This window comes from Pseudochaenichthys georgianus, chromosome 21 (assembly GCF_902827115.2).
Source record: "Pseudochaenichthys georgianus chromosome 21, fPseGeo1.2, whole genome shotgun sequence".
In the NCBI taxonomy this organism is placed as follows: domain Eukaryota; kingdom Metazoa; phylum Chordata; class Actinopteri; order Perciformes; family Channichthyidae; genus Pseudochaenichthys; species Pseudochaenichthys georgianus.
Window position 1 is genome coordinate 39,450,457 of NC_047523.1, and position 140,873 is coordinate 39,591,329.

Sequence of the window (140,873 nt, forward strand, 5' to 3'; positions counted from 1 at the left end):
TCCACATGTCTATCCTACTTTTATCATTTTCGAATCATAAATCTAGTCGCCGGAAGAAAAATGCTAACGTTATGCTATAAAGGAACTACAGCAGGGTCGCTGCTTCAACGTCACGCCGACTTCAGATCCATATTCAAACACACAGACTCTAAATGGAACAAGTTGAAGCGTTTGTTTGAACAGTTTGCAGGAGGCAGGGACTTGCTTTCAAGCAGAACAGAAACAAATTTAGAGGAGTGTTTACCTGTTACTTGGTAACAACCATCGTTTTTCAGACACGTCGACTCTTCAGAAATCACCAGCGGGGTCACTGCTGATGGATTTAATGTCGTAGAACAAAACGTGATCCGTCTCTTAAATGTGTCTCAACCTCAGACCTTATTTCCAGCTATTTTCCAAAATCCTATGGAGAAATCCAATTGCTTTTTGGTTGAGGAACCGGAAGTGGTGAAATGCTAACTTGCTCAATCTAACGTAGCTAAAATGTATACATCTGTAAACCGTTCATAGTGTTGGCTGTGTGAGGGTGCAGTGTGCCCCTGTTGAAGCCTTACATTGGAAACAGCTGATGGCGGCTTCTTAAAGGCCTGATAACATTTGCAATGGTTGCCAGACAGTTAAGCAGATAGTATTTACTTCCAGAGGTGGGGGAAGTACTCAAATCTTGTACTTGAGTAAAAGTAGAAGTACCAGAGTGTTACAAGTCCTGCATTCAAAATGTTCTTCAAGAAAAAGGTGTTGGCATCAAAATATAGTTAAAGTACCAAAAGTAAAAGTAGTCATTCTGCAGATTGGTCCATTTCAGAATAATATATATGATATGTTTTGATTATAATTATTCATTAACCGAGCAAGACCACACCCCTAAAGATACTGCTGTCTATACTGCAAGTATCTTGCTCAAGGATTAATCGACATGTTGACTACATGGGCTGGGATCGAACTCACGACCTTCTGGTTGAAAGAAGACCGCACTCGTAGCTACAGTCGCCCATCTGCCTTACATTGGAAACAGCTGATGATGGCTTCTTAATGGCCTGATTCAAATCGCAATGGTTGTAAATATACTGTAATTGGAAAATAATCAAGTGGGGTGTCCTTGTTTTGTCCGTCTTTGAGCCAGGGCTCCCTATTTTTGTTTTATTCTTGGTTTTAGAATTAATTCAGTAATGGTGTGTGTCTAACACAAACATAATAAATCATAGTGTTTCTCAAATGAAGGGGGAAAATAATGAAATAAAGTAATGTATCAAGACGAGTTATTACTTTCTTCTTTTACTTGGCATTCTTCACAAATACACAGACATAGCAGCACATCGTTTCAGGTCTTTGTACAGCCTTTCTCAGCAGTATATGAAAACTTGGTGATGCAGTGGCGTTTTCTCCTGGAGACCAAGGGAAGACAGGCTTCTCCTGGTTTTTCAGCCTTTGTTATCATTTTGATCATTACAAATATATATTCTTGTCTGTGGTTGTTTCGGTGTTCAGGGCATACAAGAGGTGTAACATTATTTGAATACCAAAACTATATTGAAATAGAGTCTCGCTTGAACAGCAGCTACGTAGCTGTAACATTACTGGGTTGTTTGGTGATAACTACCAAAGTAAAGTAACTTCAGACGCAGACGTCACGTAGCTTCTCAGACGAGAGGGGTGGCGACGAGAGTGCCACGTTACTTCTCTCACGGCATTGTAGGCGACGATCGACACGATTGGCTGTTCAGTTAGTTCAGTCTTTGGCACAAATCACACCTCATAAACTACAAGCTACATCACTGTTGCATAGCTGCGTGTCACAACCGCTAAGCTAAAGGCGGCTAATGTCCGGCGGGATGGCGTTCAGTAGTCGCATTTAGCCTCTTGTTATCAACCACCATTTTTATGACACAAAAAAGCTTCGGATATTCACTGCCAGTGGGGTAATATCAGATGCATTTTTTGTCAAAGGACAAAACGTGAAAATCTAACCCATCAAGTGGAAAAATGCTAACTAATTCCATGTTTTAGGACTCATTCCCTCCATACTTGATGAGTATCTGTGAACGTGTGTAGTGAAAAATGTAAATCAGCATTTTTCACATTTTTGTCACCTTGCTGATAGTTCTTTATTTTCACTGTTAGCACATTTATCTATTTCTTATTGAACTACCACAATAAAAATACTCTGCTAAGAATTGTTGAAATGAATGTTCATGTTGCTCTGTGTCAGCTGACTGTGTAAATAGGCCACTTTTTTCTAACAAATCCACCATATTCAATGTATGAGGTGATAATATGCCAGTGCTGTTCTGCTGCCCTCAAGTAGTAAAAAAGACCAAGAACTATTAAAACATGTTTAATTTCAACAACAGATATATAATCCAAAACTGCATTTTGGTGAGAGACCAGGGAACTTTTGTTCAAAGAAAACCACCATATTTTGTGATTCATAAAAGTGAACATATTGTATGTATTTTTTTCTTCTTCTTCCACTGCAGGTAGGGAACACACTACTGAGAGGAAACCTGTCTCCGACGGTAGGCTTGGATTTGAATGAGAAATGTAATAGGACTGTTATATCCAACACAGTCTCACTCCCTAATAGTCCAATAGCGACGTTGGTCAGGGTCCTTTGGCGTGCAGTTGTGACGCTCCGAGGCTCCTTCAGCTTCATAAACGGACGCAAAGAGCTTTCAACTGATTGCAATGTATTCCCATCGGCGGTGGTATTTGACGCTCAGGGAAGCACCGCATCGGTCCATGTCGGCGGCAGTTAAAGGCAATGTGAGCGTCCATTCCCATTGGATAACGGAGGATTTTACACCCGGAAGTAAGTATTCCCCTTACTGTCGATTGATTTTACAGTGATATCTGCACTACTCATCCACTCAAACACACCAGATTATCCTTGTTGATTACACAACATTGATTGGTTTAAATTGTGTTCAATGCTTTTGTATTTTCCCCCTTCGATTCGGAGAAACAAATATTTGTTCAGAGTTTAGGATGGCCGAAGACACTACACTACCCAGAATCCTCAGCTATCGTTTGGGACTACACCATGTGCTTTGCTTGACAAACCCCGTGATTAGTTCTTAAACTCTGTGATTGGATGTTGGATTGGCAGTGCACAAAGTTTACACCGAGCGTCAAACAGCACTTTGAAATGGAATGAAACCCATCGACGGCACACTATCCAAAACAGAAATCGAACGTGTCCTGCAGTAACGCCTGCCAGACAGAACAGAACAGTTTGCGGCTGAGGTGATGGGGGTCTTTTATAATCCTGAGGGCTTTCTTTAAGGTTAACCTGGTATTTTTACTCCACTACATTTATTTTAGTTACTTTACAGATTTGGATTAATGATGTGAAATATAAACAACCCTTACATCAGACTTTAGTTACACCTGAGTAAAGTTCAGTGAAGGTGATTGTCAAGTGCCAACAATCAGGCGAGATATTTGGTAGTGGGTGCTTGAGAAGACTAAATATGTATCTGCAGATCCCTATAAACAGTGTTCAAAATGGGGGGGGAGCCAGGGGGAGCTTGGCTCCCCTAAAGAGGGGGGGAGCTCCCCTGAAGGCCGGAGCTCCCCTGAAGGCTCCCCCTATTTATTGAAATAAATAAAAATCAGCTCCTAAATTCCGATCTCTGTAGATAAATAAAGAACTAAGCCAGCTGTAGTGTGTATGCAGCCAAACCATTTATTACAATGCATTCATGTGATGACTTTCAAAGAGTAAAGCATGCACTGCTGAATAAATTATGATTTTGTCTTTTACCAAACGTTTTTTTTTCATATGGAATGCAGTTGGAGGTCAACCAATCACAGAGCTTGAGGACTAATCACGGGGTTTGTGAGCAAAGCGGAACGATAGCTGAGGACTCTGGGTAGTGTAGTGTCTTTGTCAATCCTAAACTGCGAAAAAATATTTGTTTCTCAGAATCGAAGGGGAAAAATACAAAAGCATTGCACACAATTTAAACCAATCAATGTTGTGTACTTAACAAGAATAATCTGGTGTGTTTGAGTGGATGAGTAGTGCAGATATCACTGTAAAATCAATCAACAGTAAGGGGAATACTTACTTCCGGGTGTAAAATCCTCCGTTATCCAATGGGAATGGACGCTCACATTGCCTTTAACTGCCGCCGACATGGACCGATGCGGTGCTTCCCTGAGCGTCAAATACCGCCGCCGATGGGAATACATTGCAATCAGTTGAAGCTCTTTGCGTCCCTTTATGAAGCTGAAGGAGCCTCGGAGCGTCACAACTGCACGCCATGGACACTGACCAAGCGTCGCTCCTGGACCCTCAGGGAGTGAGACTGTGTTGTTATATCTGTTAAATGTCGATTAGAATTATATATATATATATCTGCTTGTGAAGACAACAAATTACCTTAAAATTGAGAAAGCTAAAATGTTTAGGCTTTCTAAAATAAATGCTTAAAACCAACATCCCATTGCGAAATAGCCGCTTTATCTTTCAGGATCTTAGCAGCTCCAAAAAGGATGAAGAAATTGAAAGCAACATTTTATTCCTTTCTCCTTTTAGATATTATAATAACCCTCGTATACAATACGTTTTAAATTACAATTGTACTGGTTGACACAAATGAACAACAGTTAAAATGACAAAGAAGGTTTTACATTTGAGATGATTTACTCTGCTATGGCATCATGAAATAAGTATTTCTGAAATAACAAAAACATTCAATATATTTCAGTCCGCACCTGTGGAACTCCCCCCCTGGTTACTGACGGTGACGTTGTGGAAAACACTGGAAGAAGTTTGCGGTACCGATGTGCTGCTCAATACCAACTAGTGGGTCCGGAGATGGTGGGATGTTACAGCGATGGCACGTGGTCCGAAGCACCCACCTGCAAAGGTAAAAACAAGTCCACTCTAACATTCAGAGAACTTGGCTGTGTAAATAAACGTGTTGTTTCTTTTTCCAGCCACCTTCTGTTCTGTGTACACTGATGAACTTTCTCACATAAAATCTGTTGGAGTCAGATATATAAATGATGGTGAAGAAGAGAATTTGGAATGTTCCAGTTCTGTTTTCCATTTTTCTGAAGCCCGGTGCACTCGTGGGAAAGTTAAGCTTTCTGAATGTAAGTATAATTTAAAGCTTGTTACATATTCAATGCCATTAAAATGTTTGTGAACATTATTGTTTAAAAGACTTAGGCTGCAGTCCAATAGTCCATTTAGCTTAGGAACCTTCTTAACGGAGTGAAATGACCCGGAAGTCCCTCGGTGGCAGCCATGATAAGTGCCGTTCCAATTCTCTAGATGAAAGGAAAGGAGGTTTCAAACTTCCTTTATAACCTCCTTTAGCTTAGGAACCGCTGGACCTCCCTAACCGAAAGGAGAGGAGGAAATGCTGCCCCACAATGCATTGCAGCCGCAGCATTTGCCATCACTCAACAGTCGGCCGTTCACGGAAACAACCGATTATGACCGAGAAATGATATCATGAAAGTTACGGTGCTTATTAAGCATTTGAAAACGTAGGTGGTAAGTTGCCAAAGTGCTTTGTTTTCAACGTTCGTCAGTATTATAATCAAAAAGAGAAATATGAACGTTAGTTTTTACTGAAATGATCAAATAAAGTCAACATTTCACTGAGCTGTGTGGGGTTTGTTCAACTTTTAAAAGATGTTTGAATGGTGATATACGCAGAGATAGATGTTAAGGACTAACGTTTATAATAAATACATCTGTATTGATTTTAAGATCTTTAGTTCATACAATCATACGTATTGGGATCATTTGTATTAATGTGGACCGGAGGGAGAGGGTGACGAGCATAAGTTTCACTTTCCTTTTTTATTTCAATTCCAACTTTGGTCTTGAAGAATATGTTTCTCTGTTGTCCACGTTCATAAAGCAAAGCAGCAGCATCAGAGCACGGTGCAGAGTCTCTAGATGAGTCCCTCGTTCTTATTGAACATCCATGTTGTCGTCCGCTGTATAGAAAACTGTAGTTTCTAGTTTCCCCACAGCAGCAGACGCACATTTATGACCTCCACTGGCGCATCATAAACACGTCGGATAGTGAAAGTGCAGTAATTTAGTCGAATACCCAAGTAACTTCTCAGTTTTGTTGCTTTTTGGTCAAGTCCCGAGTATGACCCCCAAAGATACTGCAGTCAATAGAGAGCCACAGTGACGTGTCCTAAAACCCGGAAGTAAACTCCTTCTGGTTCCCTCGACAAAAACGCTAGGATTTGGGAAAATATCTGGAAATAAGGTCTGCGGTTGAGACACATTTAAGAGACGGGTCACGTTTTGTTCAGCCGGATAATCTCCACATGTCTATCCTACTTTTATCATTTTCGAATCATAAATCTAGTCGCCGGAAGAAAAATGCTAACGTTATGCTATAAAGGAACTACAGCAGGGTCGCTGCTTCAACGTCACGCCGACTTCAGATCCATATTCAAACACACAGACTCTAAATGGAACAAGTTGAAGCGTTTGTTTGAACAGTTTGCAGGAGGCAGGGACTTGCTTTCAAGCAGAACAGAAACAAATGTAGAGGAGTGTTTACCTGTTACTTGGTAACAACCATCGTTTTTCAGACACGTCGACTCTTCAGAAATCACCAGCGGGGTCACTGCTGATGGATTTAATGTCGTAGAACAAAACGTGATCCGTCTCTTAAATGTGTCTCAACCTCAGACCTTATTTCCAGCTATTTTCCAAAATCCTATGGAGAAATCCAATTGCTTTTTGGTTGAGGAACCGGAAGTGGTGAAATGCTAACTTGCTCAATCTAACGTAGCTAAAATGTATACATCTGTAAACCGTTCATAGTGTTGGCTGTGTGAGGGTGCAGTGTGCCCCTGTTGAAGCCTTACATTGGAAACAGCTGATGGCGGCTTCTTAAAGGCCTGATAACATTTGCAATGGTTGCCAGACAGTTAAGCAGATAGTATTTACTTCCAGAGGTGGGGGAAGTACTCAAATCTTGTACTTGAGTAAAAGTAGAAGTACCAGAGTGTTACAAGTCCTGCATTCAAAATGTTCTTCAAGAAAAAGGTGTTGGCATCAAAATATAGTTAAAGTACCAAAAGTAAAAGTAGTCATTCTGCAGATTGGTCCATTTCAGAATAATATATATGATATGTTTTGATTATAATTATTCATTAACCGAGCAAGACCACACCCCTAAAGATACTGCTGTCTATACTGCAAGTATCTTGCTCAAGGATTAATCGACATGTTGACTACATGGGCTGGGATCGAACTCACGACCTTCTGGTTGAAAGAAGACCGCACTCGTAGCTACAGTCGCCCATCTGCCTTACATTGGAAACAGCTGATGATGGCTTCTTAATGGCCTGATTCAAATCGCAATGGTTGTAAATATACTGTAATTGGAAAATAATCAAGTGGGGTGTCCTTGTTTTGTCCGTCTTTGAGCCAGGGCTCCCTATTTTTGTTTTATTCTTGGTTTTAGAATTAATTCAGTAATGGTGTGTGTCTAACACAAACATAATAAATCATAGTGTTTCTCAAATGAAGGGGGAAAATAATGAAATAAAGTAATGTATCAAGACGAGTTATTACTTTCTTCTTTTACTTGGCATTCTTCACAAATACACAGACATTGCAGCACATCGTTTCAGGTCTTTGTACAGCCTTTCTCAGCAGTATATGAAAACTTGGTGATGCAGTGGCGTTTTCTCCTGGAGACCAAGGGAAGACAGGCTTCTCCTGGTTTTTCAGCCTTTGTTATCATTTTGATCATTACAAATATATATTCTTGTCTGTGGTTGTTTCGGTGTTCAGGGCATACAAGAGGTGTAACATTATTTGAATACCAAAACTATATTGAAATAGAGTCTCGCTTGAACAGCAGCTACGTAGCTGTAACATTACTGGGTTGTTTGGTGATAACTACCAAAGTAAAGTAACTTCAGACGCAGACGTCACGTAGCTTCTCAGACGAGAGGGGTGGCGACGAGAGTGCCACGTTACTTCTCTCACGGCATTGTAGGCGACGATCGACACGATTGGCTGTTCAGTTAGTTCAGTCTTTGGCACAAATCACACCTCATAAACTACAAGCTACATCACTGTTGCATAGCTGCGTGTCACAACCGCTAAGCTAAAGGCGGCTAATGTCCGGCGGGATGGCGTTCAGTAGTCGCATTTAGCCTCTTGTTATCAACCACCATTTTTATGACACAAAAAAGCTTCGGATATTCACTGCCAGTGGGGTAATATCAGATGCATTTTTTGTCAAAGGACAAAACGTGAAAATCTAACCCATCAAGTGGAAAAATGCTAACTAATTCCATGTTTTAGGACTCATTCCCTCCATACTTGATGAGTATCTGTGAACGTGTGTAGTGAAAAATGTAAATCAGCATTTTTCACATTTTTGTCACCTTGCTGATAGTTCTTTATTTTCACTGTTAGCACATTTATCTATTTCTTATTGAACTACCACAATAAAAATACTCTGCTAAGAATTGTTGAAATGAATGTTCATGTTGCTCTGTGTCAGCTGACTGTGTAAATAGGCCACTTTTTTCTAACAAATCCACCATATTCAATGTATGAGGTGATAATATGCCAGTGCTGTTCTGCTGCCCTCAAGTAGTAAAAAAGACCAAGAACTATTAAAACATGTTTAATTTCAACAACAGATATATAATCCAAAACTGCATTTTGGTGAGAGACCAGGGAACTTTTGTTCAAAGAAAACCACCATATTTTGTGATTCATAAAAGTGAACATATTGTATGTATTTTTTTCTTCTTCTTCCACTGCAGGTAGGGAACACACTACTGAGAGGAAACCTGTCTCCGACGGTAGGCTTGGATTTGAATGAGAAATGTAATAGGACTGTTATATCCAACACAGTCTCACTCCCTAATAGTCCAATAGCGACGTTTGGTCAGGGTCCTTTGGCGTGCAGTTGTGACGCTCCGAGGCTCCTTCAGCTTCATAAACGGACGCAAAGAGCTTTCAACTGATTGCAATGTATTCCCATCGGCGGTGGTATTTGACGCTCAGGGAAGCACCGCATCGGTCCATGTCGGCGGCAGTTAAAGGCAATGTGAGCGTCCATTCCCATTGGATAACGGAGGATTTTACACCCGGAAGTAAGTATTCCCCTTACTGTCGATTGATTTTACAGTGATATCTGCACTACTCATCCACTCAAACACACCAGATTATCCTTGTTGATTACACAACATTGATTGGTTTAAATTGTGTTCAATGCTTTTGTATTTTCCCCCTTCGATTCGGAGAAACAAATATTTGTTCAGAGTTTAGGATGGCCGAAGACACTACACTACCCAGAATCCTCAGCTATCGTTTGGGACTACACCATGTGCTTTGCTTGACAAACCCCGTGATTAGTTCTTAAACTCTGTGATTGGATGTTGGATTGGCAGTGCACAAAGTTTACACCGAGCGTCAAACAGCACTTTGAAATGGAATGAAACCCATCGACGGCACACTATCCAAAACAGAAATCGAACGTGTCCTGCAGTAACGCCTGCCAGACAGAACAGAACAGTTTGCGGCTGAGGTGATGGGGGTCTTTTATAATCCTGAGGGCTTTCTTTAAGGTTAACCTGGTATTTTTACTCCACTACATTTATTTTAGTTACTTTACAGATTTGGATTAATGATGTGAAATATAAACAACCCTTACATCAGACTTTAGTTACACCTGAGTAAAGTTCAGTGAAGGTGATTGTCAAGTGCCAACAATCAGGCGAGATATTTGGTAGTGGGTGCTTGAGAAGACTAAATATGTATCTGCAGATCCCTATAAACAGTGTTCAAAATGGGGGGGGAGCCAGGGGGAGCTTGGCTCCCCTAAAGAGGGGGGGAGCTCCCCTGAAGGCCGGAGCTCCCCTGAAGGCTCCCCCTATTTATTGAAATAAATAAAAATCAGCTCCTAAATTCCGATCTCTGTAGATAAATAAAGAACTAAGCCAGCTGTAGTGTGTATGCAGCCAAACCATTTATTACAATGCATTCATGTGATGACTTTCAAAGAGTAAAGCATGCACTGCTGAATAAATTATGATTTTGTCTTTTACCAAACGTTTTTTTTCATATGGAATGCAGTTGGAGGTCAACCAATCACAGAGCTTGAGGACTAATCACGGGGTTGTGAGCAAAGCGGAACGATAGCTGAGGACTCTGGGTAGTGTAGTGTCTTTGTCAATCCTAAACTGCGAAAAAATATTTGTTTCTCAGAATCGAAGGGGAAAAATACAAAAGCATTGCACACAATTTAAACCAATCAATGTGTGTACTTAACAAGAATAATCTGGTGTGTTTGAGTGGATGAGTAGTGCAGATATCACTGTAAAATCAATCAACAGTAAGGGGAATACTTACTTCCGGGTGTAAATCCTCCGTTATCCAATGGGAATGGACGCTCACATTGCCTTTAACTGCCGCCGACATGGACCGATGCGGTGCTTCCCTGAGCGTCAAATACCGCCGCCGATGGGAATACATTGCAATCAGTTGAAGCTCTTGCGTCCCTTTATGAAGCTGAAGGAGCCTCGGAGCGTCACAACTGCACGCCATGGACACTGACCAAGCGTCGCTCCTGGACCCTCAGGGAGTGAGACTGTGTTGTTATATCTGTTAAATGTCGATTAGAATTATATATATATATATCTGCTTGTGAAGACAACAAATTACCTTAAAATTGAGAAAGCTAAAATGTTTAGGCTTTCTAAAATAAATGCTTAAAACCAACATCCCATTGCGAAATAGCCGCTTTATCTTTCAGATCTTAGCAGCTCCAAAAAGGATGAAGAAATTGAAAGCAACATTTTATTCCTTTCTCCTTTTAGATATTATAATAACCCTCGTATACAATACGTTTTAAATTACAATTGTACTGGTTGACACAAATGAACAACAGTTAAAATGACAAAGAAGGTTTTACATTTGAGATGATTTTACTCTGCTATGGCATCATGAAATAAGTATTTCTGAAATAACAAAAACATTCAATATATTTCAGTCCGCATCTGTGGAACTCCCCCCCTGGTTACTGACGGTGACGTTGTGGAAAACACTGGAAGAAGTTTGCTGGTACCTGATGTGCTGCTCAATACCAACTAGTGGGTCCGGAGATGGTGGGATGTTACAGCGATGGCACGTGGTCCGAAGCACCACCTGCAAAGGGTAAAACCAAGTCCACTCTAACATTCAGAGAACTTGGCTGTGTAAATAAACGTGTTGTTTCTTTTTCCAGCCACCTTCTGTTCTGTGTACACTGATGAACTTTCTCACATAAAATCTGTTGGAGTCAGATATATAAATGATGGTGAAGAAGAGAATTTGGAATGTTCCAGTTCTGTTTTCCATTTTTCTGAAGCCCGGTGCACTCGTGGGAAAGTTAAGCTTTCTGAATGTAAGTATAATTTAAAGCTTGTTACATATTCAATGCCATTAAAATGTTTGTGAACATTATTGTTTAAAAGACTTAGGCTGCAGTCCAATAGTCCATTTAGCTTAGGAACCTTCTTAACGGAGTGAAATGACCCGGAAGTCCCTCAGTGGCAGCCATGATAAGTGCCGTTCCAATTCTCTAGATGAAGGAAAGGAGGTTTCAAACTCCTTTATAACCTCCTTTAGCTTAGGAACCACTGGACCTCCCTAACCGAAAGGAGAGGAGGAAATGCTGCCCCACAATGCATTGCAGCCGCAGCATTTGCCATCACTCAACAGTCGGCCGTTCACGGAAACAACCGATTATGACCGAGAAATGATATCATGAAAGTTACGGTGCTTATTAAGCATTTGAAAAACGTAGGTGGTAAGTTGCCAAAGTGCTTTGTTTTCAACGTTCGTCAGTATTATAATCAAAAAGAGAAACTATGAACGTTAGTTTTTACTGAAATGATCAAATAAAGTCACCATTTCACTGAGCTGTGTGGGGTTTGTTCAACTTTTTAAAAGATGTTTGAATGGTTGATATACACAGAGATAGATGTTAAGGACTAACGTTTATAATAAATACATCTGTATTGATTTTAAGATCTTTAGTTCATACAATCATACGTATTGGGATCATTTGTATTAATGTGGACCGGAGGGAGAGGGTGACGAGCATAAGTTTCACTTTCCTTTTTTTATTTCAATTCCAACTTTGGTCATGAAGAATATGTTTCTCTGTTGTCCACGTTCATAAAGCAAAGCAGCCAGCATCAGAGCACGGTGCAGAGTCTCTAGATGAGTCCCTCGTTCTTATTGAACATCCATGTTGTCGTCCGCTGTATAGAAACTGTAGTTTCTAGTTTCCCCACAGCAGCAGACGCACATTTATGACCTCCACTGGCGCATCATAAACACGTCGGATAGTGAAAGTGCAGTAATTTAGTCGAATACCCAAGCAACTTCTCAGTTTTGTTGCTTTTTGGTTCAAGTCCCGAGTAAGACCACACCCCCAAAGATACTGCAGTCAATAGAGTGCCACAGGACGTGTCCTAAAACCCGGAAGTAAACTCCTTCTGGTTCCCTCGACCAAAAACGCTAGGATTTGGGAAAATATCTGGAAATAAGGTCTGCGGTTGAGGACACATTTAAGAGACGGGTCACGTTTTGTTCAGCCGGGCTAATCTCCACATGTCTATCCTACTTTTATCATTTTCGAATCATAAATCTAGTCGCCGGAAAGAAAAATGCTAACGTTATGCTATAAAGGAACTACAGCAGGGTCGCTGCTTCAACGTCACGCCGACTTCAGATCCATATTCAAACACACAGACTCTAAATGGAACAAGTTTAAGCGTTTGTTTTGAACAGTTTGCAGGAGGCAGGGACTTGCTTTCAAGCAGAACAGAAACAAATTTAGAGGAGTGTTTACCTGTTACTTGGTAACAACCATCGTTTTTCAGACACGTCGACTCTTCAGAAATCACCAGCTGGGTCACTGCTGATGGATTTAATGTCGTAGAACAAAACGTGATCCGTCTCTTAAATGTGTCTCAACCTCAGACCTTATTTCCAGCTATTTTCCAAATCCTATGGAGAAATCCAATTGCTTTTTGGTTGAGGAACCGGAAGTGGTGAAATGCTAACTTGCTCAATCTACGTAGCTAAAATGTATACATCTGTAAACCGTTCATAGTGTTGGCTGTGTGAGGGTGCAGTGTGCCCCTGTTGAAGCCTTACATTGGAAACAGCTGATGGCGGCTTCTTAAGGCCTGATAACATTTGCAATGGTTGCCAGACAGTTAAGCAGATAGTATTTACTTCCAGAGGTGTGGGGAAGTACTCAATCTTGTACTCTGAGTAAAAGTAGAAGTACCAGAGTGTTACAAGTCCTGCATTCAAAATGTTCTTCAAGAAAAAGGTGTTTGGCATCAAAATATAGTTAAAGTACCAAAAGTAAAAGTAAGGTCATTCTGCAGATTGGTCCATTTCAGAATAATATATATGATATGTTTTGATTATAATTATTCATTAACCGAGCAGACCACACCCCTAAAGATACTGCTGTCTATACTGCAAGTATCTGCTCAAGATTAATCGACATGTTGACTACATGGGCTTGGGATCGAACTCACGACCTTCTGGTTGAAAGAAGACCGCACTCGTAGCTACAGTCGCCCATCTGCCTTACATTGGAAACAGCTGATGACTGGCTTCTTAATGGCCTGATTCAAATCGCAATGGTTGTAAATATACTGTAATTGGAAATAATCAAGTGGGGTGTCCTTGTTTTGTCCGTCTTTGAGCCAGGGCTCACCTATTTTTTGTTTATTCTTGGTTTTAGAATTAATTCAGTAATGGTGTGTGTCTAACACAAACATAATAAATCATAGTGTTTCTCAAATGAAGGGGGAAAATAAGGAAATAAAGTAATGTATCAAGACGAGTTATTACTTTCTTCTTTTACTTGGCATTCTTCACAAATACACAGACATTGCAAGAGCACATCGTTTCAGGTCTTTGTACAGCCTTTCTCAGCAGTATATGAAACTTGGTGATGCAGTGGCGTTCTTTTCCTCCTGGAGACCAAGGGAAGACAGGCTTCTCCTGGTTTTTCAGCCTTTGTTATCATTTTGATCATTACAAATATATATTCTTGTCTGTGGTTGTTTCGGTGTTCAGGGCATACAAGAGGTGTAAACATTATTTGAATACCAAACTATATTGAAATAGAGTCTCGCTTGAACAGCAGCTACGTAGCTGTAACATTACTGGGTTGTTTGTGATAACTACCAAAGTAAAGTAACTTCAGACGCAGACGTCACGTAGCTTCTCAGACGAGAGGGGTGGCGACGAGAGTGCCACGTTACTTCTCTCACGGCATTGTAGGCGACGATCGACACGATTGGCTTGTTCAGTTAGTTCAGTCTTTGGCACAATCACACCTCATAAACTACAAGCTACATCACTGTTGCATAGCTGCGTGTCACAACCGCTAAGCTAAAGGCGGCTAATGTCCAGCTGGATGGCGTTCAGTAGTCGCATTTAGCCTCTTGTTATCAACCACCATTTTTATGACACAAAAAGCTTCGGATATTCACTGCCAGTGGGGGTAATATCAGATGCATTTTTGTCAAAGGACAAAACGTGAAAATCTAACCCATCAAGTGGAAAAATGCTAACTAATTCCATGTTTTAGGACTCATTCCCTCCATACTTGATGAGTATCTGTGAACGTGTGTAGTGAAAAATGTAAATCAGCATTTTTCACATTTTTGTCACCTTGCTGATAGTTCTTTATTTTCACTGTTAGCACATTTATCTATTTCTTATTGAACTACCACAATAAAAATACTCTGCTAAGAAATTGTTGAAATGAATGTTCATGTTGCTCTGTGTCAGCTGACTGTGTAAATAGGCCACTTTTTTCTAACAAATCCACCATATTCAATGTATGAGGTGATAATATGCCAGTGCTGTTCTGCTGCCCTCAAGTAGTAAAAAAGACCAAGAACTATTAAAACATGTTTAATTTCACAACAGATATATAATCCAAAACTGCATTTTGGTGAGAGACCAGGGAACTTTTGTTCAAAGAAAACCACCATATTTTGTGATTCATAAAAGTGAACATATTGTATGTATTTTTTTCTTCTTCTTCCACTGCAGGTAGGGAACACACTACTGAGAGGAAACCTGTCTCCGACGGTAGGCTTGGATTTGAATGAGAAATGTAATAGGACTGTTATATCCAACACAGTCTCACTCCCTAATAGTCCAATAGCGACGTTTGGTCAGGGTCCTTTGGCGTGCAGTTGTGACGCTCCGAGGCTCCTTCAGCTTCATAAACGGACGCAAAGAGCTTTCAACTGATTGCAATGTATTCCCATCGGCGGTGGTATTTGACGCTCAGGGAAGCACCGCATCGGTCCATGTCGGCGGCAGTTAAAGGCAATGTGAGCGTCCATTCCCATTGGATAACGGAGGATTTTACACCCGGAAGTAAGTATTCCCCTTACTGTCGATTGATTTTACAGTGATATCTGCACTACTCATCCACTCAAACACACCAGATTATCCTTGTTGATTACACAACATTGATTGGTTTAAATTGTGTTCAATGCTTTTGTATTTTCCCCCTTCGATTCGGAGAAACAAATATTTGTTCAGAGTTTAGGATGGCCGAAGACACTACACTACCCAGAATCCTCAGCTATCGTTTGGGACTACACCATGTGCTTTGCTTGACAAACCCCCGTGATTAGTTCTTAAACTCTGTGATTGGATGTTGGATTGGCAGTGCACAAAGTTTACACCGAGCGTCAAACAGCACTTTGAAATGGAATGAAACCCATCGACGGCACACTATCCAAAACAGAAATCGAACGTGTCCTGCAGTAACGCCTGCCAGACAGAACAGAACAGTTTGCGGCTGAGGTGATGGGGGTCTTTTATAATCCTGAGGGCTTCTTTAAGGTTAACCTGGTATTTTTACTCCACTACATTTATTTTAGTTACTTTACAGATTTGGATTAATGATGTGAAATATAAACAACCCTTACATCAGACTTTAGTTACACCTGAGTAAAGTTCAGTGAAGGTGATTGTCAAGTGCCAACAATCAGGCGAGATATTTGGTAGTGGGTGCTTGAGAAGACTAAATATGTATCTGCAGATCCCTATAAACAGTGTTCAAAATGGGGGGGGAGCCAGGGGGAGCTTGGCTCCCCTAAAGAGGGGGGGAGCTCCCCTGAAGGCCGGAGCTCCCCTGAAGGCTCCCCCTATTTATTGAAATAAATAAAAATCAGCTCCTAAATTCCGATCTCTGTAGATAAATAAAGAACTAAGCCAGCTGTAGTGTGTATGCAGCCAAACCATTTATTACAATGCATTCATGTGATGACTTTCAAAGAGTAAAGCATGCACTGCTGAATAAATTATGATTTTGTCTTTTACCAAACGTTTTTTTTCATATGGAATGCAGTTGGAGGTCAACCAATCACAGAGCTTGAGGACTAATCACGGGGTTTGTGAGCAAAGCGGAACGATAGCTGAGGACTCTGGGTAGTGTAGTGTCTTTGTCAATCCTAAACTGCGAAAAAATATTTGTTTCTCAGAATCGAAGGGGAAAAATACAAAAGCATTGCACACAATTTAAACCAATCAATGTTGTGTACTTAACAAGAATAATCTGGTGTGTTTGAGTGGATGAGTAGTGCAGATATCACTGTAAAATCAATCAACAGTAAGGGGAATACTTACTTCCGGGTGTAAAATCCTCCGTTATCCAATGGGAATGGACGCTCACATTGCCTTTAACTGCCGCCGACATGGACCGATGCGGTGCTTCCCTGAGCGTCAAATACCGCCGCCGATGGGAATACATTGCAATCAGTTGAAGCTCTTTGCGTCCCTTTATGAAGCTGAAGGAGCCTCGGAGCGTCACAACTGCACGCCATGGACACTGACCAAGCGTCGCTCCTGGACCCTCAGGGAGTGAGACTGTGTTGTTATATCTGTTAAATGTCGATTAGAATTATATATATATATATCTGCTTGTGAAGACAACAAATTACCTTAAAATTGAGAAAGCTAAAATGTTTAGGCTTTCTAAAATAAATGCTTAAAACCAACATCCCATTGCGAAATAGCCGCTTTATCTTTCAGGATCTTAGCAGCTCCAAAAAGGATGAAGAAATTGAAAGCAACATTTTATTCCTTTCTCCTTTTAGATATTATAATAACCCTCGTATACAATACGTTTTAAATTACAATTGTACTGGTTGACACAAATGAACAACAGTTAAAATGACAAAGAAGGTTTTACATTTGAGATGATTTACTCTGCTATGGCATCATGAAATAAGTATTTCTGAAATAACAAAAACATTCAATATATTTCAGTCCGCATCTGTGGAACTCCCCCCCTGGTTACTGACGGTGACGTTGTGGAAAACACTGGAAGAAGTTTGCGGTACCGATGTGCTGCTCAATACCAACTAGTGGGTCCGGAGATGGTGGGATGTTACAGCGATGGCACGTGGTCCGAAGCACCCACCTGCAAAGGTAAAAACAAGTCCACTCTAACATTCAGAGAACTTGGCTGTGTAAATAAACGTGTTGTTTCTTTTTCCAGCCACCTTCTGTTCTGTGTACACTGATGAACTTTCTCACATAAAATCTGTTGGAGTCAGATATATAAATGATGGTGAAGAAGAGAATTTGGAATGTTCCAGTTCTGTTTTCCATTTTTCTGAAGCCCGGTGCACTCGTGGGAAAGTTAAGCTTTCTGAATGTAAGTATAATTTAAAGCTTGTTACATATTCAATGCCATTAAAATGTTTGTGAACATTATTGTTTAAAAGACTTAGGCTGCAGTCCAATAGTCCATTTAGCTTAGGAACCTTCTTAACGGAGTGAAATGACCCGGAAGTCCCTCAGTGGCAGCCATGATAAGTGCCGTTCCAATTCTCTAGATGAAAGGAAAGGAGGTTTCAAACTTCCTTTATAACCTCCTTTAGCTTAGGAACCACTGGACCTCCCTAACCGAAAGGAGAGGAGGAAATGCTGCCCCACAATGCATTGCAGCCGCAGCATTTGCCATCACTCAACAGTCGGCCGTTCACGGAAACAACCGATTATGACCGAGAAATGATATCATGAAAGTTACGGTGCTTATTAAGCATTTGAAAACGTAGGTGGTAAGTTGCCAAAGTGCTTTGTTTTCAACGTTCGTCAGTATTATAATCAAAAAGAGAAATATGAACGTTAGTTTTTACTGAAATGATCAAATAAAGTCAACATTTCACTGAGCTGTGTGGGGTTTGTTCAACTTTTAAAAGATGTTTGAATGGTGATATACACAGAGATAGATGTTAAGGACTAACGTTTATAATAAATACATCTGTATTGATTTTAAGATCTTTAGTTCATACAATCATACGTATTGGGATCATTTGTATTAATGTGGACCGGAGGGAGAGGGTGACGAGCATAAGTTTCACTTTCCTTTTTTATTTCAATTCCAACTTTGGTCTTGAAGAATATGTTTCTCTGTTGTCCACGTTCATAAAGCAAAGCAGCAGCATCAGAGCACGGTGCAGAGTCTCTAGATGAGTCCCTCGTTCTTATTGAACATCCATGTTGTCGTCCGCTGTATAGAAAACTGTAGTTTCTAGTTTCCCCACAGCAGCAGACGCACATTTATGACCTCCACTGGCGCATCATAAACACGTCGGATAGTGAAAGTGCAGTAATTTAGTCGAATACCCAAGCAACTTCTCAGTTTTGTTGCTTTTTGGTCAAGTCCCGAGTAAGACCACACCCCCAAAGATACTGCAGTCAATAGAGTGCCACAGTGACGTGTCCTAAAACCCGGAAGTAAACTCCTTCTGGTTCCCTCGACAAAAACGCTAGGATTTGGGAAAATATCTGGAAATAAGGTCTGCGGTTGAGACACATTTAAGAGACGGGTCACGTTTTGTTCAGCCGGATAATCTCCACATGTCTATCCTACTTTTATCATTTTCGAATCATAAATCTAGTCGCCGGAAGAAAAATGCTAACGTTATGCTATAAAGGAACTACAGCAGGGTCGCTGCTTCAACGTCACGCCGACTTCAGATCCATATTCAAACACACAGACTCTAAATGGAACAAGTTGAAGCGTTTGTTTGAACAGTTTGCAGGAGGCAGGGACTTGCTTTCAAGCAGAACAGAAACAAATTTAGAGGAGTGTCTACGTGTTACTTGGTAACAACCATCGTTTTTCAGACACGTCGACTCTTCAGAAATCACCAGCGGGGTCACTGCTGATGGATTTAATGTCGTAGAACAAAACGTGATCCGTCTCTTAAATGTGTCTCAACCTCAGACCTTATTTCCAGCTATTTTCCAAAATCCTATGGAGAAATCCAATTGCTTTTTGGTTGAGGAACCGGAAGTGGTGAAATGCTAACTTGCTCAATCTAACGTAGCTAAAATGTATACATCTGTAAACCGTTCATAGTGTTGGCTGTGTGAGGGTGCAGTGTGCCCCTGTTGAAGCCTTACATTGGAAACAGCTGATGGCGGCTTCTTAAAGGCCTGATAACATTTGCAATGGTTGCCAGACAGTTAAGCAGATAGTATTTACTTCCAGAGGTGGGGGAAGTACTCAAATCTTGTACTTGAGTAAAAGTAGAAGTACCAGAGTGTTACAAGTCCTGCATTCAAAATGTTCTTCAAGAAAAAGGTGTTGGCATCAAAATATAGTTAAAGTACCAAAAGTAAAAGTAGTCATTCTGCAGATTGGTCCATTTCAGAATAATATATATGATATGTTTTGATTATAATTATTCATTAACCGAGCAAGACCACACCCCTAAAGATACTGCTGTCTATACTGCAAGTATCTTGCTCAAGGATTAATCGACATGTTGACTACATGGGCTGGGATCGAACTCACGACCTTCTGGTTGAAAGAAGACCGCACTCGTAGCTACAGTCGCCCATCTGCCTTACATTGGAAACAGCTGATGACGGCTTCTTAATGGCCTGATTCAAATCGCAATGGTTGTAAATATACTGTAATTGGAAAATAATCAAGTGGGGTGTCCTTGTTTTGTCCGTCTTTGAGCCAGGGCTCCCTATTTTTGTTTTATTCTTGGTTTTAGAATTAATTCAGTAATGGTGTGTGTCTAACACAAACATAATAAATCATAGTGTTTCTCAAATGAAGGGGGAAAATAAGGAAATAAAGTAATGTATCAAGACGAGTTATTACTTTCTTCTTTTACTTGGCATTCTTCACAAATACACAGACATTGCAGCACATCGTTTCAGGTCTTTGTACAGCCTTTCTCAGCAGTATATGAAAACTTGGTGATGCAGTGGCGTTTTCTCCTGGAGACCAAGGGAAGACAGGCTTCTCCTGGTTTTTCAGCCTTTGTTATCATTTTGATCATTACAAATATATATTCTTGTCTGTGGTTGTTTCGGTGTTCAGGGCATACAAGAGGTGTAACATTATTTGAATACCAAAACTATATTGAAATAGAGTCTCGCTTGAACAGCAGCTACGTAGCTGTAACATTACTGGGTTGTTTGGTGATAACTACCAAAGTAAAGTAACTTCAGACGCAGACGTCACGTAGCTTCTCAGACGAGAGGGGTGGCGACGAGAGTGCCACGTTACTTCTCTCACGGCATTGTAGGCGACGATCGACACGATTGGCTGTTCAGTTAGTTCAGTCTTTGGCACAAATCACACCTCATAAACTACAAGCTACATCACTGTTGCATAGCTGCGTGTCACAACCGCTAAGCTAAAGGCGGCTAATGTCCAGCTGGATGGCGTTCAGTAGTCGCATTTAGCCTCTTGTTATCAACCACCATTTTTATGACACATAAAAGCTTTGTATATTCACTGCCAGTGGGGTAATATCAGATGCATTTTTTGTCAAAGGACAAAACGTGAAAATCTAACCCATCAAGTGGAAAAATGCTAACTAATTCCATGTTTTAGGACTCATTCCCTCCATACTTGATGAGTATCTGTGAACGTGTGTAGTGAAAAATGTAAATCAGCATTTTTCACATTTTTGTCACCTTGCTGATAGTTCTTTATTTTCACTGTTAGCACATTTATCTATTTCTTATTGAACTACCACAATAAAAATACTCTGCTAAGAATTGTTGAAATTAATGTTCATGTTGCTCTGTGTCAGCTGACTGTGTAAATAGGCCACTTTTTTCTCACAAATCCACCATATTCAATGTATGAGGTGATAATATGCCAGTGCTGTTCTGCTGCCCTCAAGTAGTAAAAAAGACCAAGAACTATTAAAACATGTTTAATTTCAACAACAGATATATAATCCAAAACTGCATTTTGGTGAGAGACCAGGGAACTTTTGTTCAAAGAAAACCACCATATTTTGTGATTCATAAAAGTAAACATATTGTATGTATTTTTTTTGTTCTTCTTCTACTGGACATGGTGGTTCTGCAGGTGTGGGGGACATTACTACGACGAAACCTGTCTCCGGAGGTAGGCTTGGATTTGTATGAGAAATGTAATAGGACTGTTATAGTATAACATAACCCTCATATATACAATATGTTTGAAATTACAATTGTACTAGTTGACACAAATGAACAACAGTTAAAATGACAAAGAAGGTTTTACATTTGAGGTGATTTACTCTGCTATGGCATCTTGAAATAAGTATTTCTGAAATAACAAAAAAATTAAATATATTTCAGTCGACACCTGTGGAGCTCGCCCCCTGGTTACTGACGGTGACGTTGTGGAAAACACTGGAAGGAGTTTGCGGTACCAATGCGCTGCTCATTACGAACGAGTGGGTCCGAAGATGGTGGTATGTTACAGCGATGGCACGTGGTCCGAAGCACCCACCTGCAAAGGTAAAAACAAGTGCACTCTAACATTCAGAGAACTTGGCTGTGTAAATAAACATGTTGTTTCTTTTTCCAGCCACCTTCTGTTCTGTGGACACTGATGAACTTTCTCACGTAAAATCTGTTGGAGTCAGATTTATATATGATGGTGAAAAAGAGAATTTGGAATGTTCCACGCATGGCACGTTTTTGGATAAGTTTTCTAAAGCCCGGTGCACTCATGGGAAAGTTACGCTTTCTGAATGTAAGTATAATTTAAAGCTTGTTACATATTCAATGCCATTAAAATATTTTTGAACATTGTTGTTTAAAAGACATAACTTACGGAAAGCAAGAACTAAGTAATTTAGTCGAATACCCAAGTAACTTCTCAGTTTTGTTGCTTTTTGGTCAAGTCCCGAGTATGACCCCCAAAGATACTGCAGTCAATAGAGAGCCACAGTGACGTGTCCTAAAACCCGGAAGTAAACTCCTTCTGGTTCCCTCGACAAAAACGCTAGGGTTTGGGAAAATATCTGGAAATCAGGTCTGCGGTTGAGTCACATTTAAGAGACGGATCACGTTTTGTTCAGCCAGATAATCTCCACATGTCTATCCTACTTTTATCATTTTCGAATCATAAATCTAGTCGCCGGAAGCAAAATGCTGACGTTATGCTATAAAGGAACTACAGCAGGGTCGCTGCTTCAACGTCACGCCAACTTAAGATCCATATTCAAACACACAGACTCTAAATGGAACGAGTTGAAGCGTTTGTTTGAACAGTCTGCAGGAGGCAGGGACTTGCTTTCAAGCAGAGCAGAAACTAACTTAGAGGAGTGTCTACGTGTTCGGCGTAATGACGTTCAACGGCCTCGACAACTTCTGTAGTCCTATTCAGCCACTTGGTAACAACCATCGTTTCTCAGACACGTCCACTCTTCAGAAATCACCAGTGGGGTCGCTGCTGATGTGTTTAATGTCGTAGAACAAAACGTGATCCGTCTCTTAAATGTGTCTCAACCTCAGACCTTAGTTCCAGATATTTTCCAAAATCCTATGGAGAAATCCCATTGCTTGTCGAGGGAACCGGAAGTGGTAAAATGGTAACTTACTTCCAGGTTTTAGGACGCGTCACTGTGGCACACTATACTGCAGGTATACAGTCTCATAAACACAAAAAACATCAAATATTTTGAATTATCAAAAATGTAATTCATTCATTTAGACATGCCTCAATTCAGGTCACAAGTCTTTAACAAGTCCAACTCGAGTCCATGTCACAATGTTTTGTATGGACATTTCTAAACCAAATCAACCTCACAGACATCATTTACATAAAAAACGTAATAGTTATGTATATAAAACGAAGGCACACTTATTTGAACCCAAAACATGATATGTTTCCTAAACATAACCACATACTTTTGGTACCTCAATCTAACGTAGCTAAAATGTATACATCTGTAAACCGTTCATAGTGTTGGCTGTGTGAGGGTGCAGTGTGCCCCTGTTGAAGCCTTACATTGGAAACAGCTGATGGCGGCTTCTTAAAGGCCTGATAACATTTGCAATGGTTGCCAGACAGTTAAGCAGATAGTATTTACTTCCAGAGGTGGGGGAAGTACTCAAATCTTGTACTTGAGTAAAAGTAGAAGTACCAGAGTGTTACAAGTCCTGCATTCAAAATGTTCTTCAAGAAAAAGGTGTTGGCATCAAAATATAGTTAAAGTACCAAAAGTAAAAGTAGTCATTCTGCAGATTGGTCCATTTCAGAATAATATATATGATATGTTTTGATTATAATTATTCATTAACCGAGCAAGACCACACCCCTAAAGATACTGCAGTCTATACTGCAAGTATCTTGCTCAAGGATTAATCGACATGTTGACTACATGGGCTGGGATCGAACTCACGACCTTCTGGTTGAAAGAAGACCGCACTCGCTCGTAGCTACAGTCACCCATCTGCCTTACATTGGAAACAGCTGATGACGGCTTCTTAATGGCCTGATTAAAATCGCAATGGTTGCCAGACAGTTAAGCAGATAGTATTGACTTCCTGAGGTGGGAGAAGTACTTAAATCTTCTACTTGAGTAAAAGTACCAGAGTGTAGGAATACTCTGCATTCAAAATGTTCCTCAAGTAAAAGTAGAAAAGTATTGTCATCAAAATATAGTGAAAGTAGCGACAGTAAAAGTAGTCATTGTGCAGATTGGTCCATTTCAGAATAATATGTTTTATAATGATTGATCATGAAAGTGTTCTCAAAGCTGGTAAAGGTGCAGCTAGTCTGAATGACTTTGTAGACTGCAGGGTAGCTGGTGGATTTGCTCCAGGTGGAACTAAAGTCTGATTCAACACTTGGTTAGATTTCACATCATTCATCCACATCTGCAGAGTAACTACAACTATGTGTAGTGGAGTAGAAGTACAAAGTAGCATAAAATGGAAATACTCAAGTACAATAAAAGTATCTCAAAGTTGTACTGAAGTACAGTACTTGAGTAAATGTACTTAGTTACTTCGCACCTCGGTTGACTTCCTGCTAAGAGAAGCTAACCCCTGCTAGCTACATGTTTAGCATAAGCAAATGAAGTTGATCTCTTTAATCCCAAAAACTATTTATTTCAAAGATAATTTCACAGTTGTGGCTTTGTACTCAAGTGACACCATCAAATTCGCAGTCAACACTTGCCTACATTACCCACAAAGCCACTCAGTCGCAGTTAAATCAGTCACTTTAATGTGTATTTGTTGGTAGTGGCTAATGTAGCCTGGAGCCTTTAGCAGCTCCACATTTTCAGTGTTGTTCTTTTCTCTCCATGTTTTCAGGTTGCAATTGGTTTCAATCGGTGAGTGTTATTTCTGAATATACCTTTTGAAGAAACACATTGTATTAAAGCTTGTGTTCATGCATTTGTATTTTACCATATTTTGTTTTCATTTCTTATGATATTGTTTTTTGTTTTTCACCAGGTTTTATGCAAAGATCTAGTGCCAGTTGGAATGTAATGCTGCCGTTGGATTGGCTCTCTCCACACTGACACATCCTGGAAACTTTTGAGGGTTAAGATTGTGAGACACTTTGTGTTTTTCTAGAATACGCCTCACTACTCATCGTGTGTATTTCATTTAGAGGTCTCAATAAAGTATTCAACTCTTAGAAGCCTTTTACATTTCTTTGCAGAATTCTTGTATTTTGTTACTTTTTTCATGACATTTTCGATTTACTATACTAAATATGTTGTTCATGCTTTTGGAAATACCATACTATGAAATGTTTTCATGATATTTTCAACATGATGTTTTTTCTCTATTAGTTAACTACATATGATATGAAGATACTATACTACTTGCAGGCCCGCCTTAACCTGCCATCAGGCCCTGGGGCTGATAGGTGTTGTAGGCCCCCTATTTAAACAACAAATGAAAGTCATTTATAGCCTCGGCAGGCTCTGTGATCGCACTTCTCCACTCTGCTCTACGCGCGCCTGGTCCTCTCCTCCAGATGAGTGACGTATCGGGCCTCCCTCATGTATTTGTCCGGTTGCCGTTGGCTCCCCTCCACGTAGCAAGTCCTCGTCGTCCTCTCCATCTCCTCCAACAGATAATGTCCATACTGTCTGTTTTTCCTCTCCCGCTACTCCATCGCTATCAGAACCAGACGGCCTACTTGGCTCCGAGGCCCCGCGGCCGGCACCGCTACTGCTCGGTACAGAACTCATCCGTCCTTCCTCCTCATCCCGGCCTACAGGTTTAAAATAACCTGTAAGCTTCGGCATTTTTGTAATAGCTGCTTGTCTCGAAACTCCTTTTCCCTCAACAATTTCCTTTCCCGAGCGCCACTCTCAAACTTTTTCTTCTCAAACTTTTTCTCCTAAACAACCTTCATCTGTCACTCAATCACTCGCAATTTGAATAAGTCACATGTGAAACATATTCTCATTCTGATTGGCTGTGAAGTGGTGCCCACTGACTGTTACGGAGTCATCTCTGGAATCCATCGATCTGATTGATTAGCGGAGCAAATGATCAAAATAGTATGGAGGGAAGATATTTTCGTTTGGATTACTGGTCTGGGGGAAGCTCGCGAGTGTGTGTGTTTGTGTATTTTTGCGTTTGTGTGTATTGTGTTTGTTTCCCGGGGAAAACACTCACGAGAAACACCGGCTGTTGTTGTGCCTGCTGTGACGTCAAGTTACTCTGTTCTCCGCTTGTAATTATGCCGTTACAAGCTTCAATGTTGTATTTATCATCTGAATTTGCCGAAACAATTTTAATATTCTGAAAGCCAAGACTTTGTTTATTTGAAGCTATATGAAAACAAACTGTAACGGACCCTGCCGTGTTATCTATGATTACTATACGCCTTACATTCATAATGTCAGCCGGAGGGAGGGGGAGTGAGTGGCGAGTGAGAGCTGTCATCTTCCCTTTACAAGCTTCAAACATTTATTTATCGTGTGATTTTGGAAATAAAAGTTTCATATTCTGAAAGCCAAGACTTTGTTTATCTAAATGTTTTTTAAAAACATCCGAAAAAGAAAAAACATTTAATTACATTTTTTTTTTAAACTTTTGTATTGGCTCATGATAGGCCCCTGATCTCCGTAGGCCCCTGGGCTTCAGCCCAGGTCAGCCCGTGCATTAAGGCGGCCCTGACTACTTGGCAATAGAGTGGTGCAGTGACGCGTCCTAAAACCCGAAAGTAAGGCCCATTCCCAAACCGCCCCCGACACCCTACCCCTCCGTTTGCGCGTTCACGCGGAGGGTCCGCTATATTAAGGGCTGTTCCAAACCAACGAGAACAAGCCCTCAAAGTTTGTGCCCAGATGGAAGGCTGACAGGCAGGTAGGCCATCCAGTTACTTTAGCCGGGCCGGCTAAAATGATTGGTCGTGCTTTTTACAGCGCCACGGCATCGGGATGTTAAGAGCATTCCATGGAATCTAACAAAAAGTGTATCTCGAGCCGGTTTCTCAAACTTACCTATTCAACTTGAAGTGCTTTGACAAAAATCCATAAAAAAAATTCATCTGTGCACAAACTTATCTCGTGCCCTCATTGGTCATGTGCGCGTTCGTGTGTGTTGGAGGAGGGGTTCTGTGAGGAAGTCTGAAGGAAGGGGAAGATTTGTTCCGGTTGTGTATTTTCAAATTATAGCGCACTCGAGCTGGTTTCTCCAAAATTATCTACGCCACCTTTAATGTCTCTAAAACCCAGGAATTGATAATTGATTTTAGACGTCACAAGGATGTTCCTAAGGAGTGCATCATACACAATGACAACGTAGAAATGGTCACATCATACAAATACTTGGGCACCATTTTCGATGACCACCTCAAATTTGAGTGTATTGTGAAGCGGGGTCAACAGAGAATGCACCTTCTTCACAAACTGAACTCTTTCTCTGTCAGGCCTTTCATTCTTTGTCGTTTTTACCAAGCATTCATTGAGAGCCTTATTTGTTTTTCTTTTATCTGCTGGTTCCATAGCCTCACACTGAAAGACAGGAACAGCCTGAACAGCATTGTTAAAACCTGCTCTATAGATCATCGGCGTGAAACAGAGAGACTTAAATTCCTTCTGTAACCAACAGATTATGCGGAAAGCAGAGAGCATTCTGAACGCCAGTTTCCCTTTATAAATCACAATCGACTCGAAATGCGGCGCAGCTTTTGCGGGCTTCACGTAACGCCCATATTTGCCTATAAATAGTCAAAGAAACGCCCATTCATTCATTCATTCATTCTGACTGACTGCATGAAGAAGATCGCAGGAAATGACGACAGAACAGCTAAAAAAGCCATCTCACACCGTGTCAGATTCTGGTTATTTTGGGGAGGTGGAGATAAATCATATTGTTTGGTGGATGCAGTTTGAACCAGAACAGCAGCATGGAGGTCGGATCGTCACCAAAATAAATAAATAAGTGGTCCGAAAAAGGTTCATGACAAAAAACATACACATAGCCTTCCTCAGGCAGTGTGTTTGTACCGGGGACAGGAGACCCCCCCCTTGATGAGAGACTGTAATAAGTGATTGGGGAATCCCTCCGGAGTGGAGTCATGACGACTGGATCTGAATTATGTTTTTGTATTTGGTGGTTTTTGTCCCAGCTGTCGATCAGCTGTGCGCAGCGCTTTAATCAATGTTTGAAGAGTAATTCTTCATATATGATAAATGAGAGGTAACATTTTATTGATGGTATTATTTCCACACATCTCTCTCCATTCTTCCTTCTGCCAACGTTGTCGCAGTTTCTCGTCCATCCCGTTGTTGTGCTTAGTGCGTACGCATGGGTTAGAGTTTGCGTGGAGGACCGCACGTTTTCCCGTCAAGTTAGTATTTTATAAATCGCAAACATTGCGTAGAAACTGGCGTACGCCATCTTTTGAGCGTATATCCCTTTATAAATGAGGCCCCAGGTCATGTTCTTTCACATGAATTTCGTCTGTTGCCATCAGGGTGCACAAGTTTGAGTGCAGAAGGGATATCCACGCTCAGCTACCGCACCGCAGCTGCACTGTACAATCGCTGGAGGACTGGGCTGTCACTCAACAACTGAGTAGCCAATGGGGACGCACCCCTGAAAGTCCCGCCCACCTGGGACGTTTGTGTCAGAATCGAAAACAAAAAATGAGGGAGCGCAAACGAGAAGAGCTGCAGCAAGAGCAAAAGTCTGATCATTGAGAAAGAAGCAAAGAGAACTGCAAACAAAAAGATATGTTAAAACAGAAAAAAGATTTATAGTTTACATGATTACACAAATGATTTGTTTGCAACTTATAGTTTTATTTTTGAAATTACATTTATTCTGCTTGACTGCGTTTTCTTTCTCTTAAACTCTTAGTTTTGCTTGATTCTGAGAAAGTGTTGCTTTATCTTTATGAAACAAAACTAATCCCAGACTATGGTACAATACAAATTAAAAGACAAGAAAGTAGAAAATATACATGCTGAATTTACAAATTAACAATAACAAGATATAAAGCAAGGTATTACATAAGTATGTGACGGATAGAATATATCTCACTTTACATTACAACATTATTTAAAACTTGTTTTGATTCACTTAAAGGTGGGGTAGGTAAGTTTCAGAAACCGGCTCGAGATACACTTTTTGTTATATTCCATGGAATGCTCTTAACATCCCGATAGCAATGAATATCTGAAGTGCTTTGACAAAAAATCCATAAAAAAATGTCATCCGTAGAAGCCGTAATACTGTAAAAAGGCAGGTAGGCAACCAGTGGCCTACCTGCCTGTCAGCCTTCCATCGGGGCACAAACTTATCTCGTGCCCTCATTGGTCATGTGCGTGTTCGTGTGTGTTGGAGGAGGGGCTCTGTAAGGAAGTGGCAGATTTTCTCCGGTTGTGTATTTTCAAATTCTAGCGATCTCGAGCCGGTTTCTCAAACTTACCTACCCCACCTTTAATATGACATTCATAGGTGCGTTTCTATTTGATTAGTTATTTTACCAATCTTTAAAAACTTTTGCCATCATTTTATTCCTATCATTTACACCTTGTTTTTAGGGGTTTTTCTCTACGTCACACCAAGAGCCCAAATAAAGGGAAAATAAATTAAATGGTCATTCCTAGCATTCGGTGCCATTTCAGCTAGGGCATTCAAAAATAAAAAACATAATTTTCCATGTTTTTTAAAAATGTAATCTGAATGATGGCTTGTTAAAGTATAAGAAAAATATTTTGATCAAGCTCAGGATATTATGTTTAAAAACATTTTGTTTACCATCCCCAGTTACTGTGTGTCCACCCTGTTACTGTGAAAAATAGTAACAGGGTGGACATTTTATGCTAAACTTGACTATTGCTACATGTGTGATGATAATCAAGCTAGCACTTGGTGACTGTCACCATAGATATATATATAAACACTAGATGACTCACCCGCACTGCTGGCCAATGGAGACCGACGTTGTCACATGGTGGCCATCTTGCCACAGGCAGCTCGCTCATTCATAATAACATTATGGCCCAATCCCAAATCACCCCCTCGACCCTACCCCTCCGTGACGGAGTGAACTCCGTCTGTAGCCACACTCGCAGCTGAATGAAGTTCCCTCCATTAAGGGTTAAGGGTATAAATTCTTTCACACACAGTGACGTCACGAGCTACCCACAATGCAACGCGTGCCATATATATATATATATATATAAATACGTCATTTTCCTGGAGGTGCTAATATCCTGGAGGTGCTAATATAAACAGCTAGCTAACGTAGCCAGGCAGAGCGCACTAGGTTTTTTTTCTGAATTAACGACCGAAGGAATCGCTGCATGTCTTCGGATTACATCTCTGGACTTGAGGGGTGTGCTCGAGGTCGTTACCAGCGTAAACTAGAGCTGTGTGGGTTGTCGGATTGCCCTGACAGGCTGCCTGCAGATGTATGGAAAAACGACTCTCGAAAGTGGCCTTCGGTCGATTTTGGCAGCATCTACATCTATCTTCTGGAAACACCAGGTGAATACCCCACTTGTCACAATAATATTATCATGCCATTGCATATATGTGGTATTTTAGAGTTGACTAGATATTGATTAAGGCAATAGACTATGATATTCTGCTTGCACCTCGCGTGAAATGACGGATACCGGAAGTACGGTGTCGCCCTCGGCCCAAAACCCGTATGTGTGTGTGAAAGAATACAGCGGCAAGCTTTAGGACGGCCTCCCCTCTCTCCGGCAGAAACAGGAAATGCCGTAACTGTATGTAACAACGGTTTCAAATCAGCATCTCTTAGACAAAAAGTTTAAATGAATAACTCAAATAAAACTCCAAACATCTTTCATGTGTTTCAAAGCTCTTTTAGTTTTAAACCTGATGTTTATAAGCTTCTTAGTTTTTGCAACGGTCTGTAAATATACACAACTTTATAATAAAATGCACACATTTACCTTTTTCTAGACTAAACACAGGTTTGATCCTAAGTTAAAAACATATGAGGTTATCATGAGGTTTTTAACATCGCAGTTTATCAGTGGATGTTTGCTGGAACTACTTGTAAACAGCGTGTTTCCTGACGGACACACACAGCGTGACTCCGCTCAGGTAGAGACCGGTCTCCAGTCAGCACCACTGCAGACTCGCTGTTTGAGGGCTTGATAGCCCACTCCCCCTCCACACACGTTGCTTTGGAACAGCCCTTAATATGGCGGACCCTCCGCGTGAACGCGCAAACGGAGGGGTAGGGTGTAGGGGTAGGGTGTAGGGGGCGGTTTGGGATTGGGCCTCAGTCTATGGTGAACTATTGAAATAACCGTAGATTGCTCAATTTTCAAACGGTTTGTTATAAACATCAAATATGTAGTTACGATACTGCATACTTATAATTATAATCATGGACTTTTTTCTTCTTGTCTCCTTTATCATAGCCATGCTAATAACGTTTATAATAAACCAAACCGTTTGTAAATCAGTCAAGATTTCAGCGAGTTGAAATGAGCTGTAGCAGTAGTTGTTGACTGTGGCAAGATGACCACCAGTGAGCTACGCTGGCGACTCCCCCTTGAGCCATCTAGCCTTTAAATACACTGAACAAAAATATAAATGCAACACTTTTGTTTTTGCTCCAATTTTTCATGAGATGAACTCAAAGATCTAAAACATTTTCTATATACACAAAATAACCATTTCTCTCAAATATTGTTCACAAATCTGAAAAAGATGTGTGATAGTGAGCACTTCTCCTTTGCCGAGATGATCCATCCCACCTCACAGGTGTGGCATATCAAGATGCTGATTAGACAGCATGATTATTGCACAGGTGTGCCTTAGGCTGGCCACAATAAAAGGCCACTCTGAAACGTGCAGTTTTGCTTTATTGGGGGGGTCTGGGGGGGTCTGAAAACCAGTCAGTATCTGGTGTGAGGGGTAGGATTAGGGGTAGGGTTAGGGTTAGGGCAGGGGTGCCCAACCAGTCGATCGCGATCGACCGGTCGACCGCGGGGAGATTCCCAGTCGATCGCGAGATGTGTCTATAAATAGAACAACAATATTCTGTTTTATCGTTAATGTCCTATAACATAATCTTCCTCTGCCAGAATAATGCACTTGAACGCATCAAAGCTTTGTGATTGGCCGGCGTGACCCCATGTGTCGGGGCGTGGCTGGTGGGCAGTGGGCAGTGCACTAGTTCGCTAACGTTGTCCGTGTCAACACCAGGAGTGACAGTCCGCACACACAAGAAGCAACACATATATAATTTTCACTCCGAGTGGGAGGATGATTATTTTTGTATCTATTCCAATTCAAAGTCCATCTGTCTCATCTGCAATGCAAGCGAGGCTTTATCGAAGAAGGGTAATTTAGGAGCGGCATTTCAAAACAGTGCACAAACGCTACGAGACGGAATTACCTCCTAATTCTGCGCTCCCAAAAGGGGAGGGGCCTGAAAGGACAGCTAAAGGGGAGGGGCCTGAAAGGACAGCTAAATGCACAGCAGTCCATTTTCACCAGGCCCAACAACAGGAGCAAGGCTGCTACCATAGCATCTTATCGTGTCAGTCACGTTCTTGCGAAACACATGAAGTCTTTCAAAGACGGCGAAGTTGTGAAAGAAGCATTCCTGGAGGCTGCCGATGCGTAATAAAAATAACAGTTGCATTTCAACAGGTTTTTGATATGATAAAAACTCAAGTTAGATACCGTTATTAATCAGCTGTAAGTTTGAGTTTGTTTGAACTTATTCATTATAATTATTGTACAAAATGGTATAAGAATGCAAACTTAAATTGATTATAGTCTATTATCAATTCAGGTTAAGAAACTATTGCTTGCATCCTATTTTAAAGGCATTTCTTTTTATAATCTACTAAAATGCAACAAAAAAAGGGTTTGATTCTATTAATGTTGTCTCTTTTATTGCACTTTGGCAGCAGATTCCTGAGTAGCTTCAGATCTGAATTGTCTTATTAGTAAGCCTAATTTATACTTTTGTAGCAACACTGTTTTTATATAATGGCAAAGAAAGGGTTCATAGGCTTTTCTTTTTTTCCTGTGTCATATGTGGCAGCACTGTTCAATGTGTCTTGAAAACATTACCCTCTGTAGTGACGTGTGAATAAACTCCAACTCTGTATCAACAACACTGTTTTGCAACTTCTGTTAAATACTTGTGTGTGTGTAGATTAGAAAGAGGTAAGATAAAGGATCTGCAGTATTTTATGAAGTATTCATCGTACGAAGGTCAGTTTTATACAATTAGAAGTGTGTATTTACCTGGTAGTAGGCTGTCAGTAATGGCTACGCCTCTCTATTTGGACGGGTAGATCTCGGCAGACTGGCAACTTTAAAAGTAGCTCTCGGTTAAAAAAAGGTTGGGCACCCCTGGGTTAGGGTAATGTTGTGAATCGAGTGGCCTGTGTTCGTCGTCCATAACATACGCCTGCCCATACCATAACCCCACCTCCACCATGGGCCACTCGATTCACAACATTACCCTAACCCTAACCCTAACCCTAACCCTAACCCTACCCCTAATCCTACCCCTCACACCAGGCGACGCCCCTGGGCAACTCTAATAGGACATTTGACGTCTAGGTGGCTGCACAATTTGCATCGTGCATGCGCGACTCATAAACGTCTCAAATATCTATACAAAAATCTTCTGTTATTTTATTTTATTTGAAATAAAATGAAGGACATTCACAGTTAATGTAATTAGATATAAATTATGAATGCCATATATTGCATACATTCACAGTCAATATTTCTTCAGTATGTATGATAGCTGTCTAACAGAAGTTAAATCCATTTCTCACTTATTCTGACAATGTACTAACCCCATAAAATGACCCAATAAAAGGAGTTGTTAAATAATAGTGAAGTCACGTTGTAATAACAATAACTCATCTCTCTCGTTCAGATTAATATTGTCGGGTTTTTTAGTGTTCTTTTTGTGCTTTGCCAACCGCCACTGTGTCAAGTGTCCTATTAGAGTTGCCGTATGTAGTTGTCAAGCACACAAAAAAACTCAAAACCGAGAGAGATGAGTTATTGTTATTACAACGTGACTTTATATTATTTAACAACTCTTTTTATTGGGTTCTTTTATTTGGGGTTAAGTACATTGTCAGAATAAGTGAGACATGGATTTAACTTCTGTTAGACAGCTATCATACTGAATAAATATTTACTATGAATGCATGCAAAAATGTATGGCATTAATAATGTATATCTAATTACATTAACTGTGAATGTCTTTCATTTTATTTAAAATTAAATAAAATTACATAAAAGATTTTCCATAAAAAAGTTGATTCAAGAACAAATCTGTTATTAGATCAGTAATCACCTTTAGACATGTATTCTCTCAAATTGTTGTGAAATACAAAAGTCTTCATTCTGTCAGATGCAATGCAAATCGTGCATCCGTTTAACTCGCGCATGCGCAATGCATATTGGTCAGCCGTCTAGATGTCAAGTGTCCGATTCGGGTTGCCGTACGGAGTTGTCCAATATGGTGGACCATATGGTGGACCATGGTGGTGCACATGAGCAATGCAGATCGGGCAGGGATGCAGATCGGGTAGTGACAGTGACAACAGAAACATATATTTGATAGATATATTCACCATATTTTCTAAATGTAAAACAAACTAGAAAATGCATTTCCTGCAGAAAATGCGTGCGAATGCTGTAAACTGTGAACATTTATGGCTGCTTTTAGCTAAACAAATGCAGAAAAAGCTTAATATTTAAAAGAAAAGGTTTTAAAAAAAGATATAAACAACAACATGTATAGCCTTGATGTCCTGAAATAGCTGAATCAATAATGTAATAGTTGAATGATTTCTGCAGCTGAAAATAGGCTGAAGGAGTAAAATATCAGATGTAAGTAGTAGTGAATGAATTTGTATTAAGATGAGAAAAGAAAGTAAAAAGGCTTGAGAAAGCAGCAGAATATTTGAACTGTAAACTTTTCGACTAAAACCATACGTCACCAATAATGTATAAAATATGTGTTGAAGTCTGTATGAAGTCTCCATCAGACAGAAAAGAATAGGCTGAGACAGTCTGTTAAAGTCCAGTCTGTCAGTGTTTGTTTCTGTTCCTGAGCACCTACTCATAACACCCAATCATAACACCTGTGTGTGTGTGCAGAGATCAAAGACAACCAACTGCAGCACTGCGTCCCATAAGCATGCATTGAGTTATATGACCATTTTGCCACCCGTTCAAAAACTATGGAGAGAGAGATAGAGAGAGAGAGAGTGTGTGTCTGTGTGTGAGAGAGGGAGTGTGTGTCTGTCTGTGTGTCAGAGAGAGAGTGTGTGTGTGTGTGTGTGTGTGTGTGTGTGTGTGTGTGTGTGTGTGTGTGTGTGTGTGTGTGTGTGTGTGTGTGTGTGTGTGTGTGTGTGTGTGTGTGTGTGTGTGTGTGTGTGTGTGTGTGTGTGTGTTATTTCAAAAGGTATGAAATATTTTGAAAAAAGTGGAAAGTTTCTTATCAATTGCTGAAAAGGCTGAATAGTTTAATATTTGAATGGTTTTTGTAGCCAAAAGTAAGCTGAAGTTATGGAGAGCTAAAGTATTGGCTGATTTGAAGGCTCTTCCCATTGACTTCAATGTAAAAAAAGAGTTTAAAAAGCTGAATATTTCAAAAAGTATGTAATATTTTGAAAAAGTTGAAGGTTTCCCATCGATTCCTGAACAGGCTGAATAGTTTAATATTTGAATGATTTCTGTAGCTGAAAATAATCTGAAGTTATGGAGAGCCAAAGTATTTGCTGAAATAAGTTTAAGGGGAAGAATAAAGATTTGAAGTACTATAGTGGAATGCTGTAAACAGCATTCGCACTAATAAAGATTTGAAGTACTATAGTGGAATGCTGTAAACAGCATTCCACTATAGTACTTCAAATCGCACTAATGATCAGTTTCCACAAAAAATGAACATAACAGGGTGGACATGTTATGCGTTTCCGCAACAGTTAAAGGTGGGGTAGGTAAGTTTGAGAAACTGGCTCGAGATCGCTAGAATTTGAAAATACACAGCCGGAGAAAATCTGCCACTTCCTTATAGAGCCCCTCCTCCAACACACACACACGCACACATGACCAATGAGGGCACGAGATAAGTTTGTGCCCCGATGGAAGGCTGACAGGCAGGTAGGCCATCCAATCCGTTTAGTTGTACTTTTTACAGTATTACGGCTTCTACAGATGACATTTTTTTATGGATTTGTTGTCAAAGCACTTAAGATATTCATTGTTATCGGGATGTTAAGAGCATTCCATGGAATATAACAAAAAGTGTATCTCGAGCCGGTTCTTCTGAAACTTACCTACCCCACCTTAAGTTCTTTAAAAACATTAAAAAAAGTTGAAGGAAGAACGCATTCACTCCTGCTTCTTGAAGATGATTTTCCCACTCAAAATGTATCCTTCTTCTTCTTGACTCATACAAATAGTAGATAGTAAAGGGGCGTGGTCCAGAGGGATTTCAAATCAGAGTAACATTCAAAACAGGACACACACACACTTTATTTTCAATACAAACAAATTAATAACAAACAATTTCAATTTGGTGAGGAATATTAGAAAAAAGGGTTATACAACAGTATATTTATTTTTGTATATCTGTTACAGAAGTTGAGCAAACATGTTTGGGGGACACAGCAATTTTTGCCTACTTGCGCTAAAATCAAGAGTAATTATTTAGAATTTTGAATATTCTGGCTAAATAACATTGTCCGTTTTTTGGTAGAGGGGTATAAACATTTAGAACCAAGCTTTAAAAAAATAAGCATTTGACCTTTAAAATACAAAATATATGATATAATGTTGGTGGTGACCTACATGGCACCGCATGCTAGAAATAACCATAGGGGAATATAAATTGCACGCTGATACAATTATGAAATGCAAACATCTCTAAAATTGATGTCTTTATTGTTGAATTTCTTTATGAATTCCTTAATGTACCATTATAATGTGTGTGTGTGTGTGGTGTGTGTGTGTGTGTGTGTGTGTGTGTGTGTGTGTGTGTGTGTGTGTGTGTGTGTGTGTGTGTGTGTGGTGTGTGTGTGTGTGTGGTCCTCAGAGTGCACTGAACTCGACTGAACTCGCAGTGAAACCCGCGACTCATGTTACACCCTCGTGACATTCTTTCGTGAAGCGCAGACGTCACCAATGTCAGTTGACGAGACATGGGACTGGCCAATGAATCTATATCGGTGGGGCACACGTTACCCAATGGTAGGCCGATATTGTAGAGGGGGCGGGACAAATGTCAATTTTGCCACTAGCAGAAAGTGAGTGAAGAAGTCCGCCAAAGCGAAAAAAAGGGAAGATGGCGAAAGGTGGTCGGAGCCTGAGGAAAGTAGCGGAGTGCATCAGACACTTTCCTTCTGCTGCCAGCAGGGAAACACACTTAAGGAACAGCGTAAGGTAAAGTATTTTATATATTTAATCTGGGTTAAAACTGGGAAGTGTCAAATGAGGACACACCGCTGAGAAAAACAAAGTTAGCCACAACAATAAGATATCCAGCTGGGAATGAGTTATATCAGTGGTGTTAAGTAACTAAGTAGATTTACCAAAGTACTTAAGTGCAATTTTGAGGTAGGCTACTTGTACTTAACTTGAGTATTTCAATGTTGTGCTACTGTTTCTTCTACTCCACTACAGTTCAGAGGTAAATGGTGTACTTGTTTTACTCCACTACATTAATACCTTTAGTTACTTTACAGATCTGGATTAATGATGTGAAATATCAAGTGTTAAATCAGACTTTAGTTCCACCTGGTGTACATTCACAAGCTACCCTGCAGTATACAAAGTTATTAAAACTAGCTGCACCTTTACCAGCGTTGAGAACACTTTGATGATCAATCATTATAAAACATGATCTTATAAAACGGATAAGTCAAATCAAGCAATCTGATATAATGAGCGTATATCACGGGTAGAATTGTAGTTACTTTTCACAAGTCATTATCCCTCCGCGTCTAACAAGCTGGAAAGGTTAACTTCGACCTCCGGGGTAGCCTACTATGGAGGAGTGGATTGAGCAGTGCCTATCTCCAGAATAAGAAAAAAAAAGCACCTAAACGACGACATGCAGAGCTACGTGAAGAGCAGGTAGACTAACTGGAAAAGTACCACCATTCAAAAGCTTTCTGATGTGGGTCTTGAAACAAAGAAGATAAATGATGACCGTTCGTGCCACAAGTGCAAAAGCTCTCTCTAGAGCTACTGGAAGCCCAATCTCGGGGACCGGAGAAAGTGGAGCAATATTCTCGCCACGCCAAGCAACAGCCTAGATTCTAGAACAACCTAAACCTATAAAAGTAACCACGTAAGCCATGCTACTGGTGCTGGACAGGTTTTCAGTGGGTGCACAACAGGGCCGTTTTCTAGCTTTTTGGGGGCCCTATGCAAGATGCTGTTTGGGGACCCTAGTTTTAGCAGTTTTTTTTAACTACAATGGGTGGATTCTGAAGCCTTTAAGATGATCTATGGAGATGCATCAATCTGTTACACTTTAATAGGAAAACAGGCTAATTTCACGAAAACCAAGCAATTGAAAATGACAAAAAATGATATTAAAAAGGTAAACAACAAGGCTCCTCTATGTCAATAAATGCAACGATGCAGCATTTACTCAACAATGTTTAATTTACATTTTTCATCTTCCTCCGACATGAAGGCTGTCCCACTTGATTTGGACTTTATTACCCCAAAAACCCAAGCCACAGCTTTGCTATCATTGCAGTTTAGTCGTGTTTATATCCTACATATAATGCTTCACCGAACACACAGTGGCGACTGGTCATTAGGGGCAGGCAGCCCCACCTAGTCAGCAGAAAGTATTACAAATAATGATTACAAAAAATGCAAAAAATAAATAACAAAATATATAATATATTTTAAGATCATGGTTAATCATCTGATTCGTCTGATATTGCTGTTTTAGTCTGTGTTCTTCTAATGTGTCTACAGTGTGTGCCTATTGAGCTGTTTAGAGCCATGTGGGACAAAACCCGATCATGCCCCTCCCTCTCACTGTCTAAGTGAACGGTGACTATAAAAACTACACTGCGCATGCTCAGAGTATTGTCCTATTTAATGTGTGTGGCAAAAAAATAATGACCATAGGGGCAGCTGCCATCCCCACCGTCATCTCACATAATTCAGAGCTGATTGGCTGTAAGTACGTGTGCCGCGAAAAGTGTGGTGTGTGAAGAGGAGGAGAGAGACGCGTCCTAAAACCAGGAAGTAAGCTGCGCATGGCTTCCCTCCACAAAAAAGCAATGAGATTTCTCCATGGGATTTTAGAAAATAGCTCAAAATAAGATCTGTGGGAAACGTACCTGTTAGATATAATATCCACATGTCTACCCTACTTTTATAATTTTCTAATCATAAATCTATCGATTAGATTTATGATAGACTTTTGAAACTACAAGAAGATAAGGAGGACTTTTACAAAAAAGTAATAGAGATTTTTGTCCAGAAGGATAGGCAAATGGACTTCATCTTCAAGTCAAGGTAAGACCGCAATTTTATTGAAAATGGGATCTTACTAAGAGAGAACAATTCAATATTTAAATGATAAAATTACATTTTTTGGGTATCCTTTTGTTGAACTGTCTGTTTAAAATTAATCGAAGCATCAGACAAAAAAAGCTTTTGAAAATAATATTATATTTTGATTTAGGTCAAAATATAATATTTGTAAACCTGAAGAGTCAGTGCCAGTGCCTCACAGCCATGAACCTCACTGCAGAAGCTTATATAGACATCTACGTTTTTTGTGCCCCACCACTTTTGTACATATAAAACGCCACTGCGAACACAGGAGGGGGCTTGGCTGTCTACAAATAAAGACGGCTCATTTTAATTCTCCCCAAATATATTGAGGCTGAACCTGAACTTTGAATTCTCTGCTCCCATCATAATCTTGGCGATCTTGTTAAAATTGTGAATGCAGAATTAAAAATACTATGTAACTGGTTTGCAGTTAATAAATTATCCCTTAATGTGGCCAAAACAAATTACATTTTCAATACAAAGTCTGAGAGTAGAAATGACTGCATTATACGGATTTGCAATACAGAGATAGAAAAAGTTGGTGCATGTACATTTTTAGGACTGCTTGTTGACGAAAAACTCAATTGGAAGCACCATATAATTATGTACAGACTAAACTGTCAAAAACAATAGGTATTTTGTATCATACTAAGAACATTCTTGAAGAAAAGATACTCTTTATAACAGTCTATTTCTCCCTTACCTTTACTACTGCTCCGAAATATGGGGAAACACGTACTCAACAAATCTACAAAAAAAGTATTACGAATAGTCTGTGGTGTTGGTAAATATGAACACACAACTCCCATATTTAAAAAAACTCAATCTATTAAAATGTGTTGAGATAGTACAGCTTAAAACAGTACTGATTATGCACAACATTTACCATAACAAAATGCCTAATAACATTCAAAAGCAGTTCCAAACCACAGCGTGAACATATGAATGTAAAAAAGTCACTTGAAAATAAGTGTTCACAATGTTTATATGCAATTATGCATATTTATTATTATTATATTCATTTGCCAAGTACATGTGTACCTATGTATATTTATATATAGTATTTTAATTTCCAAAAAAGATAGTTGAAACTGCTATTGACATGTGCAGAAAATGACCCTATATCTATTGCATTTATTGTTTTCCTGCCCTAACTTTTATTTAATTTTTTCTCCTGTTTTCTTTATTTCTTTGTACTCCTTCATTTCTATATACGTTTTTGACGCAATAATGCCGCTGTATTAGGATGATGCACGGGAGGGCTACTTTCCACAAGCTATGCTTCAGCCCTCCCGCTTCTACTAATTGTGTTCATCTTTGTGTACGTATGAATGAAACTTTTTTTTCCGGATGAAAAAAAAATATATATACTTTCAGCTTGGGCGCCCCCTAGAGGCCGCGGGGGCCCTATGCATAGTCCGCCTATAGGAAGAAACGGCCCTGCACAATAAACGGCAAAATACAAATTAATGTAAATAAACAGCCAAATAATCGATCAACGCCATCTGTGTAATATGCTCGCTAGCTGGCCTGTCCACACGGCAGCGTGTGTTGCTTCAACGGAGACACTTCCCATTCACTTTGAATGGTGACGTCAGGCTTTGCCGAACTGCATTGTGGTCGCTTCGCTTTGCCTCCGTTGCTCGCTTCGAAAGTTAAGAAAAGTTCAAATGTTCAAGCGTCGACGGAAGCGCCCGCCAATCGAATCATATGCCAGTACAAGCGTTAGCCAATCAAACCGCGTGCTTGTGTGTCCGGGGCGGGAGATTCATGTGATTGGTTGTTGGTCACGCACCAGACACGCCCACCGGCAAGAGGCAATAGACTATGATATTCTGCTTGCACCTCGCGTGAAATGACGGATACCGGAAGTACGGTGTCGCCTCGGCCCAAAACCCGTAGGTGTGTGTGAAAGAATACAGCGGCAAGCTTTAGGACGGCCTCCCTCTCTCCGGCAGAAACAGGAAATGCCGTAACTGTATGTAACAACGGTTTCAAATCAGCATCTCTTAGACAAAAAGTTTAAATGAATAACTCAAATAAAACTCCAAACATCTTTCATGTGTTTCAAAGCTCTTTTAGTTTTAAACCTGATGTTTATAAGCTTCTTAGTTTTTGCAACGGTCTGTAAATATACACAACTTTATAATAAAATGCACACATTTACCTTTTCTAGACTAAACACAGGTTTGATCCTAAGTTAAAAACATATGAGGTTATCATGAGGTTTTTAACATCGCAGTTTATCAGTGGATGTTGCTGGAACTACTTGTAAACAGCGTGTTTCCTGACGGACACACACAGCGTGACTCCGCTCAGGTAGAGACCGGTCTCCAGTCAGCACCACTGCAGACTCGCTGTTTGAGGGCTTGATAGCCCACTCCCCCTCCACACACGTTGCTTTGGAACAGCCCTTAATATGGCGGACCCTCCGCGTGAACGCGCAAACGGAGGGGTAGGGTGTAGGGGTAGGGTGTAGGGGGCGGTTTGGGATTGGGCCTCAGTCTATGGTGAACTATTGAAATAACCGTAGATTGCTCAATTTTCAAACGGTTTGTTATAAACATCAAATATGTAGTTACGATACTGCATACTTATAATTATAATCATGGACTTTTTTCTTCTTGTCTCCTTTATCATAGCCATGCTAATAACGTTTATAATAAACCAAACCGTTTGTAAATCAGTCAAGATTTCAGCGAGTTGAAATGAGCTGTAGCAGTAGTTGTTGACTGTGGCAAGATGACCACCAGTGAGCTACGCTGGCGACTCCCCCTTGAGCCATCTAGCCTTTAAATACACTGAACAAAAATATAAATGCAACACTTTTGTTTTTGCTCCAATTTTTCATGAGATGAACTCAAAGATCTAAAACATTTCTAATACACAAATAACCATTTATCTCAAATATTGTTCACAAATCTGAAAAAAACGTGTGATAGTGAGCACTTCTCCTTTGCCGAGATGATCCATCCCACCTCACAGGTGTGGCATATCAAGATGCTGATTAGACGGCATGATTATTGCACAGGTGTGCCTTAGGCTGGCCACAATAAAAGGCCACTCTGAAACGTGCAGTTTTGCTTTATTGGGGGGGTCTGGGGGGGTCTGAAAACCAGTCAGTATCTGGTGTGAGGGGTTAGGGGTAGGGTTAGGGTTAGGGCAGGGGTGCCCAACCAGTCGATCGCGATCGACCGGTCGACCGCGGGGAGATTCCCAGTCGATCGCGAGATGTGTCTATAAATAGAACAACAATATTCTGTTTTATCGTTAATGTCCTATAACATAATCTTCCTCTGCCAGAATAATGCACTTGAACGCATCAAAGCTTTGTGATTGGCCGGCGTGACCCCATGTGTCGGGGCGTGGCTGGTGGGCAGTGGGCAGTGCACTAGTTCGCTAACGTTGTCCGTGTCAACACCAGGAGTGACAGTCCGCACACACAGAAGCAACACATATATAATTTTCACTCCGAGTGGGAGGATGATTATTTTGTATCTATTCCAATTCAAAGTCCATCTGTCTCATCTGCAATGCAAGCGAGGCTTTATCGAAGAAGGGTAATTTAGGAGCGGCATTTCAAAACAGTGCACAAACGCTACGAGACGGAATTACCTCCTAATTCTGCGCTCCCAAAAGGGGAGGGGCCTGAAAGGACAGCTAAAGGGGGGGCCTGAAAGGACAGCTAAATGCACAGCAGTCCATTTTCACCAGGCCCAACAACAGGAGCAAGGCTGCTACCATAGCATCTTATCGTGTCAGTCACGTTCTTGCGAAACACATGAAGTCTTTCAAAGACGGCGAAGTTGTGAAAGAAGCATTCCTGGAGGCTGCCGATGCGTAATAAAATAACAGTTGCATTTCAACAGGTTTTTGATATGATAAAAAACTCAAGTTAGATACCGTTATTAATCAGCTGTAAGTTTGAGTTTGTTTGAACTTATTCCATTATAATATTGTACAAAATGGTATAAGAATGCAAACTTAAATTGATTATAGTCTATTATCAATTCAGGTTAAGAAACTATTGCTTGCATCCTATTTTAAAGGCATTCTTTTTATAATCTACTAAAATGCAACAAAAAAAGGGTTTGATTCTATTAATGTTGTCTCTTTTATTGCACTTTGGCAGCAGATTCCTGAGTAGCTTCAGATCTGAATTGTCTTATTAGTAAGCCTAATTTATACTTTTGTAGCAACACTGTTTTTATATAATGGCAAAGAAAGGGTTCATAGGCTTTTCTTTTTTTCCTGTGTCATATGTGGCAGCACTGTTCAATGTGTCTTGAAAACATTACCCTCTGTAGTGACGTGTGAATAAACTCCAACTCTGTATCAACAACACTGTTTTGCAACTTCTGTTAAATACTTGTGTGTGTGTAGATTAGAAAGAGGTAAGATAAAGGATCTGCAGTATTTTATGAAGTATTCATCGTACGAAGGTCAGTTTTATACAATTAGAAGTGTGTATTTACCTGGTAGTAGGCTGTCAGTAATGGCTACGCCTCTCTATTTGGACGGGTAGATCTCGGCAGACTGGCAACTTTAAAAGTAGCTCTCGGTTTAAAAAAGGTTGGGCAACCCTGGGTTAGGGTAATGTTGTGAATCGAGTGGCCTGTGTTTCGTCGTCCATAACATACGCTGCCCATACCATAACCCCACCTCCACAATGGGCCACTCGATTCACAACATTACCCCTAACCCTAACCCTAACCTAACCCTAACCCTACCCCTAATCCTACCCCTCACACCAGGCGACGCCCCTGGGCAACTCTATAGGACATTTGACGTCTAGGTGGCTGCACAATTTGCATCGTGCATGCGCGACTCATAAACGTCTCAAATATCTATACAAAAATCTTCTGTTATTTTATTTTATTTGAAATAAAATGAAGGACATTCACAGTTAATTGTAATTAGATATAAATTATGAATGCCATATATTGCATACATTCACAGTCAATATTTCTTCAGTATGTATGATAGCTGTCTAACAGAAGTTAAATCCATTTCTCACTTATTCTGACAATGTACTAACCCCATAAAATGACCCAATAAAAGGAGTTGTTAAATAATAGTTGAAGTCACGTTGTAATAACAATAACTCATCTCTCTCGATTCAGATTAATATTGTCGGGTTTTTTAGTGTTCTTTTTGTGCTTTGCCAACCGCCACTGTGTCAAGTGTCCTATTAGAGTTGCCGTATGTAGTTGTCAAGCACACAAAAAAACTCAAAACCGAGAGAGATGAGTTATTGTTATTACAACGTGACTTATATTATTTAACAACTCTTTTATTGGGTTCTTTTTATTTGGGGTTAAGTACATTGTCAGAATAAGTGAGACATGGATTAACTTCTGTTAGACAGCTATCATACTGAATAATATTTACTATGAATGCATGCAAAAATGTATGGCATTAATAATGTATATCTAATTACATTAACTGTGAATGTCTTTCATTTTATTTAAAATTAATAAAATTACATAAAGATTTTCCATAAAAAAGTTGATTCAAGAACAAATCTGTTATTAGATCAGTAATCACCTTTAGACATGTATTCTCTCAAATTGTTGTGAAATACAAAGTCTTCATTCTGTCAGAGCAATGCAAATCTGTGCATCCGTTTACTCGCGCATGCGCAAATGCATATCTGGCTCAGCCGTCTAGATGTCAAGTGTCCGATTCGGGTTGCCGTACGGAGTGTCCAATATGGTGGTACCATATGGTGGACCATGGTGGTGCACATGAGCAATGCAGATCGGGCAGGGATGCGAGTCGGTGGTTAGTGACAGGTGACAACAGAAACCTATATTTGATAGATATATTCACCCATATTTTCTAAATGTAAAACAAACTAGAAAATGGCATTTCCTGCAGAAAATGCCGTGCGAATGCTGTAACATGTGAACATTTATGGCTGCTTTTAGCTAAACAAATGCAGAAAAAGCTTAATATTTAAAAGAAAAGGTTTTAAAAAAAGATATAAACAACAACATGTATAGCCTTGATGTCCTGAAATAGGCTGAATCAATAATGTAATAGTTGAATGATTTTCTGCAGCTGAAAATAGCTGAAGGAGTAAAATATCAGATGTAAGTAGTAGTGAATGAATTTGTATTAAGATGAGAAGAAAGAAAGTAAAAAGGCTTGAGAAAGCAGCAGAATATTTGAACTGTAACTTTTCGACTAAAACCATACGTCACCAATAATGTATAAAATATGTGTTGAAGTCTGTATGAAGTCTCCATCAGACAGAAAAGAATAGGCTGAGACAGTCTGTTAAAGTCCAGTCTGTCAGTGTTTTGTTTCTGTTCCTGAGCACCTACTCATAACACCCAATCATAACACCTGTGTGTGTGTGCAGAGATCAAAGACAACCAACTGCAGCACTGCGTCCCATAAGCATGCATGAGTTATATGACCATTTTGCCACCCGTCAAAAAACTATGGAGAGAGAGATAGAGAGAGAGAGAGTGTGTGTCTGTGTGTGAGAGAGGGAGTGTGTGTCCTGTCTGTGTGTCAGAGAGAGAGTGTGTGTGTGTGTGTGTGTGTGTGTGTGGTGTGTGTGTTGTGTGTGTGTGTGTGGTGTGTGTGTGTGTGTGTGTGGTGTGTGTGTGTGTGTGTGTGTGTGTGTGTGTGTGTGTGTGTGTGTGTGTGTGTGTTATTTCAAAAGGTATGAAATATTTTGAAAAAGTGGAAAGTTTCTTATCAATTGCTGAAAAGGCTGAATAGTTTAATATTTGAATGGTTTTTGTAGCCAAAAGTAAGCTGAAGTTATGGAGAGCTAAAGTATTGGCTGATTTGAAGGCTCTTCCCATTGACTTCAATGTAAAAAAAAGAGTTTAAAAAGCTGAATATTTCAAAAAGTATGTAATATTTTGAAAAAGTTGAAGGTTTCCCATCGATTCCTGAACAGGCTGAATAGTTTAATATTTGAATGATTTCTGTAGCTGAAAATAATCTGAAGTTATGGAGAGCCAAAGTATTTGCTGAAATAAGTTTAAGGGGAAGAATAAAGATTTGAAGTACTATAGTGGAATGCTGTAAACAGCATTCGCACTAATAAAGATTTGAAGTACTATAGTGGAATGCTGTTTACAGCATTCCACTATAGTACTTCAAATCGCACTAATGATCAGTTTCCACAAAAATGAACATAACAGGGTGGACATGTTATGCGTTTTCCGCAACAGTTAAGGTGGGGTAGGTAAGTTTGAGAAACTGGCTCGAGATCGCTAGAATTTGAAAATACACAGCCGGAGAAAATCTGCCACTTCCTTATAGAGCCCCTCCTCCAACACACACACACGCACACATGACCAATGAGGGCACGAGATAAGTTTGTGCCCCGATGGAAGGCTGACAGGCAGGTAGGCCATCCAATCCGTTTAGTTGTACTTTTTACAGTATTACGGCTTCTACAGATGACATTTTTTTATGGATTTGTTGTCAAAGCACTTAAGATATTCATTGTTATCGGGATGTTAAGAGCATTCCATGGAATATAACAAAAAGTGTATCTCGAGCCGGTTTCTGAAACTTACCTACCCCACCTTTAAGTTCTTTAAAACATTAAAAAAAGTTGAAGGAAGAACGCATTCACTCTGCTTCTTGAAGATGATTTTCCCACTCAAAATGTATCCTTCTTCTTCTTGACTCATACAAATAGTAGAATAGTAAAGGGGCGTGTCCAGAGGGATTCAAATCAGAGTAACATTCAAACAGGACACACACACACTTTATTTTCAATACAAACAAATTAATAACAACAATTTCAATTTGGTGAGGAATATTAGAAAAAGGGTTATACAACAGTATATTTATTTTTGTATATCTGTTACAGAAGTTGAGCAAACATGTTTGGGGACACAGCAATTTTGCCTACTTGCGCTAAAATCAGAGTAATTATTTAGAATTTTGAATATTCTGGCTAAATAACATTGTCGTTTTTTGGTAGAGGGTATAAACATTTAGAACCAAGCTTTTAAAAAATAAGCATTTGACCTTTAAAATACAAAATATATGATATAATGTGGTGGGGACCTACATGGCACCGCATGCTAGAAATAACCATAGGGAATATGAAATTGCACGCTGATACAATTATGAAATGCAAACATCTCTAAATTGATGTCTTTATTGTTGAATTTCTTTATGAATTCCTTAATGTACCCATTATAATGTGTGTGTGTGTGTGTGTGTGTGTGTGTGTGTGTGTGTGTGTGTGTGTGTGTGTGTGTGTGTGTGTGTGTGTGTGTGTGTGTGTGTGTGTGTGTGTGTGTGTGTCCTCAGAGTGCACTGAACTCGACTGAACTCCAGTGAAACCGCGACTCATGTTACACACTCGTGACATTCTTTCGTGAAGCGCAGACGTCACCAATGTCAGTTGACGAGACATGGGACTGGCCAATGAAATCTATCGGTGGGGCACACGTTAACCAATGGTAGGCCGATATTTGTAGAGGGGGCGGGACAAATGTCAATTTTGCCACTAGCAGAAAGTGAGTGAAGAAGTCCGCCAAAGCGAAAAAAAGGGAAGATGGCGAAAGGTGGTCGGAGCCTGAGGAAAGTAGCGGAGTGCATCAGACACTTTCCTTCTGCTGCCAGCAGGGAAACACACTTAAGGAACAGCGTAAGGTAAAGTATTTTATATATTTAATCTGGGTTAAAACTGGGAAGTGTCAAATGAGGACACACCGCTGAGAAAAACAAAAAGTTAGCCACAACACATAAGATATCCAGCTGGGAATGAGTTATATCAGTGGTGTTAAGTAACTAAGTAGATTTACCAAAGTACTTAAGTGCAATTTTGAGGTAGGCTACTTGTACTTAACTTGAGTATTTCAATGTTGTGCTACTGTGTTCTTCTACTCCACTACAGTTCAGAGGTAAATGGTGTACTTGTTTTACTCCACTACATTAATACCTTTAGTTACTTTACAGATCTGGATTAATGATGTGAAATATAATCAAGTGTTAAATCAGACTTTAGTTCCACCTGGTGTACATTCACAAGCTACCCTGCAGTATACAAAGTTATTAAAACTAGCTGCACCTTTACCAGCGTTGAGAACACTTTGATGATCAATCATTATAAAACATGATCTTATAAAACGGATAAGTCAAATCAAGCAATCTGATATAATGAGCGTATATCACGGGTAGAATTGTAGTTACTTTTCACAAGTCATTATCCCTCCGCGTCTAACAAAGCTGGAAAGGTTAACTTCGACCTCCGGGGTAGCCTACTATGGAGGAGTGGATTGAGCAGTGCCTATCTCCAGAATAAGAAAAAAAAAGCACCTAAACGACGACATGCAGAGCTACGTGAAGAGCAGGTAGACTAACTGGAAAAGTACCACCATTCAAAAGCTTTCTGATGTGGGTCTTGAAACAAAGAAGATAAATGATGACCGTTCGTGGCCACAAGTGCAAAAGCTCTCTCTAGAGCTACTGGAAGCCCAATCTCGGGGACCGGAGAAAGTGGAGCAATATTCTCGCCACGCCAAGCAACAGCCTAGATTCTAGAACAACCTAAACCTATAAAAGTAACCACGTAAGCCATGCTACTGGTGCTGGACAGGTTTTCAGTGGGTGCACAACAGGGCCGTTTCTAGCTTTTTGGGGGCCCTATGCAAGATGCTGTTTGGGGACCCTAGTTTTAGCAGTTTTTTTAACTACAATGGGTGGATTCTGAAGCCTTTAAGATGATCTATGGAGATGCATCAATCTGTTACACTTTAATAGGAAAACAGGCTAATTTCACGAAAACCAAGCAATTGAAAATGACAAAAAATGATATTAAAAAGGTAAACAACAAGGCTCTTCTATGTCAATAAATGCAAGCGATGCAGCATTTACTCAACAATGTTTAATTTACATTTTTCATCTTCCTCCGACATGAAGGCTGTTAGCCCAACGTTGATTTGGACTTTATTACCCCAAAAACCCAAGCCACAGCTTTGCTATCATTGCAGTTTAGTCGTGTTTATATCCTACATATAATGCTTCACCGAACACACAGTGGCGACTGGTCATTAGGGGCAGGTGGGGCACAGCCCCACCTAGTGTCAGCAGAAAGTATTACAAATAATGATTACAAAAAAATGCAAAAAATAAATAACAAAATATATCAAATATATTTTAAGATCATGGTTAATCATCCGATTCGTCTGTATATTGCTGTTTTAGTCTGTGTTCTTCTAAGTAGTGTCTACAGTGTGTGCCTATTGAGCTGTTTAGAGCCATGTGGGACAAAACCCGATCATGCCCCTCCCTCTCACTGTCTAAGTGAACGGTGACTATAAAAACTAAACTGCGCATGCTCAGAGTATTGTCCTATTTAATGTGTGTGGCAAAAAAAATTATGACCATAGGGGCAAAGTGCTGCCATCCCCACCATACGCCATCTCACATAATTCAGAGCTGATTGGCTGTAAGTACGTGTGCCGTGAAAAGTGTGGTGTGTGAAGAGGAGGAGAGAGACGCGTCCTAAAACCAGGAAGTAAGCTGCGCATGGCTTCCCTCCACAAAAAAACAATGATATTTCTCCATAGGATTTTAGAAAATAGCTCAAATAAGATCTGTGGGAAACGTACCTGTTAGATGATAATATCCACATGTCTACCCTACTTTTATAATTTTCTAATCACAAATCTATCGATTAGATTTATGATAGACTTTTGAAACTACAAGAAGATAAGGAGGACTTTTACAAAAAAGTAATAGAGATTTTTGTCCAGAAGGACAGGCAAATGGACTTCATCTTCAAGTCAAGGTAAGACCGCAATTTTATTGAAAATGGGATCTTACTAAGAGAGAACAATTCAATATTTTAAATGATAAAATTAAAAAATGTCGGTATCCTTTTGTTGAACTGTCAGTTTAAAATTAATCGAAGCATCAGACAAAAAAGCTTTTGAAAATAATATTATATTTTGATTTAGGTCAAAATATAATATTTGTAAACCTGAAGAGTCAGTGGCAGTGCCTCAGCAGCCATGAACCTCACTGCAGAAGCTTATATAGTCATCTACGTTTTTTGTGCCCCACCACTTTTGTACATATAGAAACGCCACTGTGAACACAGGAGGGGGCTTGGCTCTCTACAACTAAAGACGGCTCATTTTAAATCTCCCCAAATATATTGAGGCTGAACCTGAACTTTGAATTCTCTGCTCCCATCATAATCTTGGCGATCTTGTTAAAATTGTGAATGCAAAATTAGAAATACTATGTAACTGGTTTGCAGTTAATAAATTATCCCTTAATGTGGCCAAAACAAATTACATATTATTCAATACAAAGTCTGAGAGTAGAAATGACTGCATTATACGGATTTGCAATACAGAGATAGAAAAAGTTGGTGCATGTACATTTTTAGGACTGCTTGTTGACGAAAAACTCAATTGGAAGCACCATATGAATTATGTACAGACTAAACTGTCAAAAACAATAGGTATTTTGTATCATACTAAGAACATTCTTGAAGAAAAGATACTCTTTATAACCGTCTATTTCTCCCTTACCTTTACTACTGCTCCGAAATATGGGGAAACACGTACTCAACAAATCTACAAAAAAAAGTATTACGAATAGTCTGTGGTGTTGGTAAATATGAACACACAACTCCCATATTTAAAAAAACTCAATCTATTAAAATGTGTTGAGATAGTACAGCTTAACACAGTACTGATTATGCACAACATTTTCCAAACAAAATGCCTAATAACATTCAAAAGCACTTCCAAACCACAGCGTGAACATATGAATGTAAAAAAAGTCACTTGAAAATAAGTGTTCACAATGTTTATATGCAATTATGCATTTGTTATTATTATTATTATTCATTTGCCAAGTACATGTGTACATATGTATATATTTATATATAGTATTTTAATTTCCAAAAAAGATAGTTGAAACTGCTATTGACATGTGCAGAAAATGACCCTATATCTATATGCATTTATTGTTTTCCTGCCCTAACTTTTATTTAATTTTTTCTCCTGTTTTCTTTATTTCTTTGTACTCCTTCATTTCTATATACGTTTTTGACGCAATAATGCCGCTGTATTAGGATGATGCACGGGAGGGCTACTTTCCACAAGCTATGCTTCAGCCCTCTCGCTTCTACTAATTGTGTTCATCTTTGTGTGTATGAATTAAACTTGTTTTGTTTTTTCGGGTGAATACAAATAAATAAATATATATATATACTTTCAGCTTGGGGGCCCCCTAGTGGCCGCGGGGGCCCTATGCCCCCGCATAGTCCGCCTATAGGAAGAAACGACCCTGCACAATAAACGGCAAAATACAAATTAATGTAAATAAACAGCCAAATAATCGATCAACGCCATCTGTGTAATATGCTCGCTAGCTGGCCTGTCCACACGGCAGCGTGTGTTGCTTCAACGGAGACACTTCCCATTCACTTTGAATGGTGACGTCAGGCTTTGCCGAACTGCATTGTGGTCGCTTCGCTTTGCCTCCGTTGCTCGCTTCGAAAGTTAAGAAAAGTTCAACTTTTCAAGATTCGACGGAAGAGTCCGCCAATCGAATCATATGCCAGTACAAGCGTTAGCCAATCAAACCGCGTGCTTGTGTGTCCGGGGCGGGAGATCCATGTGATTGGTTGTTGGTCACGCACCAGACACGCCCACCGGCAAGCTTCAACGCGGCGCTGTGTTGCATAGCAACCATCTCGCACTATGTTTTGTGCAGAAGGCAACGGAGGGACTATTTTATTTTTAACATCATTATTTACTAATAACAACTATTTAAATTGGAGTGTGTATTTTTCTTTCATATTGCCACACTTGGTAACCGTTTTATAAAAGCAATAGCTCACTTCAGGTCGTGATAGTTGTCGGCCCAACGCGACTTCGCTGTGATATAATGACCCTAACCACGGCCTGAGCTATATATATTATTCTGAAATGGATCAATCTGCATAATGAGTACTTTTACTACTTTAAGTATAATTTGATGATAATAATACTTTTCTACTTTTACTTGAGTAACATTTTGAATGCAGGACTTTTACTGTAACGGAGTATTCCCACACTCTGGTTATGGCTCCTTCTACTCCAATCCACAACATTTATTTGTTGGTTTTAGTTACTTTATATTCGTATAAATTATGAATTATTGTCATAGATTAAAATAAAATTCATAAGCTAGCAAGCAAATAATGTATTTTAAAAATCACAATTTTATATAAAACACAAGATCAATATACCAACAATTGCTTAAATGTAATAAAAGTAAAGCACATCAATTATGATCCTGTGATATACATATATGTTATTTAAAAATGTGCCATTCTGTATTTGGTTCTGAGCTCTAGGTATTTATGGAAGCATTTCTTACTACTTCAGCCTGACCCTTCTTCCAAGAAAGACAAAGTGGTAGCTATATTTGGCAGGATTTTTAGAACCTGTGACAGCTGTTGCAACTGCACTGAGTTTTTGCAATATCTCTGGACACACATTTTCTGTCTGGGGCTTAAAACCCTGCACAGGAACAAGTGTTTTATGCCAGCTGACAAGTGTTAGTTTAACTCAAGCCCCCTGCACAAAGCCCCCAGGAAGAGCACCAGACTCTGAAACCACTTTCGGTAGTGGCCAAACAGTGGACACGCATCTTCCGTGTCAGTCTGTGGGGCCATGTGGCCAAAGAGACATGTTGCTTATGACTAACATCAGGAAAGAGACGTCTGTTTAATAATCAGATTTAGATAAACCTTCCAGCAACAATTCAAGTCATTTGGTTTCAATATGGCTTCATGCACGCCTGAGCAATTCTTCTTGTACCCCGTCTCTTATACAGTATTTTGTTACTGGTAATTTGTATTTCATGTATATTTCCACATGCATATTTTTTTACTTTTTAATGCTATTTTATTTCTACTTCAGAAATAGTTTGGATTGTTTATTTCTAGTGTCTTACTTTCTCTTATTGCCTTGTTTTTTATGCTGCTGCAACCCAAAACATTCCCAAATTGGGATCAATAAAGTATCTGTCTGCCTGTCTGTCTGTCTGTCTGCCTGTCTGCCTGTCTGCCTGCCTGCCTGCCTGTCTGTCTGTCTGTCTGTCTGTCTGTCTGTCTGTCTGTCTGTCTGTCTGTCTGTCTGTCTGTCTGTCTGTCTGTCTGTCTGTCTGCCTGTCTGTCTGTCTGTCTGTCTGTCTGTCTGTCTGTCTGTCTGTCTGTCTGTCTGTCTGTCTGTCTGTCTGTCTGTCTGCCTGTCTGCCTGCCTGTCTGTCTGTCTGTCTGTCTGTCTGTCTGTCTGTCTGTCTGTCTGCCTGTCTGTCTGTCTGTCTGTCTGTCTGTCTGTCTGTCTGTCTGTCTGTCTGTCTGTCTGTCTGCCTGTCTGTCTGTCTGTCTGTCTGCCTGTCTGCCTGTCTGTCTGTCTGTCTGTCTGTCTGTCTGTCTATCTATCTATCTGTACCCAGTTTTCTTTAAATATCTATACGCTGCACTCTCTTTTTGTGAAACCTTTAAAAAGATCCAAGTCAACCTCTGACACAATGTCCTGGAAGTTGGCTCCATGATTAAAAGAGAGGTAGTCTATACACTCTTTGCCTTTTAGGTCAAAATGTTTCCATTAAACTTGTGATATTCACAGTGCCAACCACCCTGTTTGTCCTACATCCGTGCACTATTTTGGTCTCTGATGTGCACACTCACTGTCCTCCTCCTTTGCCCAGATTTCTGCACCTATACACTTGCACGGTCTTGTCAGTCTGAGGTCGCTGCCCATGTGTCTGATGTATCACATTTCAGGTAGTAGTGCCCTGCAGGCCGATAATGGAGCAGGAATCCCAAGCAGTGCGTCACGAGAAGCACAGAATAGGTTAAGCTGATGATGATATTAAGATGACATTAAGTGGTGACATAAGAGCTGCGTGAATCCAAACACATGCCCTGGGTGTCTATGCCAGGGACATTGTGGAACAGGGAGACATCAAAGTGTGTGTCTCTGAGCTGAGTTTTATGGTCATATTGAAGTTACGAACCATCCAGGATTGAAAGTCCTCACATTCATGGAGTCTCTGAGGACTTCAGGGTTAGAGAACATGATGCCACTGATCCATATCATCAGAAAGCAGCACGGTGGAAAGAAAGGGATCGAATTGGGACATTTTATGATCCTGGAGTGGAGTGCACCAGATGGGCGTAAACAAGTAGGGCTTAACTCTAACGCCGGGCTTAGCTACGTCCGACGTAGTGATTCAAATTTACACCGAGTGCACCAAGCCTGACTAGTCTCGGGCGTAGCTGCGCCTGGTCTTAAGATGCGCGTCCACGTGAATACACGCGAAACAGTAATTGTTGCCAAGCAACGCCATTTTACAGACTCAGACCGCAGAGAAGAGGGAATTCCCACACCCACAGCGTCAGCGATGACTCAAGGGGAATCCCAAATGGCCACACCCGAAAGAGAAAGAGGGATTTGTCAGAGCTACAGCGGGAACTGACGGAGAAAGAAATCGATGCTGGAGGGCCAATGGAACTTGTCTTATAGCCCGACATGCAGTTGTGCGATGAACATTAATCAGGTCTCCCACAGTATTTTTGAAAGGCCCCGTTCGCGTAGAATCTGAGCGCAATCAGCACCTGCAAGGTTGGGGAGAGCGCAGCGTTTCGATCTGATCCGTGCTGGAGTTGAGGGGAGATCTCCTCGATTAAATAAAAAAGGGCTTGTCTGCCGAAACGAAACCTCTCTATCAGTTCACTGAATAGATGTCCAGTGGGTTTGTTCGATCACGGACGACTCTTTCTCTTCTTAATGCCCTTTCGTTGTTAAACATGTAAACAAGACGCCCTGCCATCGTTAATATCCTTCTTGCCTGTTTTACGTTACTATGGATACTAGTCTGTCTTTCCGATTTACGCCTGCTCCATACTAGGCGTAAAAGTTACACCCAGGCGCAACGCATACAGGGCTTAAGTCTAAGTGGTGCACTAGTCATAACTTTAGTTTGGTCTTAACCTTCGGTTCTACGTCGGACGTAGAGTTACGTCCAGTTTACGCCCAGCTGGTGCACTCCACGCCTGATGATTGATCGTTTAGTAGTGGATTTTTTTTTTTTAGTCATTAAGATTTTTAATCAATTTTTCACATTTATATACAGAAATGAAAAAGATACACATACGATATAAGAGGATTCATAGTCAATTACGGTAGAAATTGCAAATATTTCTTTGGGGAAAAACAAAATAAAACTGATATCTTCGGAAAAAATATGTACAATTTTTTTCCCCTCAGAACTCTGACTTTAATCACAGAACAAAAAACACTTTTGGTTGGATTAAAAAAACATTTTATGCCCCTCACCCTCATCCGTATTTTAGAAACTTGACCCAGAAAATGCTTGGATTGTCTTCTTAATACATGACTAATACATATATTTCCATCCACAGACAAACTGATAAACCAACACATTTTGTGGCACTTGATATTAAAACGTTGGAGACATGTGTAGCCTAATCATGTCTCTACTCCCCCAGGCAAAACAGAAAATATGTACTTTAAAAGTAGACGCCGGGCAGGGTTAGTACACCTCATTTGATTTTGATGTAATGTGTCACAGTAAATGTGAACGAATCAATGTTCAGCAGGTGTTACGAGAAGGTTTTCTGTGGGAAATATCCAAGGAGTGTGAGTGGCAGCTTGTTGCTCTCATTGATTTACAGGTATTCTAGGGTAATTAATACCAGGCTTTATCAATGAGTGTACCGTCACAAAGAAAAGGGTTTCAGGTTTATGTGTGAGGCTAGAAAATACAGAAAACAACAAGGCAAGATTATTTAGAGAGCACAATTCAGACACAAGGAGATTACAAGTGCTTTAAATTAAGGGCATTGAAACATATTAATTATATCAAACACAAGGCATTAAAGGTGGGGTAGGTGATTCACTTCAGAAACACTTGTTATATTCCATGGAATGCTCTGAACATCCCGATAGCAATGAATATCTGAAATGCTTTGACAAAAAATCCATAAACAAACATCATCAGTGGAAGCCGTGGCGCTGTAAAAAGCACGACCAATCATCTGAGCCGGCTAAAGTAGCTGGATGGCCTACCTGCCTGTCAGCCTTCCATCTGGGCACAGACTGACCTCGTGCCCTCATTGGTCATGTGCGCGTTCGTGTGTGTTGGGGGAGGGGCTCTGTGAGGAAGTCTGAAGGAAGTGGCAGATTCTTTTGTACTTTCAATTTCTAGCGCACTCGAGCTGGTTTCTCCATTCTTACCTACCCTACATTTAAGTTTAGCATTTAAAACACAATAAAAACCAGAAAAAGTGAAAAAAACGAGCAAATAAAAAGTTAAAGACAACAAATAAATTGCATTTGAACGAAACAATGAAGAAACCAAAAGCAAGTAAATAAAACATTAAGGTGAAAAATAAGCAATGCATCTTATTTTTGGAAAGCAGGAGTAAATTATATGCCATTAAACCCGGATTTTAACAGTTATTCAGGAATATTTTTCCACAGATGAGGAGAATACATAAGCCCTTTCATAAAATTGCCCGATATTTGTATAAACAACAAAACATAGTTCATGTCATCTGTCGTTAGTGAGTGGTCTTTTGTGTGAATATTGTGTGTTTTGTGCTCAGATACCTGTCGTCATGTGGGGTCCTGAACACTCACATGCCCCCCCGCCCGGGTGCAGCCATGTTGGGGCCCGTCGTCACGTTACCCGTCCGCAGCTTCTTCAACCTGGCCAACACCTTCTCCAAGAGGAAGGAGTACTCCGAGAGACGTGTCATCGGGTGAGTCATGTGATGCAGGAAAATTACGTTTAAAAAAAAAAAAAAGTGTTTCTGTTTATTGGGTTTCGCATTAGCATACAGCTGCTACATTAGAGCAGAGAGGGCAACAGTACACACATCCTTTACTCAAGTGGTGTTTAAAAATACTCTGGTGAAAGTAGAAGGACTGACTAAACTTCTTTACTCAAGTCAAAGTAAAGACGCTTTGAAGTGTACTTCAGTAGAAAGTACCCATAACTAGCAGCTGCTTTAAAGAGTACCTGACCTCCCTTTATATTAATAGAACAATAATGTCATTGTTAGCTAATGAATGTTTCCATGGTGACCAACGGCAACATGACAACGTTTCCATTGGTCCCTCTTCTTTAGAGAAGACCAGGAAGTGATGGATACACGGATCGTGTTCAAACCAATAGGCACGCAGTGACTCTAAAGAATAATGACCACGCACCAAACACACATTCAGACTAAAGGAACCAGCTGTTTGGGAAATGAGAGAAGTAGAAAGTACAAGTATTTGAGTTCAACATGTAAGAAGTAGAAAGTACAGGTATTTGAGTTCAACATGTAAGAAGTAGAAAGTACAGGTATTTGGGTTCAACATGTGAGAAGTAGAAAGTACAGGTATTTGAGTTCAACATGTAAGAAGTAGAAAGTACAGGTATTTGGGTTCAACATGTAAGAAGTAGAAAGTACAGGTATTTGAGTTCAACATGTGAGAAGTAGAAAGTACAGGTATTTGGGTTCAACATGTAAGAAGTAGAAAGTACAGGTATTTGTGTTCAACATGTGAGAAGTAGAAAGTACAGGTATTTGTGTTCAACATGTTAGAAGTAGAAAGTACAGGTATTTGGGTTCAACATGTAAGAAGTAGAAAGTACAGGTATTTGGGTTCAACATGTAAGAAGTAGAAAGTTCAGGTATTTGTGTTCAACATGGAAGAAGTAGAAAGTACAGGTATTTGGGTTCAACATGTAAGAAGTAGAAAGTACAGGTATTTGAGTTCAACATGTGAGAAGTAGAAAGTACAGGTATTTGGGTTCAACATGTAAGAAGTAGAAAGTACAGGTATTTGGGTTCAACATGTGAGAAGTAGAAAGTACAGGTATTTGTGTTCAACATGTTAGAAGTAGAAAGTACAGGTATTTGTGTTCAACATGTTAGAAGTAGAAAGTACAGGTATTTGGGTTCAACATGTAAGAAGTAGAAAGTTCAGGTATTTGGGTTCAACATGTAAGAAGTAGAAAGTACAGGTATTTGGGTTCAACATGTAAGAAGTAGAAAGTTCAGGTATTTGTGTTCAACATGTAAGAAGTAGAAAGTACAGGTATTTGTGTTCAACATGTAAGAAGTAGAAAGTACAGGTATTTGGGTTCAACATGTAAGAAGTAGAAAGTTCAGGTATTTGTGTTCAACATGTAAGAAGTAGAAAGTACAGGTATTTGGGTTCAACATGTAAGAAGTAGAAAGTACAGGTATTTGGGTTCAACATGTAAGAAGTAGAAAGTACAGGTATTTGGGTTCAACATGTAAGAAGTAGAAAGTACAGGTATTTGTGTTCAACATGTAAGAAGTAGAAAGTACAGGTATTTGTGTTCAACATGTAAGAAGTAGAAAGTACAGGTATTTGAGTTCAACATGAGAGAAGTAGAAAGTACAGGTATTTGAGTTCAACATGTGAGAAGTAGAAAGTACAGGTATTTGTGTTCAACATGTGAGAAGTAGAAAGTACAGGTATTTGGGTTCAACATGTTAGAAGTAGAAAGTACAGGTATTTGGGTTCAACATGAGAGAAGTAGAAAGTACAGGTATTTGAGTTCAACATGTAAGAAGTAGAAAGTACAGGTATTTGGGTTCAACATGTAAGAAGTAGAAAGTACAGGTATTTGGGTTCAACGTGTAAGAAGTAGAAAGTACAGGTATTTGAGTTCAACATGTAAGAAGTAGAAAGTACAGGTATTTGGGTTCAACATGTAAGAAGTAGAAAGTACAGGTATTTGGGTTCAACGTGTAAGAAGTAGAAAGTACAGGTATTTGAGTTCAACATGTAAGAAGTAGAAAGTACAGGTATTTGGGTTCAACATGTAAGAAGTAGAAAGTACAGGTATTTGGGTTCAACGTGTAAGAAGTAGAAAGTACAGGTATTTGGGTTCAACATGTGAGAAGTAGAAGTACAGGTATTTGTGTTCAACATGTAAGAAGTAGAAAGTACAGGTATTTGTGTTCAACATGTAAGAAGTAGAAAGTACAGGTATTTGTGTTCAACATGTAAGAAGTAGAAAGTACAGGTATTTGAGTTCAACATGTAAGAAGTAGAAAGTACAGGTATTTGTGTTCAACATGTAAGAAGTAGAAAGTACAGGTATTTGAGTTCAACATGTAAGAAGTAGAAAGTACAGGTATTTGAGTTCAACATGAGAGAAGTAGAAAGTACAGGTATTTGAGTTCAACATGAGAGAAGTAGAAAGTACAGGTATTTGTGTTCAACATGTAAGAAGTAGAAAGTACAGGTATTTGAGTTCAACATGAGAGAAGTAGAAAGTACAGGTATTTGTGTTCAACATGTAAGAAGTAGAAAGTACAGGTATTTGAGTTCAACATGAGAGAAGTAGAAAGTACAGGTATTTGTGTTCAACATGTAAGAAGTAGAAAGTACAGGTATTTGAGTTCAACATGTAAGAAGTAGAAAGTACAGGTATTTGGGTTCAACATGTAAGAAGTAGAAAGTACAGGTATTTGGGTTCAACAGGTAAGAAGTAGAAAGTACAGGTATTTGGGTTCAACATGTAAGAAGTAGAAAGTTCAGGTATTTGTGTTCAACATGTAAGAAGTAGAAAGTACAGGTATTTGGGTTCAACATGTAAGAAGTAAAAGTAAAAAGTCGTCAGAAAAATAAGTAGTGGAGTAAAGTACTGATACCAGAAAAATGTACTTAAGTACAGCAATGAAGTATTTGTACTCCACTACTTCCCACCTCTGCATTAGAGCAATTATCAAGAGTAGGAAAGTACATCTTTATTGTAAAAGACAATATAAAAAGCACCAACTGAAATATTGCTGAAAACCAGAGCAATTAAAAAATATAGAAATCCATTTGAACCCGGACCCATTTCTACTTTTGGGGAAATGAAGGGGAACGTAATTTAGACTAAATAGACCACCTCGAACTCGTTTCTCACAAGAACCCCCCCTAGTGTCAAATATCTGAAATGTATATATATGTCAAATTGGGCTTTAATGGTAAAATAACTCTTATTTATAACTTCATTAATGAGGATGATTTGTTGGTTTGAATTAGTTTGAACATTCTTTGAATTGAAGAATAAAGAACATCAACTCAATATAATTGAATCCGTTATTAACTGAGCAGATCATAATCATATTTCTAATTGTTTATGTCACGGTGAAAGTTTAGGGTTAAAGTCCCGATGTGTCACAGCGATGTTTGTCTCTTTTGTTTCATATCAATTTGATCAAGAAATGTTTCCACAACAGGTTGAATGTAATAAAGCGCATGTTATGCAAGCATTTTAATTCTTAAATGGCTTGAATTTTAGCAACAAACAAAAAGCTTTTGAAATGTAGCTCGTTCTGTCACATGGACCTCTTGGACATGTTGTCATGGGAACACAAAGTCACATGACCTGGACCATGACCCACCAGACTGTTCAGTGTGTGTCACTGAGGGACTTCACGAGATGGGATTGTGATTTTCTCTTAATGCTCTCTTTCAATCTAATTAAAAAAAATGTTGAAGTATATCGCGATCATTATTGCAAGTTAAAACCGCGAAGACGAACACAAGGTTTATTTGAGCTTGAAATGCCCTTGTTGGGCTAATAATACAGAACACTAAAACGGCACATTATAGTATTAACAATAGAGATGTTGATAAAATAACATTCTCAATTGTAAACAATGCCAGACATTAAAGAAGTTAACAGGAAGTCCTGAATATAAACTGGTTACCTGTGAGGTGCAAATGCAAACTATACACCAATACCTGTAAGGACCACAGATGTGTATTACAACGTTTTTACAATTCAATCTCTAGAGGCATATGGTTTAAAGAAAGCTGCGACCCGATCATAGCCCTTTACAAAAATCGCTAATGTGTGAGTGATTGTTTTAATGCCTTATCTCTCTACGTATGCATTTCTGTGTGACGCACTAGTGTTCCATTGAGATAACGAGTTTAGAGATAAGTCTGCTTGTATACATAGCTTTAGGCCACTGCAGATATTTCCCTCAGCTGTGTGATGGAGTTATACACCTATTGTGCAAAATCCACTTCCTCACGTCTCTTCTACGTCAACATGTGTCCCCTCTTCTTCATGTCTCTTCTACATCAACATGTGTCCCCTCTTCTTCATGTCTCTTCTACATCAACATGTGTCCCCTCTTCGTCATGTCCCTTCTTCTACATCAACATGTGTCTCCTCTTCTTCATGTCTCTTCTACATCAACATGTGTCCCCTCTTCTTCATGTCTCTTCTACATCAACATGTGTCCCCTCTTCTCCATGTCTCTTCTACATCAACATGTGTCCCCTCTTCTCCACGTCTCTTCTACATCAACATGTGTCCCCTCTTCGTCATGTCTCTTCTACATCAACATGTGTCCCCTCTTCTTCATGTCTCTTCTACATCAACATGTGTCCCCTCTTCGTCATGTCTCTTCTACATCAACATGTGTCTCCTCTTCTTCATGTCTCTTCTACATCAACATGTGTCCCCTCTTCTTCATGTCTCTTCTACATCAACATGTGTCCCCTCTTCTCCATGTCTCTTCTACATCAACATGTGTCCCCTCTTCTCCATGTCTCTTCTACATCAACATGTGTCCCCTCTTCTACATCAACATGTGTCCCCTCTTCTCCATGTCTCTTCTACATCAACATGTGTCCCCTCTTCTCCCATGTCTCTTCTACATCAACATGTGTCCCCTCTTCTCCATGTCTTTTCTACATCAACATGTGTCCCCTCTTCTCCATGTCTCTTCTACATCAACATGTGTCCCCTCTTCTCCATGTCTCTTCTACATCAACATGTGTCCCCTCTTCTTCATGTCTCTTCTACATCAACATGGTCCCCTCTTCTTCATGTCTCTTCTACATCAACATGTGTCCCCTCTTCTTCATGTCTCTTCTACATCAACATGTGTCCCCTCTTCTTCATGTCTCTTCTACATCAACACGTGTCCCCTCTTCTTCATGTCTTCTACATCAACACGTGTCCCCTCTTCTTCATGTCTCTTCTACATCAACACGTGTCCCCTCTTCTTCATGTCTTCTACATCAACACGTGTCCCCTCTTCTTCATGTCTCTTCTACATCAACATGTGTCCCCTCTTCTTCATGTCTCTTCTACATCAACATGTGTCCCCTCTTCTTCATGTCTTCTACATCAACACGTGTCCCCTCTTCTTCATGTCTCTTCTACATCAACATGTGTCCCCTCTTCTTCATGTCTCTTCTACATCAACATGTGTCCCCTCTTCTTCATGTCTCTTCTACATCAACATGTCTCTCCTCTTCTTCATGTCTCTTCTACATCAACATGTGTCCCCTCTTCTTCATGTCTCTTCTACATCAACATGTCTCCTCTTCTTCATGTCTCTTCTACATCAACACGTGTCCCCTCTTCTTCATGTCTCTTCTACATCAACATGTCTCTCCTCTTCTTCATGTCTCTTCTACATCAACATGTGTCCCCTCTTCTTCATGTCTCTTCTACATCAACATGTCTCTCCTCTTCTTCATGTCTCTTCTACATCAACATGTGTCCCCTCTTCTCCATGTCTCTTCTACATCAACACGTGTCCCTTCTTCTTCATGTCTCTTCTACGTCAACACGTGTCCCCTCTTCTTCATGTCTCTTCTACATCAACACGTGTCCCCTCTTCTTCATGTCTCTTCTACATCAACACGTGTCCCCTCTTCCTCATGTCTCTTCTACATCAACATGTGTCCCCTCTTCTCCATGTCTCTTCTACATCAACATGTGTCCCCTCTTCTTCATGTCTCTTCTACATCAACATGTGTCCCCTCTTCTTCATGTCTCTTCTACATAAACTCTGTGGAAGTTTGTTATATAAAAACCTGTCTGAAAATTAGATAAAAATGTGTCCCCGTGTGTCAGGGAACTCACAAAGGAATGAATAACTTTCTTAACATACTGGCTTGTGTAACCATTAGCCAATCAGCAACCAAGGTAACCCCCCCCCCCCCTATCACCTGAATCCCCTCTAGAGCACCATTGAGTTCTTTGTAACCAAATGTCTCTCAGAGGGGCGTGGGGAGTGGCTCCTTATTTTCATCTGAAGTAACAGACAGAGAATCAGCACTTTGGAAACAGGGCTGAAACAGAGGGGATTATGGGTAATGCTGCAATGATCTGTTTGGAGCCAATCAGAGACATGTTTTGTATATATCTGAGACCTGTTGATGAAAAACAGTATAATAGGGGACCCTTAAGTAATGACTTACACACTTTTTGAAAAGTTACATTGAGGTGTCCAAATGTCTGTCCTCGAAAAAAGCAGTGGTCACCAACCAGTCGATCGCGATGCGGGTAGATCGCGCACCGGTGCCACTTGATTGACGTATCTTTGAGACATTCCCTGTCGCTCCCGAAAATAATAGACTGACTTCAAGTGATGCTGCATATTTGACCGTGATTTAATTGTAATACACGTTTCAAAATGATGCCGAAGTAACAACATACTGATACCGGTTAGTAAGAACCATGAATTAATGCTTTGACAAGTCTGCAGACAGACGGCAGAGAAACACCTTTTAAAATGCGTGTTTTCTGAATGGAGCTTGGCTAAGCTAACGCAGTATATGCTCCGACCGTCCATTCTCACAACAACGGCCTACAGACATAAATAAACCAGCGACTGTATCCTCCATGACACAGGCAGTCTGTGGTTTGGACTTGTTTAACTTCTGTCTAGTTTCTGAACAGATACGAGGAGCTGTGAGCTCTGAGTGCTAACGGCTAACGGCTGATGTTTTGGTTTTCTGATTCAACGTCAGTGACGGCAGGCTGAGATCCTCACCGCTGATTGGCTACCGCGCGAACGCGTCATTCGCATCGCGTCTGGTGTGAACGCACCAATGGTTTATGCAAGGATAAAGAATGTTAGAATTTTGAATTTGTAAGAATTGTGTTAATAACTAGTTTTCATGTTAATGTTAAATGTTGCACTTGCATGAAGCTTCAGTGGATAAGCCTCACAGTTAAAATGGCACTTTATGTTATCTGCTCACTGCAAGATGTCGTTTTTTTATTTGTTGCTGTTAACAAAATAATATACTCAAACACATGGAAAATAAGCTACATACATTTATATTTAGGATTGTAATGAAGGAATGAATTAAACTTAAAATGATAGGTATGATGTAAATATATATACTTCAGTCAGACAACTCACGTGTTTCTTAATATGTTTATTAGAAGCAGCATATAGTTTGAGTTTGCCGTCTATGCTCGCGCCTCATCACTCCACAGATTTACAAAGAACATTGAGTGATGATTAGATAACTATCCCCCGAGCCTACAGGTGGAGCTGGGGTGGAAGCTGGGGTGGTGGGGGGGCAGGCGAGCAGCAGCAACATGAAACACAGCAGCAGGAACTTGAACGCAGCAGCAGGTACTTGGACGCAGCAGCAGGTACTTGGACGCAGCAGCAGGTACTTGGACGCAGCAATAGCCAGTGAACACAGCAGCAGCAGCAACATAGCGAGGCAGAGGCAGGAAGACATGGCAGCTTAAATAGAGCGGCATGTTTAGGAGAATGTGTTTGGTTGGTTGTCAGAGGGACGAGGTGCGTCACGTGTTCATGTATCATTGGTGCTCGAGTTGACTTCCTGAACGAGCTCGCAGGCTTCGCCCCATTTGTCCTTTTTGACATGTTAGTTATGTTGTGTTCTTGGTTTAATCAAATTGGAAGTTGCACCAACTGATTTGATGTAATTCAGATGCAATTAGCCGACATAAAAGGCCTCAAATTGGAAGTACTGTCTGGGCCGTCTTCTTCACTCAATTCTGCAATAGGTAGATCTCGCCTTTCACCTAGGCCGGGGAACTTGGGCTTAAAAAGGTTGGTGACCACTGCTCTAAAGTAACAGACTCAGAATCAGCGCTTTGGAAACAGGGCAGAAACAGAGGGGATTATGGGTAACGCTGCAATGATCTGTTTGGTGTTTCAGCCAATCAGTGACGAGTTCTGTATATATCTGAGACCTGTGATATATTGATGAAAAACGGTATAATAGGGGACCTTAAGTCTCCTCTCTTGCACTGTGTCCCTTTCTTCTCGTCCCCTCTATCTCTGTTCCTGATCGACCTATTAAACACTACTACTTAAAATAAATGAGCCATTCATCTTGTTGCGTGCCAGCCTTGTTTAGTGTTTATTGTTACTTCACAGTCGCTGACCTTCACCTGCTTCCTGTCCTGCCCACACACACACACACACACACACACACACACACACACACACACACACACACACACACACACACACACACACACACACACACCCACCCTCACTCTCTCTCTCTCCTACCGACTCATCTACCTAATTTCGGTATTTGCTTTCTTACTTCTTTACCAACTCACTAAAGTACCTACTGACTTACTAAAGGTGTTACTTAATGACTTACTTAAGTATGTACACACACACACCCTCACACTCTTTCTCTCCTACCGACTTATCTACCTAATTTCTGTATTTGCTTTGAGTTACTTCTTTACCAACTCACAGTACTTACTGACTTACTAAAGGACTTACTTAATGACTTACTTAAGTATGTCCTGACCTTCTCCTGCTTCCTGTCTCTCTCTCACACACACACACACACACACACACACACACACACACACACACACACACACACACCACACACACACACACACACACACACACCCTCACTCTCTCTCTCTCTCCTACCGACTCATCTACCTAATTTCGGTATTTGCTTTCTTACTTCTTTACCAACTCACAGTACTTACTGACTTACTAAAGGACTTACTTAATGACTTACTTAAGTATGTCCTGACCTTCTCCTGCTTCCTGTCACACACACACACACACACACACACACACACACACACACACACACACACACACACACACACACACACACACACACACACACACACACACACACACACACACACACACAGAGAGCTTATGACTAATTTCCTCCCTCACCCCCCAGGTTTTCCATGCAGGAGATCTATGACGTGGTGAACGGGGTGGAGAACTACCGCCTGTTCGTTCCCTGGTGCAAGAAGTCCGATGTTGTGTTCAAGCGCGCCGGGTTCTGCAAGGCTAAAGTAGCCGTGGGCTTTCCACCTGTGATGGAGAACTACACTTCACTGGTCACTTCAGTATGCCCCCACCTGGTCAAGGTGAGGTACTGCACCATAGGCCTATATCACTAAATGCATACTTTCCGAAATCCACTCTCTTGGTTTGCATGGTAGAGAAAAAGCTTGATGTTTTAATTGCCCATGGTTTCGAGGCATTGCTCATGAGCATCTGAATTACTTTTGCTTATGAAACTTGCATACATTTAAGTGGAGGTTATTTTCTAAAGCCATGGTCCTGCTACTTTTCATTAAATAAAGCATGATGCTCAGTGAGAAAGTCCAAGACATCCACCCCTAATATTTGAAAAAACATACAGTATAAAGTAAGTAACAGTCCTCACAATGAGGATGATGCATGTGTTGTACATGTGCATGTGTTGTACATGTGTTGTACTTCATTGTATACACAATTCCCACCAAAGTCAACCTTAAATACTAGTTATTTGCAGCGAACTCATTGCATTAACAAGTACATTGTGTTTGTTGGCAGGCGGCCTGTTCTGATGGGAAACTGTTCAACCACCTGGAGACGGTGTGGCGTTTCAGCCCTGGACTCCCAGGATACCCTCGTACCTGCACGGTGGATTTCTCTGTGAGTAGTAAACAGTGTTATCTCTGGCTTCATACCACTGTAGTTACCAGATTAATTCAGCAGACTTGTGACTCGCTGGAGGCCGTATCTACAGCTCTCACTGCGCTGCGTGTCTCCAGACAGATGATGTTATGAACCCAAACACGACACAGTTTGGTGTCTAAGCGTCTCTGGGACTCTCACAACTTGCACAAAGAAGCAAAAGTGGTTATTTCTGCCATGACTTATAAAACATTGTTGGTATCTAAACGTCTACATGGACATACTGTAAGCCCCGCCTCCTCTCCGGTGCGTCTAGCTTGAGTGACGCAAGTAAACACCTCGAATGCCAAGAAGCATCATCAGAAACAAACCAAGTATGACAACATATATTAAGGATCTGTCAGCATGTGTTGCTTTAGAAAAACTAACATACATTACTAAAGGCAAGCTGGCAGTTTTTGAAAATATCTGGGGGTGCTTCATGGAGTTTTTGAAAAATAATGATCAGTAAAACCAAAGACCGGGGCGGGGAGGGAATCTGATTATAAAGTGTCGTAGCCCACGTCATATTCTTTCAGATTCCTGTTCTTTGTTATCCCTGTATCATCTGTATATTTACATGCCTATTCATTTGATTGTACACTGTATCTGCCACCTAGACTGACCATTTTATGTATGTGTAATGTTTGTTATATTTGAAAACTTCAATACAAATATTGTTAGATAAAAAAAGAAGCATTATAAGACGTGTTTAATAGAGAATTAAACTCGGCTCCTCTCCTCTGTCCTCAGATCTCCTTCGAGTTTCGCTCCCTCCTCCACTCCCAGCTGGCTCACGTGTTCTTCGACGAGGTGGTGAAGCAGATGGTTTCTGCGTTCATTCGTCGCACCTCCAAGCTGCACGGAGCCGAGACGGCCATCCCTCAAGAGCTCATGTTCCACGAGATCCACCACACGTAGCGCTGCACAGACAGACAGGGAAACAGACAGGAAACAGACAGGAAACAGACAGACAGGAAACAGACAGGAAACAGACAGGAAACAGACAGGAAACAGACAGGAAACAGACAGGAAACAGACAGGAAACAGACAGGAAACAGACAGGAAACACAGACAGGAAACACAGACAGGAAACAGACAGGAAACAGACAGGAAACAGACAGGAAACATACAGGAAACAGACAGGAAACATACAGGAAACAGACAGGAAACATACAGGAAACAGACAGGAAACAGACAGGAAACAGACAGGAAACAGACAGGAAACAGACAGGAAACAGACAGGAAACATACAGGAAACAGACAGACAACACAGACAGGAAACACAGACAGGAAACACAGACAGGAAACAGACAGGAAACAGACAGGAAACAGACAGGAAACAGACAGGAAACAGACAGGAAACACAGACAGACAGACAGACAGACAGACAGGAGACAGACAGACAGGAGACAGACAGACAGGAGACAGACAGACAGGAAACAGACAGACAGAAAACAGACAGACAGACAGACAGACAGACAGACAGACAGCAGACAGACAGACAGACAGACGACAGACAGAAAAACAGACAGACAGAAAACAGACAGACAGACAGACGGAAAACAGACAGACAGACGGAAAACACAACGCCAAAGTCAGACAGGAAGTAGAGACTCGCACTGATGCCTTTCTCACAGCATCGACCAAGTTAATTCCCAACAGTTTCCCATCTCTCCCTTTTTTATTTTTTTAATAAATTATATATTTTTGTTGTGGATCCACCAGCTCACTTTCATCTCGGTGCTACAAACAAATGCATACTTGTTTCCATTTCAACTCATTTCCATTATGGGAATTAAACAACCGGTGCCTGGTTATGAAACTTGAGATCACGGGGTAAAACGAGTGTGTTGTGGGTGATGATAAAAGAGACTATCTGATCACATCCTGCAATGATTAGATAATAATCGACCACTTAAAGTCCTTTTTTATGCAAAAATGGCACTCGATAAATATCAGAGGGCAAGATAATGTATTATAACTGTCTTGTTCTCTCTCAGTAACATTCAGAAAATATTGACTTTATAACCACATGTGATGAAGAAAACCTGCAAATAAGCCATTTTTTAAAGCTGGAACCAGAGAATATTTTGCCTTAAAAATGACTGAAACATGTATTTGATAATATAATACAGTTGCAGGTTGTTTTCTAAAGAAAGACTAATTGATCAAATGACTATTTTGGGTCCAACAAACACTGGTTATGAAAGCTTGTTTACTGCAGTGGAAATAAAGGGTTGAAGATATAGAAAGTCTGAAGTTACAGCTCACAGATTACTTATGGATCTTGTTACAGAGGTTAAAGAGAGAGGGAAACAATCATTGTGTTAGCTACAGATGACGTGTTTATTTAAGCAGAAGCAGTAACTAAGAGCGGGTCCAGATTGATAATAAAACCTCAATGTTTTTCCGTGGTTACTTGAGCGTGAAGGGCTCAAAGCAACTCAATAGTCATATGTAAACTCCTCCTACTCCACCAGGCCAGGTCTCTGGAATCATGCAGTGAGGACACATGACTGCAGATAGAAATACACACACCTTTCAAAGGGTGCTGAACTTTTATTTTTGCTTTAGTAAAAGATAGTGTTTATTTCTTCTTCTGTGTGTTACATGTGTTCTCATCACCCTTCAGGGAGCCATGCTGGACAAAAAGTTGGTTCACACCAAACACAAAGCGATATGTCCTTTTATTGCAGGAAATGAATCAAAAAGGATGCTGAATTAACTATATCTTGATGCTAACTTGCAAAAAATGTGAATAAATGCTTTGTCAAGTCTGTTTGCGAGACGGAAAAACACATTTTAAAATGCTTGTTTTCTAAATGTAGTTTGGATCACTCATGGCTAGGCTAACGAAGTAGCTTCTCAATCAACACAAAAATAATGTCTACTAAACACTGGACGTTCGGGCCGGTCGGATAAGCCACTAGCACCCCCCCCCGTTGACAATTTACTAGCGGTATTTACTAGCGGTATTTACTAGCGGTATTTACTAGCGGTACCGAAGTGAGCCGGTCGAGTCTCCCGGTCTGATTTTTGGTCCCAGTCCGCCCCTGCTTCTAAATTAAGTATAAATATGGCAGGTTTGTTATCAAGTATACACATTGATATCTCTATACTGTTAACTTTTACATTTGAGAAACTCACCAGCATTTAAGATGTTTCTTATTGAATAAAATGCTTTCCCGCTTTTTTTCAATCTAAAAACATCAAGAACATTTGGGTTTGGTGTGAACAAACCATAACATTTAAAGCTAAATGAAACTATAATAACGTGTGCAATATCAGCATAGGTGTTACTTTTAAATGCTGAGAAAGCATTGTATACCCACTGTCGATACAAAGGGCCCAACCTGGCTGGACTACAGCCATGAAACCTCCACCTGTGCCTCCTAACAGCATATTTATCTCGTTATTTTTTTAAACATTATACTCATTTTATCATATTTATTACCTAGTTTAAGTGTAAATGTTAGTTTGAAGAACTGCTTTTAAATAGAAATGGGTGTGTGTTTCACAGGAGGGGTATGAAAACGATGTGTTTGTTTTCAGAAAGATGTACCAACTGCATGAGTTATAAACTATTTTTTCAATAAACAAAAAAAACCCTGACTTGTTTTATTTTGTGTTTTGAACACTTGATACTGAGGTGGGGACAGGAATAGTGTCATCATGTGAGCGGTATGAAGCTCACTGAATCCGAACAGTTTACATGTGAAGAAAAGTCAAATGTTATGTTAAACACTTTAGACTTGACATCTAAACAGCCTTGGAGGTGAGCCTTTTGACTACTTTACACCTTCCCTATTAAGCCCAAATATTAAACCGATTAAAACAATTGTGCCACAGACAAATGAATGTTCCTTCATTTCCTGAGTCAACAGATGTTACACTCCTAACACATTGTACGTGATCGGGGCGGGACATCTAACCAATCAGAGCAGACTGGGCTCTGGTTTTAGACAGAGGGTGAAAATAGGTGCTGCAGCACAGGCAGTATGAGAAAAACAAAGGGCTTTTTGAACATTAAAGCGTAGAGACACTACATACTGATATACACCTGAACATCAGCAGGAGAGGACTCTTTAAAGTAGAGACACTACATACTGATATACACCTGAACATCAGCAGGAGAGGACTCTTTAAAGTAGAGACACTACATACTGATATACACCTGAACATCAGCAGGAGAGGACTCTTTAAAGTAGAGACACTACATACTGATATACACCTGAACATCAGCAGGAGAGGACTCTTTAAAGTAGAGACACTACATACTGATATACACCTGAACATCAGCAGGAGAGGACTCTTTAAAGTAGAGACACTACATACTGATATACACCTGAACATCAGCAGGAGAGGACTCTTTAAAGTAGAGACACTACATACTGATATACACCTGAACATCAGCAGGAGAGGACTCTTTAAAGTAGAGACACTACATACTGATATAAAGCCAACAATGAGCAGAATAATACATATGTTCTTTACATTAATAAAGTGTCGGTTTTTCCTCTATTACTGCGACTGAATGAAATGCCTATACAAGCTCCAGAAGAGCCGTTTTATTATCTTAAATGCTGTTCCTGACTTAAACAGCAAACATTTTAAAATAACTTGAGTAACAGATGACAAATTCATCTGAACAATTTACTTTATTAAATTAAAAAAAGGAAAGAAAATCACCATTAATCATCGTCTACATTGTACAAAACAGAAGTTGAGTGAGCACTGCTATATGCCGTTTTCACACAGGAAATAAAGTATTTAATGTATGTATAGCTTTCTGGATGTGAGCTACGTTAAAGCAGAGCGCATGAGGAGAGATGAAGGCCAATGTTCAACAGCACAAAGACACACAGCATTTCACATTTAGACTTTGTAACTCGATCCCACTTCCTCTCACTTTAAGTCAGCAACGACATACAGGAACATAAACTCACATGCATGAAAATGACTTGCACACATCGGTGTAAACATTACTTTGTTTCTTAAACTGGGAATTTAGGCACTCCTCACCTTACTGTACGGAAGAAAAAAAAAAGTCACGAAAAAGCTCTGTATGAAAATGGGTTTAATTAAATCACACAATGTTAGCTCGGGGGGGGGGGGACAGAAACAACAGATATATATAATTAAAAAAAAACAAGAATTAACAAAATACTATGACAAAAACCACTGACACAATCATGGCTAGGCATCGTTTCTCTTAGCGCTAATAGAGCATCAACACTATGGACTTTATAAATGTGTATAATCTTTCTGTCGTAGCCATTACAGTGGAGTGGAGGTGTAGTAACTTCATCCTCACGTCGTGTTTTGGACTCCTCCAGAGGCAGAATCGTGTGATGTGTGGAAATTCGGGGAGGGCTCCAACGTACACTCATGGCCAGTCAGTTTGGACAAAGTCTGGTGGGGGTGGGTGCACTTTTCTCAGAGGATGTTCTCCCTCTAAGCCCCCACCCAGCACCGCTCTGCCTGTATTAGTCTGTACAGCTAGGAGGGCAGGCTTTAGAAACCACCTCCCATTCCTCCCATGCCTCCCATTCCTCCCATTCCTCCCATGCCTCCGGGCATCTCCTTCTCCTCCTTGGGGATCTCCGTCACCACGCACTCAGCGGTGGAGAGCAGAGAGGCGACTCCTGCAGCGTCCAGCAGCGCCGTCCTCACCACCTGAAGGGAGAGAGAGGACGCCATTAGTTTATAGCGTGGTGTCTGCAGTCATTTTATTTCACTCTTTTATTGTGAAGCACTTTTTAACGTCCGCTCATGCAAGGTACCATGTGCCAGGTGCTCAGATATATCCAGAACCTGTCTCTGATTGGCTGAAATACCAAACAGATCATTGCAGCATTACCCATAATCCCCTCTGTTTCAGCCCTGTTTCCAAAGTGCTGATTCTGTTGCTTGAGATGAAAAAAAGGAGCCCCTTGGGGGGGGGGGGGGGGGGGGGGGGGGGGGGGGGGGGATTACCTTGGTTGCTGATTGGCTAATGGTTACACAAGACAACACATCGTTATGACATCATAAAGTGACTAAAATCTGATCAGCGGTTTTTAATATAAATTTAAAAAAGGGCCTTTTGCATGATATGTCTTCTTTAAGGTGACAATTTTGTAACAAACTGTCCGTGTTATTCCTGATTAAAGCTACTTCAGTGGTTTTTAAGTATACATTTTGTGATGTGGTGATGACTGTTAGTGTCTGTAAACACAAGAGACGTTCAGAGAAGGAAACTGAGGACCTTTTCTGCCAGTTCAGAGAAAAAGCAGATGACTCAGATGTAACCAACGGGTGCAGGGTGAGAACAGAGAGGCAAGGAGATCCTCTCTGATGATTCTCGTGCTGGTGTTCATCTAGCGACATACTAGCCCTGACGCAGCCATGTGGGGACTGAACAGGCGAGAATGAGTCGCAGGAAGTTAGTTACAGGAGAAGGTTCAGAAAGTTATTCATTCCTTTGTGAGTTCATTGACACACGGGGACACACTCAGCTCATTTTCAGACAGGTCTTTATAGAAATGGATCAGGGCACAAAGAGAGAGTCTCTTTCCACAGAGGGGACACATGTTGATGTAGAAGAGACATGAAGAAGAGGGGACACATGTTGATGTAGAAGAGGGGACACATGTTGATGTAGAGGAGACATGGAGAAGAGGGGACACATGTTGATGTAGAAGAGACATGAAGAAGAGGGGACACATGTTGATGTAGAAGAGACATGGAGAAGAGGGGACACATGTTGATGTAGAAGAGACATGGAGAAGAGGGGACACATGTTGATGTAGAAGAGACATGAAGAAGAGGGGACACATGTTGATGTAGAAGAGACATGCAGAAGAGGGGACACATGTTGATGTAGAAGAGTCATGGAGAAGAGGGGACACATGTTGATGTAGAAGAGACATGCAGAAGAGGGGACACATGTTGATGTAGAAGAGACATGGAGAAGAGGGGACACATGTTGATGTAGAAGAGACATGAAGAAGAGGGGACACATGTTGATGTAGAAGAGACATGCAGAAGAGGGGACACATGTTGATGTAGAAGAGACATGAAGAAGAGGGGACACATGTTGATGTAGAAGAGACATGAAGAAGAGGGTTTTGCATAAGCCTTTATCTCCCTGCAGTTTAGAAATATTCTAGAAACTAACAAAAACTACTGTAAATATCAGACCTAAAAGTGAGCCTCCCAACCACTAGGTGGCAGTGTAGACCCGGTATAGATCTCATATCTAAGCTTTAAAATAAAGCGTAGAAGTGATGCGTGAAACTCACCTTGGTGGGGTCGATGATGCCCTTCTCCACCATGTTGACGTACTCTCCCAGCATGGCGTCGTATCCGATCTCGCCTCCCAACTGCAGGATCTTCTCCACCACCAGAGCGCCCTCCACACCGGCGTTCTTCGCGATGGTCATGGCGGGGATACGCAGCGCCCGTCGGATGATCTCCACACCTGGCGGGGACAGAGGATTTAAACACATTATAAAGCTGCACATGTGGTCGTCGCTTAAGAAAAATTAAATGTGCTTTTCACTACTTTACAAAAGGATATCATATTCATTTGTTATTATACTAAATATAAAGTATTACTTATTAATACTTCATTGATTGATAGTGTTCCCGTTCTAAAGTAAAAAATACACCTTTAAAAGCAAAGATTCTGTATTTCTTTATTCGTTGACACCCCCAAACTATAAAGACACGTCACGTTCACAGCGGTGGTGGAAAGTAACTTACTACATCTCCTCAAAAGCTTTATTGAAGTACAATTTAACGCAACTTTACCAACTTATTCATGTATTTGCATTTTCTGCTATTAATACTTGGCCTCGGTGGGAAATATATATATATTTAACCCAATATATGACAATAGCCGCTTTCACACAAAGTACTTTGCCGTACTTAGTTCCCCATGGAACTAAGTACAGATCGCGTTCACACCGGAATAAGTCCCTGAGGGAGGATTACACAGATGAAGCCGCTGACATCACTTCTTCTTCTGCTTTGGGTTTACTGGCAGGCCGCGAACAACTTCACGACGTATACTGCCACCCGAAGTCCCCGGCCGTAAGTCCCCGGAGTTGGGGACTGGCAGCTTCAACTGAAGCCTTCCGAGTAAATCACCAGAACGCCGACTCCTCCTCATCTCCACCGCTCCCATGTTTTCTTTTGTGTTGCCATAAGTTAGTCTCTCTGCGTTGGTGCGTGGGGCTAATGCTAATAATGCTAATGCCAGCAAATAAAATGGCGGCTTCACAAAACTTTTCAGAGTTTTACGGGGCGTGGTTTGCAATTCGCCCAGCCAATCAGAGATTGGAACTTTTTTCTCCCCAGGAAAGTACCACCTCTCTAGCAGGGACTGAAAGGGGGGAAGTTCTCATGAACTAAGTTCTCTTTTTGGTGTGAACGCAAAATCCCAGGCACTAACGGAACTAAACGGGAAAAGTACGGGGAAAAAGCACTCCGGTGTGAAAGCGACTTTTGATACCTTAAATGACGTTAAAGATTCAGAAAAGCAAATATGGAATTAGGGGGAGCTATAGAGCCATTTTGTGTGAGCCAATTATGAAACCCCCCCAATAGAAATATATTTACACCTGACCCGACAAGTGTTCAAAAAAGCAGCTTTTAAGCAGCCCTCAAAAAGGCAATTACTTTGGTAGACAAAAAAAAAAGTACAAATAATTCCTAGGATTTCAATAGGTCTTCGCGCCGACTTTGTCGAGCTCAGGCCCTAAATATATTTAGCCAAACTATCTCTAAATGTGTACAATAACTGAGCACAGTATGTAAGTACTGACCGATCTTCTGGTCAGCATTGGCCGTGGGGATGGAGTCCAGGCAGGGGATGCAGCGCAGCAGAGCGCAGCCGCCGCCCGGCACGATGCCCTCCTCCACTGCCGCCCGCGTGGCGTTCAGAGCGTCCGTCACACGGTCCTTCTTCTCGTTCACCTCCACGTCACTCGTCCCTCCAATCTGAAATATAGACAGCACAACTCATGTTCTTTTAATCTGTCATTTCTTCATTTCGTCATTTCTACTGTACTTAAGTTCTGGTATCAGTACTTTACTCCTCTACTTATTTTTACGACCATATTACGTCCAAAACAGTCAGACATTGTTTCTGATAGCAACGTTTCTGATAGCGCTGTGGGTCCGTCGCCGATATTACGTCATATTGGCCGCAAATCTGGATCAGCTCCGTTGTTCCCCGTTTTTAGAGATTTGGATACGGAGGAAAAGAGAGTGTTTTATTTTCTGACGCTGCGTGAGTTCCCCGACGCACCGGGGACACATGTTGATGTATCAAAGACGTAAAAAAGTGCATTTTGCATGATAGGTCCCCTTTAAGGCGTCTAGTGGCTTGAAAGAAAAACAAGTAAGGAAGCCACGATCAGTATTTACATTTATCGTCCGACCACTTTTTCCTTTGACTTCTTACATGTTGAACTCAAATACCTGTACTTTCTACTTCTCACATGTTGAACTCAAATACCTGTACTTTCTACTTCTCACATGTTGAACACAAATACCTGTACTTTCTACTTCTTACATGTTGAACTCAAATACCTGTACTTTCTACTTCTCACATGTTGAACACAAATACCTGTACTTTCTACTTCTTACATGTTGAACTCAAATACCTGTACTTTCTACTTCTCACATGTTGAACTCAAATACCTGTACTTTCTACTTCTCACATGTTGAACACAAATACCTGTACTTTCTACTTCTTACATGTTGAACACAAATACCTGTACTTTCTACTTCTTACATGTTGAACACAAATACCTGTACTTTCTACTTCTCACATGTTGAACACAAATACCTGTACTTTCTACTTCTTACATGTTGAACTCAAATACCTGTACTTTCTACTTCTCACATGTTGAACACAAATACCTGTACTTTCTACTTCTCACATGTTGAACTCAAATACCTGTACTTTCTACTTCTCACATGTTGAACTAAAATACCTGTACTTTCTACTTCTTACATGTTGAACACAAATACCTGTACTTTCTACTTCTTACATGTTGAACCCAAATACCTGTACTTTCTACTTCTCTCATTTCCCAAACAGCTGGTTCCTTTAGTCTGAATGTGTGTTGGTGCGTGATCATTATTCTTTAGAGTCACTGCGTGCCTATTGATTTGAACACGATCCGTGTATCCATCACTTCCTGGTCTTCTCTAAAGAAGAAGGACCAATGGAAACGTTGTCATGTTGCCGTTGTTCAGCATGGAAACATTCATTAGCTAACAATGACATTATTGTTCTATTAATATAAAGGGAGGTCAGGTACTCTTTAAAGCAGCTGCTAGTTATGGGTACTTTCTACTGAAGTACACTTCAAAGCGTCTTTACTTTCACTTGAGTAAAGAAGTTTAGTCCATACTTCTACTTTCACCAGAGTATTTATAAACACGAGTATCTGTACTTCTACTTGAGTAAAGGATGTGTACTTTTGCCCTCTCTGTGCATAACATTAGATTAGCTTTCTAGTCACTGTGTGTTGAGACGCACCTTGAGCACGGCCACTCCGTCAGAGAGCTTGGCGAGCCTCTCATTGAGCTTCTCCTTCTCGTAGTCGCTGGTGCAGTTCTCCAGCTGCTCGATGATCTCAGCTGCTCGTCTGTCTACATCAGCGGTGCTGCCGCCGCCCTTCAGCAGCAGGCAGTCGTCTTTGGTGATCTGAACCTCGCCCACCTTACCGAAGTCATGAGCCTGGATGTCCTCCAGAGCCAGACCCACAGCATCGTCTCCAAACACCTGCAGGGGGGACGAGATATCAAGATAAGGTTAACACTTAACAGAGATACATCCCAGATCAGATGCACGCTGAAGGCTCTTCGAGCATGTTTTCTCTCACGATCGTGCCGTTATGTTAGATGTTTGTTTTTCATGTGTCGTGTCTTGATATTTGTCTGTTGATGTTACTCATGGAGCTGCAAGTCACAGTTCAGACTTTATCTGACCATTAAAGTATTTATCAAATCAAGTCACGTGTGTTACTATTGATTTCTATACATTTAGTTTTTCATATTCTCATGTTGATTTTTTTAAGATTTGAGAACTTAAACATGTTGTGACCCCTTGTTAAAGAAACTGTTCGTCTAAATTGGAGTACTATTTGATGTAAAGGGGAACGTGAGAAAATAACTAATAAAGAATACGTTTAAAAATCAAGAAAACGCGCAAAAGAATAAGCATCAAAATATGTAGAAGTGATTATTATGCAGAATCTCCCATTTCAGACAAATATGCATTATGTATATTTATATGTAATATAATATTGGATTATAATAATATAATGTAAATTGATACAACATACTTCCTTTTGGTATATTTATATACATTTTGTATTGTGTTTTGTCTCTTTCTCTGCACTGACAGAACCCCATGATGGTTATAGAGTGCCACAGTGACACGTCTGGACTCTGGCAGTGTTTAAAGACTCCAGGGTTCATACACTTTTTCACCAATGACTTTTCCATGACTTCTCAATGACCTTTACCTCATTTTCCATGACCAAAAAAAAATTCCCACTGAAAATGGTTTATTTGAACATGGAACAGGAAAATAAGGTCTGCATATGAAACATGTAGTGCCTATCTAAAACAAATCAAATAGTAGGCTTACTAGCTTCTACACGCTAAAGCAACTGCAGTCAGGGAGGCTGGTATGAAAAAGGTGGCAAGGACCCGACCCCTGACCCCCTGAAAGCAGCAGTGTCAATAATAACAGAAACGCCAAAGAGTCACATCTAATAGAAATATATAAAAGCATTTATTTTAATTGTGTAGCAGTCAGTTTAATATTCTGGCAGCACTGTTGAGCATTTTGAAAATGTATTGTCATGCCTGTGCAAGGCTTAGTCTTTCTATCTTTATAGCCACTGGTGTAAAGATAGAAAGACAAAGACAAATCTAAATTCATAAACTCAACAAGTACTATACGTGGGTACAATTTTGAGATACTTGTACTTTATTTAAGTATTTCAATGTTTTGCTACTTTGTACTTCTACTCCTCTACAGTTCAGAGGTACATGGTGTACTTCTACTCCACTACAGTTCAGAGGTACATGGTGTACTTCTACTCCTCTACAGTTCAGAGGTACATGGTGTACTTCTACTCCTCTACATTTATTTAATTTAATACCTTTAGTTACTTCTCAGATGTGGATGAATGATGGTAAATCTAATCAAGTGTTGAATCAGACTTTAGTTCCACATGGAGTAAATCCACCAGCTACCCTGCAGTCTACAAAGCCATTCAGACTAGCTGCACCTTTACCAGCTTTGAGAACACTTTCATGATCAATCATTATAAAACACATCATATATATTATTCTGAAATGGACCAGTCTGCACAACGACTACTTTCACCGTCGCTACTTTCACTATATTTTGATGATAATACTTTTCTACTTTTACTTGAGTAACATTTTGAATGCAGGACTTTTACTGTAACAGAGTATTCCTACACTCTGGTACTTCTACTTTTACTCAAGTACAAGATCTGAGTACTTCTACTTTTACTACAAGATCAGAGTACTTCTACTTTTACTCAAGTACAAGACCTGAGTACTTCTACTTTTACTCAAGTACAAGACCTGAGTACTATACTTTTATTAAGTACAAGATCTGAGTACTTCCACTTCTACTAAAGTACAAGATCTGAGTACTTCTACTAAAGTACAAGATCTGAGTACTTCTACTCGAGTACAAGATCTGAGTACTTCTACTTATCTGAGTACTTCTACTTTAACTCAAGTACAAGACCTGAGTACTTCTACTTTTACTCAAGTAAAAGACCTGAGTACTTCTACTTTTACTCAAGTACAAGATCTGAGTACTTCTACTTTTACTCTAGCACAATATCTATACCACCTCCGTTTATAGCCTATGAAAAAAACTATTAGAAAACGAAGGCTAAAGCTAACGTTAGCAGATAGTGACAATGTCTGCTAGCTTGCTAGCTCAACGATTCCTTAATGATAGTCTGTGCCACAGTGACTCCGCACAGTTAACGAATGCGCCGTAGCTAATGTAGCTGACCCTCATCCCGGAGCAGCAGAGTTCAGCCGGCAGGCAGGAAGACTCGAGCACACAGCTCGCGCTTCATATATTAAAAAATAACACCATGCGCGTCATGATGGCACATAACAGCTCGCGACCGCAGATTATTTTGGCGATTAGATAAAATGTAAATTATATTTGACGCAACTTTAGTTACATTTCCATGACTTTTCCAACATTTTGGGATAAACATCGTTTTCCATAACTTTTCCAGGGCCTGGAATTTGCATTTTGAATTTCCATGACTTTTCCAGGTTTTCAATGACCGTACGAACCCTGAGACTCGCCAATGGAAATACTTTCTTGCACCTGCTGAGTATTCGCACTCTTTCAATTAACTTCACGTCTGTGTCTGTGTGTAGTACATTTTTATCCCCAGGGGCCGTGATGAAACACCGTGGGGCCCATGAACTACAGCTTCACTGTGGCAGCCATTTTGGCCAGTGGCATCCACAGAGGAGGAAGCACTGAATTTGACAAGGCTGCACCATTTTGTATTATTAATCTGAATACTAAACTTATGAAATACATGTATTTGAATTAAAAGGTGAAATATGTCGTTACGTAGTAGAGGTTTAAAATAGCATACAATGGCCATGATGTAGTTAAAGAAAAGTAATTTACCTTCCACACTTACAATCTACATAATTATGAGAGAAAGCAGTGAACTTACGGTTCCTCCGGTGGCGACGGCCATGTCCCTCAGCTGGTTCTTCCTGTTGTCTCCGAACCCTGGAGCCTTAACAGCCACAACCTGGAGCCCCACCTTCAGCCTGCAAGTCAAGATGTGAGAAAGAAACTATTTACTAAAAGGCCAAGAACATCAAATGAGATGCAGTGATGGCAGGTTTGCGTATTTTCTTGAGTTGACCTAACGATTTCCTCGAGAAAGAACTAAAGTCGATAGGATACAAACACTTCGGTGCAGGGCCGTTTCTAGCTTTTTGGGGGCCCTATGCAAGATGCCGTTTGGGGGCCCTAGTCTTTACAGTTTTTTTGTTTAACTACAAGGCCGAAGCCTTTAAGATGATCTGTGGAGATGCATCAATCTGTTACACAGATTGGCTACACAAGCCAAAATATCGTTATGACATCATAAAGTGACCAAAATCTGATCAGCGGTTTTTATATAAATAAAAAAAAGGGCATTTTGCATGATATGTCTTCTTTAAGGTGACCATTTTGTAACACACTGTCCATGTTATTCCTGATTAAAGCAACCTTTGTGTTTTTTTAAGTATACATTGTGTGATGTGGTGATGACTGTTAGTGTCTGTAAACACAAGAGACGTTCAGAGAAGGAAACTGAGGACCTTTTCTGCCAGTTCAGAGAAAAAGCAGATGACTCAGATGTAACCAACGGGTGCAGGGTGAGAACAGAGAGGCAAGGAGATCCTCTCTGATGATTCTCGTGCTGGTGTTCATCTAGCGACATACTAGCCCTGACGCAGCCATGTGGGGACTGAACAGGCGAGAATGAGTCGCAGGAAGTTAGTTACAGGAGAAGGTTCAGAAAGTTATTCATTCCTTTGTGAGTTCATTGACACAAGGGGACACACTCAGCTCATTTTCAGACAGGTCTTTATAGAAATGGATCAGGGCACAAAGAGAGAATCTTTTTTCCTGAAACTTTAATGTTGGTTTTTTTCTGAAATTATCAGATTTTTCTTTAAAAAAAACTGACTTTCTGAAAATCCTGGAAAAAAAGTTGTTTGTTTCCCTAAAATGTCGACTTTCTCTCAAAATTCTGACTTTTTTCTCAAACATCTGATTTTTTCCCCTCAAGATTCTCAAAATTCTGACTTTCTCTCAAAATAAAAAAACTGACTTTTTCTCAAAATCCTGAAAATAAAGTTGTTGTTTTTTCTGAAAATCTCAATGTTGACTCTCAAAAATCAGATTTGTCAAAATGTTGACTTTCTCAAAATTCTGAATTTCTCAAAAATCTGACTTTTCTCAAAATGCAAAGTTTAGTTCAGATTAACATGTTGGTGTCGAAAAGACGTGATAAAGTGGATTTTGCATAATAGGTGACCTTTAGGACATGCCACACGTGTACCTGTTGAGCACCAGGGTGCTGAGCGCCTCTCCGTCCACGTCCTCGGCCACGATCACCAGAGGTTTGCGGTTCTGGTTGGCGAGCTCCAGAGCGGGAACGATGCTCTGCACGGTGGAGATCTTCTTCTCGCTCAGCAGGATGTAGGCGTCCTGGAACTCGCACTTCTGACCTGGAAACGCCAACAAATACATTCAGCTTGGAGCTTCTTCATTTCTTCATGGGAGGTGTTTGTAGAAATGTGAGCGCCCTTACCTTTGGCAGAGTTGATGAAGTAAGGGGAGATGTATCCGCGGTCAAACTTCATTCCCTCGATGATCTCCAGCTCGTCGTGCATGGTCTTCCCGTCCTGAGATGAAAAGCATTCATTAGCTCACACACTATTACAGACTTATTGAGACATCATTAAAGCAAATGTTTTTGAACCTGTATGTTCAATATTATTTACTACAGGGGATACCGAGAGAATTTACAGAACAAACATCAGTAACATAGTGTGTGTGTTGGGAGAGTGTGTGTGTGTGTTGGGAGAGTGTGTGTGTGTGTTGGGAGAGTGTGTGTGTGTGTGTGTGTGTGTGTGTGTGTGTGTGTGTGTGGTGTGTGTGTGGAGTGTGTGTGAGGAGTGTGTGAGGGTATTAGTTCTGAGCCTAACCTTGACAGTGATGACTCCCTTGCGGCCGACTTTCTTCATGGCGTTGGAGATGATGGTACCGATCTCCACGTCTCCGTTGGCTGAGATTGTGGCAACCTTTAGAACAATAATAAAAAAAAAAACATTTCATTAGGACTTCAGGATATCTCGTAGCGACAGTGGTGGAAGAAGTACTCAAGAGCATTTAACCGTACACTAACATAAAATACTTCATTACAAGTGAAAGTCATGCATTCAAGTATAGAAGTATTGTCAACGAAACAAAAGTACTCATTCTGCAGAAAACTGGCCTCCATATGTGATATTTAAAAATATATTGAGGCCATTAATCATCATCAATTAGCAGGTTACGGTCGTAGAGAAACGACATTCGGATACACATGTTTTTAATGTCCATATTTTTGTAATATATTGGATTATATTACCTTTTTGTACCTTAATAGTTATTATTAATAATATGTATCATTTGTATATAAAGTCCAAAACCTGTATCTACAACTTAACTAACATTTAAAGTAAATTGATTTGAGTAAAAAACATGATTTTCCTAGTAGCATTTAATTGAAATACTCAAGTGAAGTACAAGTAGTGGACTTGAGTTAACGTACTTAATTACTGTTAAAGTTATTTCAAAAATGCAAAAACCGAAAGTAAAACTATAATCTACATACTGTACTTAAAGGAGTTATTGATTGTGCAGTAGATAGTAGGTCTTAGTTATTTGTTAATGTAACCCAATGTGTGTTCTTTGAAATTGAAAAGGATATCGCGTTGTGTTTGTTACAGTTGTATATGTCTTAATTGTAATTTGGCTTGGCTTCCTATTTATGGACATGCTTTTATTTTGAAGGAGAGTTAGCGCAGTTGACAGGAAGTTCTTGTTGCTATGGAAACAGCGTGACTGGGATCAACGGAGAAAAGTAATATCTACATATAAAGACGGAGAAAGTAAACGATAACGTTTATGGTTAAGTGTTAGCACCCCCCCGAAGAGGCACAAGCTCTTACGTTGATATTGGAGATTTCAATAAATGCAATTTGAAAAAAACCGAATAACGAAATTGAAACCCGAATAGTACTCCAACGAACGAATATTTGGGTACAGCCCTAGTAGATAATCCACGTTTTCCGTATTTTGGATGAATATTACTTCTTCATTAATGCACACATTTCATTGTAAATGTACCTAGTGTTTGTGCATGTGAGTTTTACTGGCATGATTTGTACGGTGTATACCCTAACACAGTAAAAACGGAATACCCTCTTGTGGGATTAATAAAGCATGTCTTCTTCATCTTCCCCCCCCCCCCCGTGCACTTCCTCATCATGTCTCTAAATCAACCTCTCATCATGTCTCACCTGTGCGATCTCCTCGGGCGTGGTGACCGGCTTGGAGAGGTTCTTCAGCTCCTTGATGACGGTCTCCACGGCCATCATGACTCCTCTGCGGATCTCCACGGGGTTGGCTCCCTTGCTGATGATGTCGAAGCCCTCCTTGGCGATGGCGCGGGCGAGCACGGTGGCGGTGGTGGTGCCGTCGCCCGCCTCCTCGTTGGTGTTGTTGGCCACGTCCTGCACCAGCTTGGCTCCGATGTTCTGGTACCTGTCCTTCAGGTCGATGCTCTTGGCCACCGTCACGCCGTCCTTCGTGACCTTCGGGCTGCCCCAGCTCTGCTCGATGATCACGTTACGACCCTGGAAACACAGACAGGAAGTGGTTCGATATAAAACGGGTCTAACACTAGGATCTGGATTACATTACACAGGGGATGTAGATGAGAGTTTGAGGCTTCACCAAAATCTGTTTGAGTTATCTAATGTTAGGGAATCATTTGCCCTCGTGTCCTCCTTCACCCTCTGACACAGATGCTCCAGCCTTGAGCAGCCTTTATCTCCCTTAAGGAGGGGCTGCCCTAGCAAGTTGTGACCGGGCAACTGTGAATCATTGTTGTGGGACACCTGGAACACATCCTTCTCGGGGTGTAGATGACCCCGAGCCATAACAGACAACTAAAGTTGATTCAGTGTCCTCCGCTGTTTAGTTTAACGAATGAAGAATGTTGATTACCCTTAGCGAAACTAGTTAGAACCGCATCGGAGAGGAAGGCGTGGCATCTCTACCGTGTGGTCAGACCGTGGCCCGTGACATGTCGTGTGCTCCAAATAAACCGTCAGTGTTTGCCATCAAAGCTCCAGCTCTCCTCGTGTCTCTCTCCGAGTCCTGACTCCAATCGCTACAGACGTTTCCCCCCCCACACGGAAACACTTATATTATATAATGTGTAGGATTGCTTCTCGCACGTGTGATCCACATCCTCATTCGTTGGCGTTAAAAAAATAAAATAAGGGTTTGACCTCCCGCTTGCAATGGAAGCACACATTTGTATTATCTAAAAGCGCCATATATTACCACAATTACCAGTATTTGCTTACGGACAGTGACTATAAAAAGACGTAGCATAAATGACCAGGTTGGAAAACCTTTTAAAAATGTTTATAAAAACCAATAGAGACATTTGAATCAGATTAATGAAAAATTCAGGATTTTATTTACATTTTTTGTTTTAAAAGCATTTATTTTGGGTATTACAATATTACCCCGCACCAGTGGTGAGCCAAGTATTTAGATCCTTTAATTAGATTAATCTGTAATTAAATTCCTGCTTTCAAACCCTTATGTAGAAGAACGCTAATCTGATTTAAAGAACAAAGGCTAATCCAATTAATCACTTTGTCCAAATTGAGGGTTTTATTCGAGGACATTTTCGACGACAGCCTCAAAAGTGTGTAACTCATTACTTAAAGGTCCCCTATTATACTGTTTTTCATCAATATATTACAGGTCTCAGATATATCCAGAGCCTGTCTCTGATTGGCTGAAACACCAAACAGATCATTGCAGCATTACCCATAATCCCCTCTGTTTCAGCCCTGTTTCCAAAGTGCTGATTCTCTGTCTGTTACTTTAGATGAAAATAAGACATGTTGATGTAGGAGACATGAAGAAGAGGGGACACATGATGTAGGAGAGACATGAAGAAGAGGAGAGACATGAAGAAGAGGGGACACATGTTGATGTAGAAGAGACGTGAAGAAGAGGGGACACATGTTGATGTAGAAGAGACGTGAAGAAGAGGGGACACATGTTGATGTAGAAGAGACGTGAAGAAGAGGGGACACATGTTGATGTAGGAGACGTGAAGAAGAGGGGACACATGTTGATGTAGAAGAGACGTGAAGAAGAAGGGACACATGTTGATGTAGAAGAGACGTGAAGAAGAGGGGACACATGTTGATGTAGAAGAGACATGAAGAAGAGGGGACACATGTTGATGTAGAAGAGACATGAAGAAGAGGGGACACATGTTGATGTAGAAGAGACATGAAGAAGAGGGGACACATGTTGATGTAGAAGAGACATGAAGAAGAGGGGACACATGTTGATGTAGAAGAGACATGAAGAAGAGGGGACACATGTTGATGTAGAAGAGACATGAAGAAGAGGGGACACATGTTGATGTAGGAGAGACATGGAGAAGTGGATTTTGCACAATAGGCGACCTTCAATATACTACAATCTTCAATAAGAGTTCTCACCTTGGGGCCCATGGTGACGGCCACAGCGTCGGCCAGCAGGTCGACTCCCTGCAGCATCAGAGCTCGAGCTTCAGCTCCGAACTTCACGTCTTTGGCGTAGGATCGGGTGAGGTGAGGGGCGAGCGCACGGCACACGGGCCGCACCTGCTTCATGATGGTCGGGAGGCGGAACATCTCTGAGGAGAAAACAGACAGAAAGAGGCGGAGTTAGCCGACACTTGAGAGACTAATGGACATCGTGATGTGTCCAATTAAACCCTATTTCAAGCATACTACGTCATCGACTCCCGCCGAAGGACTGTTCCAATGTCCAGCATACTTGTAATTCTACCGAGCCCGGCGTACTTCGTTTGGAGAAATCTCGAGGCTGCACATGTGTAGACTCCGCTGTCTTAAAATCCCCACAATGCTTTGCGCACGGACCAATTTCCCCAAATCTGTGGGGAAAATGTAAGGCGGGGCCTCTCATATGACGCACACTTGCTCACCTGTTCCACTCTTCGTTTTCCGAATGCTAGGAAGTATTCTTGCCTAGCTTCTGAAGCAAGTGCCTCGGAAGACATGTGCTACCAAGCAAGCGTACTCGACATTGAGAAACACCTACAGTCTCTACAAACTAAGAGTATAAGTAGTATAAAGCAGAAATACTACCTCAAATTTGTACCCGATTAGTGTAAGTGGGTAAATATATATTGAACAAGGACAACCACACATTTTTCCATCTGCCAAATATTCCTAATTCACAGTAATTTAGCCCAATAGTTTTATTTAATTAGTGAAAAACACCCCAAAATATAGTGGCAGAAGGGAACTAAGTACATTTATTGAAGTAGATGTTAACTGTTGATGTTTAAATTATATTAAAGTATTGTAAAAACCTGCTTGTAACAAAGCAACTTCACAATTTAGGATCACTAAGGTTCATTGTATCTTATTAGCAATACAATTTATAGGTATTATTAATTTACTCGAGTCAATTTCGCCCCATATTAACCAGCTGCAACATTACACATTCATACTTATAATACAATTACATCAAATACACTGTTCTGCAAAACTATAAATTAAATGCATTTAAAGGCATGACTGTTTCTTCAAAGTAAGAGTATTTCTTCACTGTAGTATTGGTACATCCTAAATAATAATTATTCAACCCCCCCTCCCCCTCAGATGTCACATGAGGACAGATTATGTTACAAAGGTTAATTGAGCCCCCTAGTGGTCTCTAGTGGTATCGCATGACACCAGTTAATGAATGAATATCCACTTCTAAGTCAAATATTTTCAAAGTTCTCAAAATTATCTTCTACAAAAAGGTTAGATTTATTACAAAAATATAATGTCACAGGTTAACTTGTGTTTTCAGGGGATGGATATGAAGTCACACTACAGTTATTACTAATTAATGAGTAGGCTGGGTTTAATTCAAACTACACATTTTTAACAGCTACCCGAGGGGATCCAATCCAATTAGGAGGCAACCATTTCTTATTTTTATCAGTTAGTTAATTACTCAGATACTCTATTATTTTTTAAAACAACATTTGAAAGCTTTAGGGTCATGTTCATGTTGATTTAAGAAACTAAGGATTATAATCGTCTCGCTGATTAGAAATCCCTTACGTCAATATTGAAAAAAGTGGACTTGCCTCAAACTCATTCTAGAAAAATGGTCAATTTAGAAGTATTAAGCTACGTAACTACTCAAGTAAAGTACATTGAAGTTGTACTTAAACACATTACTTAAGTAAATAAACTTAGTTACTTTCACCACTGCATTCAATTTAGTGTTTTTTTTACCATTTCTGTATAAAGAAAATACCTTGCATGTCTCTTGAGTGAATGCACTTCAATGTTATTTCTTACACTGCTTTTTCCAAATTTAAATCCAATCCGGAATAAAAAAAATCACCCGTTTTAGTTTGATTGTAAACCTGTTCGTGTGGATCTTTAAACTACCTGTATTAAGTTTGACATTTTAATGATTTTAATATACCCATTGACTGTTTATCCTTCATTTGGAACAATTTAATGGCTTTTATATCAATGTTTTATAACTGTATAGCTGCTTCTCTGTTAGTAAATGTCTTTGTTTCTCCCTTTTCCTTGATTACAAAATATCCTTTTAAATGAGGATCGCCCTTTAATTATCTCCGACATATTGATATTTAAGGCTTCCCATCACATATTAAAATACAATCCCCACAAATTAAGAGTATAAAGTAGCATAAAGCGGAAATACTACCTCAAATGTGTACCTAATTACAGTAATTGGGTACATATAGTGGCGTCACTATGATCTCACAACCACCCATCTTTCAATTTGCCAAAAAAAAAATCCTAATTCACAATATCTATATATTATAAAGAATCTGGTTTATTTTACCATCTGTCATTAATCGTGACTGGATTATTAAAAGCACCCCACCCCCCCAAAAAAAATCCACTTCCGGGTTCCCCCCACCCCCACGTGTGCTCTTCAGGTCGTGCGTCACAAGGTCATATTGTAAAAAAGCATGTGCGGAAACAGCCTGGCCATGAATGAACCTCCATCCTACTGTCTGACAGCAGGAATACATGGTTATAATGTATTTAAATCATAATTAATTCATATTAAAGACACGCTTCCTGCATTGGATGTAAGGTTGTGCACAGCTGCAGTATGACAGGCATCATGACATTTCTGATTAAATTCAATTAAAGAAGATGGTAATATCAAGTATATCATACAAAGACAGTTAATTAATATTAGATGTAGAATGTAGTTAGATTCAAATCATGTATGTCCTTGCAGTTACGAAAGAAAAACCTGTATGCTAGGAGTATTTAAAGCTAGTATAGTTGCCTCATAGCTTGAGCAGAAATCCGCCTTTAATGTTACACGAAAGTGCATTAAGCTTGTAGTATTAGTCTCATTAGTTTTTTAAGGAGTTAGTAAAGATGTCAGCACTTACTTGTGAGGTATTAGAGATCGTGTAGCTGCTTCTTGGTGCAGGTCTGCAGGTCTGAATGAGAGACGGTCGGAGTAACAGGACGAGCCGTGTGCTGCAAATGAGATCTGATGGAGCTCCACATGGGCTTTTCACATCCGGGGCATTCACCGGCGGGCCCCGGAACATGGATAACTGCAGAACACTTTGGGGAAAAGGGACTTACAAAACAGATGTATTTGAGTATATTCAATACATGTAATACATGGAGTATACCTGTATATTGAATACAAAAATAAATAATTTAAACAAGAAAGATGTTAAAAAACGTAATGCTATTTTATTTCTATTTCCATTTCTAAAATGAATTGGATTGTTTATTGCTGTGTCATAGTTTATTTTATGTACATTGCCTTGTGTTTTTTATGCTGCTGCAATGCAAACATGTCCCAAATTGGGATCAATAAAGTATCTATCTATCCATCTATCTATCTATCCATCCATCTATCTATCTATCTATCTCTCCATCCATCCATCCATCCATCCATCCATCCATCGACCGACCGAGTATCTACCCAATAGTGTTTGGTGCATGCGATATACATATAAAGAGAATTAAGTACTCAGTGTTTACTAAATCGTACGGTGTCCTTGGGTGTCGTGATAGACGCCTTTAAATACAATTTATTATTATTAGAAACAAACAAAAAGGACACCATTTCTTATACATATACATAATTACACCAACAACCAACAGAGAGCTTCACTTTCAATGTTTCCAATATAATATACATCATTCAATATGTAAGGTAATGTTCACTTGTGTAATTCAGAATATCTCTCTATGCTCGTTCCGGGGCTGGCGTTTCTAGAAGCTTCTCCTGTGCCATTGGAGGAAAAAATAGAGGTCAAAGTTTATATTGTGCAACATTGCTGCGACATTAAAACCCTAAATAAGACATAAAACCCCTTGAAAACACACTGTATTCCCCTTATATAACATGTATGAATGAAAACAGTTGTTGTTATTCGCAGTTAGGTGTTGTGGAATCTTCTGGAAGGCAGAGAATCCGGTGCCAATTTCTACACCGTAATGCGCATGCGCAGTACATTTCACGTGGAGTACAGATATCCCCCTTCAGTCTGTGTCACAGTAAAACCTGCAGCTTCACGTCGTCTCCAGACCTCTCACACATCTAGAAATGGTAAGATACTCGGCTTGAAACAACTGTGGGTGTTAATAATTCAAACCAAAGACAGATAAAGGATTTAAATACAGGATAAAACTGTCTGCATGTGGCTGCTGTGTTATAATACGCAGCTAGCTAATGTTGTGTTAGCTGCCTTTAACATGGTTTCACAAGGTCAAGCGATTAAAAGCTGAGAGAAGGATGCGTTTACTAAACAAAGCAAAGGCATATTTTATCTTAATAATGCATTGTATTAACTGTTATAGGAGATGACTGACTAGCTTTAACGTGCCAATTAAGCTTTAACCCGATATATTTCTGCTTTTCTTGTGTAGTATTAGTTATTATCCGTCATCAAAGCAGACATGTGGGGATATAAATGCAGGTAATTTAGTGTCATAGCTTACTGATCCTGACATTCATTCATTCGTCCCTGCAGCAGCAGTCACATGTGAATGAATGACGTGTCAGAGATCCTATAGAAAGTCCAGTTTTGACTCTAATTTCGGGCTATTATCTCTTAAAACTGCGTATTTATTCATATACATGTTTGTCATATTGCGCTATGCATGCCCTTGGTGGGTGGAAAATACGAATTGCATGCTCGGTTAAATCATTTCCGGCTTCCGTTTACGTCGTCTCTGACCTCACATGTCCATGCACACTACAGCTTAACTTTGTAAGGTCCTGAGACCATACAATAATGCCAAAAATAATCATTCAAGATGTGTTTATCTATAGGATTTGTAGCCAGTTTCCAAACAAGTAAATCAAATAATTATTCATTATAGCAATTATATGCAGAATTGATCAGGAGATCTGTGAATACACTTAAGATAAATTATATATCTGATAAAATAGCGAGGGTCCTCTTAATTTAAGCTAAAATTGACTTAAATAGCAACTTATTTGTGCTATTTTAGTCTTTAAATGAAAATGCATTACCATATTTGTCAATTATTCTGGTTTCATTACAGTACAGCTGTGGGGATAATTGAATCTTAAAGAACTAAGTACCACAGAAAAATGCAGACGGTATTATATAAATCGGAAAATAACCCTAAATGTGCCAGTTCACAATATTCTGTAATACATGATCCTACAGTTGATATACTTTATCAGCTACAGCTTATCAAAAAAGCTACGGGGACTTCAGTTTGTGGTGCTGTTGAAAACCAAAAGGGGTTACTCTTATCAACACTGGGGTGCAGTACTAAAAAAATAGGCTGTGTGGTTAATCGTAGCCATTTTATGCAACTTGTGCGCCTACAACCTCGTGAAATACTGCACTGAGAACATTCTGGTAATCTGTACAGCCAGCCTCGAGTGTTATCTTGTCATTTTAAAAACCTGGAGGACATTTCATCACCAGTCAAGGTTTTTTGTTTCATACATGCACAGTCTGAGTGATTCCCAAATACTCCAAAGAATCCTCCACTAAATGACCATTCAAGTATGTTATCAGCTGTCCTTGTCCTCGGGTTAAACCGCCACGATGAATGAGTAACCCCACCTCTTTCTGATCAGTCCTCCCTCCCCATCCCCCTCCTTTAACTCCCACTTCCACCACCTTGTTCAAAAACAACCTTCAACCAAGGTCACCGGTACATCTGCTGCCATCAGACATGTTGGTGCAGCTGGTGTTATAAATCTTGTCGTCCGTTATTCAGCTGCTGCTTCTCCTATATTAATAGAGTGAATGAAGAAATGCTGACCTTCATGACACGGAGTTTTGTCATAATTTCACAAATGCTGCCTCTGTGGATGAGCTGCTCACTTAGTGTTTACATACTGTCTTTAATTAAGCTCTATGAAGATTTACTCCACCGCCCCCTCCTCCATTTATCTCCCTTTCCCAAATAGATCAGCCACAACTGGGAATTAATCTCCCCTCTTAAACACATTTGACTAAAACCCTTTTTTGTTTTTCTTGTGTAAAACTACTGTAAAAGAATCGATGCTATTGATCAGTCTGGTTTTTTCTCGCTCACTATAACCTAGGTGTCTTTAGGGCTGCGCATAAAATAAAGGTTTTATTTAATGATGTTACAAGGTCAAATGTAATTTCTTATAACTGTTTATTAGTTGTTGAATGCAAACAACATTTTCCTCAAGCTAAAAAAAGCTAATATGACAAAAAAGGGGAATATTTGTTAAATGGTTAAAGAACAACAACAACAAGGCTAATGTTACATTTTCAAGAATTACACTTTAGAAGATGTCATTATGCGGCGTGTCCTTAAATAATATACTGACTGTATGTCTACTAATTACATATAGGAGATTTAAAGCTTAAATTCAGCTTATTCCAGGAATGGATGCCACCTTTTTTCAAATTCTCGAGTTGAGAGTTTCTCTAGTTTTAAGTGCTTTATGGCCTCTCTTAAACCTAACATGTTATTTGATAGTAATTTATATTATTCGCTAATGATTTCCTCTCTTTTCTGGTCACTTCACAGGCTTTCAGGAAATTCCTCCCCTTGTTCGACCGGGTGCTCGTGGAGCGTTTTACCCCAGAGACGGTAACGAAGGGCGGCATCATGCTGCCGGAGAAAGCTCAGAGCAAAGTGCTGCAGGCCACGGTGGTGGCAGTCGGGCCGGGCTCCCGCAACGTGGTGAGATTACCCTCTTCAACCCCCCCTCCACCTTATCACCTGAATCTCCTCCTCGAGCACCAATAGGCGCTTTCACACCAAGTACTTTGCCCAGGAATAGTTCCCGGAACTATCTAGTAAATCGCGTTCACACCGGAATAAATCCCCTGGCGTCACTTAGATTAGACTTTACTCGCGTTCATGTCCATATCGATCAAAGACACCTAAACAATTAGCGTCGCTATGCAACCGGGTGAGGCCACAAAGTATAGCGCAGCATTATGCATTTGTTTACATGCCCACCGGAACCCCGAGGCATTACCAACAGATCAACGCACAATCAACCCACACAGGACATCTCTTTCTCCACATTAAATGTTAGACATTAGAATCGACTCTTCTTGTCTGTCATATAAGTGGCGCAACTGATGCGGTATTGCGCTAAGGGGAAATTATTTTGACCGGAGAGATTTAGATTTGCCGGTCTTCGGCATGTTTTACCGGTCAAAGTCCGGTAATTACCGCCCAACGGGAACTCTGGTTGCCTCTGAAGACTGTTGTGTAACTCTTTGTGATATTTGTTTTCCAGAAAGGGTAACCTGCTGCCAGTCAGTGTGACGGTGGGAGAGATGTGTCCTGCTGCCAGAGTACGGAGGGAACTAAAATCAGTCTGGACGACAAGGTAAATACAGTTTCATCTGAATCACCATTATTGAAGAACAGAATCATTTAATGTCATTATACATGAAAAATGCTTCTCCCTTTTTAAAAGGTGCCATCAAAATAAAAACATCACAACACACGACAACAAATAATAATACATTTTATTTCGAGACGCCTTTCAGGACACCCAAGGTCGCCTTACAGTGCATTTAAAAGTTAAAACAGGCTAAACAAAACATCCTCCCGTGCCTTTCCTTGTTTTAAAATGTCTTGTTTTTCCTCCAGGACTATTTCCTGTTCCGTGACGGAGATATCCTTGGGAAATACGTAGAGTAAATCGTCATTTCTTCGTCGCAGTAGATCATGTCAAGTCCCAAAACCTGGAGAGAAGAAATTAAGTTGCCTCTTTCATGTGTGTTTTTCTTTACTTTTTTTTTCCAACGTGTTATTGCAAATGTAAATAATTCTAATCCAATTTTGTTACAATAATAAAGGTGAACTATTGATTGTAGTCTTGTGGCCTTCTTTAATATTTTGATGTTTCATTTACTACCTCTCTTAGTAGCTTTGGTTTGTGTTCGACGTAAGGAGATAATTTCATACACATGAATAGAGAAGGAACAATAAGAAGTAGGAGAAAGGAAAGGGGATTTAAATTGCACAAGCGCATATGAAAACACAAATGTCAAGGGGAAAGAGATAGAAGTGTGATAATGTAAGTGTATATAGCAGCAAAAGTAGGGTTTATATTGAAATCAAGACAATGTTATAAAATGCAACGCGAGATTCCATGTAACATAAGGACATAATGAGGGTGTAGGCCTGTGACAAACAGCCAAAAAGGGCTTTAGTTTTCGAGATACTGCTCCCGGAGTTAGGACAAAACACAACTTACTTTTTCCTCATCTCTAAGGCCTCCCATACATGAAATGGATTGTTGTATACAAATATTTTACTGCAAAAGTGGTGAAATTGGTATATAAAGTTATACACCCCAAACAAAAAATAAAGCCTGGCCGTCTGGGGGTTGAGGTATAACAACTCATGTAGATTCACAATGGAGAAAAAAAAAGTGAAAAAAATGAAAAGTGAAAAATATTACATTTTGCCTACTATTACTAACAATAGTAGTAATAATAAGAAGAAGAATATAGTTGAAATAAAATAAATGGTAATTGTGGTTGAATAGCATTGTCTGCTGCATTTATTTGATCAAACAAAAAATAAAGCCTGGCCATCTGGGGGTTGAGGCATAACAACTCATGTAGATTCACAATGGAAGGTCTGATAGGTTTAAAACTTGGCATACCTGAGGTCAGGACATCCCGCTGCATTATAGAAAAGACTGAATGTCAATATCTTACTGTAAATTGGAGATACAGTCATTTGAACACATGCCTACAATAAGCGGAAATGTAAATCTATGAAGAATGTTCTCTTTACTTTGTAGTGACTCTGACATGGATTGCCATAGCAACACATATGAGGGCTTGTTGGAAAGGTGTGGTTCTACTGAATCCAGCAATAAAGATAGCTTACATACTCATGGAGTTATGTCACTAAACGTATAAGGTGTCCCAAATGGGGAAAATATTAAATAGTCCTAATTAAATCTATAGTATCGCCAATTCGTTTTATTTTGACTTCACTTATCAGGGGTGGAAAATAGTAACAAATTATCTTGAGTAGAAGTCCCTAAAAGGTATGACAACCTGAGAATTGTTAATAATAATAATAATAACCCATAATTGTTATTTTTTTAAGTAAAATATTGCAACTTCAACATTAGTGCAGAGAAAATGCAGGCCTAAAAAGCAAAAGAACTACTAACGAAGTAGTAGTTGGACATCATCTCGTCGCGGGCGATGTTGGTGGTCAGAAACTGATCCACTAAGAACTGCAACACCTTGATTTTACTCTCAAGAGGACCATAAGGAACATATATTGTGGAACAAACCAGAGCTCTTAAAAGGGAAGATCACAATGAGACTAGGAGGTATGCATATCACAATGGCTTACCTTGCAAGCATTGGAAAGCTCTATGGTGATGGCGGACTGTTTGACATACTCACTGAGGCCCAATCCCAAACCACTCCCTCGACCCTACCCCTCCGTGATGGAGTGAACTCTCCGTCTGTAGCCACCCTCGCAGCTCAACGAGGCTCCCTCCTGTCAGATGGAGGGAGTAAATACAGCAGCAAGCTTTGGGACGGCCTCACCTCTCTCTCGGCAGAAACAGGAAATGCCGTAACTGGATGTAACAACGATTTCAAATCAGCATCTATTAGACAAAAAGTTTAAATGAATAACTCAAATAAAACTCCAAACATCTTTCATTGTGTTTCAAAGCTCTTTTAGTTTTAAACCTGATGTTTATAAGCTTCTTAGTTTTTGCAACGGTCTGTAAATATACACAACTTTATAATAAAATGCACACATTTATCTTTTTCTAGACTAAACACAAGTTTGATCCTAAGTTAAAAACATGAGGTTATCATGAGGTTGTTAACATCGCAGTTTATCAGTGGATGTTTGCAGGAACTACTTGTTAACAGCGTGTTTCCTGAGGACACACACAGCGTGACTCCGGTCAGGTAGAGACCAGTCTCCAGTCAGCACCACTGCAGACTCGCTGTTTGAGGGCTTGATAGCCCACTCCCCCTCCACACTCGTTGCTTTGGAACAGCCCTCAATATGGCGGACCCTCCGCGTGAACGAGCAAACGGAGGGGTAGGGTGTAGGGGGCGGTTTGGGAATGGGCCTGAGTCAGACGTGTATGCAGAGGGCACAGCCCGACAGTTGCTTCAGGGGAAGCAGCTGGCAAGAGGAATAAGGAGCATAAAGCTAGCCTCTGAGGCTCTGTTCAGGCTCTTCTGGAAAGCCATGCAATCATGGCTTGAAAAGAAAGGCAAATGTGCAATAACTGGAGCACAAGAGCAACTCCTACGAGATGTACAGCATGCATTTCATGGTAATGACAAGGCCACTGCTCAACAGCTTATCGGTGAGGTGGAGACGGAACTTACTGGGATCCAGAACATTATCCAGACGTTCATAGTTGAAGGGGCTAAGCAATCAGCAACTTTTGGATATTGGTTAATGTTCCTCAAGGGTGCTGATCTGTTGCTAAGGATCCTTCGTTCAGAACGTGAAGCAGACTTTCAACTTCACCTGAATAGCATGTGTGAAGTCATCCCTTGGTTCAGAGCTGCTGGAAGAACATGCCGGTCTACGTTGCAGAAATGAAAGCTCTTGAACATGAACAACCAGAAGCATACACATTCATGCAAGAAGGCGGATTTGTTGTCCGCCGGTCAGAGGATCACAGCTTCAACTGTGTGGCGACTCATCAGGCACTGGAGCAAACCATTAACCGAGAAGGCAAGAGTCAGGGGTGGAGTTGTTGGCTTCACATTGCGAAAGGCAGCTCTAATAATAATAATAATATATAATATTTTTATAGCGCCTTTCAGGAAACCCAAGGTCACTTTACAAGTCGGGTAGGGGGGGGGGGAGTAGGGGGAAAAAAGGCAGACAGGTTAAGGGGGTGGGGGGGGAAGTAGCGGAAAAAAAACCTATTAAACTAACTATACAGTGGGGAAAGCCTTGGTAAAAAGGTGCGTTTTGAGGGCTTTTTTGAAAATGTCCAGGGTTGGGGCGCTGCGGATTTCGGGGGGGAGAGAGAGTTCCAGAGGGTGGGGGGTGCCACACTGAAGGCTCTGTCACCAAAAGTCCGCAACCTGGTGCGGGGGGTGGAGAGGAGATCCCGGCTCTCACAAGACGGTTGATGACAAGGCATGTGACCACAGCATACGTGGATGCCATGAAAGACCTTTGTGACACTGATGCAAGGGCCCAAAAGCACACAAAGAACATGGAGCCTCTAGAATGGACAGAGATGAGGGAGACATACAAAAGATAATGGAAGCTGTGGAGCAGAAGCAGAACCCCTTTGACCTTGATAGTATCCCTGAGGAACTGATCAATATTGCAAGTGGTCAGGTTGCATCTGAGAAAGTTGCAAAAGAGCTGTCAAGTTTCCTCCAAGATGGTGCTGAGCAGAATGCCATCTTTATTGAACAACGCCTGGCAAAGAGCTTCTGGGATCCTGAGAAAAGAAAACAGTGTGCAACCTTCAAAGACATCAGGTGGAGTCAGTACTAGAAAGGTTCACATGGACTCAGATGTGCTCTTCGAAGATTACTTGCTGTATCCAAGCAAAGAGAGGTATCCATGGAGACTGTGATGTCTCATGAACTTGCTGCTGTCCCCCCCTCTTTGTTTTATGATGATGGAAGCATGAGAAAGACAACAAAAGCCGACCTTGCTAAAAATTGGAGTCAGTAGTTGAAGAGACACAGCAGTTGCCTAATGTTGCTGAACCATCTGCATACATCATCGATGGCATGGCTCTTCTACAGAGTCTCCCTGACTCAGGCTTTCAGACATTCAATGACCTGGGTGAGTGTGTCTGGAAGAAGATCACAACACTAATGGAAAAGGAAAACAACAACTGTGTTGCTCTAGTGTTTGATAGGTATGATCATCCACACTCAATCAAAGACCTGGAAAGGCAAAGAAGAGGCACCATCCAAGCAAGCAGATCTACACATGTCATCACAGGCAAAGCCAAAGTTCCTAACTACAGGAAATACCTCAAGGTCAGTGGTAACAAGGCTGCTTTATGCAGCTTTGTAAGCAACTACATAGCCAATACAGGGCCCAAGAGAATCTCCTCAGAGAACAGTCATTTTGGCAGGTGGCTTCGAAAATGGTGAGGAGGTCAAAGTGGTCAGCAAGTCAGGTGTTGACAACTTGACAGATCTGTATAGTGACCAGGAGGAGGCTTTGGTATTACATGCAATACATCTAGCAGAGTCTCATTCTCGGTCGTCATCAGATGTGATGATACCGACGTACTGGTTTTGCTGTGTATTATTCCAGCAAAGGAATGTTTGGATCCTCAACGGTGTTCATGCACTCTGGACATGGCCCAAGGGAGAGGTTTGTCCCAGTCTGTCCCATCGCAAAGAAGCTTGGTGCAGCATTTTGTGCATGTCTACCTGCATGCCACGCCCTCACAGGTTGTGATACCACAAGCAGCTTGTACAGAATTGGGAAGGCTACTGTGTTTACAAGACTTAAGACCCATCTGAGTGACTTAAATGAGATGGCCAGTTTTGGACTTTCTGGAAGTCTGGAGGAGGCTATTCCTGTGGCAAGAAAGTATGCCCTCCTTCTGTATGGCCAAAAGAAAAGGGAGGATGGCCGTCCTTGCACCACCTTGGATGAGCTGAGGTAGTATCTACAACAGATTCATCAGCTGCAAATCTACCCCCAACAGAAGATGCCTTCCAGCGACATGTATTAAGAGCCATGTACCAGACCGCAGTGTGGTGTCACAGCCATGTGGCCAAGCCTCATCTCTGGAACCCAGTTGGTAGAGGGTGGAGGCTCAGAGAAGATGGGTCTATTGAACCAGTGATGTTCGTCAAAGAACCTGCACCTAAAGAAGTCAGAGACATCACCCACCTATACTGTAAGGACGGAAAGTGCAATGATAGCAGCAAATGCCAATGTCTTTCAGTAGGCTTGACCTGCACAGAGTTTTGCTCTTGCTCTGACTGCCCAAATGTGAGCCATGTAGCAGGAATACATGGTTAATGTATTTAAATCATAATTAATTCATATTAAAGACACGCTTCCTGCATTGGATGTAAGGTTGTGCACAGCTGCAGTATGACAGGCATCATGACATTTCTGTAAATTAAATTAAAGAAGATGGTAATATCAAGTATATCATACAAGACAGTTATTAATATTAGATGTAGAAATGTAGTTAGATTCAAATCATGTATGTCCTTGCAGTTACGAAAGAAAAACCTGTATGCTAGGAGTATTTAAAGCTAGTATAGTTGCCTCATAGCTTGAGCAGAAATCCGCCTTTAATGTTACACGAAAGTGCATTAAGCTTGTAGTATTAGTCTCATTAGTTTTTTAAGGAGTTAGTAAAGATGTCAGCACTTACTTGTGAGGTATTAGAGATCGTGTAGCTGCTTCTTGGTGCAGGTCTGCAGGTCTGAATGAGAGACGGTCGGAGTAACAGGACGAGCCGTGTGCTGCAAATGAGATCTGATGGAGCTCCACATGGGCTTTTCACATCCGGGGCATTCACCGGCGGGCCCCGGAACATGGATAACTGCAGAACACTTTGGGGAAAAGGGACTTACAAAACAGATGTATTTGAGTATATTCAATACATGTAATACATGGAGTATACCTGTATATTGAATACAAAAATAAATAATTTAAACAAGAAAGATGTTAAAAAACGTAATGCTATTTTATTTCTATTTCCATTTCTAAAATGAATTGGATTGTTTATTGCTGTGTCATAGTTTATTTTATGTACATTGCCTTGTGTTTTTTATGCTGCTGCAATGCAAACATGTCCCAAATTGGGATCAATAAAGTATCTATCTATCCATCTATCTATCTATCCATCCATCTATCTATCTATCTATCTCTCCATCCATCCATCCATCCATCCATCCATCCATCGACCGACCGAGTATCTACCCAATAGTGTTGGTGCATGCGATATACATATAAAGAGAATTAAGTACTCAGTGTTTACTAAATCGTACGGTGTCCTTGGGTGTCGTGATAGACGCCTTTAAATACAATTTATTATTATTAGAAACAAACAAAAAGGACACCATTTCTTATACATATACATAATTACACCAACAAACCAACAGAGAGCTTCACTTTCAATGTTTCCAATATAATATACATCATTCAATATGTAAGGTAATGTTCACTGGTAATCAGATATCTCTCTATGCTCGTCGGGCTGGCGTTTCTAGAAGCTTCTCCTGTGCCATTGGAGGAAAAAATAGAGGTCAAAGTTTATATTGTGCAACATTGCTGCGACATTAAAACCCTAAATAAGACATAAAACCCCTTGAAAACACACTGTATTCCCCTTATATAACATGTATGAATGAAAACAGTTGTTGTTATTCGCAGTTAGGTGTTGTGGAATCTTCTGGAAGGCAGAGAATCCGGTGCCAATTTCTACACCGTAATGCGCATGCGCAGTACATTTCACGTGGAGTACAGATATCCCCCTTCAGTCTGTGTCACAGTAAAACCTGCAGCTTCACGTCGTCTCCAGACCTCTCACACATCTAGAAATGGTAAGATACTCGGCTTGAAACAACTGTGGGGTGTTAATAATTCAAACCAAAGACAGATAAAGGATTTTAAATACAGGATAAAACTGTCTGCATGTGGCTGCTGTGTTATAATACGCAGCTAGCTAATGTTGTGTTAGCTGCCTTTAACATGGTTTCACAAGGTCAAGCGATTAAAAGCTGAGAGAAGGATGCGTTTACTAAACAAAGCAAAGGCATATTTTATCTTAATAATGCATTGTATTAACTGTTATAGGAGATGACTGACTAGCTTTAACGTGCCAATTAAGCTTTACCCGATATATTTCTGCTTTTCTTGTGTAGTATTAGTTATTATCCGTCATCAAAGCAGACATGTGGGGATATAAATGCAGGTAATTTAGTGTCATAGCTTACTGATCCTGACATTCATTCATTCGTCCCTGCAGCAGCAGTCACATGTGAATGAATGACGTGTCAGAGATCCTATAGAAAGTCCAGTTTTGACTCTAATTTCGGGCTATTATCTCTTAAAACTGCGTATTTATTCATATCACATGTTTGTCATATTGCGCTATGCATGCCCTTGGTGGGTGGAAAATACGAATTGCATGCTCGGTTAAATCATTTCCGGCTTCCGTTTACGTCGTCTCTGACCTCACATGTCCATGCACACTACAGCTTAACTTTGTAAGGTCCTGAGACCATACAATAATGCCAAAAATAATCATTCAAGATGTGTTTATCTATAGGATTTGTAGCCAGTTTCCAAACAAGTAAATCAAATAATTATTCATTATAGCAATTATATGCAGAATTGATCAGGAGATCTGTGAATACACTTAAGATAAATTATATATCTGATAAAATAGCGAGGTCCTCTTAATTTAAGCTAAAATTGACTTAAATAGCAACTTATTTGTGCTATTTTAGTCTTTAAATGAAAATGCATTACCATATTTGTCAATTATTCTGGTTTCATTACAGTACAGCTGTGGGGATAATTGAATCTTAAAGAACTAAGTACCACAGAAAATGCAGACGGTATTATATAAATCGGAAAATAACCCTAAATGTGCCAGTTCACAATATTCTGTAATACATGATCCTACAGTTGATATACTTTATCAGCTACAGCTTATCAAAAAAGCTACGGGGACTTCAGTTTGTGGTGCTGTTGAAAACCAAAAGGGGTTACTCTTATCAACACTGGGGTGCAGTACTAAAAAAATAGGCTGTGTGGTTAATCGTAGCCATTTTATGCAACTTGTGCGCCTACAACCTCGTGAAATACTGCACTGAGAACATTCTGGTAATCTGTACAGCCAGCCTCGAGTGTTATCTTGTCATTTTAAAAACCTGGAGGACATTTCATCACCAGTCAAGGTTTTTTGTTTCATACATGCACAGTCTGAGTGATTCCCAAATACTCCAAAGAATCCTCCACTAAATGACCATTCAAGTATGTTATCAGCTGTCCTTGTCCTCGGGTTAAACCGCCACGATGAATGAGTAACCCCACCTCTTTCTGATCAGTCCTCCCTCCCCATCCCCCTCCTTTAACTCCCACTTCCACCACCTTGTTCAAAAACAACCTTCAACCAAGGTCACCGGTACATCTGCTGCCATCAGACATGTTGGTGCAGCTGGTGTTATAAATCTTGTCGTCCGTTATTCAGCTGCTGCTTCTCCTATATTAATAGAGTGAATGAAGAAATGCTGACATTCATGACACGGAGTTTTGTCATAATTTCACAAATGCTGCCTCTGTGGATGAGCTGCTCACTTAGTGTTTACATACTGTCTTTAATTAAGCTCTATGAAGATTTACTCCACCGCCCCCCTCCTCCATTTATCTCCCTTTCCCAAATAGATCAGCCACAACTGGGAATTAATCTCCCCTCTTAAACACATTTGACTAAAACCCTTTTTTGTTTTTCTTGTGTAAAACTACTGTAAAAGAATCGATGCTATTGATCAGTCTGGTTTTTTCTCGCTCACTATAACCTAGGTGTCTTTAGGGCTGCGCATAAAATAAAGGTTTTATTTAATGATGTTACAAGGTCAAATGTAATTTCTTATAACTGTTTATTAGTTGTTGAATGCAAACAACATTTTCCTCAAGCTAAAAAAAGCTAATATGACAAAAAAGGGGAATATTTGTTAAATGGTTAAAGAACAACAACAACAAGGCTAATGTTACATTTTCAAGAATTACACTTTAGAAGATGTCATTATGCGGCGTGTCCTTAAATAATATACTGACTGTATGTCTACTAATTACATATAAGGAGATTTAAAGCTTAAATTCAGCTTATTCCAGGAATGGATGCCACCTTTTTTCAAATTCTCGAGTTGAGAGTTTCTCTAGTTTTAAGTGCTTTATGGCCTCTCTTAAACCTAACATGTTATTTGATAGTAATTTATATTATTCGCTAATGATTTCCTCTCTTTTCTGGTCACTTCACAGGCTTTCAGGAAATTCCTCCCCTTGTTCGACCGGGTGCTCGTGGAGCGTTTTACCCCAGAGACGGTAACGAAGGGCGGCATCATGCTGCCGGAGAAAGCTCAGAGCAAAGTGCTGCAGGCCACGGTGGTGGCAGTCGGGCCGGGCTCCCGCAACGTGGTGAGATTACCCTCTTCAACCCCCCCTCCACCTTATCACCTGAATCTCCTCCTCGAGCACCAATAGGCGCTTTCACACCAAGTACTTTGCCCAGGAATAGTTCCCGGAACTATCTAGTAAATCGCGTTCACACCGGAATAAATCCCCTGGCGTCACTTAGATTAGACTTTACTCGCGTTCATGTCCATATCGATCAAAGACACCTAAACAATTAGCGTCGCTATGCAACCGGGTGAGGCCACAAAGTATAGCGCAGCATTATGCATTTGTTTACATGCCCACCGGAACCCCGAGGCATTACCAACAGATCAACGCACAATCAACCCACACAGGACATCTCTTTCTCCACATTAAATGTTAGACATTAGAATCGACTCTTCTTGTCTGTCATATAAGTGGCGCAACTGATGCGGTATTGCGCTAAGGGGAAATTATTTTGACCGGAGAGATTTAGATTTGCCGGTCTTCGGCATGTTTTACCGGTCAAAGTCCGGTAATTACCGCCCAACGGGAACTCTGGTTGCCTCTGAAGACTGTTGTGTAACTCTTTGTGATATTTTGTTTTCCAGAAAGGTAACCTGCTGCCAGTCAGTGTGACGGTGGGAGAGAGTGTCCTGCTGCCAGAGTACGGAGGAACTAAAATCAGTCTGGACGACAAGGTAAAATACAGTTTCATCTGAATCACCATTATTGAAGAACAGAATCATTTAATGTCATTATACATGAAAAATGCTTCTCCCTTTTTTAAAAGGTGCCATCAAAATAAAAACATCACAACACACGACAACAAATAATAATACATTTTATTTCGAGACGCCTTTCAGGACACCCAAGGTCGCCTTACAGTGCATTTAAAAGTTAAAACAGCTAAAACAAAAACATCCTCCCGTGCCTTTCCTTGTTTTAATGTCTTGTTTTTCCTCCAGGACTATTTCCTGTTCCGTGACGGAGATATCCTTGGGAAATACGTAGAGTAAATCGTCATTTCTTTCGTCGCAGTAGATCATGTCAAGTCCCAAAACCTGGAGAGAAGAAATTAAGTTGCCTCTTTCATGTGTGTTTTTCTTTACTTTTTTTTTTCCAACGTGTTATTGCAAATGTAAATAATTCTAATCCAATTTTGTTACAATAATAAAGGTGAACTATTGATTGTAGTCTTGTGGCCTTCTTTAATATTTTGATGTTTCATTTACTACCTCTCTTAGTAGCTTTGGTTTGGGTTCGACGTAAGGAGATAATTTCATACACATGAATAGAGAAGGAACAATAAGAAGTAGGAGAAAGGAAAGGGGGATTTAAATTGCACAAGCGCATATGAAAACACAAATGTCAAGGGGAAAGAGATAGAAGTGTGATAATGTAAGTGTATATAGCAGCAAAAGTAGGGTTTATATTGAAATCAAGACAATGTTATAAAATGCAACGCGAGATTCCATGTAACATAAGGACATAATGAGGGTGTAGGCCTGTGACAAACAGCCAAAAAGGGCTTTAGTTTTCGAGATACTGCTCCCGGAGTTAGGACAAAACACAACTTACTTTTTCCTCATCTCTAAGGCCTCCCATACATGAAATGGATTGTTGTATACAAATATTTTACTGCAAAAGTGGTGAAATTGGTATATAAAGTTATACACCCCAAACAAAAAATAAAGCCTGGCCGTCTGGGGGTTGAGGTATAACAACTCATGTAGATTCACAATGGAGAAAAAAAAAGTGAAAAAAATGAAAAGTGAAAAATATTACATTTTGCCTACTATTACTAACAATAGTAGTAATAATAAGAAGAAGAAGAATATAGTTGAAATAAAATAAATGGTAATTGTGGTTGAATAGCATTGTCTGCTGCATTTATTTGATCAAACAAAAAATAAAGCCTGGCCATCTGGGGGTTGAGGCATAACAACTCATGTAGATTCACAATGGAAGGTCTGATAGGTTTAAAACTTGGCATACCTGAGGTCAGGACATCCCGCTGCATTATAGAAAAGACTGAATGTCAATATCTTACTGTAAATTGGAGATACAGTCATTTGAACACATGCCTACAATAGGCGGAAATGTAAATCTATGAAGAATGTTCTCTTTACTTTGTAGTGACTCTGACATGGATTGCCATAGCAACACATATGAGGGCTTGTTGGAAAGGTGTGGTTCTACTGAATCCAGCAATAAAGATAGCTTACATACTCATGGAGTTATGTCACTAAACGTATAAGGTGTCCCAAATGGGGAAAATATTAAATAGTCCTAATTAAATCTATAGTATCGCCAATTCGTTTTATTTTGACTTCACTTATCAGGGGTGGAAAATAGTAACAAATTATCTTGAGTAGAAGTCCCTAAAAGGTATGACAACCTGAGAATTGTTAATAATAATAATAATAACCCATAATTGTTATTTTTTTAAGTAAAATATTGCAACTTCAACATTAGTGCAGAGAAAATGCAGGCCTAAAAAGCAAAAGAACTACTAACGAAGTAGTAGTTGGACATCATCTCGTCGCGGGCGATGTTGGTGGTCAGAAACTGATCCACTAAGAACTGCAACACCTTGATTTTACTCTCAAGAGGACCATAAGGAACATATATTGTGGAACAAACCAGAGCTCTTAAAAGGGAAGATCACAATGAGACTAGGAGGTATGCATATCACAATGGCTTACCTTGCAAGCATTGGAAAGCTCTATGGTGATGGCGGACTGTTTGACATACTCACTGAGGCCCAATCCCAAACCACTCCCTCGACCCTACCCCTCCGTGATGGAGTGAACTCCGTCTGTAGCCACCCTCGCAGCTCAACGAGGCTCCCTCCTGTCAGATGGAGGGAGTAAATACAGCAGCAAGCTTTGGGACGGCCTCACCTCTCTCCGGCAGAAACAGGAAATGCCGTAACTGGATGTAACAACGATTTCAAATCAGCATCTATTAGACAAAAAGTTTAAATGAATAACTCAAATAAAACTCCAAACATCTTTCATTGTGTTTCAAAGCTCTTTTAGTTTTAAACCTGATGTTTATAAGCTTCTTAGTTTTTGCAACGGTCTGTAAATATACACAACTTTATAATAAAATGCACACATTTATCTTTTTCTAGACTAAACACAAGTTTGATCCTAAGTTAAAAACATGAGGTTATCATGAGGTTGTTAACATCGCAGTTTATCAGTGGATGTTTGCTGGAACTACTTGTTAACAGCGTGTTTCCTGAGGACACACACAGCGTGACTCCGGTCAGGTAGAGACCAGTCTCCAGTCAGCACCACTGCAGACTCGCTGTTTGAGGGCTTGATAGCCCACTCCCCCTCCACACTCGTTGCTTTGGAACAGCCCTCAATATGGCGGACCCTCCGCGTGAACGAGCAAACGGAGGGGTAGGGTGTAGGGGGCGGTTTGGGAATGGGCCTGAGTCAGACGTGTATGCAGAGGGCACAGCCCGACAGTTGCTTCAGGGGAAGCAGCTGGCAAGAGGAATAAGGAGCATAAAGCTAGCCTCTGAGGCTCTGTTCAGGCTCTTCTGGAAAGCCATGCAATCATGGCTTGAAAAGAAAGGCAAATGTGCAATAACTGGAGCACAAGAGCAACTCCTACGAGATGTACAGCATGCATTTCATGGTAATGACAAGGCCACTGCTCAACAGCTTATCGGTGAGGTGGAGACGGAACTTACTGGGATCCAGAACATTATCCAGACGTTCATAGTTGAAGGGGCTAAGCAATCAGCAACTTTTGGATATTGGTTAATGTTCCTCAAGGGTGCTGATCTGTTGCTAAGGATCCTTCGTTCAGAACGTGAAGCAGACTTTCAACTTCACCTGAATAGCATGTGTGAAGTCATCCCTTGGTTCAGAGCTGCTGGAAGAACATGCCGGTCTACGTTGCAGAAATGAAAGCTCTTGAACATGAACAACCAGAAGCATACACATTCATGCAAGAAGGCGGATTTGTTGTCCGCCGGTCAGAGGATCACAGCTTCAACTGTGTGGCGACTCATCAGGCACTGGAGCAAACCATTAACCGAGAAGGCAAGAGTCAGGGGTGGAGTTGTTGGCTTCACATTGCGAAAGGCAGCTCTAATAATAATAATAATATATAATATTTTTATAGCGCCTTTCAGGAAACCCAAGGTCACTTTACAAGTCGGGTAGGGGGGGGGGGGAGTAGGGGGAAAAAAGGCAGACAGGTTAAGGGGGTGGGGGGGGAAGTAGCGGAAAAATAAACCTATTAAACTAACTATACAGTGGGGAAAGCCTTGGTAAAAAGGTGCGTTTTGAGGGCTTTTTTGAAAATGTCCAGGGTTGGGGCGCTGCGGATTTCGGGGGGGAGAGAGAGTTCCAGAGGGTGGGGGGTGCCACACTGAAGGCTCTGTCACCAAAAGTCCGCAACCTGGTGCGGGGGGTGGAGAGGAGATCCCGGCTCTCACAAGACGGTTGATGACAAGGCATGTGACCACAGCATACGTGGATGCCATGAAAGACCTTTGTGACACTGATGCGAAGGGCCCAAAAGCACACAAAGAACATGGAGCCTCTAGAATGGACAGAGATGAGGGAGACATACAATAGATAATGGAAGCTGTGGAGCAGAAGCAGAACCACTTTGACCTTGATAGTATCCCTGAGGAACTGATCAATATTGCAAGTGGTCAGGTTGCATCTGAGAAAGTTGCAAAAGAGCTGTCAAGTTTCCTCCAAGATGGTGCTGAGCAGAATGCCATCTTTATTGAACAACGCCTGGCAAAATCCAAAAAAGAGCTTCTGGGATCCTGAGAAAAGAAAACAGTGTGCAACCTTCAAAGACATCAGGTGGAGTCAGTACTAGAAAGGTTCACATGGACTCAGATGTGCACTTTCGAAGATTACTTGCTGTATCCAAGCAAAGAGAGGTATCCATGGAGACTGTGATGTCTCATGAACTTGCTGCTGTCCCCCCCTCTTTGTTTTATGATGATGGAAGCATGAGAAAGACAACAAAATCCGAACTTGCTAAAAAATTGGAGTCAGTAGTTGAAGAGACACAGCAGTTGCCTAATGTTGCTGAACCATCCGCATACATCATCGATGGCATGGCTCTTCTACAGAGTCTCCCTTACTCAGGCTTTCAGACATTCAATGACCTGGGTGAGTGTGTCTGGAGGAAGATCACAACACTAATGGAAAAGGAAAACAACAACTGTGTTGCTCTAGTGTTTGATAGGTATGAACATCCACACTCAATCAAAGACCTGGAAAGGCAAAGAAGAGGCACCATCCAAGCAAGCAGATCTACACATGTCCTCACAGGCAAAGCCAAAGTTCCTAACTACAGGAAATACCTCAAGGTCAGTGGTAACAAGGGTGCTTTATTCAGCTTTGTAAGCAACTACATAGCCAATACAGGGCCCGAGAGAATCTCCTCAGAGAACAGTCATTTTGGCAGGTGGCTTTGAAAATGGTGAGGAGGTCAAAGTGGTCAGCAAGTCAGGTGTTGACCACTTGACAGATCTGTATAGTGACCAGGAGGAGGCTTGGTATTACATGCAATGCATCTAGCAGAGTCTCATTCTCCGGTCGTCATCGGATGTGATGATACCGACGTACTGGTTTTGCTCGTGTATTATTCCAGCAAAGGAATGTTTGGATCCTCAACGGTGTTCATGCACTCTGGACATGGCCCAAGGGAGAGGTTTGTCCCAGTCTGTCCCATCGCAAAGAAGCTTGGTGCAGCATTTTGTGCATGTCTACCTGCATGCCACGCCCTCACAGGTTGTGATACCACAAGCAACTTGTACAGAATTGGGAAGGCTACTGTGTTTACAAGACTTAAGACCCATCTGAGTGACTTAAATGAGATGGCCAGTTTTGGACTTTCTGGAAGTCTGGAGGAGGCTATTCCCGTGGCAAGAAAGTATGCCCTCCTTCTGTATGGCCAAAAGAAAAGGGAGGATGGCCGTCCTTGCACCACCTTGGATGAGCTGAGGTAGTATCTACAACAGATTCATCAGCTGCAAATCTACCCCCAACAGAAGATGCCTTCCAGCGACATGTATTAAGAGCCATGTACCAGACCGCAGTGTGGTGTCACAGCCATGTGGAACAAGCCTCATCTCTGGAACCCAGTTGGTGGAGGGTGGAGGCTCAGAGAAGATGGGTCTATTGAACCAGTGATGTTCGTCAAAGAACCTGCACCTAAAGAAGTCAGAGACATCACCCACCTATACTGTAAGGACGGAAAGTGCAATGATGGCAGCAAATGCCAATGTCTTTCAGTAGGCTTGACCTGCACAGAGTTTTGCTCTTGCTCTGACTGCCCAAATGTGAGCCATGTTGTTTTTGATAACAATGTGGATGAGTGATAGAGATGTGTTTATATGCATGTATCCCCCGGCTCCCACTAGCTTAGCTTTACTTAAGTTTAGATAAGAACATTTAATTTGAATACTAAAGTTTGTTGATCCAAAAACCTGTTTCCTTGTCTCTGTGTCTCACCTTCTAGTCCCTGGCACATGTTGGCTGCAGTTGGGCATAACAGTGTATAAAGACACCATAAACGTTTAGTGACATAACTCGATGAGTATGTAAGCTACCTTTACACAATTGGTATTGCTGGATTCAGTAGAACCACACCTTTTCAACAAGCCCTTGTGTGTGTTGCTATGGCAATCCATGTCAGGGTCACTACAAAGTAAAGAGATCATTCTACATATATACATTTCCGCCTATTGTAGGTGTGTGTTCAAATGACTGTATCTCCAATTTACAGTAAGATATTGACATTCAGTCTTTTCTATAATGCAGAGGGATGTCCTGACCTCAGGTATGCCAAGTTTTAAACCTATCAGACCTTCCATTGTGAATCTACATGAGTTGTTATGCCTCAACCCCCAGATGGCCAGGCTTTATTTTTTGTTTGATCAAATAAATGCAGCAGACAATGCTATTCAACCACAATTACCATTTATTTTATTTCAACTATATTCTTCTTCTTCTTCTTCTTCTTCTTCTTCTTCTTCTTCTTCTTCTTCTTCTTCTTCTTCTTCTTCTTCTTCTTCTTCTTCTTCTTCTTCTTCTTCTTCTTCTTCTTCTTCTTATTATTATTATTACTACTATTGTTAGTAATAGTAGGCAAAATGTAATATTATAGTATATTTTTCACCTCAGTATATATTTTTTTAAACTTTTCATTTTTCAAATGAGGGGTGCAATGCACCCTTATGCACCCCCGTAGAACCGGGCCTGCTTCTACATCAACATGTGTCCCCTCTTCTTCATGTCTCTTCTACATCAACATGTGTCCCCTCTTCTTCATGTCTCTTCTACATCAACATGTGTCCCCTCTTCTTCATGTCTCTTCTACATCAACATGTGTCCCCTCTTCTTCATGTCTCTTCTACATCAACACGTGTCCCCTCTTCTTCATGTCTCTTCTACATCAACATGTGTCCTCTCTTCTTCATGTCTCTTCTACATCAACATGTGTCCCCTCTTCTTCATGTCTTCTCTACATCAACGTGTGTCCCCTCTTCTTCATGTCTCTTCTACATCAACATGTGTCCCCTCTTCTTCATGTCTTCTCTACATCAACGTGTGTCCCCTCTTCTTCATGTCTCTTCTACATCAACATGTGTCCCCTCTTCTTCATGTCGCTTCTACATCAACGTGTGTCCCCTCTTCTTCATGTCTCTTCTACATCAACATGTGTCCCCTCTTCTTCATGTCGCTTCTACATCAACATGTGTCTCCTCTTCTTCATGTCTCTTCTACATCAACATGTGTCCCCTCTTCTTCATGTCTCTTCTACATCAACATGTGTCCCCTCTTCTTCATGTCTCTTCTACATCAACATGTGTCCCCTCTTCTTCATGTCTCTTCTACATCAACATGTGTCCCCTCTTCTTCATGTCTCTTCTACATCAACATGTGTTCCCTCTTCTTCATGTCTCTTCTACATCAACATGTGTCCCCTCTTCTTCATGTCTCTTCTACATCAACATGTGATTGAAAGCAGCATAATGACAGAGTTATGAGAAACATTCAATCGACAGATTCATTTGTACATCAGATTTCTCAAGAGAGCATGGAACGTGTTGACTCGTGCATTACAGAACATTTCACCTGCACTGCACCACCTTGGTATCTAAGCAGTATACGCAAACAGTCATTATAAGCAACCTGGAGCTTCCGGAGGCTCGCCTTCTTCAACTTGACCCACAAGGGGGCAGTATAGAGAGGAGTGCAATAAGCTCTAAAGAGGTTCACCTTAACCCAGTGCTTCTCAAAGTGTGGTCCGCGGACCACTGGTGGTCCGTGAGTGCCCCCTAGTGGTCCGTGAGTATATTGGTAAAATTTCACATTTGAAATTAATTAATTAATTAAAGTTTTTCGCACTCTCGCGGGAATATCTCGGCAATGGAGCGAGCTTAAGTTTCACTTGTAATTGCATAATATAGCCCAGATAAGCACCTTCATCACACACGTTGCCACTTGTTTGTACCATTTTCAGGCAATTTGTAAAAAACGATGTGTTGTTAGACATTTGTGGAGTTAGGTGGTCCGTGAGTGTTTTTTTATTGGTTAAGTGGTCCTTGGTATGAAAAAGTTTGAGAAACACTGCCTTAACCTCATCTGAACACCAAGAGCATTTTCTAGCCAACATGTTGGCTAGTGTATATAAGACACGCCGCTGTCTATACATGTCATCATCATCATCATCATCATCATCATCATCATCATCATCATCATCATCATCATCATCATCATCATCATCATCATCATCATCATCATCATCATCATCATCATCAGCCATTTCACCTGTGATGATGTGTCCCAGATACTTAGTGTTACAGCAAACAGGCAGCACCTGTCCTGACAGATAGCATGTTGGAAAACCAAGGTTCTTATCCCCTGTTGCTCTGCAGATCATATCAAATTTGACACCATAATCAGAACACACATTTAGCAACAGTTAAAGTCCAGCACTAATAGGACATGCTTTGTATATATCTGAGACCTATAACATATTGATAAAAAACTGTATAATAGGTTCAAGGTTCTTTATTTGTCAAACGTCGATGAATTCATCCGGCCAGTTAACAGACAAATATAGTGCAAGTAAATAGTAAATAGTAAATACAAGTGTGTGTAAATACAAGAAGAAAATATTTAAAAAACTGAAATAGTGAAATAGTGCACTAAGAGTCTATATGCAAGTCATTGAAATATGATATATTAGTTAACTAGATAAATATTTTTTAAGTAGCAGCCAGATGAATATTGTGGATGTTGTTTCAACAGTTCAGGTCTTTAATTAAATTATAGGTCACTCCCTCAACAAAAAGTTACAAGTCTCTTACATTTGAGTTAAAAATAATTACTTAAGTAGATGTTCTTTCTATCACTTGTAATACATCATGTATTTATTAAAAATAATTAAAAAGGTAAAATAAAAATGTGTTCATATTTTTTACACAGTCTGTGATTAAATACAACAGCAGCATGTTGACAGTCAATCTATAAGAATAACAACATTACTTTGAATAAAATACAAATAAAAAATGATAGGCTACTTCCTCCACAAAAAGGAACACGTCTCTTACATATATATTTTTTTTAAAGGACTTGATTAAATGGAGTTACTTTCAGTCACTTGCATGAAATGTGCATTATATAAAAAGGTAAAATAACAAAGTATTAATATTTTACACCGTGAGTGATTCACACTGCTGCTACAACAGAGCGTCTGACGAACATCCGGGTATTCTGTCGAGATGGTCATGGCGGAGGGAGCTGCAGTTCTCAGGAGGAATCGGCCTGGAACCAAGGCAAAGGTGCGTTTACACCCAAAATAAACACCCGTACATCCCTGCAAACGGACCTCCACGACTCTGCAATGCTGTCTCACTTCAGTCGAGTTGTTCTAACTCACGTGTTTTTAACGATAACTAAATCATAGGAAGTAGGGCCTGACCTGGAAATAGCCAGCTAGCTGGTTAGCATTTCGGTACCGTCTACTTGCTGGAGTTACGTTAACTTAACAGTGGCTTACTATACATTTCGGAGCTCCCTGTGATAATCAATGGTGCTTGGATAATCACACAGCCACATTTTAGTGAATCAGGTTTACACAAGAGACTATTAACATTGCCTACGTTATTGTTGCTAAAAATGTTACTGTTACTAAAGCTGTTAGCTTTGCAAGAAGTAGTCGCACCCCGAGTTGACGTTATCTAAGTAGCTAGCGTCAAGTTAGCTTAGTAGCTGTGTAATAATGTAGAAACGCTCCCAACTTTTACAATTAAATGTATTCTCCCAGCAAAGCTTTCCCTATAACCAATAACCAAACTTCAGCTGGCTAACCTTAGCCACTTTGACGCCCTTATGTTATTAGTTATATCAATGTTTATGTGTAGATACTCCTCTGAATTTTACTCAGAATATGTATATATTGTTTTAATTGTGTGATGTTTATATTTTGCTATTCTATTTTAAAGTGCTTTTGTAATTCTTGTTGATTTACTGTCAAAATGCTGTCTGTCGGTTTTATGTGTCTGTCTGTCATATGTGTTGTGATTGTTGGTTAACGTCAGATGACAGCTATGTAGTTAGTTGGCATTCTCAATGCTACAATAAAGATGCTTTTTAAACCGCCTGTGCTACAATGCTAGCTTTGTCACTTTGAGTGTATAACGTTGGACTAAATGTACCCTCCCTCCATGTGTAGGATTTCTACAACTGGCCGGATGAGTCATTTGAGGAGATGGACAGCACCCTGGCTGTCCAACAGGTGTGTTGACGTTTGTCTCTGTGTGTGTGTGTGTGTGTGTGTGTGTGTGTGTGTGTGTGTGTGTGTGTCTGCAATTTGGTGCTTCTTTCATCCTACACAGAAATAAAACCTTTTGTTAAAAGTTAGAATCCTTTTATTGACAACAATTTTGCATCAAAATCAAATTAGAGAAATCAAAGTACTCATAACATTTAGATGTATTGTCCGACCTAGAGGGATATTTGCTTCACAGCTGGTGCCCAACATATTTATAGACAGCAACACACACAACAACTGAACATACTAATAGCAACACATATAGCAACGTATAGCTATAGACGATACACAACATATTCGCATCGATATTACTAAACATTCCCGACATTTGGAACACTTTCCCCCCGCATTTTAAACACTTTTCCTGGCTTAGAAAGTGTGGTGCTGCATCCTGTTCTCTGGGTACACTCTCTCCCTATTTCCAACACTTAAATCAAAGTTTACATATTAGGCATTGTGAATTACCAGTGTATTGTCGCCATACAAAATGTGATGCTAACATGTGTGCTTTTGTTTTTCAGTACATCCAGCAGAACATTAGATCAGACTGCTCTAATATCGACAAAATCCTTGAGCCTCCAGAGGGTCAGGACGAGGGCGTGTGGAAGTATGAACACCTCAGGTATGTTGATAAAGTCATTTAAGCTTGAAAATGAATAAGTTATTGAAGCAGCAGTCCTAGTAGGATCACTCATGCTCATGTATTTGTCTTTTCTTTTAACTGTGCTCGTGTTTTGTCCTTCATGTAGGCAGTTCTGTCTGGAGCTCAACGGACTAGCTGTAAAACTGCAGGTACGTGATCCAACTCGGAAGATATACAACCTTTTATTAATTTTTAAACATGTCTGATGGAAGGTTTTTTCCCCATTCATGTGTCCATATCAAAGCAAAGATCTTAATCAGGAACTATTTGGTAGAGCTGTATAAAGAACCGGTTAACCTTTGTTTTAAGGAGTGTTTTTAAGGTGTGTTCATTTAATCTTTGCTTTTCAGAGTGAGTGCCATCCAGACACCTGCACCCAGATGACAGCCACAGAGCAGTGGATCTTTTTATGTGCTGCCCACAAGACACCCAAAGAGGTCAGTCAAGACCGTGGGTTACTCAATGTTCACTTGGGTGTCTTTTATTACAATTCTTTATTTAGTTTTATGTACATCTTATACAATATTCATGAACTTTATACAATAACAGAAGGGATGTTTCGTGACAGAGGCATAATTGACATTCCTGCAGGTGTAACAACAGTCAAACAAACAATACATTACAATATTTTGGTAATTAGACCAAGCAACCTTTTTATGTTGGGGATAGAACTGGTGATCAGCTCATCAGTAGTTTGTTAATTCTATGAAATGTGGCCGTGTCTGTCGAATAAAGGAAACCCAATCCGACCGTAGCTCAGTAAATCTATTCATCTGTAGGCGAAGAGAAAAAGTAATTGTTTCCATTATGTATATGTTATTAACTATTATCTGTTATCTGTCCATTCTTCAATTGTGGGGCAATCGGGAAGCAGCCAGTGCTTTGTGATGGTGTTCTTACAAGCAGTTATCAGAACTCAGAATAAATATGTATTAAAGTGCCCTAAATGAAAGTCAACCTTACCCAAGATAAAAGTGCAGAATTGGAATGGTATTTTCATATTGAGTATTGCACTTAGGTTTCTTTTTAATGGTTGTCCTTTAGAATGATTCATTTGTCTCTGCCTTTGTCTGAGGCTCTTAATAGCTGCTTTCATGCCAAGTACTTTACCGTACTTATGGCGCGTTTCCACTGCAGCGGGTAGCTCGCTTTAAGCGAGCCGTGCGGGGCCCGTTTTTGGTTGCGCTTCCACTTGGCCTAGTTTTGGCCCGGGGCTACTTTTTCACCTTTTTTCTGGCCCGACTAAATCGTGGTTCTCGGGCCAGGAACAACCAGGCTGAGTCGGGCTGAGTATGCTAAACTAGAGAGAGAATCGCTGGCTCGGTGCTACAACTACAACAAGATGAACATATTTGACCGTGATTTAATTGTAATACATGTTTCAAAATGATGCCGAAGTAACAACATACTGATACCGGTTAGTAAAAACCATGAATTAATGCTTTGACAAGTCTGCAGACAGACGGCAGGCGAAGAACCCTTTTAAAATGCGTGTTTTCTGAATGGAGATTGGCTAAGCTAACGTTATATATGCTCCGACCGTCCACACTCACAACAACGGCTTACAGACATAAATAAACCAGCAACTGTATTCTCCATGACACAGGCAGTCTGTGGTTTGTACTTGTTTAACTGTTGTCTAGTTTCTGGACAGATATGAGGAGCTGTGAGCTCTGAGTGCTAACAGCTAACGGCTGTGTTGTTTTTCTGGGGCTCTCATTGAAGATGACGTCACAGCTCCGCCTACACTGCGTTACTATGGTAACTGCCCCAGATCCTAAACTGTAATGGAAGCGCAGCATTAAAGTGAGCCGGGCCTAATAAGGCCTAACCAAACCGAGCGATGGAAACGCGCCATAAAGAGCAGATCGCGTTCACACCGGAATCAGTTCCCTGAGGGAGGATTAGGCAAATAAATAAACTTTTCCGAGTTTTACGGGGCGTGGTTTGCAATCCGCCCAGCCAATCAGAAATGGGAACCTTTTTCTCCCCAGGAAAGCACCACCTCTCTAGCAGGGACTGAAAAGGGGGGAACTAAGTTCTCTGAACTAAGTTCTCTTTTTGGTGTGAACGCAAAATCCCAGGAACTATCGGAACTGAAAGGGAAAGGTACTCCGGTGTGAAAGCGCCTAATGAAGTTTCTAAGTGTGTTTTGTGCTTCCTCCACAGTGCCCTGCCATTGATTACACCAGGCACACGCTGGACGGAGCTGCCTGTCTTCTCAATAGCAACAAATACTTCCCCAGCAGGTCAGTCGTCCTCATTTACAACCTGTAAATACAGCTTCTTATTTTGGTCACTTAGAGGCAGTGAAAAAAAAGTGTGAACACAACACAAATACACAGCTGAAAATCACTTTAAATATCCATTGAGGTGTTCATTCTCTGTAGGTTTATTACTAAATGTGACAACTTTGAAAAAGGACGTAAAACTGAACTGGCTGTCATATTGAGGGGTGTTTGACGGCATTCTTTTGGACGTGTTTACTGTTTATTGTGGGGTTTACACGATAATGTGACAATTAGTTGTGGTAAAATAAGAGAAATTAAGAGAGGATAAATCACTGCAAACCTTGTCATCTTCCTACTCATGTTCAAAATGTATTCTGATTTTGGGTTTTAGATGTCATACACCAACAAGAACTTAAAAAAAAAAAGTATACTGACACCTTTTATTACGAGTTGGTCTTTGTATGGCTTTGTCAGTCAGACACCATCCGTGAGATATCATTTCATAGATCTACCCCGTGTCTCTTTGTGTTTGCAGGGTGAGCATCAAGGAGTCATCGGTGGCCAAGCTGGGCTCCGTCTGTCGTCGCATCTATAGGATATTCTCTCATGCCTACTTCCATCATCGCCAGATATTCGACAAGTATGAGGTGGGTCTCCTTGGAAATATGTTATCAACCAATCACACCGAGAATGCTTTTGTTTCTGTGTCTATTCTGGATTGTTTCGAGGTGCAAATAATAATAATACACTTTATTAGGATAGCACCTTTTATGTGCTTTAGAGAAAACATAACAACAATATTAAAATAATATAAAACTAATACAGAACAAGATAAAACATCTACAGTGATAATATGTTAAAATAAAACTGTAAAAAATACAGTAAAACATGGACAATGATACCAGTGAGAATTGAAAGTTAACCAACTGCAGGACCTCTCACAGCTTAGTACGGTATGGTTAGGCCTTGGTAGGCCAGGCTCACTTTAAGCTGCGTTTCCATTACAGTTCAGTACCTGGGGTAGTAACTATAGTAACGCAGTGTAGGCGGGGCCATCGGCTGTTCAGCGGGCGGAGCGACCCTGCATAAAACTGCCGTGACGTCATCTTCAATGAGAACCACAAAACCAAAACACAGCCGTTAGCTGTTAGCGCTCAGAGCTCACAGCTCCTCGTATCTGTTCAGAAACTAGACAAAAGTTAAACAAGTCCAAACTAGGGTTGCCAGAAACTGACCATGATCAAAATCGAATATTCAGCAGCCCTGGCGAATAATAATCGATTATTCGGCCGACCCCTCGACTCGATTTATATATATTTTTGTTGAAACTAATCCAGAAAAAAACCAAAAACATAAATCAATCAATCAATCAATGTTTATTTATATAGCCCAATATCACAAATGTTACATTTGTCTCAGTGGACTTCACAGTGTGTACAGAATATCAGTATGACAATACGACACCCTCTGTCCTTAGACCCTCACATCGTACAAGGAAACACTTCCAGAGAAAACCCAGTTTAAAGGGAAAAATGGGAGAAACCTCAGGGAGAGCAACAGAGGAGGGATCCCTCTCCCAGGACGGACAGACGTGCAATAGATGCCGTGTGTAAATTGAAAAGATAATACATTTGCAACATAGGTAGTCCAAATGTTTGGAAATGCATGTGTGTATATAATAGGAAGATGAATCCACGAGGATATCCATCCAGGACCGATGATCCAGGACCACAGCCACGACTCAAGATCCAGCGCTCGCGATCCAGGACACAGGACCGCAGGATCATCCATGACTCCGGATCCCAGCGTATATAGACACCAAAAAGAAAGACATTTGGGGAAGCTGGGTTAATCGGAACATGAGTGTACACGGGTATAGACGGAGAGAAGGAAGAAGTAAGATGTCCCCCGACAAACTAAGCCTATATCAGCAAAACTAAATAATAATAAAAAAATATATATAAATAAAATCGATTTTTAAAAATAATATTCGATTATGGAGACTGTAACGAATATTCGAATAATCGAATAATCGCTGGCATCCCTAGTCCAAACCACAGACTGCCTGTGTCATGGAGAATACAGTCGCTGGTTTATTTATGTCTGTGGGCCGTTGTTGTGAGAGTGGACGGTCGGAGCATATACTGCGTTAGCTTAGCCGATCTCCATTCAGAAAACACGCATTTTAAAAGGTTCTTCGCCTGCCGTCTGTCTGCCGACTTGTCAAAGCATTAATTCATGGTTGTTACTAACCGGTATCAGTATGTTGTTACTTCGGCATCATTTTGAAACGTGTATTACAATTAAATCACCGTCAAATATGTTCATCTTGTTGTAGTTGTAGCTCCTTTGCCAGCGATTCTCTCTGACCAATCAGCAGTCGAGAGTGGTTTAGCATACTCAGCCCCGGTTGTTGGCCCGGTAAGAACCTCGATTATGGAGGGCCAGAAAAAAGGTGAAAAGGTAGCCCTGAGCCGGAACTAGCCCTAGTGGAAAAGCAAAAAGCTTAAACCGTGCTACGTGCTGCAGTGGAAAGCGCCATAAGTGACTTGAATGAATCAGAACGCCAGATTGACCGTTTTGATCCGTTTGTCTGCCTACAGAACGAGACGTTCCTGTGTCACCGGTTCACGCGCTTCGTCATGAAGTACAACCTGATGTCCAAGGACAACCTGATCGTGCCCATCCTGGAGGAGGAGGTGCAGAACACCTCGTCAGCGGGGGAGAGCGAGGCCTAAACACACTGCTGCCACAAAGGGAGACACATGTAACACACACATGACATGAGGAGACACATCCACACACCTTGCATACACAGTACACACATATATAATATATATACACACTACAGTGTCTACAATAAGGCTCCTGTCTCGTAACACTGTCCATGTCCCTCCACCCTTGTCACCTGTGTCTATCTCAAAGGAAGTGAGGGGTAGCGGGAGCAGAGGTCAGCCATGCCTGCAGGACAAGTTGACGTTTTCTATCCTCCTCCCTCTCGCTCTGTGTGTTCAGATGCACTCTGGGGGTCTGGGTGCAGCCCCTGCTCTCACACTCCTCCTCCTGGGAAACCCCTTTTACCTTTAATGTTCTTTAAGCAGCTGGATTTGCAAAAATGTAATCATGGTGACCTGTATTGTTGACAAAGGCACACGCTGACAGCCCCTCCCTCTGTATATAACCCCCCCCCCCCCTCTCTCTTAATTCACTATCATGTTTTCTGATGGTGCTTCACTTTATTGTGTCTGCTTCTGTTTCTCTGTTCGCTTATTGTGTTTCCTTCCAGCCTGTTTTTCGGTGGGGTCGTCCTATGAAATGGATCAATAAAGTAGCCTGCTGACTTAAAGGGATAGTTCAGATTGTGTGTGGGGTTGTCCCATATCCATAGTTCAGGTATGACCGACAGTAACTGCTCTCTAAAAGCCACCAAACTCCATCGTCAGAAACCAGTTATTTTTTACTTCGCTGAGCACAGAAGTTTCTCGCTTTCTGTTGCCTCGACTAGTACGTTTTTTTTGGTGGTATTTTGTGACTTTGGTGTTTAAAATAGTTAGTTTGGATTCACTGACGTCACACGATTTACACAAAATAACTAACTGATAGAGGCAGAAGGAGAACGGCAACGCCTTTTAGTTCTGCGATTTATAAAATCACTACTTTTATCGATGGCGTCTGGCTTTGGCGAGAGCATCACAAAATGCTTTGGGTCCTCGTTTGACGGCAAGGTTAAGCGGAGAAAATATCGTCATCTACTGTAGGTAATACACTTTTATACAACCCTACTTTAAAACACAAACATCCCTTTTTAATGATGCCAGTGAAACACGAAACGTAGGTGTGTGTGTGGCTTGTGTGGTAGTGAACAAAGACAAACGTAACCGTGCAGTCAGATATTCTTTCTCTTTCATCTCTGAAGTGTTTTTCAGATAATTCAGGAACTCTGATCCTGCTTAGTGGCCCCCATTTTAATACTGTGTGAAATGTGTCGGATATTCCCCTTTCCTCGACAGGGTTGGGTCTGAGGGACACATGGGACTGAGCTGCTGTAAGCCGGTCTTTCCTTACGCATTAAGACGAGTAAAATACAAGTAAAGGAGGAAATATCAGATACATTTACGTGTCGGAGCACAACCCCCCCCCCCTTTCTTTTTACCCTCCCCCTCATTAAGTTATTTTGTGGGAGGAGTCTTGTCAATCCAAACCCACTTTTTTTTTTAATGGACTAAAACAATTTTGTTACTGTCGACATTTTCATGATGTCTGTTAATAAAAAAATACCTATTATTCAGGTGTTTGTGTGGTTGTGTTATCATTCATGGGGCTTTGCAGTGATGGGTGTGATTTCCAATAATTACGGCGTTAAGACCAAAAGTAAAACTAAAATTATTGGAAAAATAGGAATAAGTATTTCCAAAAATGACATGTTTTTGATTTGTATTCTGCTTCTATCCATATTTGTTAGGCTATTATAATTTGTGGTTAAGACGTGTCCCTGGCCACTGAAAGGGATCCACTGAAGATTTAAATTGAAGTTGTTTTAACAGGGTGTCCGCGGGGTCTTAAAAACAGGGTTCGTACGGGTACATTTCATGTGGTGTTTGAAAAGTGCTTGAATTTTGGTTAAAGTGCTTGAAAATCTACTTGCTTTACCTTTATAATAAATTGCTGTCTGGCTGAATAGTTCGCTTTTTTCGATTAAAAAAAAAGAGAAAGAAGTCGGAGCGAGCTTAATTACTTTTCATAAAAAGACAGCTCCACTCCTTTTATACATATTTTGATATTTGAAACCTTTTTTTCAGTTTTAGATTTTCCGTTTTCAGATTCCAAACAATTATCTTTTTAGTTTCAAATCTTGTTTTTTCAGGTTTCAGACTTTTGGCCCTGATGTTGCTTGGGGGGGGGGGGCGGGGCTTACCAAAGAGTAGTTTAGCATCCTGAGTGACAGCCCTCCCTCTGTCATGTTGCCTTCATGGATGGAAGGTAGCGCGAGAAATATAACTCAACACTTTCTCTACACGACACTCCCGTGATTGGTGGGAAACCAAACTGATACCAGCGTCAAAGTTCCGTTAAGCGGGCTGTTGAGCATCGTAGTTCAGAATCAGAAAACCTTTATTAGTCCCACAGAGGGGACATGTACGTTGTTACAGCAGAAAAGAGCCACTGACAGCTTAATGTTACATATGTTACATGCAAAAAGTATTTAAAGTAAAAAAAGTTATGTTAAAATTATTTTTTTAAATAAAAGCATATACAATTTACAAAATACACATCCTGTAACAGTTCTGAGGATTTAGCAGCCAGGTATATATATTGCAGTTTTATACAGGGTTGGGTGAAGTGTTTTGCCCAAAATACCAAAAATACCTCATCTGCACTTTTCCCCATAAAAATGAATTGTAATCAATACTTTTAGATGTAAATGGTTTATTGTGTCATTAAGATGGGTCTCTGAAACAATCAAACTTTGACCACACTGTTATCAGAGTTTTCTCAGACTTTTAGCACTCTTTTCCCCGCAAAAAGTACTTTAAACCATCAGTGTCACTGTTGTGGGGATGTAGGAATGTACCTGTGTCTGGTGTGGAGCCTCCCCGCACTTTAAATCAATTGATTTGCCTTTACTTATCGTATTTTCTGCTGTTAATGCACTGTGCTCATGTCGGGTGATGCGCTCCCTGGAGCCCTCCTGTGGGGAAACTTGGAACTGCACTTAAATCACTTGGTGCTTTTTAAGCCATTTAAAATAGTTTTTCTCACTTTTAAAATACTTTTTGCCCTAGAAATGGTTTTTAATAAGTATTACCATTATTTAGGGGCTGCATGAACACGAATTGGAGCATCCCTGCACACTTCCCTCTTATTTAAAACTATTTTCAGTGAGGTGCTGCAGCGTGATTCTCTCCTTTTTCTCTGGCCCTATTTAAAACAGTAGCTCGAGGTAAAATCTCTATTTCAGCCCTGATTTTGGCACATCTTATAAATTAGTTAAATGTAGCCTTGTGTTTTTATTCATTGTTTGTTATATACAGCAGATTTAATTATATCCTATGGAGGCTGATGTGCAGGGTCGGCTCTAGAACAAATCGAATGGGGGGGGCAATAATTTACAAAGGGGGGGCACACACTGCCGTCAACAACCAACACACAAACACCAACGCAACTTCAAAAAACATGCTGTAAAGTCTATTGTCTTTCACACACATTGCAGGGTGTAGTGCTATTGTATAGCGCACCTATGACTTGTGCATGCATGCACGGTTGTGGCACGACCACCAAAACAGAAACATATGGACATAGGCCACCATATGAAAAGGGTGCAAATGTATTTAGTATCCTATCCATGTGAACATGTTTTAGGTTGGGGTGGACCTAACCTCCTCTAGGAGGGTGTGGGGGCATGCTCCCCCGGGAAGATTATTTTAAAAATATTGAAGTTAAATGCATCAATCTGGTGCACTTTGAGAGCAACATTAGGAGATCTATGGATAGTGACATCTCTCAGCATCCATATGAAACAGAACTGTACACACATTTACTTTTTCTTTATGGATATTTTACTAATCACTCCCCTTTCAAACTGTATTCTTGTGTTACTGTCCTATAGTATTTCATACCCGTTTTTTATTTATTCTCTTATTCTTTATTAACTATAATGATCATATAAAGGTATTCCTTGCAAATACTTGTTTACATAAATGGTGACCAAACCGTTTGAGACCCACTGAGATAACTTACACTAAAGTGAACTATCTAAACACTGAGAGTCCATACCTCACTGAGCTGAGGTTATACGATCCTCTCAGTCTGACAGGAGAGGACTCTCCTCCACCTTGGTGTAGAAACAGCTCTTTATATCCGTTAGCATAGCTAGCTAACCAGATGCTAACAACAACATTCCACGTTACCGCTTGCGCACACAAAATGCGCTCGTGCCACACACACACAGAGCCGAGCTGGAATGAAACACAGAGACCCAGAAGTAGGCTACTTGTACTGTACTGTATATCATATTATTTTCGATGGCTTTACTGTATAATCAGTGTAACAGATGGACAGATCGCCACTGGGCTTTCATCTAAACACACAGCCACGTAATGATAACAAAACAAAGGTCGGGGGTCATTGGTCAAGCAACACACCAATCAGAGAGCAGCAGTGAGCACACCTCAGGCTGTGTTTTATATTTGTATTATTTATTTCTGATGTATTTCACACCAAAAAACCTTTAGTGGAAACGTTTTCACTTATATGATTAAAAAAAGAAACGGCAAAGTAGCAAGGCTTGCCCACCCTGCGTTGGGGGGGCACAGTGACTCATTTGGGGGGGCATGGCCCTCAAATGACCCCCCATGGCCGACCCTGCTGATGTGTGGATGCTGTGTCCTTTTGATAGCTGCATGTCTTTTTCTATCTCACTGAACAAAGTCCCTGCGTGTGAACTGCTTCAGCTGGCGAGGCTGGTTATGAATCAGAGGAGGAGCTGCAGACAGACAGGGAAGTTGAAAGTGAAAGTATGAAGTCAGACTTGTCAGACGCCATTTTACAGCTCGACACGAGGAGAACAACAGGGTAAGTGTTAACGCCAGGATCTGCTTTTTCACACATTTATTATTTACTCTGTCAAACTGGATGTCAGAAAATAACTTATTGGTTAACAATCTGCGTCCTAGAGTCCATTGAGACTTCTGCAAGTGTTGTACACTTTTATTATTTCCTGTTTTCTGATTCGTCAGAGTTACATTACATGTGAGAGCCCAGCGCAGACACAATGGAGAACGGCCTGTCTGAAGCCTGACTGATTTCATGTATTTTAACTGTGTGTGTGTGTGTGTGTGTGTGTGTGTGTGTGTGTGTGTGTGTGTGTGTGTGTGTGGTTACTGGTGTATCTCTCAGACTGGAGAAGATGAGTGATTTAAAAGATGAGGAAGAGGACAAATCTCAAGTCTCCAGCTGTCTGTCTCTGAAGAGTGACCGGTCTATGTGGGCACCTCCAGACTTCAGTGATGAACCCGGACCCTCCGACACAAAGTAAGAGTTTCTACTGTGAGCTGACCTGAAGAGGATCCAGTTGTTTGGTATCATCTAAACTGTGTAATGAAACCCAGTAGAGTGCATTAACAAAGTTGAATTGATCTCTTGCTTCTTGTCATCATCAGAGATAGTAAATAATCTACTAGTGAAATCATCCTCACTCTCTACATGTTGGACTTTGTGTTAAATTAAGCAAATAAATACAAATATGTAAAACGAATGAATTTTACCAACAGAAACCCACAATCACGACTCAACAACTCTAAAAGTCTGTAATCAGGCGAACAGTCACAGATCAGAAGCTGCTCTTTAAATGAACTGAAGATGTTTAAACTTGTGTTGTTTCCACAGACGGAGAGCAGAGTCTCCGGTCTCCATGTGGTCTCTGAAGAGTGACCGGTCTAAGGATCATCCTCCAGACTTCAGTGATGAACCTGGACCCTCAGACACAAAGTAAGAGTCTCTCCTGTAACCTGACCTGAAGAGGATCCAGTTTTTATGTAAATTAAACTGTTCTTTAATGAAATCATGTGAGCAGTTTGTAAAGGGAACACGCAGCAGAGTAAGCTAACATCATCTAAGGATATTTCAATATGCAATTATATTATCATTGTCTCTGTGTATAAAATAGTTTTAAATAGCAACAATGTTGAGAAATACTGATTTAAAAACTATATATATTGTCCAAAACATTATTTAAGTACTTGGGAATATCTATGATATGTCTTTTTAAGGTGTTATTAATAACAGGGATAACCTGGAGAGCTGGTGGATTAGCAGGTGAAACAGAGTTGAGTGAAATCACATGTAGAGTCAATGCAAAGACCCAGATCCGTGCCTGGCAACACGAAGGAAGTGCAGATGTTAAATTCATGTCACCTGCGTATTCGTGCAGCGTGACACATTTCAACTTGAGTGTAAAGTTTGTGACGCTTTGTTACAAAAACCTGTCAGTGTTGAGATTGTGCTCCTGTGGTCTCTGACGGTCTGAGGGGATCAGAGAGGAGAACAGAGCTCCAATCAGGGTTATTCATGTTCCTGTATGAACCAGAGACTGGCTGTGGTGCTAACAATATAGTGACTGCTGTACTTATGACTTTATGAAGTCACTCTGAGTGCTGATGGAGCAGCTAATGTTAGCCTAGCTTTAATCAAACCGATCTCTTCAGAAAAAAATGTTATGCTCGTTGTGTTGGAGACAGACCTGACAAAGCATTAACTCAGGCTTTTTACAAATCAGTATCATTCTGTTGTTATTTAGGCATCCTTTCCATATGTTTATTTCTATTAATTCACAGCAGATTCTATGCAAGTGGGGTTTATAGTGTACCAGGTTAAAGGGGAAAGGAAACACCAATTACAGCTATAATATTCCGGTAGTTTATTAATTTTACAATGGATATTGATCGTAATATTTATTGTATATGATATTACTCGCCAAAAGAAAATTAATTATCCGCCGGCCGGGTGGGGAATTCCGGGACCAGGCCGCCGCCATTAGGGGAGTCCCAAATGGTGACGTCACTGGGTGGGTCTTCGCTCCGGGTATCCATACCGGAAGTCAACACAACGTGGCAGATATGGCAGCGATGGAGGAATTTTGCAATGAGATGGACGTTTTGAACGATGAATTTGACTATTCGTCGGGAGATGACATTGATGTGGAAACATCTACAGTTACCAGGCATCCCATGGCCTATGCTTATGAACCGATTCGGTCGAATAGAGTGGCATACGATCCGGAATCCGCCAAAAGTACCGACGGTTCTGAACTCGCTGAGTGGGACCACCAGTTCCAGTACCGACTCGGTCTCAGAGGAAGAAGATGTTGCTCAAAACCCGGGACGAATGGACAACACAGATTGGTGTACATGTAACAATTGTGTGGTGATTAGGGTTGGGTATCGTTTGAATTTCCACGATTCCGATTCCGATTCTACTTTTCGATTCCGGTTCTTAACGGTTCTCGATTCCGATTCTTTGAGGGGCAGGGTAAAAAAATGATACATGCTTCTTCCACCAAAAAAAATTACATTTATTCGAGAAACTTTTACACAGGTTAGTTTAAAGTAATATTCACATGAATCAGTCTGTTTATATTCACTGCTATGTAACTTTAACCTGAGAACCACTGAAGCTACAACAGTGCAACAGTCCAACTTTTAAAAACAGTTCTTGTTGAGAAAAACAAGCATCTGCCTTCTCAGGCGTACCGGGAAGAAAGGTTTGAACATTTTGAAGTAAAATGCTTCAATCTGGTGCACACGCAGAATTACTAGAGACTAGATCTAGGGGGTACAACTCTAAACACCCATATGAAGAAGATCGGTTTACATTTTAATAATTAAATAACAAATAGCCTACATGTAACGCATTTTATTTTTGTTGTTCATTCATATCTTATTTTACTATTTTATTTATGCATATTTTTTTATCTCCAGTTTAAAACGATATGTCTGGTTTACTGTCCTATAGTATACATTGGAATGATTTCAAACCTGTTTTATCCCAATAATTATAAAGGAGTGCCTTGGAAATATGTGTTTACATAAATTGTGATCAAAACGTTTGAGACCCACTGAGATAACTTAGACTAAAGTGAACGTTAATTAATAAGGGCACACTGTGTCAGTAAATACATGTGTGAGCTAGTAATCTGGTCGTGCTGCAATATTTACCTCTCTCTCGGCAGCTGAAGCAACTCGTTTGGTGGCTCGAACTTCACGTTTGTTGACACTGTCATTGTCTTGCGTGGCCGACGTGCTGGGACGGTCGGTGTTCCCGACTGCATACGTTGAGAAATCGAATATTGTGGGAACAGATCCTGGCTTCAAATCCGATGTTTTGTATTGAACCAGGCATCCAGACTGGACTTTGAGCAGCTTCTCATCCTTTAGTGGCAGCCTATGGAAATGTACTTCTTCCTTCTTCGTATAAAATCCATTTGTGCAGCCTGGGGCAATACAATACGCTCCTTACGACAACCGTTTTCTTTTAATGTAAACTACTGGTGCATTGCACGCCATGTTGTTTGTTATTGAGCTTTGGCCCAGGAAGCCGTACCCACTCAGTGACGTCACTGGGAAAGTCCCGGAGCAATGGAAGCGCCCATGGTCATTAGGCACGTATTTAAAAAAATAAATTCGCGTATCTCGATCGTTTACATTGGAAATAGACTAGATAAATACATTTCCTAATGGGAATATTGTCGCATGGAAAGCAGTTTGAAAAGTGTTTCCATTTCCCTTTAATACAGCTGTGTGTGTAGATACAGGGAACAGGTGCTCCTCTGGGTGATGAATCCAGACAGGAGGCCCTCTGGTTTTATGATCATGTGAATTGTAAGCTATCTTCCTGATCACAACGGTATATATTATATAGACCTTTTTTTAAAGATCAAACTAGAATGTTCCCCCTTGTTGTACCTTTGGGGAGAATCAGCCCCTCTGAAGCAAAGTGCAATAAAGGATGTGTTGCTCTCCACAGAGGGAAGAGGAAGAGTGGTGATCTTGTGGAGGAGCTCCTGTTCTGAATTCTTTACACTGGCTTCCTGTGTGTCAAAGAATAGATTTCAAAATACTGCTGCTGGTTTATAAAGCACTGAATGGTTTAGGCCCAAAATACATTTCTGACCTCCTGCTAAATGATGAACCATCCAGATATATCTCTCACAGGCTCCGCCCTCTACTGGACTCTATGGGTACTCTCTTACCCCGCAAGCATTCTCCCACTGAGACTTCTATAGACGTAGCCGGCCCTGGGCGGGCCTACCTGAATGCGCGCGCATCACACCGTATAAAAGGAGGCCTCGCCTCCTGACTATCATCCTTTTCTCTTCAGCAAGCGGAAGTGTTTTCACGGAGCTTAGAAAGACGAAAAATTTAGAGTAATGGAGTCAGGACCTGCCCGAAATGTCCAAACCTGATCGCGGGAGCGGATCCACACCCCTGCTGTTTTGTGTGTATGGGGCCTAACCACGCTGTGAGCGGTATGGGCCCGACGCCGGAATGCTCAGCCTGCCAGATGCTTCCTCGGCTCACGCGTGAGCATCGTGGGCAGCATTTCCTGTCAGCAGAGGCTCCGCAGGAGGAGGTGGAGGATTCGGATCTCGACGTCGTCGAGATGGGCGAGTCAGGAGAGGAGGAAGTGCCGTTCCGATTCTCCCTTCCGTGGGGCCAGACAACCCCGATTCCGGAGGAGGAGGACGAGGACGCCTCGGTGTCGGTAGGTCCGACTCTCAGGTCTGCACGTTTGGATTTCCCAGCGGTGATGACCCTGGCAGCGGAGCGCGTAGGCCTACCGCTCCCACCACCGCTGCCACCGAGGCCTATAAGCCGCCTGAGACAGGGGTTTTACGGCCCGGTGCATCCAGTGCAACCGACCTTCGTTTCGCCCCAACTGCCTGATATATGGCGGTGTGTGGAGGCGACATGGCAGCAGCCATTCAAGACGAAGGCCCCAGTAGCCGCTATGGCAGGCATCATCAAGGTGGAGGGCCGCTCGGACACAGCGTGTGCGGGGGTGCCCCCCCTTGATGAGAGCCTGGCGGCCCATCTGCTTCCGCGGGCGGCTGGTTGGGCGGAGGGTAAGCGACCCCTGCCCCAGCTGCCCCGGGACCGAGACACTCTGGAATATCTGGACAAGATGTTCAAGCTCCGTACGCAGATGGCGGCTGCAGCTAATAATCTCGGCGTGTTGGGCGTCTCCCTGATCACCCCTCAGGCAGCCGCCCCCGCCCTCCTGTCACAAGATGGGAGTGATTATCCAGACCGCGCTATAGGTCAGATGAATAATCTGATTCATGGCGTGGCCGCTGCAGCAGGGCGGGTGATTTCCTTGGCCACAGTGGCGTCTCGTCACGTGTGGTTGGGACTCACTGCCCTATCTAGAAAAGACCGAGAAGATCTCCTCGGAGCCCCCGTGTCCACGGAGGGGCTCTTTGGGTCAATCTCCTCGGTCACTCAGCGCTTCAGCCGGCTGGACGAGGAAAGGGTCCAGCTTAGCAGGATGCTACCGCTGGCCCCGCCTCCGGCCCCGCCTCCGGCCCCACTCGCCGCCCCAGCCATAGCTCCTGTAAGGGAGGAGGCTAGTGGGCATGGGCGGCGCCAGGATTTTTGTGCTGCAGTTGCTATATGACAGCACGGCGTTGCTAGTTAATTTTCTAAATAAACAAACAATACCAGTGGGCCAAGCACGAGCCTGTTCATATTGTAGCGTTCACCGCTATTCAAGATCACTCAAGCCTTCAATGTCGAAAACGTTCTCTTTATTTACAGAACCAATCAATAGTGTAACACTCATGACTTTCACGTGACACACACCGGAAAACGCACACACATACACACACATACACACACCTGGAAGGGGCGGTCTCTCCCTAACTCCCACCAACAACATTGCCTAAATAACGCACTTTTCCTCCTCACTGGCCTCATTCTGTGACTCTCCTCCTCCTCCTCCTCCTCCTCCTCCTCCTCCTCCTCCTCCTCCTCCTCCTCCTCCTCCTCCTCCTCCTCCTCCTCCTCCTCCTCCTCAGTTCTCTTCTCCTCATTCACAATTCCCCGTGTTAGATCTCACTGTCAGCACACCTTGAACAATGCGCCATGTCGGAAAATACAACACATTCTTGATTCATTTAAAATGTCCATTTGTAACTGAGAGGAGTGACTGCTCATTTCTGCCGAGATGCTCAAAGGGTGAGACGCTGTGTCTGAGAATCACTGACTAGCAGAATTTGTATATTCTGGAGTGGAGCTCTGCAGAGAGGAAATGAGGGCAGTGGATCATCACGGTGCAGAGAGGAGCAGCGCTAGTTCCACTGCAGCTCGTGGTAGCAGCTAGCTGGTCCTGCTGCTGCGGGGGCACCTGCTCTTCGTGGTCCCAATCCTCCCGGTTTTCATAGTGAACATCGGGATCCTTGTGGATAGCAGGGTTGGAGATCGCGGTCGTTTACGCTGACTTGTGACTGTGAGAAATGTTTCCATTTTCGATCTACTGAAAATTAGCCAAGCAACAGTTCACGCAGTAAATTACAACGACCCGCCCCTGATAGATCCCGCGAAAATGTATCATATATTTATAAATCATATATTTATAAATCATAGACTGTATATAAATATGATACATTTTCATATCAAAACAATGGGGTTGCTAAGCCGTTGCTAGGCCAATTGTTGGAGTTGCTATAGCAACTCCTAGATACCCCCTGGCGCCGCCCCTGCTAGTGGGAGTGCGCAGATGAGAGTGATGAAACGTAAACAAAGCTATCGTAATGTTATACGGGTACAGAGGCATTATGGCCGGCATATTGCTGTTGGGGAACACACTAAGCCTGGGGTTAAGACTCCAATTAATGCAGGTTACCAGAGTTGCATTATGGCAGCGCCCGCACTCATAGAAGAGCGCGTGGCGGTGCGTTCAGGGACCTTAGTAGACCGCACTACACCTATGAGGACTCCGATTAATGATGTTCACCGTAACGGCCCGTCTACACTACAGCGTCGACAGCGTCGAAAGCTCCAATCTGCTCCAATCTGCCCATTCACTTTCAATGGGGTGACGTCACGTAGCCGTGCTTTTTCGCCGAACTGAATTGTGGGTAGCAGAGCGAGGCGTCTCAGGCATCTCAGGCGACAGAAGTTGAACAATGTTCAACTTCTGAAGCTAGCGCTTCAGCTGTCAGATTTTGGGAAACGGGATTTGATTGGCTGGCGCTGGCTACTCCGGCGTCCAGGCGACCAGAAGTTGAACAATGTTCAACTTCTGGTCGCCTGGGACGCCTGAGACGCCTCGCTCGGCTACCCACAATTCAGTTCGGCGAAAAAGCGCGGCTACGTGACGTCACCCCATTGAAAGTGAATGGGCAGCTTGGAGCAGCTTGGAGCTTTCGACGCTGTCGACGCTGTAGTGTAGACGGGCCGTAAGGGTGAAAACAGCATTTTGAGCGTGCGGCGTGCGGCGGTGCGTTCAGGGTCCTCAGTAAATAATCGGCCCTTTCTGTGTCGACCTTCCATGGGCGAATCTTCCCTTTATGGGGAGTTTTGCGGCAGGACGGGTCGCCAGAGAGTACCACAGCTTTATAGCTGCGGCCCCACAGGTGAGGGCATGCCCTTTAACACAGTGTTATGGGGAATGGAAACTGTGTACTATCAAAGTGGATGGACAGGACGCTGAAACGGGGCTATTCACTCCAGTTCTGCAGCGTCCCACCCCCTTTTATGGGCATGCGAGAGGGGCGGCCCCCTGCCAGGCGAGTGGGTGCTTCACCCGAAGGTGGTGAAGCAGATCTGGGCCCAGTTCGGGAGAGCGGAAGTGGATCTGTTCGCCAGCCGGCGAAACAGCCACTGTGCCCTGTGGTTCTCCGTGGCTCGGAGCGACGACCCACCCTTGGGGGTGGACGCGTTTGCACACGAGCCATGGCCAAGGAAGCTGCTATACGCCTTTCCACCGCTGCGTCTCCTTCTCCCCCTCCTGAGGAGAGTGAGGCGAGAACGTCTGTCAGTCATCCTAGTGGCTCCGGATCGCGTTGGGGCGCCGTGGTACTCAGAGATGACACAGATGAAGGTGGGCCAGCCCTGGGCGGTTCCCCAGTTCTGGGGGGCGATGTCTCAAGAGGCAGGTGCAATCGGGGCGTTACCCACTCTCGGCCGTCCTCTCCAGGTTTGGCTCCTGAGAGGGACAGGTTGAGACAGGGTGGATTGTCTGATAGTGTTATTCAGTCTATCCAGGCAGCTAGAGCTGGATCCACCACAGCCTGTTACAGGCCAAGGTGGCTAGGATTCCAGCGATGGTGTGAGGAGTGGAGAATAGAGCCCCTATCTTGTGAGTTAGGCTCTATTTTATCCTTCTTACAGTTACTGGTGGACAGAGGGCTTGCACATTCAACAGTGAAAGTGTATGCAGCAGCCATCTCGTCCTGCCATGAGGGATTTGGCGGCAGGTCAGCCTTTAGTCAACCACTGATGTCGCGGTTTTCACAGGGGGTGAGGAGGCTGCGCCCAGTAGTGCACACCTCCACCCCACAGTGGGACCTGCCCCTAGTGCTCGAGGCTCTGGCCTCGGGGGCGTTTGAGCCTCTGGAGCTCTCCTCTCTGAAAGCATTGTTGTGGAAAACAGCTTTGCTTCTTGCCTTAACGTCAGCCAAAAGAGTGTCCGAGTTAACTGCTCTGTCGGTGCACCCGAGCTGTTTACAGATTCGGGGTGACCGGAGCGGCGCAACACTCAGACCGAACCCCTCCTTTGTGCCCAAGAGCCTAAGGACTGCGTTCAGGTCAGGGGCTATTCAGTTAGGGGGTTTTAGGCTTCCCCCCCATGGTGGGACCAGGGAAGCTAAACTGCACCTCCTCTGCCCGGTGCGTGCGCCAGCATGTTATGTGGAGCGCACGGCTGCCCTTAGACGCACCGAACAGCTGTTCGTGTGCTTCGGGGGCGGGGTGATCGGTAAAGCTCTGTCCAAGAAACGCCTGGCAGGCTGGCTCTGCGAGTGCATTGCACATGCCTACGGACAGGCAGGGAGAGCCTGCCCCATGGGGGTTCGTGCGCACTCCACACGGGCTGTGGCTGCGTCAACAGCCTTATTCAACGGTGTGAGTGTGGAGGATATATGCACAGCGGCGTCTTGGTCGACGCCAGGCCCCTTCATAAGGTTTTATCTCTCGGACATGTCGGGCTCTTTCTCCTCGTCTGTACTTGCGGGGGCAACACAGGACAGGTAGGGGGGAGGGGGGTTGTGGGTCAGTTGGCATCTGACCCCCTCCCCGGACGTAATGCGCCTTCGCTGTTCTCGGGCCTTCTGAGGGTCCCGGGAGAGGCCGGGGGGGAGGGGGGGGGGGGGCACACTGGACCCTTACAGGGCTGGAGGGCTGCTCTCCTCCTGCCGAGAGCAGGAGGGGGGGAGCCCTCCACACTTTAGTCCACACACTCGGCACAGGGTCAGTGTTTGAGTGTGGGGCAGGGGCTCTGGCGCTCTCCCTGTTATCCTTAGGGATTCAGGGAGGCAGGCGTGTAGTAAGCCCTTTCGGGGCCGAGGGGGCTCTCCCCATCCAGGGTGGGGGGGTCCCCCGGCACTGTTTTTTGAGCACACTTTTTGCGAGGTAAGCACAGCAGGGTGTGTTCTATCAGCCACAGCCCAGATTTCTCCTCGGTTACAACCGGGTTAAAGGAGAAGGTGGGGCAACAGCTGCTGACCATAATAGCCGGTCAGGGGCAGTAGGGTGGAATATTGTTGGACGACAGTGCGCGTATACATCGCGGCTCCACCCACTGTACTCATAGAGTCCAGTAGAGGGCGGAGCCTGTGAGAGATATAACGTCGGGTTACGTAGTGTAACCCGACGTTATATTAGCATAGGCGGAGCCCTCTACCCAGGGCACTGTCTGTCCTATTCCGCTCGCTGAAGAGAGGTGTAGGATGATAGTCAGGAGGCGAGGCCTCCTTTTATACGGTGTGATGCACGCGCATTCAGGTAGGCCCGCCCAGGGCCGGCTACGTCTATAGAAGTCTCAGTGGGAGAATGCTTGCGGGGTAAGAGAGTACCCATAGAGTCCAGTAGAGGGCTCCGCCTGTGCTAATATAACAAGGGTTACACTACGTAACCCGACGATCTCTCAGGTCTTCAGGGACTGGTCAGCTTTCTGTGCCCAGAGTCAGAACTAAACATGGCGGCTAAACAAGCAGCGTTCAGTTATTATGCTCCAAACATCTGGAACAAACTCCCAGAAACCTGCAGGTCCGCTGCAACTCTGACTACTTTTAAATCCAGACTAAAGACTTTTCTTTTTGTCGCTGCTTTTAATTGAACGATTCACATCTTAAACTGCACTGTAACTTTTATCCATGTATTTTTTATTCATGTACCTGTCTCACTCTTTTCCGGCCTCCAGCTTTTCCTGCTGGAGCCCGCCGCTTAAAGGTGGCTGGCGCGGACCGGTCATAGAGTGTTAAAGGTGGTTAATTTTACCTGTAAAATCCATAGATTTAGGAGGTTCCCTAGTGGCCGTTAGCTGTACAAAAAAAATGGGGAAAAAAGTCGCGGCTTATAGTCCGAAAAGTACGGTACTTTTTATTCATGTATTTTTTCTTTTAATGTTTCTTTTAATATCATTTCTATTTAATGACTGTTTTTAAATGCCTTTGTCTGAATGTCTTTCATTTTTGTAAAGCACCTTGAATTGCCTTGTGTTGAAAGGTGCTATATAAATAAACTTGCCTTGCCTTCCAGCTGTGCTCTGTGTCAGGACGTCCTGAAGGATCCAGTCTCTACCAGCTGTGGACACTGGTTCTGCAGACAGTGCATCACCTCATACTGGGAGCAGCGCCCTCCATCAGGAGACCCCTCCTGTCCCCAGTGTGGAGAGAGATCCAGAACCAGAGCTGGCCTGCAGACAGCCAGTCAGACCAGCTCTGTACGAGGTAAGAGGCCGAACTCATGCAGCGTCTTATTCCTCTTCCTGGTTCATTTGTTTTTTTATTAGGTATTCTGTTGAAGAGAAATGTTTATAAAACATTTAAACTCAGTCTGTTTTTATTAGTTTTATTGTTACATTCTCAAGAGCATTTCCTGATTCTCTCCTGTTTCTTCTCTTCCAGCAGAACGTGGTCTGCAGGAGGTTTTAGATGAACACAGGCTCAGTCTGAGGAGGAGATGTGAACGTGTGACTGAAGGAACTGATCAAAGTGAAACCCTCCTCAACAGCATCTTCACTGAGCTCTACATCACACAAGGCCAGAGTGAAGAGGTTAATACCCAGCATGAGGTGAGGCAGCTGGAGACAGCTTCCAAGAAGAAGCCCCTCCATGACACTCCAATCAAGTGCCAGGACATCTTTAAAGCCTTACCGGACCAACAGACTCTCATCAGAGTGGTGCTGATCAACGGAGTGGCTGGAGCTGGAAAAACCTTCTCAGTGCAGAAGTTCACTCTGGACTGGGCCGAGGGTTTGGAAAACCAAGATGTCAGTCTGGTGATCCCGCTCTCCTTCAGGGAGCTGAACCTGATCAAAGCTGAGCAGTACAGTCTTCTCAGGCTGCTCCATGTCTTCCATCCAACCTTACAGAAGGTCACAGCAGAGCAGCTGGCTGTCTGCAAAGTGCTGCTCATCTTTGACGGCCTGGATGAAAGCAGACTTTCTCTGGACTTCAGAAACAATGAGGTTGTGTCTGATGTCTCACAGCAGTCCTCAGTCAACGTGCTGCTGACAAACCTCATCAGGGGGAAGCTGCTTCCCTCGGCTCTCGTCTGGATAACTTCCAGACCTGCAGCGGCCAATCAGATCCCTCCTGAGTGCGTGGACAGGGTGACAGAAGTACGAGGCTTCACTGACGCCCAGAAGGAGGAGTACTTCAGGAGGAGATCGAGTGATGAAGACCTGTCCAGCAGAATCATCTCTCACATCAAGAGCTCCAGGAGCCTCCACATCATGTGTCAGATCCCAGTCTTCTGCTGGATCACTGCTGCCGTTCTGGACCACATGCTGACTACAGACCAGAGAGGAGAGCTGCCCCAGACCCTCACTGACATGTACTCACACTTCCTGCTGGTCCAGACCAAGAGGAAGAAGCAGAAGTATGAAGCGGGACATGAGACGAGTCCACAGCAGCTGACGGAGGCTGACAGGGAGCTTCTTCTGAAGCTGGGGAGGCTGGCGTTTAAACATCTGGAGAAAGGAGACATCATGTTCTACCAAGAAGACCTGCAGCGCTGTGGCCTTGACGTCACCGAGGCCTTGGTGCACTCAGGAGTTTGTACACAGATCTTCAAAAGAGAGAGTGTGATCTTCCAGAAAACAGTCTACTGTTTTGTTCATCTGAGCATTCAGGAGTTTCTGGCTGCAGTCTACATGCTGCACTGTCACACCAACAGAGACACAGCGGTACTGAAGCCCTTCCTGAAGAAAGACTGGGACTATGAGAACAGGTATAACAGAGATCATGATTACCCATCCCTGGATGTCTTCCTAAAGGGAGCCATGGCGAAATCCTTCAGAAGTCAAAATGGCCACCTGGACCTGTTTGTCCGCTTTCTCCACGGCCTCTCTCTGAAGTCCAACCAGAGACTGTTAGGAGGCCTGCTGGGTCGCACAGACAACAGTCCAGACATCATCCAGAGAGCCATCAGCAACCTGAAGGAGATGAGCAGTGATACAATCTCTCCTGACAGGAGCATCAACATCTTCCACTGTCTGACAGAGATGAAGGACCTCTCAGTACATCAGGAGATCACAGAGTTCCTGAAGTCAGGGAACAGATCAGAGATGGAACTCTCTGTGATCCACTGCTCTGCTCTGGCCTACATGCTGCAGATGTCAGAGGAGGTTCTGGATGAGTTGGACCTGGAGAAGTACAACACATCAGATGAGGGGAAACGGAGACTGATTCCAGCTGTGAGGAACTGCAGGAAGTTCAAGTAAGTCCAGATGTGATTAACTCTATAAACTAATGTGGATCAGAAGTTTCATTATTAAAATAAACACTAACATTTCTGCTGTTTAAATACTGTGAGAGCAAAATAAACCAACACTGTTCTTCTATTTATTTATAATAATAGTTCAACTGAACCGTTTCTCTCTTCATGTCGAGTGATGGAGGCGACATGTCAAACACATGAAGGGCTTTAGAGCTTTCTCAGCATGCGATCACACCACACAGCAGGACTTACAGTTAGCAGTTATTATTATTACATTACATTTAATTTAGCTGACACTTTTATCCAAAGCGACTTACAATTACCAATTACAGGGACATCCTCCCTGGAGTAACTGAGGGCTAAGTGCCTTACGCAAGGGCACACTAGTGGTGGTGTTCCAGGCGGGATTTGATTCACAACCTTCCGATCTTCAGCCCACCTCACTATCCATTAGACCACCACTACCCCAGACCAGCCATTAGCTATTACTTTCTAGTAGTTTCTTTATCATTAAACACACACGTTTTTATCACAATGTTTTAGAGTTTAAAATAAGATCTATATCATATCCCACCAATACCAGAGTTATGTCTTATAGTGAGAACATCTGATGGTATTCAGTTTAGAATATTGAAACTTTATTGGTTTGTTAACTGTGTTTGTGTGCACAATACATTTCCAGATGCTCAGAGAAGCCAAAACATCCATCATTCACATCTAAATATTAATCAACATTTAAATATGTACATCTCTAATATTGTCAAGTGATTAATTTAATTTCTGTTTCCTTGGTAACAGTCAGTGACAGCAGGAGCACAGACATGTGATCAGATCACACTGACAACACATTACACTCTATTATCATATATTATATATAAAATGGACTAACAGCAAATCTCAATCAGAACATATGTCAAAAAATGTTTTCATCAAATGCTTGAGGTCATTATGTTTCCTCTTTTTTAACACATGTTGTAATATATGTGTTATTATAGACTTGCTAACTTTAGACTCGCAAAGACTCTCTGTGAAGTCGTGGCCTCAGCTCTGAAGTCTGACCCCTCCCTTCTGAGAGATCTGGACCTGAGTCACAACACTCAGAAGGATTCAGGAGTGGAGCTGCTGAGTTCTGGACTAAAGAGTCCAAACTGCAGACTGGAGGCTCTCAGGTCAGTTCACTGACTGAACTTCCTCTGTTTGTGTTTATCATTTTCTGAATTTGAAAAAAATACATTAAAATGATTTTTCCATTTTTGCTGATGACTGAATATTGATCAGAATATCAAAAAGAAGGTGAATGTGTGAGGGAGAGTGTTTGAGCTTCCACAGACTCACTCTGTGCTCCATGAGTCAGTGGAGATGCTGTCAGTACTGATGAGCTGTGAGGGAGATGAAGGAGTTGTTAAACATCTGATCAAAGTTAAAGTTCCAGATCATCAATGGATTGTTTCTACATCATCTCTGAGATCAAAGGTCTCCTATCATGCAAAAGTCACTTTGTGATGTCTTCTCTACATCACCATGTGTCCCCGGTGTCAGGAGACTCACAAAGTGTCAGGAAACAAACCCCTCTCTCTTTCCTCTGTACCCACATCTCTAAAAACGGGGGAACAACGGAGCTGATCCAGATTTGCTGCGTCATGACGGCATTACTAAAATGTGGGCGGGCTTTACACCAACGGGCCAATCAGAAACGTTGCTGTCAGAAACAAGGAGACGTGTTCTGGAAGTAATATGGTCTGTGTTTACATTAGCATGCTAACACTCAGAGCTAACCTGTACTGGAGAGCATGTGTGAAGAAGCAGGAAGTAGAAAGGAACTCACCTCGTGGTAAACCTGAGAGAGAGAAAGAGTTTGAGCTCCGTACTGTTTCAGAGATAATCCTTGATGTTGTTTGGAGCATGATATGGAGTTTCATCACGGCAGCATTTAGCTGAGTTTCTGCTGCTAGAACTCTGATCAGGCATTAGCTTCACCTCCTTTCTTTTGAGCAAAACACATCATAGACATGTTTTTATATATTTGTATATATCTGAGACCCATAATATATCCCTAGAGATAGCCTGATAGGAGACCTTTGAAACCCTGTTTAACTCTGAACAGATTATTAAACCTGGAGTTATTTCAAACAGGAACATTGTTTTCTAAAGTTACATCATGTTCTCTTTATTCAGTCTGTGGAGCTGCAGTTTGTCAGAGATCAGCTGTTCTGCTCTGATCTCAGCTCTGAAGTCCAACCCCTCCCATCTGAGAGATCTGAACCTGAGTGACAACGATCTGAAGGATTCAGGAGTGAAGCTGCTGAGAGATCTTCTGGAGAGTCCAGACTGCAGACTGGAGACTCTCAGGTCAGTTCCCTGACTCTCTGTTACTGCTGGAGATCTCATGTTTCATTAGTTATTCAACCTGATTCTTCTAATTAACTTACATCCATTAAGTTGTAAATGTTATTGTATTCATACTTTCATTTGTAGGTACTAAAGTAAGAACTGCAGAGATACATGTTGACTGATTCTTAAAGGAACTGTAATTGATGTTAGTTGTAAAAAGTAAATCTATGTTTTTAATATTTAGTAAACGATAACGTCTGAATAAAGTTAATCATTTCATTTCAAACCTTTATTCATACAGATAAATCCCATTGAGATCATTGATCTCTTTTTCAAGGGAGACCTGCTCAAGTAGTTCCACATGAAACATAAAAGCATAAACAGAACAACAAAAGGACATCATACAGCATCATTTACAAAATTATCCACATAAACAGGTACCAACAGCTTCCGATTGAGTAGCATCCAACCGAGCTTTAAAAACATTTAGTGGCACCAGATTGTTCAGTTTCCATTTAATTTGCAGACTATTCCAAGACAGAGGAGCTGCGCATCTAAGAGCTGTCTTCCCTAAGACAGTCCTAGCAGTTGGCACATTTAATAAAACCACAGCATTCGATCTCAGGCAGTAGCCACTCACAATTCACCGTGAGATCAGGGAGCAGATATAAGATGGAAGTTTCTCTAACATGGCTTT

The 140,873-nt window shown here is 41.3% G+C and overlaps 7 protein-coding genes and 1 non-coding gene across 14 annotated transcripts in view; 6 read left to right on the top strand and 2 right to left on the bottom strand.

The window, feature by feature from the left end:
- LOC117466410 (complement factor H-related protein 1-like) overlaps window positions 1-11,110 on the top strand; it is a 30,974-nt gene extending 19,864 nt beyond the window's left edge. Inside the window, exons 8-12 of the mRNA XM_034109617.2 lie at window positions 2,478-2,516; window positions 4,713-4,874; window positions 4,945-5,103; window positions 8,779-8,817; window positions 11,010-11,110. Coding sequence (XP_033965508.1) covers window positions 2,478-2,516; window positions 4,713-4,874; window positions 4,945-5,103; window positions 8,779-8,817; window positions 11,010-11,110 — 500 coding nt within the window. The remainder of the gene's footprint in view (window positions 1-2,477; window positions 2,517-4,712; window positions 4,875-4,944; window positions 5,104-8,778; window positions 8,818-11,009) is intronic.
- A 119-nt stretch (window positions 11,111-11,229) lies between these two features.
- Window positions 11,230-24,977, top strand: LOC117466314 (sushi, von Willebrand factor type A, EGF and pentraxin domain-containing protein 1-like). Its single transcript, XM_034109501.2, has 9 exons — window positions 11,230-11,402; window positions 15,095-15,133; window positions 17,330-17,491; window positions 17,562-17,720; window positions 21,417-21,455; window positions 21,671-21,832; window positions 21,903-22,070; window positions 24,644-24,663; window positions 24,788-24,977. Exons 3-9 carry the CDS (start codon window positions 17,440-17,442, stop codon window positions 24,821-24,823), a joined length of 636 nt encoding a protein of 211 aa, XP_033965392.1. The 5' UTR covers window positions 11,230-11,402; window positions 15,095-15,133; window positions 17,330-17,439; the 3' UTR covers window positions 24,824-24,977.
- A 22,892-nt stretch (window positions 24,978-47,869) lies between these two features.
- On the top strand, window positions 47,870-68,153 carry coq10b (coenzyme Q10B). The gene is made up of 5 exons (XM_034109351.2): window positions 47,870-48,010; window positions 57,003-57,158; window positions 66,388-66,580; window positions 67,032-67,133; window positions 67,908-68,153. The coding sequence occupies exons 1-5, from the start codon at window positions 47,913-47,915 to the stop codon at window positions 68,073-68,075; spliced, it is 717 nt and encodes a 238-aa protein (XP_033965242.1). The 5' UTR covers window positions 47,870-47,912; the 3' UTR covers window positions 68,076-68,153.
- A 3,643-nt stretch (window positions 68,154-71,796) lies between these two features.
- hspd1 (heat shock 60 protein 1) lies at window positions 71,797-89,620 on the bottom strand. Its single transcript, XM_034109349.2, has 11 exons — window positions 89,510-89,620; window positions 86,556-86,731; window positions 84,318-84,653; window positions 82,959-83,054; window positions 82,562-82,655; window positions 82,310-82,478; window positions 80,924-81,023; window positions 77,695-77,940; window positions 75,968-76,142; window positions 74,441-74,619; window positions 71,797-72,833 (listed from the first exon to the last, which is right to left on the bottom strand). The coding sequence occupies exons 2-11, from the start codon at window positions 86,727-86,729 to the stop codon at window positions 72,672-72,674; spliced, it is 1,731 nt and encodes a 576-aa protein (XP_033965240.1). The 5' UTR covers window positions 86,730-86,731; window positions 89,510-89,620; the 3' UTR covers window positions 71,797-72,671.
- Window positions 80,601-80,737, bottom strand: LOC117467149 (small nucleolar RNA SNORA5). Its single transcript, XR_004554353.1, has one exon. It is a non-coding gene; the product is annotated as a small nucleolar RNA SNORA5 (small nucleolar RNA).
- A 961-nt stretch (window positions 89,621-90,581) lies between the features above and the next one.
- Window positions 90,582-94,436, top strand: LOC117466925 (10 kDa heat shock protein, mitochondrial-like). The gene is given in 6 exon segments (XM_071207037.1): window positions 90,582-90,690; window positions 93,135-93,287; window positions 93,863-93,901; window positions 93,903-93,923; window positions 93,925-93,951; window positions 94,218-94,436. Coding segments are annotated over 6 exon segments (294 nt in total). The 5' UTR covers window positions 90,582-90,687; the 3' UTR covers window positions 94,269-94,436.
- Window positions 94,437-101,025: 6,589 nt separating this feature from the next.
- LOC117466650 (MOB-like protein phocein) lies at window positions 101,026-121,695 on the top strand. 4 transcript variants are annotated; one of them, XM_034110026.2, is made up of 9 exons: window positions 101,026-101,134; window positions 103,581-103,736; window positions 114,435-114,497; window positions 115,055-115,155; window positions 115,283-115,325; window positions 115,527-115,613; window positions 117,346-117,425; window positions 117,943-118,054; window positions 120,011-121,695. In XM_034110026.2, the coding sequence occupies exons 1-9, from the start codon at window positions 101,132-101,134 to the stop codon at window positions 120,143-120,145; spliced, it is 780 nt and encodes a 259-aa protein (XP_033965917.1). In that variant the 5' UTR covers window positions 101,026-101,131; the 3' UTR covers window positions 120,146-121,695. The 4 variants fall into 4 exon arrangements, with proteins under 4 accessions (XP_033965917.1, XP_033965916.1, XP_033965915.1 ...); XM_034110024.2 differs by lacking the exons at window positions 101,026-101,134; window positions 103,581-103,736 and adding an exon at window positions 113,455-113,541 and having other exon boundaries at window positions 120,011-120,174; window positions 120,333-121,695; XM_034110023.2 differs by lacking the exons at window positions 101,026-101,134; window positions 103,581-103,736 and adding an exon at window positions 113,455-113,541.
- A 3,254-nt stretch (window positions 121,696-124,949) lies between these two features.
- Window positions 124,950-140,455, top strand: LOC117466685 (protein NLRC3-like). Of its 4 annotated transcripts, XM_034110079.1 has the most exons (8): window positions 124,950-124,979; window positions 125,304-125,438; window positions 125,793-125,894; window positions 135,662-135,852; window positions 136,030-137,845; window positions 138,841-139,014; window positions 140,021-140,194; window positions 140,321-140,455. In XM_034110079.1, exons 2-8 carry the CDS (start codon window positions 125,314-125,316, stop codon window positions 140,325-140,327), a joined length of 2,589 nt encoding a protein of 862 aa, XP_033965970.1. In that variant the 5' UTR covers window positions 124,950-124,979; window positions 125,304-125,313; the 3' UTR covers window positions 140,328-140,455. The 4 variants fall into 4 exon arrangements, with proteins under 4 accessions (XP_033965970.1, XP_033965971.1, XP_033965972.1 ...); XM_034110080.1 differs by having other exon boundaries at window positions 140,021-140,455; XM_034110081.1 differs by having other exon boundaries at window positions 136,033-137,845; window positions 140,021-140,455.
- The last annotated feature ends 418 nt before the right edge of the window (window positions 140,456-140,873 follow it).

What these genes read in the sequence shown, in the direction of transcription:
- LOC117466314 (XM_034109501.2), top strand. Translation starts at nt 17,440, where the DNA reads ATGGTGGGATGTTACAGCGATGGCACGTGGTCCGAAGCACCCACCTGC. An exon ending in GACGAAACCTGTCTCCGGAG is followed by an intron (nt 21,456 to 21,670) that starts GTAGGCTTGGAT and finishes AATATATTTCAG; the next exon opens with TCGACACCTGTGGAGCTCGC. An exon ending in CGAAGCACCCACCTGCAAAG is followed by an intron (nt 21,833 to 21,902) that starts GTAAAAACAAGT and finishes TTCTTTTTCCAG; the next exon opens with CCACCTTCTGTTCTGTGGAC.
- coq10b (XM_034109351.2), top strand. Translation starts at nt 47,913, where the DNA reads ATGGCGAAAGGTGGTCGGAGCCTGAGGAAAGTAGCGGAGTGCATCAGA. An exon ending in CACTTAAGGAACAGCGTAAG is followed by an intron (nt 48,011 to 57,002) that starts GTAAAGTATTTT and finishes TTTTGTGCTCAG; the next exon opens with ATACCTGTCGTCATGTGGGG. An exon ending in TATGCCCCCACCTGGTCAAG is followed by an intron (nt 66,581 to 67,031) that starts GTGAGGTACTGC and finishes GTTTGTTGGCAG; the next exon opens with GCGGCCTGTTCTGATGGGAA.
- hspd1 (XM_034109349.2), bottom strand. Translation starts at nt 86,729, where the DNA reads ATGTTCCGCCTCCCGACCATCATGAAGCAGGTGCGGCCCGTGTGCCGT. An exon ending in CTTCATCAACTCTGCCAAAG is followed by an intron (nt 82,479 to 82,561) that starts GTAAGGGCGCTC and finishes TGGCGTTTCCAG; the next exon opens with GTCAGAAGTGCGAGTTCCAG. An exon ending in CAATGCTGACCAGAAGATCG is followed by an intron (nt 74,620 to 75,967) that starts GTCAGTACTTAC and finishes TGTCCCCGCCAG; the next exon opens with GTGTGGAGATCATCCGACGG.
- LOC117466650 (XM_034110026.2), top strand. An exon ending in GCACCCTGGCTGTCCAACAG is followed by an intron (nt 114,498 to 115,054) that starts GTGTGTTGACGT and finishes TTTGTTTTTCAG; the next exon opens with TACATCCAGCAGAACATTAG. An exon ending in CCCACAAGACACCCAAAGAG is followed by an intron (nt 115,614 to 117,345) that starts GTCAGTCAAGAC and finishes CTTCCTCCACAG; the next exon opens with TGCCCTGCCATTGATTACAC.
- LOC117466685 (XM_034110080.1), top strand. Translation starts at nt 125,314, where the DNA reads ATGAGTGATTTAAAAGATGAGGAAGAGGACAAATCTCAAGTCTCCAGC. An exon ending in CCTGGACCCTCAGACACAAA is followed by an intron (nt 125,895 to 135,661) that starts GTAAGAGTCTCT and finishes CTTGCCTTCCAG; the next exon opens with CTGTGCTCTGTGTCAGGACG. An exon ending in AGGAACTGCAGGAAGTTCAA is followed by an intron (nt 137,846 to 138,840) that starts GTAAGTCCAGAT and finishes GTGTTATTATAG; the next exon opens with ACTTGCTAACTTTAGACTCG.